Source organism: Solanum lycopersicum, chromosome 6 (genome assembly GCF_036512215.1).
Source record: "Solanum lycopersicum chromosome 6, SLM_r2.1".
NCBI classification, from domain to species: domain Eukaryota; kingdom Viridiplantae; phylum Streptophyta; class Magnoliopsida; order Solanales; family Solanaceae; genus Solanum; species Solanum lycopersicum.
The window spans coordinates 6,781,027-6,895,045 of NC_090805.1; the positions used below are offsets into that span (position 1 = coordinate 6,781,027).

The 114,019-nt window shown below is 35.6% G+C and overlaps 2 protein-coding genes and 2 long non-coding RNA genes across 8 annotated transcripts; 3 read left to right on the plus strand and 1 right to left on the minus strand.

Annotated features, from left to right (window-relative positions):
* Positions 1–19,602: 19,602 nt before the first annotated feature.
* On the plus strand, positions 19,603–65,535 carry LOC101248395 (chaperone protein ClpB4, mitochondrial). Of its 4 annotated transcripts, none has more exons than XM_069299048.1 (11): positions 19,603–20,102; positions 20,984–21,202; positions 21,276–21,513; positions 21,984–22,179; positions 35,626–35,680; positions 36,373–36,523; positions 37,186–37,494; positions 58,400–58,665; positions 58,757–59,686; positions 64,680–65,007; positions 65,248–65,535. In XM_069299048.1, exons 1-10 carry the CDS (start codon positions 19,863–19,865, stop codon positions 64,989–64,991), a joined length of 2,916 nt encoding a protein of 971 aa, XP_069155149.1. In that variant the 5' UTR covers positions 19,603–19,862; the 3' UTR covers positions 64,992–65,007; positions 65,248–65,535. The 4 variants fall into 4 exon arrangements, with proteins under 4 accessions (XP_069155149.1, XP_010321894.1, XP_010321892.1 ...); XM_010323591.4 differs by having other exon boundaries at positions 19,731–20,102; positions 21,273–21,513; XM_010323592.4 differs by having other exon boundaries at positions 64,680–65,535.
* Positions 65,536–67,290: 1,755 nt separating this feature from the next.
* LOC138349196 (uncharacterized) lies at positions 67,291–68,282 on the plus strand. Its single transcript, XM_069299527.1, has 2 exons — positions 67,291–67,504; positions 67,888–68,282. Exons 1-2 carry the CDS (start codon positions 67,291–67,293, stop codon positions 68,280–68,282), a joined length of 609 nt encoding a protein of 202 aa, XP_069155628.1.
* Positions 68,283–75,276: 6,994 nt separating this feature from the next.
* On the plus strand, positions 75,277–80,590 carry LOC109120435 (uncharacterized). 2 transcript variants are annotated; one of them, XR_011221665.1, is made up of 3 exons: positions 75,277–75,630; positions 75,786–75,833; positions 77,165–80,590. It is a non-coding gene; the product is annotated as an uncharacterized lncRNA (long non-coding RNA). The 2 variants fall into 2 exon arrangements; XR_011221664.1 differs by having other exon boundaries at positions 75,786–80,590.
* On the minus strand, positions 80,389–81,094 carry LOC109120497 (uncharacterized). Its single transcript, XR_002027908.3, has 3 exons — positions 80,784–81,094; positions 80,582–80,702; positions 80,389–80,468 (listed from the first exon to the last, which is right to left on the minus strand). It is a non-coding gene; the product is annotated as an uncharacterized lncRNA (long non-coding RNA).
* Between the last annotated feature and the right edge of the window lie 32,925 nt (positions 81,095–114,019).

Here is a 114,019-nt window from a genome sequence, read left to right on the forward strand (position 1 = left end):
ATCGTTCTGAATTCGGAGTATTACACTAACAAATACTTATAACAATAACTTTGCATAAACATAAACAAGAAAGTTAAAAACATGCACTCAAAAACAACAATTAATATCATAAACATAAATAACATACCAGGATATGTAACAATAGAACGAAACAAAAAGGAAAAATTTGAGCTAACTGAATGCACAATGTACCCTTAAGGAAATTATTCCCCTCTAGTACCCGATGTTTAAAGGAATAGATCCTCTACCGATGGAATAATTATATTCACTAGTATATAGATATAAATATAACTCCCGTATCCAAAACAAATAAAAAATGAAGATTTTCAAAAGTTGTAGGTGCCTGTGACATAGCCAACTATGGACCATCAGTCGGCTCCGTCGATGGGCCAAACAACTTTCAGCCCTTAGTCGAAATTACAATCGACCAGTACGACCATTAGCCAACTTACAGTCTGTCACTCAAATCTGTCGACGATTTAGGAAACTTTAAGCCCTCATTCGCAAAGGGCGGTCGACCAGTATGGACCATAAGTCAACTTATAGCTCGTCGACGGGCCAGGTGACTTTCAACTCTCAATTGCAAATGACGCTTGACTAGTACAGACCATCAGTCCACTTACAGTCCGTCAGTCGACTCTGTCAATAGGCTAGCTGACTTTCAGCCCTTATTCGTGAATGATGGTCGACCCGTACTGATCGTCAGTCAACTTAGGGTCCATCAATCGACTTCGTCAGTGACTTCGGCAGTAGTTATTATATGGGTCTTTTGGTTTTTTCCTATTTTTTTGGACCCCTAATATATGTCGTTTAGACCCTAAATCATTAGATTTTAGTCAGTTTAAGCATAAAACAATAACTACAACTTACCTAAGTCAAATCATAAATCAAAACATAGAAAATTAAAAAGCAAGAGAGGAGAAAAAGGTCAAGAACCCTAGTTCAAGAACGCAACAAGTTTCCATCATTTCCTGCCAAGAAATCAAAAGATTTTTCCGTGGAATTCGTCACCATTTATAAGGAATTTCTCTAATGGGTTCTTTTCACCCATTAGGTCCATAGAATTCTGTCAATTTCTTGATTCCCTTATTATGAATAGACCTAGGGTTTCTAGAATTACAGAAGATCATAATGACTTAGTTTATGATATGTTCTGAATAAGATTAGCATGTTACTAGTTAGTTTATTGCATGAATTTCAGAACTCTAGCTATGTGTTTCTTTAGTTCCTGAATTGCAAATACTAGGTTAGATATATTAGTCAGTCAGTTATTAATGCATCATTATTAGATTAATTATTATGTTCTCAGTTTGCATTTTTAGTATTGAGATATCCATTATTTAAAAAAACTCAACCATAATCAGTTAACAACTTAAAGCATTGGGAGTAGCATAATACCGAATCATACTAGGGTTCGCCGTACCCAAATAATCCTATAAGCGCTAGTCAAGTAGGTTGTAAGTCCCTTCTGTGCGCATCAGTTTAGTGATCACATCAGCATGCCTTTACACCTCTGGCAGGGTATATTGGGTCATCTCAATTGGGCGTATACATCGGACTCCACATTTAGCTCATGTGGTTTTATTATCGATTGTTATTATCCCCTGCAGTTCAGTCAGACTCTATTGCATTGAACATATTTATAGTTCAATCAGTATTCAGTCTTAGTATGTCATAAATTTGATCATTGCATCCAGTTAGATTAGCATTCAGTATATCATGTTAAGAATATTATACTTGTTTTTATGCTTGCTCAGTTATATATTATTTCAGTTTTACTCAATCCTATATGCTCAGTACCTTTCAAGTACTTATGCATACATGCGCTAAATCTTCTCATGGTGTAGGTTCAGGTTATTAGCATCAAGATCATGATTATATCGATTTCCAATCTCCAGTTTATCATAATAAATGGTGAGTCCTCATTCTCTAAAGAAAATAGTCATGATTTTATTTTAGTATTTTTAGTTCTTTAGTTTAGGTTTTGCTAGAGTTAGTTGGGTCTGTCCCAGCATTTCTAGTTAGTTAGAGGCTATTTCACACATAGTTAGTTTCTACTTAGTATTGAGTTAATATCTTCTTTGTATTAAACTTATCAATTTTGATATATCTCAGTTATACTATATGGGTATTCCCCATCTTTTTTCATTTTAGTTATGATCTAGCTTTCGCATCAGTCTATTATCTTTAGTATGCTCGTGATCATGCCAGCAGGGTTAGCTTGGGATCACTTATGGTCTTGTGTCCGCGTGTTAGGGGTATCTCGACCGTGAAAAACTTGGTATTAGAGCACTAGCTTAAGTGTTCTAGTATGTCTAAAAAGCTGCACTAAGTAGAGTTAATTTCATGGGTGTGAAGTGCAACACATCTAATAAAAAGGAGACTACAAGGTGTTTAGTAAAAAATATTCATTTTCTTTTTACACTTATCATGTTTAAGGTATGATCGAATTCCATTCTAACTCAACGTTGTACATTTCGGTGATCATGCCTCCTCATAGAGATAACGCCAAGAATGTGAATGATACGAATGCTAAAGCAATTCCTCTAGTAGCATATTAGGAAGTTTTGAATGCAAAGTTTCAGAATGCCAATGAAGTTATTAGATCAAAGTATGACAAACCAGAACAATAATGAGTTGTCCCTACTAATAGAAATGGTGAATCAGTGTCAACTAGTGTTTGAGATTTTGTTAGGATGAATCTACCAAAGTTTTTAGGGTTGCAAGTTGGTGATGACCCACAAAATTTTATTGATAAGGTTAAGAAGATCTTTGTCATTATGCATATCACTAGGAATGATCGGGTTGAGTTGGAATTATACTAGTTGAAAGATGTGGCTCATATCTCGTACACTTAGTGGAAGGAAAATAGGGGTACAGATGCAGCCCCTATTAGTTAGGAATTGTAACACCCTAAAACAAACAAAGGTGAATTAGAGCTTCTTGAATGTTTAATGAGTTAATTTTGTGTTAAATTGAGTTACATTGATGTTCTTAGGTAGTGTGTGAAGTTTGGTGACGTTTAGAGGTCAAACGTCCATGACGTTCAGAAGGTGTGTCTTAGAAAGTGTTCATTTTCTTGATGTGTTTTGGTGAGTTACATGTTCGTTTTGTTTGAAATTGATGTGAGATGTTCCTAAAACCTAGAAGACTACAAGGGTTTAATGTCCGGGTAAGACCCCACCTAGGACCCCCGAGGGGTCCTGGAAGAGGATCCAAGACTTGGCAACCAAGCTGCCAAAAGCTGGGCAATCCACGCCCATAGTCTACTGGTCGTAGACTCAACAACACCCCTATGTTTGGGGGGAGTAGTCACATACTTAGTGGGATCCTAGCCCCCAATGAGAGCTTCTGAATCCATCGACGCCCCAGCATGACGGACCGTCGATCATGCGACGCCCAGTACCTTGGGGTCATTGATTGGCACCTGCAAAAGCTATTGGATGTCTGCTGCCTTGGCTTGGGGTGTTTTGTAAATTCACCCCAAGTATTTTATGACCCTAAGATATTTTTAGGGTTTTTAAGTTATATTAGATTAGTTGTAAGTCCTAGACCTAGATAGACCCCTTACTTCAAATATTCAAACTCTATCTCTAAAGAAAAACTATCTCAAGTCACAATTGGAACTAAGACTCAAGGAAGAACTAGGAGGTCTGGTTGGACGTGTTTCATAATCAAAATTAGTAGCCATCCTTGAACCTTCTTTTATTCAAGGAGTCATTTCTAAAAGATTTCAAAAAGGGTTTTCAAACTCTATCATATCCTAGTTTTTATTCTAAGCATGGGTCTTCATGTAAAAGTGTTTTAAATGTTCAAATATGTTGTTTATAGTATTAATTGATGATTTTAATGTCAAAACCTATTGAATTCATGTTTATGCATGTTTCCAACTTTTAGCTTAAGAAATGAGTTAAATAAACATGTTTGTGTAGGGTATGAACTTTTGTTTTCTTATGTTGTTATTATGGTTTAGATACTTCCCTATGGTACATATTATGATGAATATATATATATATATGTGTGTGTGTGTGTGTGTGTGCGCGCGCGCGTGTGTGTGTGTGTGTGTGTATGTATGTATGTATGTGTTTAGTATGTCTTTGAAGGCCTAAGGTGTGAAATTAAATGATAATGATGAGGCTCATTTGATATGTATTATGAATCTTGAATTGTATGTCTTGCTTAGATTATGCCTAAATGAAGTATGTGTATATGTTGAGCATGCTAGTGTGTGAGAAATGATTAATAAAGGTATAAGTATTTTTAGAATTATATATCAAAGTGATGATTTATGTGAAAGGTGTGGTCACATGAACACACACTCACACTATGGATGAATGAATGAATGATTGAAGTTAAAGAATGTGAATGAAAAGGGGAGTTTTGGGGTGAGCACTCACTACCTCCCAAGAGATTTCTAATGTAGGTTGGAGGATGGATACCCATTGTGAGTTGAGATGGAGTGTCCAAAATTTATCCTTGACCTTTAGTAATGAATATTTAAGACTCTGTGGGGGAGTTATGCTTAGCACCGAGAGGATTTGAAGAAAGGGTGGGTACACATTGTGAGTAGATATGTTGTACCCAATGTGCCTCTTGAGATGAGTACTCCTTGTTAGTAGAGAGCGATTTACTTAGTAGCAATATCCTTATCCCTTAACTATGCTCCCGCATAGGTGTAGCTATTGGAAAACCATGTAAAAGCTAAGAGAAAGACCCCGCCCTAGGCAAGTAGGGAGCCCTCATCCGATAAGGGTAGTATCGGGATTCCATATCTAGCTCTCATGGTCTATATCGGTTAAAGATATTCCCTTATGAAAGAATTAATGAAGTAAGTCTCCTAAAAGAACATACTACTTAGGGTATGTAGTGGTATGGACCACTATCTATCCATTGCACTAGGTAGACCTTCCAAAAGGTGAATCTTGGTATGTTTTATATGAAATATATGAACTAAGTCTCCAAAGAACGTATTACTTAGGGTAGTTGGTGGTATGGGACGCTATTTGTCCATTGCACTAAGTAGACCTTCCGAAAGAGGAGTCTTGGTGTGTTCTATCATGTGTTGCAAATGAAGTTATATAACTTAAGGTCTAATGTTAAGTAAGTACGTTAAATCTATGTTTTATGTGATAAAGTTAGGAGTGACTAATGTAGAGTACTTAATCCAAGGGAATCCTCAAGGAGCACTTAGTGGAAGTAGTAGTATGGGATGCTATTCTCATATTGCACTTAGTGCAACTTATAGGTCCTATTGGAGAAGGGTGCTTACATGAAATCCTTATTGTATGAGTGTCTTTAAAATGTCTAATCAAGAGTGTGGATTTGTTTTCCCGGCCGAGGTAAGCCTATGGTTTGTAGTCTTAAGGATCGCTTTGGTGTTTCTTGAAGGGGGTGTATGGGCGGTCCCTTCTTGTCTTACCTTAGGGAATCTTAGGATAACTTGGTTAAGGAAACCTTAAGGGAAATGAGTTCACTATGGTTGGGAAGAATTGCTCACTGTAATGTTTCTCTATGTTTCATTGTTTCACTGTAAATGAACTTGAGTTACTGTAAAAATTACCTTTTGGTCCTAAAATTATGAGAATTCTATTTTATATGATAAATGATGATTCTTATACTACTTTAACTCTACAATCATGAAAGTTTTACTTATTTGTCATGAAACCTTATTTTACTAAAATGTCCCTTTTTGCATATGCCATACTTAGCACATTGTGTTGTACTAACCCCATACTTTTATATACTTAATAAGTATAAGTTGGAAGCGTTTGAATACTAGAAGACAAAGCTTAGCAATCTATCTTCTCAAGATTAAGTATGTCCTCTTATATTCGAGGACATAGTTCTATTTTTTAATTTCTATCGTTTAAGACTTATTATGTATTTTTCATTTTAATGTAAGGGTCGTGTCCCAAAGATAATTATGTCAAGTCTTCAAGTTGTCTTGTGAAGACGAGATCAATCCTTAGTTTTATGAAAGATGTTTTATCTATTAATTTATTCGTGAAAAGTTTTAATTTCGCACAATTTTTCATGTCTTATGTAATGAATGATAGCTAAGGCTTGTACAAGACCTCTGAAAGGTTAAGTATGCAATTGTTCCGACCTATGAATGCTCCCTTCTTCTGGAAGTTAAACCTTTCTCGACATGTCTTTCCCGATAGAGTTGAGAGAACCTAGGGCCCGAGAATTCATGAACTTAAGGCAAGGTAACATGACAATCCAAGAGTATGAGCTCAAGTTTACCCAACTCTCCAGGTATGCCCCTTATATGGTCTCTAAATCCAGAGCTTAGACGAATAAGTTCCTGTGAGAAGTATCAGATTTAGTGAAAACAGAATGCAGAAAAGACGTTATTGGGAGTATGAACATCGCTAGGCTTATGACTCATGCTCAGCAGGTTGAGGATGATAAGCATAGGGAACAAACCAAGGAGAATAAAAAGGCAAGGATAGGGAACTATGACTATTCTGAGTAGAAATTAGGTGGTGGAAATCAATCACAAAGTCAGTAGAAGTTTTCAGCCCCAGCCCCTTCATCAACTACTGTTCCATCCTCCAAGAACATGTATGATCAGAAGGTTAGGGCACCAAGGTCTAAATCTGAAGGAAATGTTTCAGGCACCAAGACTTACCCCACTTGCATTTAGTGTGGTAAGAACCATCCGAGCGAGTACATTGCAGGAAAGGATGGATGTTTAGGATACAATCAGTCTGGTCACAGGTTGAGGGATTGTCCTTTTAGATAGGGTGAAGGAGGTAGTAACGTTAGATCTTAGTCTACAACATCATCGGCACCAAAAGGTCGCCCGAGTCAGCAGGGTAACTCATTTGGTACAGGTGGCGGTAAGCAATAAAACAAGTTGTATGTTCTTCAGGATATCTAGGATCAGGAAGAATCTCCAGATGTAGTCACTGATACATGACGATTCTTTGACCTTCCTGTTAATGTATTGTTAGATCCAGGGGCTAGTCTCTCCTTTGTAACTCCTTATATAGAAGTCCAATTCAGTGTTAGTCCAGAACTCTCTCAAAACCCTTCTCAGTCTCTACTTCAGTCAGTGACCCAGTTATAGCTAGACAAGTATACAGAAATTTCCCTTTCACATTCTCTCAGAAAGTCACCTTAGCAGATCTTGTAGACTTAGAAATGGTAGACTTTGATGTCATTCTAAGCATGGATTGGTTACATTCTTATTATGCCTCAGTTGATTGTAGAACTAGGATTGTTTGTTTTCAATTTCCAAATGAACCAATCTTAGAATTGAAGGGTAGTAGCTTAGCGCCTATGGGTCAATTCATTTCTTACCTTAAGGCTAGAAAGATGATCTCTAAGGGTTATCTCTATCATCTAGTTCGGGTTAATAATTCTAGCTTCGAAACCCCAAGTCTTGAGTCAATTCTTGTGGTCAATTAATTTCTAGAAGTGTTTCCAAAAGATCTTCCCAGAGTTCCTCCTGAATGGGAAATTGACTTTCGAATAGATCTCCTTCCAGATACCCACCCTATTTCTATTTCTCCTTATAAAATGGCTCCAACTGAGCTTAAGGAATTGAAATAAGCTGAAGACCTTTTAGATAAGGGCTTCATTAGACCTAGTATTTCTCCATGGGGTTCACCAATGTTGTTCGTAAAGAAGAAAGATGGTTCTCTAAGAATATGCATTGACTAAAGACAACTGAACAATGTCACTATAATGAATAAGTATCTCATCCCCAAGATTGATGACTTGTTTGACCAACTTTAGGGTGCCATCCATTTCTCAAAGATAGACCTCGGATCCAGTTATCATCCGCTAAGAGTCAGAGATAGTAACATTCCAAAAATATCCTTCAAAACTCAGTATGGTCATTATGAGTTCGTAGTTATGTCGTTTGGACTAACCAATGCTCCGGCAGCTTTCATAGATTTGATGAACAGCGTGTTCAAGCAGTACTTGGACTTGTTCGTTATTGTCTTTAGTGATGATATCCTCATTTACTCTAGTAATAAGGAAGAACATGTGAGTCATTTGAGAATTTTTCTACAGACTCTCAAAGATCTATAGTTATTCGCTAAAATTAGCAAATATTAGTTTTGGTTGCAATTTTTTGCTTTCCTTGGTCATATTTTATCTAGCGAGGGGATCCAAATGGATTCACAGAAGATAGGAGCAGTGAAATAATGACCCAGACCTACCTCTGCTACAGATATCAAAATTTTCTTAAGTCTAGTGGGTTATTAAATAAGGTTCGTGGAAGGATTTTCATCCATAACCTCACCATTGACTAGGTTGACTCAAGAGATGGTCAAGTTTTGATGGTCAGATGATTGTGAGAAAAGCGTTGTAGAATTTAAAACTAGATTGACTATAGCTCTTATCTTGACTCTACCAGAGAGTTCAGATGGCTATCTGATCTATTGTGATTCATCTAGAGTTGGCCTAGGTTATGTGTTGATGCAGCGAGATAAGATTATAGCTTATGCTTCTCGATAGCTTAAGGTGCATGAGAAGAACTATCTAACTCATAACCTCGAGCTTGCAATAGCGATGTTTGTACTCAAGATGGTGTTCACGTATATGTGTTCACTGACCATAAAATCCTTTAATATGTATTCACCCAGAAAGAGATGAATCTTCGCCAGAGGAGATGACTTGAGTTCCTTAAGGATTATGATATGAGTGTTCATTACCATCACGGTAATAAGAATGTAGTAGCAGATGCTCTCAATAGATTATCTATGGGTAGTGTAGGCCATGTTGAGAAAGAAAGGAATGGACTATTGAAGGATGTTCACAAGATTGCTCGCTTGAGATCGCCTTTTTATGAGCATATTAGACAGTGGTGTAATAGTTCAGAATAGGGCAGAATCTTCATTGGTAGTGGAGGTTAAGGAAAAGCAAGATAGTGATCCAATCTTGCTTGAACTTAAGGGTGCAGTTAGTACTTAGAGAGTGGAGGTTTTCCCCAAGGGGGAGATGATGTACTTTGCTATCAGAGTAGATTGTGTGTTAATGATGTGGGTGAATTGAGACAACACATTCTTGTAGAAGCCCATAATTACAGATATTCTATTCATCCAGGTGCCACTAAAATGTACCATGATCAACGTGAATCCTATTGGTGGAATTGTAGGAAAAGAGATATAGCAGATTTTTTGGTTAAGTACCTCAATTACCGGAAATTGAAGGTAGAACATCAGAAACCAGGAGGTATGACACAAGAGATTGACATTCCTACTTAGAAGTGGGAAGTGATCAACATGGATTTCATCAGAGGTTTACCTAGTACTTGCACACATCATGACTCCATTTGGGTGATTGATTATAGAGTTATTAAGTCTTCTCGCTTTTTGGTGATAAAGACTACAGATTTGGTGGAGGATTACGCACTGCTTTACATTAATGAGATAATCAAGTTGCATGGGGTTCCACTGTCTATCTTCTCCGATAAAGTTCCTCAGTTTACCTCTCATTTCTGGAAGTCATTTTAGAAAGGTGTTGATACTCAAGTTGTCATGACCGGAGAGCACCCCCTAGATGTAAGCGGCGGCGTCCTCGAAGAGTACTTAGACAAGCCTCTTAGCATTCTTCATAACATATCATAGGTTAAACTGTGGAAAAATTAAAACTTTTAACGTATTGAGGTATGCATAGACCTCTCACATACTACATATGGAGTTTACTTAGACTCCTCGCATATGAAGCTTACATAGGCTTCTTCGTTCAGACAACATAACCAACATATAAGGATTTAGTCTAATAATACCGTCTCATATTAAACCATCTATAACAAAGTCAAAGATTCGGGCATAGCCCTTATACAAATTCATATTTTCCACGTAGGGCTTACAAACTTATCTTCAACAATAGGAATGAAATGAATGTCTTTAGACTGTAGCAATACTACTAAGGTAGAGTACGTGGCACCATCCACTGGGTAAAGTCCAAGTCTGCTTGCAAAGAGACCTTGATACCTCAACGGCCCAAACCTACATTGTTAGGGAAAAGGGAAAGAATATGGGTTAGTACAACCATATGCACTAAGTATGGAAACATATGCACATAAAACATTGAAGTCATGCTTAAAGGGACATTTAGTTCAAAACCATGCTAAGTCACTTTCAAAAGCCTTTATGTAAAATCAAGAACACATACAAGCCATTAGACATAACATCACTCAGGGCAAGTCCATATTCAACACAAGACCAATATCATAATAAAGTCAAGTCAACATGGATATTATCGACGTAAGGTCATACCCAAAATTCATGTACTACAGTTCATAACATGTGAAGCCCCATAACTCTACATAGTCAAGTAAACATATACAGTCATCATATACATTTGATTTTCATCATGATTACATAAGAACAACCTCTTAAGACATACCTCAAGGCCAACTTGTGCCATGTCTAAGTAGAGTCTCATACCCCTACATATGCTAAGTAGAACCCCTTAAGTCTTCACTTCTTTACTTTCATTTTACTTTCGGGAACAATCAGCTTAACCGACATAGACCATGAGAGCTAAACATGGAATCTGGTGTCATGAAACCCTACACCAAAAGAAGGTAGTTTACTTTCCAAGGTAGGACCAAAACATTAACATAGTATTCTAGGTGGATCCACTAGCTAGTATTCCTATGCAGGCAACATAGTTAAGGAACTAAAAGATATGTCTTGAACCCTCGACATGCCCATAAGAAACTGGAGACCTCATCTCATGAGAATGTTTGGTAAATCTCCCTTCTACGGGGAGTCAACACTTTTCATTGTCAAGTTCACTCTGTGCTAAGCTAAAGTCCCTTTTTGAAATGCCTTTAAGTCATTCTTAATAATCATAGCTTAGTATAAGCCATAGGAGAATAACCCCTCGTATATCATGTTATTAGCTTATTAGGTATTGGTTGAGAATGTCCTTTCATAACAACCCTTCAGTTGTGAGATCAACACATCATAATCATATCATAGTAAGGCACACAAGTGATTCACATTCAACATTGTATCATCAAAACCTTAACATGATCTCACAATTCATATAGTCAAGACATTTCATCATAATCAATATATCATCTTCTTTATCTAATCACATAGAATACTTCAATTGGACATCATAATCAAGTGTAAGGCATCATCATTGAAGCAAAGAACTCAAGATCATAAATGTCTTACCATTTATCCTTCAAACCCTTTTCAAGATCATACCCTCAATTCATCACAATCAACCAATGATCCACTCATCATCATAATAATATAATTAATTAAACAATAACATAATCAGTTTCAACAACCCTAATCATCTACAAGTCCTCTTCATATCTAGGGTTAAGGAAAATGGTTTATCCATGAATTTATCCTAAAAGAAGATCCAATCCCAACAATTCATAACAATAGGCATTCCATGATTGGAATAGCATAGGTAAAACAATTCTAACACTCAATTCATAGGCAAGATTTAAGACTTAGGGAGATTGGGGAAAGAACATGGATCACATGAAATTACCATTGATGAACATCAATAACTCAAACAATATATACTTAATTAGACATAGTAATCACAAGTCCTCATAATTAATCATCAATTTCAAGTTTAGAAGAAAACCCATATGTAGAGAAAACCCTTGGAATTGGGTGATTTAGAAATCAACATTGAATGGACCTCTAGTGGAAAGGAATCCTAAGAGTGAAAGAATCCATACTTTAGTCCACAAAATTTGAGTAAGAACCTTGGAGACTTTGTCTTCTTCTTCAAACTTCTTGATTTCTTCAATGGAGGATGAAGTAGAGAGAGAATGTAGAGAGAAGTGGGAGAAATTGGGTTTCAATTTGTGTTTGAGGTTTGAAGTTAGAAATGGGTGTTAATTGACCTAAAATAAATATATGGTCAACCGCCAAAATACCCAAACTACCTCTTGTTAAGTTGGACTTCCAAAATTTAAGTCCAACTTAACTTTAACTGTGAAGCCATGTCCACCTTCACGCCTCACTTCACAGTCCGTGAAATGCTTGATGGACCGTGGTAGTAGTCGGTAAAGGTGAGGCAGTAGCTCCCCAAATGATCCACCTCCATTTTCTTATAAGTGAACTTCACGACAACCCCCTCCCTCCGTGAACATTCACCATGGCCCGTTGAGTGGTTCATGGCGCTCTTAGATAGTAGCCTCTTCCAAAACTCCCTCCTTTTCTCCTACGTCTAAGGCATCTTCACGACTGCCTTCCTCCTTTCATCAAGTGCACCACGAGTCGTGAAGTGGCTCGTAGTGGCTTAGACATTAGCTCACCATTCATGTCAGCTTTCCCCTTGTCCAAGGCATCTTAAGGATCTCCCCACTTGGCCGTGGTCATGACCACGAGCCGTGATCATGCTCGTGAAGGTTGAGGCAATAGCCTCCCTTCTTGGGCAGCCTAGGCCTTTTGTCTTTGGCTTGACCTTGAAGTTTAACACTCCTCCCTTGTTCTTGCTTCCTTATACCCCTTCTTAGTCACATAGGTCCACTCCTATCACCTTCTTATGAAAAACCCTTTAGACACCATTTTTGAAACTATGCTACCACCACTAGTTCAAGTTACTAGCTCACCAAACGTCACGATCGTTTCTTGACGTTTTGATTCTAACACTCCCTAATTAGTATTAATTCATTACTTAGGCTTGAAAATATTGTTTTGAGGCTTGGTTTCCACATGTGAAGCTCTAGCTAGGTCATGGAACTTTCAGAGTGTTATACAAGTTAATCTTAGCACAACATTTCATCCACAGAGTGATGGCCAGGCAAAGCGTACCATTTAGACTCTAAAGGATATGTAGAGAGCTTGTGTGATAGATTTCAAGGGCAGTTGGGATGGTCACCTTCCTCTTATTGAGTTTGCCTACAATAATAACTACCGTTCCAACATTCAGATGGCCCCTTATGAGGAACTATATGGACGTAGATATAAGTCTCTTGTTGGTTGGTTTGAAGTAGTTAAAGCAGCCTTGATAGGACCAAGTTCAGTTCATTATGTTATGGAGAAAGGGCAACTTATTAGAGATAGACTTAAGACAAACCTAGAGTTGTCAGATTTCTTATGCAGATGTGAGGAGAAGAGAACTAGATCTCCAAGTTGATGACTGGGTTTTCTTTGAAAGTTCCACCCATGAAAGGGGTGAGGAGATTTGGCAAGAAAGGGAAGATCAGTCTTAGATATAGGCCCTTACAAGACTTTAAAAGGGTTGGCAACGTGGCATATGAGTTAGAATTGCCAGCAGAACTAGCAGAAGTGCACCCAGTCTTCCACAAATCGCTCTTGGAGAAGTGTGTGAGTGATCCAGCCTCCCTAGTACCATTAAAAAAGTGTGGTTGTAAATGATAGTGTTTCTTATGAGGATGTACCGATTGAGATTCTTGACCGTTAGGTTAGTAAGTTGAGAACCAAAGAAGTTGCTTCAATCAAGGTTTTGTGGAGGATTTAGTCCGTAGAGGGAGCTACTTGGGAAGCAGAAGCAGCCATAAAGTCCAAGTATCCTCACCTCTTTTCTTCGAATTCCATTATAGCTTGAGGTAATATTTCCTTTTCAGCATTTCAGTCATTAATGCTTGAATTCAGTCTTAGAATCATGTCCCTTCAGTTTGTACTTGCTTTTTCAACGTAGTTGCATGTTTTTGAAACTTATTTTAGTTAGAAATTCAGTTCTTAGAGCTTAGTAGTAGGTATTGCAGCTCCTACCCTCCATACTCAGCTACTTTAGTCTTCATTCGAGGATGAATGGTCCCAAGGGAGAGATAATGTAACACCCTGTATCCAAAATAGATCAAAAATGCAAATTTTCAGAATTTGCAGTTGCAAGCAACAGAGCCAACTACGAACCGTCAATCGACTTATGGTCTGTCAATCGACTCCATCGTTGGGCCACCCAACTTTCAGCTCTTCGTCGTGAATGACGATCTACCTGTACGGACCGTCAGTCAATTAATGGTCCGCAAGTCAACTCTGTCGATGGGCCAACCAACTTTCTACCCTTAGTCGTAAATGATGGTCGACTAGTACAAACCATCAATCAACTTACGGTCTTTCAATCGACTCCGTCGATGGGCCAGTTGACTTTCAACGCTAAGTCGCGAACAACGGTCGACCAGTACGGACCGTCAGTTAACTTATGATCCGTCAGTCGACTCCATCGATGGACCAGCTGACTTTCAGTCCTTAGTTACAAACTATGTTCAACCAATATTGACCGTTAGTCAACTTATGGTTCGTCAGTAAACTCCGTCAGTGACTCCGACAACAGTTAATTCAGGGGTCTTTTGTCTTTTCTATTTTGTTGGACCCTTAAGATACATCGTTGACCCTACATCATGAGGTTTTAGTCATTTTAAACCTAGAAACATAATTAGATTTTACCTATGTCAAATCTTTCATCAAAACATAGAAAATTGAAAGCGAGAGAGGATAAAAAGGTCGAGAACCCTAGTTCAAGAACACAATAAGTTTTCATCAGTTCCAGCCCCGAAATAGAAAGATTTCTCCATGAAATTTGTCACCATGTATGTGCAATTTAACTAGTGGGTTCATTTCGCCCATTAGGTCACTAAGATTCAGTCGGTTCATTGATTCTCTTATTATAAATAGACCTAGGGTTTCTTGAATTACAACAGATCATCATTAATTCGTTAGTTATATGTTCCAAATCAGATATCGTGTTATTAGTCAGTTTATTGCATGAATTTCTAAACCCAAACTATGAATTTCCTTAGTTCCTGAATTACACATACTAGGTCAGATATATTAGTCATCAGTTATACATGCCTCACTTATTAATGCATCATTATCAGATTAATTGTTGCATTCTCACTTACATGTTCATTATTGAGTGATTTAGTATTTACAGAAACTCAGTCATAATTAGTTAACCACTTAATTCATTGGGAGTAGAATAGCATTGAGTTGGACTAGGGTTCAGCGTACCCAAATAGTCCTAGAACTACTAGCCAAGTAGGTTGTAAGTCCCCTCTGTGGGTATATTGGATCCTCTTGATGGGACGTATACATCGGACTCCACATTTAGCTCTTGTAATTTTATTATTGGTTATTATTAACTCCTGCAGTTCAGTCCGACTCTATTGCATTGACCCATATTTATAGATCAGTCAGTATTAAGTCTCAGCATGTCATAAATCTGGTCATTGCATCCAGTTAGCTCATCATTCTGTATATCATGTTCAGAATATTATACTTGCTTTTGTGTTTGTTCAATTATGTATTATTTATGTTTTACTCTATCCTACATGCTCAATATCTTTCAAGTACTGATGCGTACATGTGTTTCATCTTCTCGTGATGTAGGTTCATGTTCTCAGCATCCAAATCACGCTTAGATCGATTCTCGATTCCAATTCAACAGAATTAGTGGTGATTCATCATTCTCCGAGGACAATAGTCATGAGTTTCTTAAGTTTCAGTTTTTCTAGACTTAGTTAGGGCTTGTCCCAACATTTCTAGTCAATTAGAGGCTATTTTTAGACATAGTTATTTTTAGCTTAATATTGAGTTAATATTTTCTTTGTATTGAACTCATCAGTTTTTATACATCTTAGTTATAGTATATGAGTATTCTCAATCTTTTCATTTTAGTAACGATTTAGGTTCCACATCAATTTATTGTCTTTAGTATGCTCATTATCATGCCAACAGGGTTAGCTTGGGATCACTTGTGGTCCTAGGTCCCATGTCCGCATCTCAGGAGTAGCTCGGGGCGTGACACGAAAATAATGGTGTTAGGGAGCCACTAAATAGGAGCAAAGTACATGAATATTTAATTGTGCAGAAGAAGAAGTTCACAATTTTCGTTGTTTTAGAATGAAAGAGCATCTCTATATTCATAGACAACAAAATATAGTGTGAACAAATGTTTATTGTGTCTTATTGAAAATTTCACAACTCTTTTGAAATGTTACAAATTTTGAAATGTTACAACCCTTCAGAAAGGTCACAACCTTTCATAAAAGTCATAGTTAATCATAAAAGTTATAATTTTTCATAAAAATCAGATCTTTTCATTAAAGGGAAAAGCTAGTTTTGAAAATAAATAAATTAAAAGGGAATCTTAATTTGTGGTGGCACATGTAGGCGGACCTAGGGTTCTCGTTTATATAAGATATGGTATTATTGGAATTTGAAATATGGTTATGTTAATCATATCTCGAAAATGTTGTAAAGTTTGGCCAATATGAAAAAGTCACAAACCATTGAAAAAGTCACAATTTTTTAATGTGAAAATCTCAGGTGGATGTTCATTTGATTTCTCCAAAATATCAAAAAGAAAAAGGATAAATTATAAAATCTAATTAAAGATGATTGATTAAGAATAAATGATACGATGTTATAATTATCATTTTACTTTACATAATTAATGTTCATTACTACGTTATATTGTATGTAAGATAAAATAGTGTCATAGTTTTAATAACTAATAGGTTTTAAGTATTATTTTATAAATTTTATGATATTAAACTCACACGAATAATTTTACTAGTTTATAATATAAATAAATATGATATGAAACTTTTTTTGTTGGATTTAGGCTTAGAATTTGGGTATTATACTTATCCAACTTGTTTGCGATAATCAATCAGCCGTACCAATAGTCTATACAACTGGTTAAAAAATATAGTATGAAATATAAAATATGTACTAAATTTGGTGTGAAAAGAAGAAGAATAGAAAACTAGGAAAATTTGTGGGTTTTGTGAGAGAACCCTTTTATTGATAGCCAACAAAGGGTAGTACGATCAAGTATTTATTGTGCCTTTTAAAAAAGTCACAATCTTTAAAAAAATACAACTTTTTTGAAATAGTCACAATCTTTCAAAAAAAATCACAACGTTTTGAAAAAGTAACAACACTTCTGAAAAGTCACAGTTCTTTGAAAAGATCAGAATCCTTTAATTTGAAGTTTTTTCTTTTAGTATATTTTATATTATAATATAAATAAATATTGAATATTTACTCATTTAAGTGTTTAAGATGAAGAAGAATAATAGAAGACTTAGTTTGTAGTTTAAAATATGAGAGAACTCCTCTATTTATAGCGTCAACAAAGAGATAGAGCATGTGTTTATTGTTCCTTATTAGAAAAGACACAACTTTTCAGAAAAATCACAATTATTTTAAAATTTCACAACTCAGTAAAAAAGTTATAACTCTTTACAAAAGTCACAATCCTTTAGAAAAGGCATAACACTTTTAAAAAGTTATAATACTTTGGAAAAGTCACAACTTTTTGAAATTATCTCAACCTTTCTGAAAATTTACAACCCTTTGAAAAGATCACATTTTATGAGAAAACTCAAAGTTTTTTGAAAAAGTCACAACTTTTTTATAAAGTATTAACCCTTCAATCGTAATGAGGTTATGCGTTATTCCTGCACAATCAACAATTGTTATGGATTTGATAGAGGGTCGCTCGGAAGAATGGATTGGGAGATTCCTTGATGATCAAATATAAATTATCTAGTGAATATAATAAAACAAATTACATATAGGAAAAATCCTTTTGGACAGAAAAGGTGGCCAGAATTTGATTAGAATAATATTTTACGTATATTATATTACCTTTTTAAATATTTTTATCATTTTAACTTTACTAGCTTCTAACTAAAAATGAGAAAAAGATTAGTCTATTTTAAAGTAAAAAAATATTATAAATATTTAATTTTCCGATCAAATTCTGGCCAAATTTTCTCGCCACTTAGCAGTAGCCCTTACATATCATATATATATATGTGTGTGTGTGTGTGTGTGTGTGTGTGTATGTATATATATATATACATATATATATGTATATATATGATATGTAAAAGAAAATCTTAGGTCCGCCTACGTGGTGCCACCTCAAACAAGAATTCCCTTATAACTTTATTTACTTCCAAAACTAGCATTTCTCTTTCATGAAAAGTTGTGACTTTTATGAACAGTTGTGACTTTTACGAAGAGTTGCGACTTTTTTAAAAAGTTGTGACTTTTACAAAAAATAATTGCAACTTTAATGAATATCTATAACTTTTATGAAAGATTGTGACATTTCCTAAGGGTTGCAACTTTTCCAAATAGTTGTGACCTTTTCGAAGGGTTGCAACTTTTCCAAATAGTTGTAACCTTTCTGATAAGACACAAGAAATATTTATCGTGTTGTCCTTTGTTGTATATAAATAGAGGTTTTCGTCTCATTTAAAACAACGATAATTATAAACCTCATTTTATTCTTTTTCTTCACAACTAATATTTATTCATGTTGAGTGGCTTGCTGACATCATTACTTATGATACCGATATTGGTATGTAATTTTACAATTATTAATTTATGCTTATGTTATTAAGAATAAATGATAATATATTGTTTTAGTTTTAATTATTAATAGGTTTAAAATATTATTTTATCAAATTTGTGGCGATTATGAAAGGTTCTAACTTTTTCAAAGACTTGTGACCTTTTCGATAAGACACAATAAGAATTATTCACACTACCCTTTGTTGTTTATAAATAAGCATTTATTCTATTATTACAGTACCTGGTATATTTTTTACAATCATTAATTTATGCTTATGTTATTAATTTTTATTTTTGAGTACATGTTTTAATCTTTGTTGTTTATATTTATGCTTTTGTTCATTATGTTGAAATATGTTAATCAAGAGTTTTATGTAATCATTTACACTATTTGTGTCATGTAGATTATAATTCTTTAACTTTTAAAATAAATGACTTTAATGTTTTCAATGGCTAAAAGACAAAGGGGTGTCCAAGAATGGACTTTTGAGTGTTCAAAGTTATGGTGATCCCACACTACCTTAGAGTTTTAGTTATTCAACTTTCTATCTTATCAAGACATTCAATCGATTAGTGACATTTAAAAAATAAAGGAATGTAGTGGGATGGTAAGTATTGTACTCAATCTTAATCAAAAGATTGCTTTCAAATGGTTGATTAGAGTCAATGAATTACTCCTCAAAGTAGGATGAATCCATAATATTGAAATATTAAGTGAATAATTATATCCTTATGGATATTAGATTAAAGTCGCAAAAAATAAAGTTTTAACCATATTGATCGAAACATAAACAACAAACTATGCCTTTTGGATATCGAAGTAGTATCATCAACTGCGAATGATTTTGAATAAGGGACTTGCTAAGACATCACTTAATCCAAATTATTTGAGCGAAGTATGTTATTTCATTGAACTCCAAGAGATGTCCTTTTAAATATTAATTAACTTATCAAGTACACTACTAATTATATAAGATGTATAATATTTATATTTTTTATGTAGAGGTATATAATGGGACAAAAACTATCGCAATTGATTAATAAAACGTTTGTACTAATTTTTTAAGATACAAATATAGTATATACAATGAAATAATTATATATATATATATATATATATATATATATATTTTAAAGACTTTGGTGATGAGTAACTACAATAAAATGATAAATTCATAACAACATACATAAAAATTTAGAATCAAATCTTTTTTGTTTTAAAATTTAAAAAAAAATTATTTTATTTTTAAATAAAACATTATTAACAATTTTATAGCCACTCAAAAATATTTATAGTATCAAATCTTCATAAATTCACGCAGTAAATTTACCTAGTACAAATAATAATTAGTAAAAAAGCTATTACTTTCAATTTGTTTTCGCTCCTTCTCCAAGCTTCCGGTTTACTTTACAGGAAGTTAGGAACATTCTACACTCTTCTGGTTACAATTTGTTTGTCCCTTGTTCCCGAAGCTTCAGTTTATTTGTCTCAGCGTTCAGTAAAACCCCATTTGTACAATCGCCAGACGAAACCCCATTTGCACATAAGAATTGCCGTAAGGAAGAAAAAGGAAGAGCATGGCGACACGTAGGTCTGCTCTCGCGGCCCTTAAGGCGTCTCGTTCCCGCGTACTGTCTCAGTCTCGTCCAGCAGTCTCTCGTCTCTCTGAGAATAGAATACTTGGCGGCAGCACCGCACCGCTTTGCAATGGGTTTGTTATTGCAGAAAGAAGTGCGGCCAATTCTAATGTTTGGAGGAATTATGACTTGTTTGCCAAGATTTTCTTACGCTCATACTCCACTGCTAGCTCTGAACAGGCACGGTTTTCGTCTTCGTAATACCACTCATTTCTTTGTTCAATTAACTTCAATTGAATGCATAAGCTCCTTTATTCAGCTTTAGCTGCTTATTGAAATTTAATCCTCCTGTACATAGTGCCAGTCCGAACACAGTTTTCTTATTTGATCGTGTTTTGGAACTGTACCTAGAGAGATAACTTTAAGAGAGCGGAGGCCTTAAATATTGTTGGTTTTACTACAAGTATAGAGTGCTTGAGTTTTACTGATACTAGGACCTGAGAAGACTGTTTTATGAACTTCTATGTATGCAAATTATTATTATTATAGTGGTACATATTTAACCATTTCCCATTTGTAGGCACACATAGAATTTGATATCCTATTGTCAGTTGTTTAACAATTTGGTGGAGCACCCACTCTGCATTTCTCCCATTCTGTATAGACTTGTGTGATGGTTGTTTTATTTGATGCTGTCAGTTTGCTTCTTTTTTCCGGCTGTGCATTTCATTTGACAATCATTTGACAACAGTGGTGTTTCCATAAAAGCTGCTCTAGTGTTTTACGTATTGATGCAAAGAAGCAATGGTGTGAATGAAAGTAAATCTGCCTCCTCAACTATGTTATATCCTTTTAAACAAGGAAGCTTCGATGTTAGATGGTACAAAATACTAAGTGGGTCTGCAGATAAAAACAGCCTTTTTAATTAGGGTTCATTGATCTCCTAGGCATTGTCTAATATTAGAAGTAACCTGATTGTAGATATGTATCTAAACTATTATGCCATTTGTCAATTCTCTTTTAGTTTGCTTGATGATTGCTTATTAATTTTGGCTAATTTCAGATTGTTCTGCCATATTGTTTGGTTGTTTCCTAAATTAATTTATATGAAGATTTAGCAGATCAATAATACGGACTACACAGAGATGGCTCTTGACGCTATTGTTGGTGCTGTAGAAGCAGCACGGACCAACAAGCAACAAGTAGTTGAGACTGAGCACTTAATGAAAGCTCTTTTGGAGCAGAAGGATGGGTTGGCTCGAAGGATATTCACGAAGGCTGGGTTGGACAACACATCAGTACTGCAAGAAACAAATAATTTTATATCTCAGCAACCGAAGGTATGAAAAATGGAGGCTTATTGTGAATTCTGCAAGTTATTTGAATAGAACCATCAGATCTTCTTTCTAGCAGGTTGTAGGTGATACTAGTGGCCCAATAATGGGTTCACATCTTAGTTCCCTCCTAGAGACTACGAAGAAGCATAAGAAGGCAATGGAAGATTCTTATATGTCTGTGGAACATATGTTGCTAGCTTTTTTTTCAGACAAAAGATTTGGTCAAAAGTTATTTAGAGATCTCAAGCTTACAGAGGAGGCTTTGAAGGATGTTGTAAATGCTATTCGTGGAAGTCAGAGAGTAACTGATCCGAGTATGTATATGCATGTGTTTATGTATAGCTTCAAGTTTTGTAGTCCTGTCTCTTCTGATATCATTCAATCTAGTTGGGTGGTATAGTCTAGTTATCCAACTTCATCACAATATAAGACGATCCTTACTTTGATTGATTGGGTTGGATTTTCTTTTGCAATCAATTTTGTTTGTTGACAATGATGTCTTGTAAGATAGTTAAAGCTCATTTTATTTCATAAAATACATGCCTAATAAAATAATTCCTAGTAGCTGGTATAATACTCCATCCATATGGACTTTAGACTTTCGACTCGAAAATGTTTGTTATGTGTGGTAGAACCTTAATAACATGATGTAATATGTAATGCTCTTTGTGCCCTTGCTTTGTTATTGTCTTCTACTTGATACTGGAGTTGCCGATGACAGTGCTTTGAGGTGTCACTCATTTTTCTGGTTTCTGCTAATACATATTATCTTAACTCTTTCCAGACCCAGAGGGAAAATATGAGGCACTGGATAGATATGGAAATGACTTAACTGAACTTGCCAGACGTGGTAAACTTGACCCGGTAATAGGAAGAGATGATGAAATACGGCGCTGCATCCACATATTAAGTCGGAGGACAAAGAACAATCCTGTAATTATTGGTGAGCCTGGAGTGGGGAAAACTGCAATTGCTGAAGGGTATGATCTCTAGACTTTTTTGGTCTCACTGTGTGATGTATGCGTATGTTTTTCTTTACATTTGTGTGGTATCCTGTTTCAGTTGATAACACCCGAAAACATTACTGAAAATGCATGACTATTAGCTGAGGGAGGTATGTGCTATTTGGCAGACTCTCTGAGGGACTTACACGAGAACTTATTGCTTGTTTATATAGTTTCTGGACAATATGTCCGTACTGTTGACTGATTGTATTGTGAGATGGCTCCGGATATGTTATATGGATTTGTTGAAAATTAGTAATTATGTCATTATCTGAAATAATTATCATCTTTCCTGTTTCCATGGTTCCTTGTGTTCATCTTTAATGAATAGTTGTGAGGTAAAGGAATATGGTTATCACACTTCTTACTTAGGACCTTTATGTTGCAGAATTAGGGAATCATTGAGTTTTATGTCAACTCCCTTTGCTTATAAGTATTGAGGTGGCAAAGCCCTTCGGATGACGTTGATTTTCTTTTTAACTAATAGAATGCCAAAATTGTGGTAGCTTGTAAAGCCTTGTATCGTATTGTTTTTCTTTTACATAGGTTCAAGATAGTATAGTCTGCAACGTTGCTAGTATTGGGGGTTAAATGCAATTGGTAGCATTGCTCACATCGTCTATTATATGCATTATTTTAGGTATCTGGCTTTTGTTTAATGGAGACGTGCTTTTGATAGCTTAATTTCTGAATGTCAATTACTTTTGTTTCTTGAAATGATCTTTTGATGCACTCATATGCTGGAGTATTAGTATTATGGCTAAAAGTGTTCACAATCTAAGAAATAAAATTGTATGGGTAGGTAGGGTTGGAATGATGGCACGACCCTATTCAAGAAGAGAAATAACACGGGTAGGGTCGGAATAGCGACACGACCATTCTGAAAAAGAGATTATCGGGGTAGGGTCGGAATGATAGCACAACCCGATACAATTTGAGATGTCATCGGAAAGACAGATGGAACTAAGGAAATCAAATTCGAGGAGTCACCGAAAAAGACACACGGTGCTATGCAACTCATATATGAGAAAGTAGTTTAGAAAAATTCGCGGTACTACGCAAATTTAAAATGAAAAATAGTCCGGAGAGATGCACGGTGCTATGCAAATGCAAAAAAAAGTCACCGGAATGATGAAGAAGTGCTAAACAAATTAAATATGAAAAAATCAGTCATCGAAAAGATTGCACGGTATCAAAAAAATTAAATATGAAAAAGTAGTTATTGGAAAGATGGCGCTACACAATATTGGCTGATATGGGGTTGACACAAAGCAGTCTTAGAAAGTCATCAAAACTTGACGCACGATGACCTTTTTGGCGGAGTGTTCTTTCCTTAAAAATGGGGTTCATGGATATATTATTGATGTCACTTTTGTTAACATAATTATTGGCCAGATGAGCGAGACATATTTGGGTAATAGGCACTAATCGACAACGGGAACTCTTTGATTTTCTATTAAGATCTTAGAGACACTGATACCATTTCAGAAATATTGGAAAAAAAAATATTATTGAATTGTTGTTGTATCGACGTTGTTACATTGAGATTCTATTTATAGACTCCACAATATAATCCTTTACAATCCAACTATTTACTATTCTTATTCTATTCTAAATATGATTGTATAAACATATTCCTATTCTAATAGGATTGTATAAACCTATTCCTATTCTAATAGGATTGTGTAAACCTTTTCATGTTCTAACATTTCCAAAATTATGTTCGTCTTTTAGTTGTTACTTGTTACTACTATGATTTTAGATTTAGCCTTTGTGGTTTGTATGTTCCCAGAAGTACTCGATATTTTTTTTAATTACATTAGTTGCTGTAGTTGTAACTTATTTATCTCAAGATATGAAATTCTAGTTTGTTTTATCTTATGAGAAAAACTGAAGTAACTGTTTGGCGGAATTGGGTATTTCTAAATAGATACTTAAGTATATTGAAAATGGAGGTATTTTTTGCTTCAACCTAGATACACTTAAGTATATTGAAAATGGAGGTATTTTTTGTTTCAACCTAGAGACCTAATATAATAGGTTGGCATGAAATGTGGGACAATCCCAATGATAAATATTGGAAAATCATATTATTGAACTTGTATTGACGTTATTACACAAATTGTACTTTTAGATGATATAACACAATCCTTTACCAATTAAGATACTATATTCTATTTCTGTTCCTATTATAACTAGGATTATATATACCCGTTTGTATTCTAACACTACCCCCTCAAGATGGTGCATATGAATTATATGTACCTAGATTGTTACAAATGTAATTAATACGAGGAAGATGAGGGACTTGGCGAAGATGTTTGCAAGTTGATCACTTGACTTCAAAATTTTTGTAACAATATCTCATGAGAGTATCTTTCTTTGACAAAGTGAATCAATCTATGTGCGTAGTCCTCTCATGGAACATTGGAGTTGATGTGTTATGAAGGACCGTTTGACTGTTACACTAAGTTTCATGTGATCGGTTTCTCAAAATTTTAGTTCAATTTGATTGAAAGTAGCTCACAAGTTGTTACAACTATGCCTGATATTTCTCTTCTACATTAGATCGATCATGACACTAAATTACTTCTTATTAAAACAGATTATCCGATTGTAGAATCTCTGTTAGAGGGTGATCTTGCCCAATCATGTTTGTATATTCGGTGATATGCTCATGGCCTTGATCCTTAAAGAGTAGTCATTTACCAAGAGCGGACTTTACATATCACAAAATACCAACAACTACATCTCAATGACTATCACTAGGGGAAGTCAAACTGTCTTACATCACTTGCATGAAAAAAATGTCGGGGGTAAGAATTGAGATAGTTCAGCTTTCCTACGAGCCATCTATATCTTTAATAATTACCGAGTGTCTCCTTTAATCTGCGAGGAAGCTTAACATGCGAATCCATTGGAGTGGCAATGGGTCTTCATCCCATTATTCTTGTCTTCTCTAGGAAGTCCAAGGCATAGTTGCGATATGAAATAACAATACTTAATCTAGATGGAGCAACCTTAAGACCTAGATATACTTCAGTCTATCTATTGAAAAAGATGTTGCTTCAAATTAGTTATACCATCTTGATTATTGTCGGTGACAATGATATCATCAACGTAAATAAGCAAATAAATATATAGATTTGGTGTAGAATGTTGAAACATAGAGTGATTAGCTCCACTATGAGTCATGCAAAACACTCGAATTACTATGTTGAACTTTTCAAACCAAGCTCGAGGAGATTATTTCAGGCTATAGAGTGACTTATGCTATCAACATTCAAGGCTACTTAACTCGCCTTAGCAACAAAATCAACTAGTTACTCCATAGAAATTTCTTTCTCAAGCTTACCATGCAACCTATGTCCCACTAATGAAAAGGCTATTGACGAACGACAACCATAGAAAAAGATGAGCATATGCTATTTTTAGCCATGAGAGTGATAGTGTCGCTATAACCTTGCCCAAAGATCTAAGTATACACTTTGGCAACCAGGCGAGCATCAAGCCATTCAACTTGACTATTTGGACCAATTTTGACGCTATAAACCCAATGGCAACCAATAATAGATTTACCTACACGAATGGAGACAAGCTCCCAAGTACCACTCATATGGAAAGTAAACATGTTAACATTTCGTCTATCATAGCTTACCTCCATCCAAATGAGAAATTGCTTCATTTGTGGTCTTAAGAATGGAATTAGAGGACAAAACTGATACAAAACGATAATGAGGTGTTGATAGATGATGATAACTAAAGAATATATGACGTGCGTTAACATTGAGTGGATCGTATATCTTTTTTGAAGTGTAGTTGGTTGTCTTGGATAAGGCAAGTCCATAACCGGAGCAAGGTCCGACACATGACATGAGTCATTTGGGACTAGTGTTGGATGCAGACGAGGATGGTAAGTTAGGAGTGATGGCACTATAACTTGAGATGTAACAGTAATTGTAGATTCCCCAGTGGTCCGTACATGCAAGACCTCGGAGAAATTAAGATGATTAGAAGATGTATTGTAAGGTTAAGACTCAAAGAATATGACATTAGCGGACATAATGTATCAATGACGTTTGACTGAATAAAAGCAATACCCTCTTTGAACTTGAGAGTAATTTCTGAGCGCACGAGGGGCTAATTTATCTTTCCTTGGCGCTAAGTCATGAGTTAAGCATGTGCTTCTATTTTCAGCACAAAAAACTTAAAATCCATTCATTAAGAAAATCCTATTGCATCTTGAATAATCATCAATGAAACTAACAAAATTATGATATTCTCTTGTTGAACTAACTTTACTAGGATCCAAATATCAGAATGACCTAATGTAAAAACATGCTTTGAACGACTCTCAGTACTATGTGAAAATGTAGCTCATGTGTGTACCCCAGTTGGCAAGAGTCACAATCTAATCTAAATAAACTAGACACCTGAAATTTGGAGGATATGTCAAAGAGCATGATGTGAAAGAATTTGAAGAGATAAGATAGTAAGGTTGTTGTAATCATGTCTTGTGTCAATCATTTATCCCAGATTGCAGTCTTGCATGAGAAAAAATGATGAAAGATGTTATGCCACAATGTGGCTAGATTAAAAGGAGAATGAGGGACGTAAAGAATTGAGTCTAGAGTAATAGCAGGACGAGACTATAAATAAACAATATTAGACAAAAATGATTTATTGCTGAAGATCCTTGACCCATGATCCAAGAGTACTAGATTGTGAAACATAAGCAAAATCACTCGCAATAGAAACATGAAGTTAAGCAACCGAAGCTATTTGTTGAGACTTTTGCTTACTTGTTTGATACAGAAGGAACTCGTCATATTTCGTTTGAGCATTATTTGATGGTTTATTAGGCTGAGCGACATGTGCTACTTGTGGAGATGTTTGCTTACTTGTCCAATTTTGAAAGAACTCGTTATATTTATTTAAAACAATAGGATCATCATGTCACAACCCGAAACCACACCCTAGAAGTTAGGGCACAATCTCAGATTGTGGCACGACGTCGTTGAACTCTCGGAGTTCTTAGACAAGCCTCTTTCATATCATTCATTGCATATGCATAGTGAAAAGTAGTGCGAAATTAAAATTTTTCATAAAACATAATATAGTCTTCAAAATCTCTTTCATATAAAAGTAATAGGAAATACTAAGTCTCAATCTCATCATCTTAAGACACAAGAATACTTGACTCGACCCATACTTCAAAATACGAATATAGAAATACTTAGTCTATTACAATACTTTGAATGAAAACATAAAAGACATATATGCCCTTGAGTCAAGTGAGAACACAGTTGAACTTCTCTTGAACGATCTTCCAAGTCCAAGTCTTCACTTCTCAAAGCTCCTCACCTACCAAGAACTATATAGATAGCATGGAGTAGTACAACCACATGTACTAAGTATGACTTATGCAAAAAAATAATGAAGACGGACTTCATTGGAAATATGCATCTTTTCATTTATAATCATGATAACATCATAAATCAATTTAGAAACACATAAGATACTTCTAGCATGTAATTTCCTCACTTAAAGTCATCCTAAGATTCACTTAAGTCACACAAGAGACCGCTCATACACCTTCTCTAGATGTGCCTAAACGACCCTTAAGATTAACTTCAATGATTCACATACACACTAACATAGCAATCATAAACATCAGGTAAGATTCTTCTACCAGAGGTGAACTCTTAAGTCTCACTTGAGTGAGTTGTGAAGCGATCGCCATACAATCCCTTACACACACGCTTAAGAGATCCAATAGACTCCCTAAGATAGAATCATGCTCACATAAATCACCAACATATAGATGATATCACATTCTCTTTCCAAAGGCTATCAACATACCTACTTAAGTAAATCGAGAAGATAACGTCCATACTGACCTCTCCAAGATTACCTAAATAGTCCTTAAGACTACCTAAGGCTTAGATCTTGTCCACAAAATCAACAAACTTCCCTAACTAGAGTCATACTCAAGACTTCCAAAGACGAGACATGAAGAGATCATCCCCTATGCCCTCTTTACACTTTAGCTGAGAAATCCTTAAGTCACTTTAGATTAGGTACTCATTAATTTACATACTCCTTAACATAATTCATTAGTTCATTAGTTCATTAAGACTCATACATCACATAAAGGACATTCAAATAATGGTCTTGAACAAGACCTAGGAACTCCACATAACACTTTCAAAGTCTATTCTGCAAGTTTAGATAGCGTCCCATACAACCACCTAAACTCCGTAATCTCCTCAAATGCTAATAGGTATTCCATATGATGAGAATAGGCAATAATCGACAAAGACCATGATAGCAAGACATGGAATTCAGAGTTCTATCCTACTCCGATGTGGTTGTTCTATTTGCCAGTGGTAGAACTTGGACACATCCCATGTAGGCACATGGTTAAGGAATATGAAGGGCTTCTTTGTATTCTAGTCTCATACTTAACTAGAACTACTTTTCCTTACCATACTCACTTGGTGCTAGCCTTTGTTCTCATTGAGTAATTCATACATTAGGTTCACATAAAAGGGTTCCATAACTAGTTCATAACCCAATCACATTTATCCTACCAAGGAAGGTCCGCTAGGGCTACCTCACAATGGCGACAAGAAGTTCATGATGACTTTCCCAAGGATTAATATGATGCCGTTCCAACCAACTAACCTTAGGTCCATCATTCCTTTACTTTGAAGGAGATCATTACGCTTACACTTCAATCATTCTTAACCTTACCCTTAAGTGAAGGTTTTCACGTAATAGACTGTCATATCATCATTTAAAGTCACATATCATTCATACATTCAAAACTAAGAGTTCTAACACCCTAAATCAAAACATCACATATTCATAATCATATATATATCAATCAAGAGATATAAGTCAATCAAAACAAGACATCACCTACTTCACTTTTAACTCATAATGCAAGTCATTCTAGAAACACCTCTAAAACAACCTAACATCTTCAAGTCATCATATATGCCATCATAACATCATTAATATACTCCACATACACTCATAGAGTCAATTAGAAATAACCAAGACTTAACCTAACACTATGCTCATAATGTTAAGTCAAAGTCTAACATGATCACTTAAGGCAACATAACTAGAAGAATACATATATGACTATATAAATTCACATGTAGATAGACAAGAAGTTCATGATGACTTTCCCAAGGACTAATATGATGCCGTTCCAACCAACTAACCTTAGGTCCATCATTCCTTTACTTTGAAGGATATCATTACGGCTTACACTTCAATCATTCTTAACCTTACCCTTAAGTGAAGGTTTTCACATAATAGACTGTCATATCATCATTTAAAGTCACATATCATTCATACATTCAAAACTAAGAGTTCTAACACCCTAAATCAAAATACCACATATTCATAATCATATATATATCAATCAAGAGATACAAGTCAATCAAGACAAGACATCACCTACTTCACTTTTAACTCATAATGCAAGTCATTCTAGAAACACCTCTAAAACAACCTAACATCTTCAAGTCATCATATATGCCATCATAACATCATTAATATACTCCACATACACTCATAAAGTCAATTAGAAATAACCAAGACTTAACCTAACACTATACTCATAATGTCAAGTCAAAGTCTAACATGATCACTTAAGGCAACATAACTAGAAGAATACATATATGACTATATAACTTCACATGTAGATAGACAAGAAGTTCATGATGACTTTCCTAAGGATTAATATGATGCCGTTCCAACCAACTAACCTTAGGTCCATCAGTCCTTTACTTTGAAGGATATCATTACGGCTTACACTTCAATCATTCTTAACCTTACCCTTAAGTGAAGGTTTTCACATAATAGACTGTCATATCATCATTTAAAGTCACATATCATTCATACATTCAAAACTAAGAGTTCTAACACCCCAAATCAAAACATCACATATTCATAATCATATATATATCAATCAAGAGATACAAGTCAATCAAGACAAGACATCACCTACTTCACTTTTAACTCATAATGCAAGTCATTTTAGAAACACCTCTAAAACAACCTAACATCTTCAAGTCATCATATATGCCATCATAACATCATTAATATACTCCAAATACACTCATAAATTCAATTAGAAATAACCAAGACTTAACCTGACACTATACTCATAATGTCAAGTCAAAGTCTAACATGATCACTTAAGGCAACATAACTAGAAGAATACATATATGACTATATAACTTCACATGTAGATAGATAACGTCATGCTTCACATAATCAAACTACACAAATAGCCACATAACTTCAAGTAGTTGCCAATAAGGCCATGCTCATAATATTGCATAAAGTAATGCCGACAAGGCCACGTCAATTGCAAGTGAAACACATAACACCACCACCATAAGTGGACCATATCAATTACAATAGAATCGAAGTATAACTAATATCAAATTAAAAAAATCCGAGCAATATACCTTCATTCCCTTATCCACACTTCAATTCAATACTAAATCATCCAATTCAACATCACAAGGCCCTTACCCATGCCGTAACCAACATTGCTTCTAATTATAAAATCCAATGAAATCTCTATCAATTCAATCTAGGTTTAGCAATCTAAAATCAATTAGATAACAATTGAATATAATTCTTATATCATTAGAAAGCCCATAAATAACTACGTAACAATTCATCATTATTAGCTTAATATCAAGTAACCCGCATTATAGTCAAAACTAGGGTTTATCAAAATCCATGGGTTCATAGGTAATTAGATTGAAATCATCAATACAATATCAATTAGATCATAATTCAATGTTTAGAAATCATTTATGCTAGAACCCATGGTAGAATCATGAAATTTGACAATTTACTTTAGAAAACTTTGAAAAACATGTTGAGGTTTGGGTTCCTTGATGAAACGAGTTTCAAGGATCAAAAGCTATACCTCAAGGATGATAATTCTTCACTTTGATGAAGAATTTCGACAAAAAACCCCTCACCAAGCTGCCTCTTCAAGTTGGACTTCAATGGAGGTTTTGGAATATTTTCTAAGTGTTTTGGTTTTATGATTTTGAAGAATGAGGTCTTCCATGTGATTACCCTTTATATACTCAATTAAAATACTCAAAAGACCCTAATAAACCATCCATGACTTAATTTAGAAGTGGGGTGAATTTACCAATTCACCCCTTGACTTGGCAGCAGCCTGCGCAGGAAGGCAGTGTGTGCGACGCCTGCCCTTGACGGGGCTTCACAACCATGACGGAGTGTCAAAGCCCTCCGTAATTGGCTACAGTAGCTGGCCAAGCTTCCGTCCCTCGCCCATGGTTAAGTCCCCATCGACGACACCCTTTGACGGGGCGTCACAGCCACGATTGGCGTGAACTGCTCTGTCATTTGGCGTCTGCCTGGGACTGCCATGCCAACAGTTTTGGGTCCTTTCTCAAGGACCCTTAAATGGTCCTTGGGGATGATTTCCCAGACGTTTCCAACCCAAATACGATTGTTTACAAGTTTAACACCTCTCACATGACTTTCATCCAAAACAAACACGTAAAACTCGACGAAACTCACCTAGACGTACAAGGTTGACTCAAAGCATATCTTTTGAACGTCATGAACGTTCTTGGTCGCTTGATCTCCAAACTTCCTAAAACTTTAACCACTGACTATACATGCTATATTAACTCAATTAAGAACCTTAAAACACCAAGAAACATGCACAAACACATAGAACCACATTTTAGACATTTAGGTGATTTAGTCGTCAAACGTCTTGGTCGTCCCTTGACGTTTGACTTCCAACACCTTTAATATTTTAAGTACTGCCTATATACCATATATTAGACATATTAAGGACCTTAGAACATCAGTACAATGATGTTAGGCTCTTGTTAACCTAGGTCATTTTCGTTGTCTTACACATCAATAGGTGGTGGACTATGCAAAACATAACAGATGTCACATGTGTGTCCAAGTTTATGACATTAATTACATTTGAATTGAGGTTTCCAAAAATGGCCTCTTCTTCAATTCTCCATGACTAATATGTTTGTTTTTTATGACTTGAGATGCGAGAATAGTGGGTGATGAAACTACTTTGTGACAGGGAGGCACAACAAGATGAAGTAGAAGAGAGAATAATTCATCTATTGGAATTGTACGACTAGCTATCTTTGTAAACATTGTGTATTCTTTATTTATTGTTTTTTAGTTGGTTACCTTTTGTTTTTAGTAGTGGTTCCCTGACATGTAGTGGACTCATACTATTCATCAATTGATATCAGAGCAAGTTTCTCCTAACATATTAATACGTTGAAGAGGTCTTGCTCTGATCACACACTGAACCAATAGGAAGTCCAACAAGTGTAAGAACTAGAAATTATGTCTACCTGTGTTGTTTTTCCACATTTGCAATCATTTTTGCACATACCTATCCAAGTAAGTAGACCTATCCAAGTAAGTAGACATCAAAATTTTGTCTCTTTAAGTTGGTCATTTGATATATGCTTTCATGGAATCGATATATGTTGTTAGTGTATAAAGCACATTTCTTTTCTCAAAATTGAATACCATGTCTGGAATGGGCAAAATAATTGATAGAGTGCCATAGGAGACTACATAATTGAGTTTTCGCTTTGTCCAATTGTGCTTTAGCTTTTGCATCTTTCTCTCTAGACTTTTCCTTTTCATGTACTACATAACATTGTTGGTCAAGTGATCCACCTTGACCTTTGCACCTCAATTCAACTGAGGAAGCCTAACTACATAGTTTGAACTTTCTATTAATGGCTGAATTAGTGGTGGGTTTGAACTTTCAGTTTTCGTATTTTTGGAACCAGAATTATCACATCCAAAAGATATTTTTGCAAAATTTCACTTGAGAACAATAAGAAATACTTTATTATACGGACGTGGTTGTTTAGAAATCGAGATCTCATCCGAAACAACTTGGATATCGCTGGAACCTTAATTTCGATGATTGGGTTTGTTCAAAACTGTAAAAGTCTGGTTGGAATGGCTAGACGACCCTAGCAAAAAAAAAACAGAAAAAAACAGGAACAACCCTTACTCATCGGTGCATGACCCAGATCTTGTTGGAATGGGTGCATTAGAGTATGTGAGGTGACGTTTTCCAATGGTGTTGATTGGGTTTTGGTTGCTTGAGCTTTTCAATCCTTGTGATGGTGTTGGTTTTGCACAACATCCATAAAATAAAAGATGACATATGTTAGTGATAACGGTTGAGGAAAACTGACGCAAAATAACTAGTTTTTTTCTTGAATTTTTTCGCCGATGTTGTGATATCATGTGAGAAACATTAAAAACTATTATTGAATTGTGTATTTACATTATTATATAGATATTCTATTTATATCCACTATAATACAATCCTTTACCAGGTTGAATACTCTATTCCTATTCGTTGTGTATACATATTCCTATTTTAACATTTCCAATTTTTTTTGTAGTGAATAAACTACAACCCTTTTGGGTTATCCTACTCAAATATACAAGTACCATATATGATGTGTATAAAAGAGGGGGGAGGGGTCACAACTGATTCAATAGTGGTTGGAGATGTACAGTTGTTCTTTTGTAACAGTGCTTCCTTGCTAGGGATCTGTGCTAAGCCCACACTTTCTTGTGCTGTTTACGTAATGATTTATTCAATCATATATAAAATAAGTTTTACAATATATGCTAATTGCAAATGATATTTTGTTGTTTGATAAACTAGTTGCAATTATAGACAAGAATGGTAAAGTATAAGGAATTTTACAATTTGTAAAAGTAAAATAGAAGATATGCATTTCAAGTTTAGCCTCAGAATAATGAAGTTGAAGTTGGGTTAGATAGGATAGTGATGCTAAATACAAAAAAATAATAATCAGATATCGAAACTCAAATCTTCTAAATAAATAACATGAAAGCTGAAGATGTAACACAATATTTAGACGGACCCCCCATTAAATGCTTTGTGATGATGAGATATGCTAAAGAATGACAAAAGTCCCACATTGGTGGTTAATGAGATGGGTGGACTCCTTATAAGGTTTGGACAATTCTCCTCCCTTTGAACTAAACTTTTGGGGGTTGAATTAGGCCCAAAACCTAATTTTACAAGATATATACATAAGTGGAATGTAAGGTCAATGGGTTGGTTAGATTAAACTGGATTAAATGGGAGTAAATGCTTGACCATTAAGACCCTATTTTGAATAACTTGTAAATATTAGTGTCACATGTCCTACAGGAGGAGTGTGAATAGGTTCATTATATTCATTCTATATAAATAAATAGAGGTGTAGGGTCTATCTATTAGCAATTTCCACCCTCTCTTTTCTTCCGTGTTAATTTCTCAGACCCACCAAATTGACAAGACGAACATAGTAAATATGTGGTGTCAGATGAAGGTATACATACAAGACGAAAATGATTGCATCCAAATGAAGGTGCAAGTAGCACACATTGACAGTACAATGAGAGATTGCCTCACTCAGTTATGTCTTTTGTAGGCCTTTCAAGTGTGTTGGCTTATTGTTGATGCTATGATGGTTGAAGCTCTTAAAATTGTTTGAGTAGATCTAAAACTACATGGGAACGAATCTAAAAACACCTACATTTTCAACAAATATAACTAGATTTTATAAATTTCTTTATTTATTATTTATGTAATAACTAGATTTTGGTTATGAATATACAACATTAAAAGCAATTGATCAAACTTGTGCAATGCTAATTCGTTAGAGTTGAAGGTTCGTCGCTATTACTCTTACATTTTGTGCTTACCAGGAGCTCTTAGTGTTGTTAAGAGATTTGTATATCAATGTAAACTGTAGAAAATCTCTATTCTGAAAAAATCCTAAATTTGTCAAGACCCAATTTACGTTAAATCTTGAAAGCACCCAACATTCCTGTGTTGAGTGAACCACACAATAAACAACTAAGACATTCCCAACCTTAGCTAATAAAGTCTAAAATGGAGAATGCCATAAATAATCGAGTCTCTATTAAGATGGAAGAGATTCTTTTATCATGTGAAAAAGAAGACATAGTACTGCTTATTGACATAATGAGTGTTTTAAATGAAGGGTTTTTAGTCTAGTGGTATAAGGTAAATAATTACTTTATGTGAAGGATAAGAAAACTAATTGTTCTCTTACAGATGCATAAGGAAGCACCAAAAATGTCATATAAAATATTATACATTTCTCTTATTAAGATAAAATGAGCCTAGGCAATGCTAGCTTATAATTACTTTGATTCTTTTTTTATTTTTACACAGTCTTCAATCATTAAAAGAAGTCCTCCAAAAAAGCCGAAAAGAGGTGAAAGATGGTATCAGCCAAATCTACATGACACTCAAACATCAGGATGATTTGCTTTCTTACCTTGCAGGTTAGCTCAAAGGATAGTACGTGGAGATGTTCCTGAACCTTTGATGAATCGGAAGGTTATAACTTCTTTCTCATTGCTTAATTTAATTGAATTTATATTATTGTGTGAAGGACAGCAAGAATATCTCTTTGCATGAGTTTAATCAAGTGATTGTGTATGTGAAAAGCTTGGAATATGGCATTTGCAGTGTTAGTCAGATTGCTTTTTCTTCTATTTTTTTTGTTTGGAAATATCTTGATTTGAAGAATAAATGATTAGTTGAAAATTGCTGCTCTTCTATTGAAAAGTATGGGCCTGCCTTAAGCTGTTGTTTACTGAAAAAAGGTGATGTCTCTCTTGTTGCAGTGATATTTTTATGACAAAAATATCTTGGTTTCTTTTAGCTCTCCCAGTATTGGTACATAATTTTCTGTTGAAGATGCAAGTCGGTTTAAGACAGTTGATGCAGTTCTTACTCAACTGAACCAGCATGGCAAAGTTACATATTGTCTTAATAATTTCTGGGAGTGATTTCCAATCGAGTTTGATACTGAGAAAATATGCATCACACCTGCACTTAAAAGTAGACTAAATTTTAATCAACTAAGCTAGTCCGCTTCATAAGCTGGTCTTTCACCCAACCCCTCACTCTCTGAGGGATAGGAGGAAAAGGATACGAATAACCTCATTCTCTAATTGTCTATAAGGATTATAGTCTTTCAAGTGCTAATACTGTACTCTTATTCGTGTTCTTTTCATTTTATTTAGTTGATATCTCTCGATATGGGTGCCTTGCTTGCTGGTGCAAAGTACCGTGGAGATTTTGAGGAGAGGTTGAAAGCTGTTTTAAAGGAAGTCTCTGCATCCAATGGGCAGATTATATTGTTTATTGATGAGATACACACTGTAGTTGGTGCAGGTTTAGTATATTATTTTTACTTTCTATCTACCCGTGAATGAAGTTGTTTATTTCTACTGAATGTTTATTAACTTCTTCAACTGTAATCTTTCTCTGAACGATCATTTCTCTATTGTCTATTTATAAATTTCTATGTTGAAAAGTGCTGGCTCAAGCTACTTCTCTGTTTTCAAATATCAAGATTATGGACAACAAGTGGTGGCTTTCTCTTTCTGTTGGATGATTTTTCTCCTTGCTTAATTATTCTTAAGCAATATAAATTTCGTAGTAGTTCATGTGATGTCATTAGGGAATACTAGGTCTGGACTCTAGTGAAGTCAAAAGCCCTGTTGCTTCACCAATTATGTTTTAGGTGATTAACTTTTGGATTGAGCTTGGACCGTAGAAATCCTTCAATTATCATCCTGTTAATTTGGTCCTGGACTTTGGAAATGATTGAACCAGGTTTGTTTTTTTTGTTATCATATCATAAAGCTGATAAAAAATGATTGATAATGTTCTTTATGTAAGCGGCCGGGTAGAGAAGAAGGCATCTTGATACCCAAGATATAGCTTCTGATTGTAGCTGGGCTTATATATCAACTAATTTAGTGAATATTACTTGGTTAAAACTTGATGATATGTTTTATTCTAAAAATTGTGCTTGTTTCCGTTGGTTTTAGGAGCTACTAGCGGGGCCATGGATGCAGGGAATTTGTTGAAACCCATGCTTGGTCGGGGTGAACTTAGATGTATTGGAGCAACCACTTTGAATGAATATAGGAAGTACATTGAGAAGGACCCTGCTCTAGAGCGTAGATTTCAACAAGTATATTGTGGCCAACCTTCTGTGGAAGATACAATTTCTATCCTCCGTGGATTGCGTGAACGATATGAGCTGCATCATGGCGTTAAAATATCAGACAGTGCTCTTGTGTCAGCTGCAGTTCTTGCAGATCGATATATTACTGAGCGATTTTTGCCGGATAAAGGTACGCTAACTTATCATTATAACTGCAAGTTGTCTTATATGCTTCCATTGGGTTCCTATGAGATCCTTGTGAATGTTTCTCACCTTGACAGCAGTAACTACTGAGGTCCCTTGATGTCCTGTTAGTCCCTTTTCTTCAAAGCATTTATCATCCTCCTGTAAATTTTTTATAAGCTTAGAGATTGCTCACCTTGACAACAGTAATCTGCTCTGTTAGCAGTAATATTATAATGCTACAGTTTTTCTTTTTCCTTTGGTTATTGGTACTATTTCTACCGTCAGTACTTGAATATATTATTTTCAATAGAGTAGTTTCTTTTGATGAAGTAAGAAGAATGTCATTAAAAGATCGAGCAGATGCACAGATTACAAAAGAAAGAAATATCAGCTCCCAAAAAGGCGAAAAAAAAAGAAGCTATCTAAACATCTAACAACAGAGATCTATGGAGCTGATAAATTCTAGGTAAGAATCGACTCCAAGTACAGGAGAGAGACTAACCCAACCAAAAAGAGTAATCAAACATCTTTAAAGGTAGAGATGGGAGTTGGGGTGCCATCAAAACATCTTCTGTTCCTCTCCATCATAATCACCACAAAATACAGGCTGGAACCAAAGACCAGATCCGCTTGATGGACTTCCCAACTTTCCAGGAACTCCAACACACAAAGGCCTCTCTCGATGATCTTGGCATGGCCGAAGTGAGTCCAATAAGTGAGAAGATGTTCCATAGGCCTTTTGCAACTGTGCAATGAAGGAACAAGTGATAATGGATTCTGAGTTGCACGAGCACATGTAGCATCTGTAGACTATTTGGAATTTCCTCCTCATGAGATTATTCTGAGTCAAACAAGAGTCTTTTAGAGTAATCCAACTAAAACAAATAACTTTAGGTGGTAATTTAGTTCTCCAGATTAATTTCCATGGCCATTGATCAATTAAGGTCTTCTTGGAGCTTTGTTGGTTGGTAGCATGCTTTAACTAAGTGGGATCAGTCCCTGCTATGTCTCCAGATAAGTTTGTCCCTGCGTTGACTATTTGAATGGTGGCCATAAGGCTAAAAACCTCTTCCAACTCCCAATCATTAAGATTTCTCCTTAGGATCAGATTCCACACACTCTTCCCTGTACTGCGAGTTGGTTGAGTGTGGATGAGATGCAATCGCGAAAATGTTTGGAAAAAACATTCATTAGAGGAGTGTCTCCTAGCCAAATATCTTTCAAAACTGAATATGTACCCCATTTTCCACCATAAGTGAGGCATCACTGAAGAATATTTCCCACAGTTTCCTTATATCTCTCCAGACCCCCGTAGCACAAGAGGTACTTACTTTATTAGAGCACCTATGACTATCACCACCACACTTTGCTTGGATCACTTCCTTCCACAAGCCAGTTGCCTCTTGATTGTATCTCCAGTGCCACTTCAATAGCATACACTTGTTATGTAAGGCCAAGTCCATATTGTTTTGGCAAAGTGACTTTGGCCCATTTAACAAGGTGAATTTTGTGGTCCTTCTTGTTGCCTTTCTAGAGGAAGTCTCTCCTGATTTTGTCAAGTCGTTGTTTCACCTGAGTTGGCATAAGGAGTAAGGACATAAAATAGGCGGGAATGTTGTCCAATTTACTATTGGTGAGTGTTAATCTCCCCCCTAGAGAGAGGTATTATTGTTGCCAGGAGGCTAACCTTCTCTCAAACTTTTCAACAATCATATTCCAACCAAACTTGAGATGATCTTTCATGGCACCCAAAGGCATACCCAAGCAGGTGGTAGGAAAGGAGCCAGTAGGGCTACACATGATATCTGCCATATCTTCAAGATCGAGGACCTCATGTACAAGGTATATTGTGCTCTTGGACATGTTGATGTGGAGACCTTGACAACGCTTCTAAGAGCATGAGGGTAAGACTAGATATTGCACTTGAGATTTCTTAGCCCCACAGAAAAAAGTGTCATCAGCAAATAAAAGATGTTAAAAGATGTGAGATCGAGACTGGTGGACCATAACCATTGCCCACCTCAAAAAGACTTATATCCATTGAAGTTGTTTAGCCTTCTCCAACATCCTACGCAAACTCTCCATATTAGCCAGAATAAAAAGGAAGGGAGATAAGGGGTCCCCTTGCCTGATGCCTCTATCGGGAGAGGAAAAACCCACAGGTCTTCTATTCACTAGTACAAAATACTTTATGGTGGAGAAGCTATACTTGATCCACCTAATCTATTTCTCTCCAAATCCCATTTGCCTTAGGATTAGTGTCCTTAAAGGCGATTGCATTTCGCCTTTGGCGACGAGACATGGCGAGGCAAGGCCTTTCCGCCTATTTCCAGTGAGGCGTAGTGAATTCAAAAAGGCGTGACATGGCAATCAAAAAGGTGACTGGCGACGTGACGTGGTGATGCAATTGGCGTTGCCTTTTTAGTATTTTCTTTATAAAAAAGTCAGATTTAATAGTTAAAAGCCAAAATTAGGGTTTTTTTGGTGTACTTTTGCAAACTCACCTCAGATTAGGCGTTGCAACTATTCTCCTCCTCTTCTCCTCATATTTCGCAAGTCGCAACCCCTAGAGACTTACACGGCCTTCGCAAATCGCGACGCTGCTGTTTATGTACGACTTACGCGACTGCTGTTCAAGTACAACACCTGGAGAGCTGTGCGAATCTCTTCTTCTCTTCTACTTCTTCCCTTCTTTTCTTCTTCTTCTTTTTTTTTAGAAGTACGACTATGCTGCTCTATTTTTCAGACCTCTATTTTTAGTGGTAGACTGGTGGTGAAGTGTGAATTGAGTGCTTTGTTCTTTTGTTATATGTTAGTCCTCTGCTGCTCACTGCCTTTATTTTTTTAAAAAAAATAGTCTAATTTTTCTATAGTTATTTCTTCCCTACTTAATTTAGTTCTACACTATTTAATAGAGTATTTTGAATTATTGGTTCATTCAAGTTCTAGACTTTTAATATCTACTATTAGTTTTTGGGTTGAAATGTTTGCTAATATATGTCATTGCTATTAAGATTTTGGATATTTATATATTCATTTAAAATTTTTGATTTTTGGTATTAATTGGCGCCTCGATTCTGAAAGGCGAGCGGCGAGCAAGTCGAGGCAGGCCCTTGTCGCCTTTTGTCACCTCTCGCCATCCAATACATCGCTTTAGGATTGAAATAAGGAAGAACCAACTCAATTTATCAAACGCCTTCTCAATATCAAGTTTAAAAAGCAGACATAGAGTACCACTTTTCAGCTTCCAATCTAGAACTTCATTGGCAATAAGTGTTGCATCAGTGATTTGCCTTCCCTGAACAAAAGAATCTGAAAACCAGAGACTAGATTCCCAATCACCTTTTTTAGCCTTTCTGAGAGCACTTTGGCCAAAATTTTGTTCACACTACCAATATGACTGATAGGCCTAAAATTCTTAAGTTCTATCACACCTTTCTTTTTAGGGACAAGCGCAATAAAAGAGGCATTAAAAGATTTCACCATGTGGCAATTGTTGTGGAAGTGATTGAGCGTACCCAAAATATCTTGCTTGATAATTCCCCAGTACTTCTGATAAAACCCCATCGAGAAGCCATTTGGCCCTGGACTTTTGTCTGGGGCACATGAGTTGATTGCAGTCAATATTTCTTCTTCTTCAAAGGTTTGCTCCAAAGTAGTCTTCTCTTCAGAACTCAAACAACCTAGACCCTCAAAAGAAGTAGTAGGCCTCCATGATTTGTTTTCATAGTATAACTCTTGGTAGAAGTCAAGAATTACCTCTTTCACCTGCTCTTTTCCTTCAATGAGGTCATTTCCTACCAGCAATCTGTCAATGTGGTTGTATCTCATGTGGGAGTTGGCTATTCTTTGAAAGTGTTCTGTGTTCCTATCCCCCTCTTTTAACCATAGACACCGCGATTTTTGTATCCAAGAGGTTTCCTCTGCCTTTGCTAATTGTTGAATCTCTAGTTGTAATTGCAAAATTTTGTTCTTTTCGACCTTAGACCGGACCCTTCCTTCAGTTGTTTGTTCTGTCAGCAAAAGATCATCCATGGCTTTACTGCTTCTGGAATTTTGATTGCCAAGACCTCCTTGTTCCAGGTAACAAGGTCTTTCTTCAAAAAATTTAATTTCTGAAAACTTGATAAGTTTATATAGAGTAGTTCATTTTGTTTTTGAAAACTTGGTAAGTTTTATTAGAGAATTGTGTTTGGTGTTTTCTTTTGCTGAGTGGAATCAGAACATGTCATTAAGGTGTGGGATGGGGAGGGAAAATCAAATCAACCTGATAAATAAAGATCTGGGTGGGGTGGGGTGGGTTTGGGTGGTGTGGTTGTAAACCTTAAGGTACGATTAAAGAAGATAGTAGCATACTCTATACATGATCCTTGTAAACTATCTGAAGTAATAAGACAAAAAGAAAAAGAAAAAAAATTGAGATTCATATTCTCTATTGTTATATAATCTTTGGAAGGAATGGTAGACTCCTAATAAATACTGGAGCTAAAGTGGACATGTTAACATGAAAATTGTTGTATGATTTGTGCTATATATTTCAAGAAATATTAGAATAGTAGGAATTTACCAATCATTGTTCAAGTTGTAGAGTAGTATCTGGAAAATATTTTAGTAAAAGTAAAGCTAGTGACTGGTTAAAAAATCTAATGATGTAGCAGCTGTTGTCAACTACCTTGTAAGAAATAAAGACTTGGGAAAAAATTATCGAATTGTGTCTACATAACTACATTGAGCCTATTTAAAGACAAACATGACAATCCTTCTTCAAGTAGAGTACTAGATACAATTCATATTTCTATTCCTATTCTAACACCCACCCACCCCATTCCGCTTCCTCAAGTTGGTGCATAGAAGTTATTTGTACCGAACTTACTACATACGTAACTATTATGAGGATTACTGGGGAATGTAGTGAAAATGTCTGCAAGTTAATCACTTGACTTTACAAATTTTGGAAGGATATCTTTGGAGAGCATCTTTTTTCTGGCAAAGTGACAATTAATCTCAATGTGCTTAGTCTCTAATGATATACTAGATTTGATGTGATATGAAGGAGGACGCCTAAAAGGCGGTCTTATTTTCTGCTGAGCAAGCACTTCATTGTTAGGACTGATCTGAAGGCATCGAAAATCTCCTAGAGCAGCAATTCATAGACTTGCAGATGCTGGCATTTCAAAATTATGGCTTTTGCGTCCACCATTGAATACAAAAAGGGGTTTGAGAATAAGGCTACTAATGCCTTGATGCTGAACTTTTAAATCATTTCTTTACACATGATTGACTTCTACCTCAAGATTAAGCAAACTTGGTTGACTGAGCCTGCCTTGCAGTTGGTAATTGACGAACTGCAGGTTCAGCCATGTAAATACTATACTTGGTGCAATAATCAGTTGAGGTGGAAGGGTAGATGCAGGTGATGATGATCCACTGTTGAGGAGGACTATCATGGAACTCTAGCATAGATAGTATCCTCAACGGGGCATTCTGGCATGAATGCCACTATATGAAATTGCAGTCCTTGTTCCATTGGAAATCAGTCATTCAAGATGTCAGAGACTTCATAAGTGTGATATATGTCAGAGACATTAGTATGATGCAACGGCTTCCCCAGGTTATTGGCTATTCCAGAGTACTCCCAACTTTTCATTGTGGGGACAGATGCTGGTTGAAAGGGTACTGTGCTGTTTTTGATGCAAACCCCCTTTGCTTCTAGACACCAGGTTTTGTCCGTGTATGATAGAGAACTGTTGGCATCGATTTTTGTTGTACGAAAGTGGTCTCATTTTCTGTTCGGTTACCACCTTGTTGTTAGGACTGATTAGAAGGCATTGAAACATCTCCTAGGGCAGCAAATTCATAGACTTTCAGGTTTCTGGCATCTCAAAATTGATGGGGCTTTTGACTTCTCCATTGAATATTGTCAAAGCAAAAAGTCTCACATTGGTGGTTAATGAAATGGGTACTCGTTCTAAAGGCCTGAGCTGTCCTACTCCCTTTGAGCTAACTTTTGGGGTGAGTTAGGCTTAAGATCTAATTTAACATGGTATTGAAGCATAGCCCATTTCACCGATGTTGAGGCCCAAAAAGATAGGCGCCTGGTACGTGTAAATACACTTATACAATGATCTTGTTAACAAATTGCCGAGAAAATGTCCACCCACCAGATGCTAAGCACTGGGTGTGAGGTTGGTCAAAAGTTGCTAAGTGAGGTGGCGTGTTAAACGCAAAAAGTCCCACATTGGTGATTAATGAGATGGGTGTACTCCTTATAATGCTTGAGAAATCCTCCTTTCTTTTGAGCTAGCTTTTGAGGTGTGAGTTAGGCTTAAGACCTAATTTAAAAATACAAAAGGGATCTGAAAATATGGCTGTTAGTGCCTTATTCAGAATGTGCATGATGCTGAGGTTTTGGCCATTTCCTTCCTTATCATGATACTTATACCTCTAGACAAAGAATACTTGGTTATTTGATCTTGCATTGGCGTTGGCAATTGAGAAACTGCAAGTTAAGCTATTTAAATCCTAATACTTGGTTGATTGATCCTGCCTTGGTGTTGGCAATTGAGTAACTGCAAGTTGAGCTATTTAAATCCTGTTCTTGGTGCAATAATCAACTGAGGTGGGATAGTGCTCTTGGTGCGATAATTAGCTGAGGTGGGATGGTGTTCTTGGTGCGATAATCAGCTGAGGTGGGAGGGTGGATTGGTTGGAGGTGATGATCCACAATGGAGGACTATAATGGAACTCTAGCATAGTGCCTTAAGGAGGCCATTCTGGCATGGACGTCAGTATATGTAGATTGCAATCATTAATCCATTGGAAATCACTAATTCAAGATGTCAGAGACTTCCATTCACGAGTGTGATATATGCCAGAGACAAAAGTATGATACAACAACTTCCCCAGGTCTGTTGCAGCCTCTTCTTATTCCTTACGGTGATTGGATTGACATATGCGTGGATTTTATTGAAAGCCTTCCTAAGTCTCATGGTAAGGATGTTATCTTGGTTGTGGTGGATAGACTTAGCAAGTATGCACACCTCCTGAGCCTACAACACCCATACACTTCTCAAACAGGGCCGAACGGGGGCCGAGTGCTTCTTAGTTTGTGTCTTTAAGTTGCATGGTATGCCAATTATTATGATAAGTGACAATCCTGTGTTCCTGAGTTCCTTTTGGCCGGAGTTCACACTGAAAAACTCAAGTGTGTAGTTGCAAAGATAAACAACGTACTATCCTTGGAGGACTGATGGCCACACAAAGGTGGTAAACAGTACATTGAAGACTTACTTGAGGTGTTTTTATCCTGACAGCCTCAAGTAGGGATGGAAAATGGGTAATTTACATAGGTACCCATCTTAAATGAGTTGGGTGCCGACTCATTAAAATGGGTAAAAAACGAGTCAAACTCATATTATCCACTTAAAAGTGGGAGGTTAAATGGGTAAAATGGGTAAAAGAGACTCATTTATAAAAGAAAGAAATGTTACATCAATAATTTTTAAGGCGCAAGTGGTTGGGTAGGGATGGGTAGGATAAGGGAAAAAATTGGATTGGGAAGGGGCTGGTTGAGGGTAGGTGTTCACTAGTAAGGGGTGGGGTGGTGGTGGTGGTGAGATCGAAGTAGTAAAAATATAAATTTAGTTTCTTTTAAAAAATAAATTCACTTTTTGGGGCGTTGGGGTTGAGGGTGGGCATGTGGAGGGGTGGGTAGGAGCAGTTAAAAAAATAATAATTTTTGAGGCGTTGAGCTCGGGGTGGGGGTGGGGTGTGCTGGTTAAATTTAAGAAGTTCTAAAGTTTTTTTAGGGGTGGAGGTGGAGTGATATGGCCGGGGGGGGGGGGGAGTAGGGCAAGAGATTCCCTATAATATGGATATTGTTAGACCCGTAAACTACTTGATCTAACTACGTGCAGACATGTCAAGGAATTGGGCATTGGTCTTGACATGAATGGGGGCAAAACAGTGCAACACAGGTTCAAGGTGCTTGGGTGTTGGCAAGAAAGCTTGAACATGCAAGGCTTACGTGCGGGCTAGAGTCATTGGCAAGGCAGCGTGTTGGCTTGACAAGGCAAAGCTGTGAAGACTGGACAATGGCAAGAACAAAGGCAGTTCACGTGAATTGCTAAAATAAAACTAAGTGGTGGAGGACAGCTAAAATATTCTAAGTATTGGAAGCTGGCTGAAAATATTCTAAGTGTTGGAATGTAGCCTGAAATATTCTAAGTGTTAGAATATTAGTATTTCGTGTGGATAAAGATGTAATTTGAATTAGATTCTATCTGTTAGAGATATAGCTGTTGGAAACTTCAGTTTGAATTCTGTGATGACAAGTGTCGGACACGTGTCATTTGTAATTGCCGCATGTAACTGTCATGTGCAGAAATTTTATTAAGGGTGGAAATTTCGTCTAAGGCAAAGAGAGAGTGTGTTTTCTGGCCTTAGACAAATTCGTGAAGCCTTTCCTTTGTATTAATTATCAGATTAATAAAGGTTGGGACGAGTTCCTGTAAATTTTGTTTGTTGTTTAACTTTGCTGTTTCAAATTTGTGGGTGTAAGATAGGCTGAGTGTTGTAGTCGTTTGCAAGACTGCCTAGGGCGGTGTTCAGTAAAAATAAATCGACCCTCTTTCAATTGGTATCAGAGCACGGTTGAACGATGGTGAAAAACGCAAAACTGTGGGAACTGACACGCAAAATTGAAGCATTCGTTGGGTTTACAGATGATATTTTGGGAGACCCTTCGTTTGTGGATTTGTTTCACAAGTCATTGATTTGAGACTTAACGCTGAGAAAGTTCAGGGGGAGTTTGGTGTATATCTACAGAATGTTTATAATCATATCACTGAAATCTTGAATTTTCGTACCACAACTACACAACAACTTGAGGGACTGCAGAAGGAAAATGAGAACCTTCGGGCAGAGATCGTTGTATTGTGTCGGGCTGTGGCTACATTGAGTTCAAATCGTGTTGAATCATCTAAGATTAAAATTTCAGAACCTAAAGCCTTTAGTGGTGCAAGAAGTTCTAATGAACTGGAAAACTTCATTTGGGACATGGAACAGTATTTTAATGTTGCAAGGGTGCCTAACGCTGACAAGTTAAACATTACCACAATGTACTTGATGGGTGATGCTAAACTTTGGTGGAGAACTCAAAATGCAAATGATGTAAGTGCTGGTCGTCCTAGAATTGATACGTGGGATAAGTTAATAAAAGAAATGCATGATCAATTTCTTCCTAGCAACACTTCTTGGCTTGCAAGGGATAAGTTGAAAAGGCTAAGGCAGACAGGTTCGGTGGGGGAATACATTAAAGAATTCACTTCTTTGATGTTAGACATTCAAAACATGTCTGATGAGGATAAATTACACAACTTCATTTCGGGTATGCAAGGCTGCGCAGAACTAATTTCGGAGGTAGAATGTTAAAGATCTGCCTGGCGCAATTGCTGCTGTAGATTCATTGGTTGACTTTTGGACGACTCGTCCTTTGACGGATGTTCCCTCTACTTCAAAAACTAAGAAAAAGAACGATAAGAAAGGTGAATGGAAAAAGGATAGTCGTAAGGACTGTACAAATGACAAAGGAAAGGCGCAAATGAAGGATGGAAAAGACAAACCAAAGAACAAAGATGGTAATTCTAAGGGCTGTTGGACTTGTGGCGGTCCTCATTTGGCCAAGTCTTGTCCGAACCGGGAAAAAGTAAGTGCTTTGCTTGCTGGAAATATGAATCAAAGGGAAGAAGATGAGGAAATCGTGGCTGCAATGGCAAACCCATTGGGATTGTCCTTCAACCTATTACGAGGATTAATAATGTTGGAGCGATGTCTAGTACTTCAAATCCTCATGCTTCCCTAATTCATATAGAAATCACAGTGAAAGAGCAATGTGTGATGACAATGTTTGATACAGGAGCCGCTCATACGTTTGTAGATGTGAGAATGGCTACAAAATTGGGGCTGAAGTTGTCTAAATGCCCTTCCGACGTCAAAACAGTCAATGCTAAGGCACAGACCATTGTGGGTATGGCTTATGGTGTATCTATGTCGACTGGAAATTGGGTGGGAAAACATAATTTGATGGTGATGCTGCTTGGTGAATTTGAGATCATTCTTGGGATTGATTTTCTAAGAAAATTTCAGTTTGTTCCGTTTCCTCACTTAGATGGAGTGATGGTCATGAATGGAATTAATGATGGATTTCTTAAAGGAGTTCATCCATTTGGGAACATTAATAAAGTTGCAAAGAAGAAAGACAAGGGGATGTTCTTGTCTACTATGTCAATCGACAAAGGGCTGAAGAAAGGTGATGACACTATACTTGCTGCCTTGGTTGAAGTGAAACCTAATGTTAAGATGGAAGTGCATGATTGTGTTGCTGAATTGCTTAAACAGTATGCTGATGTTATGCCGCCTGAATTACCAAAGACATTACCACCAAGGAGGGATATCGATCATAAAATTAAGTTGCTGCCTGGTATCGTTGCTCCTACACAGGCTCCTTATCGTATGACTCCCAAGGAATTGGCTGAATTACGCAAACAATTGAACGAGTTGTTGGATGCTGGATTGATTCAGCCATCTAAGGCTCCATATGGTGCCCCTGTTTTATTTCAAAAGAAATAGGATGGGACGATGTGAATGTGTGTAGACTACAGGGCGCTGAACAAGGCAACTGTAAAGAACAAGTATTCAGTTCCATTGGTGCAGGATTTGATGGACAAGTTGAGTAAGGCATGCTGGTTCACAAAACATGGTCTTAGGGCAGGCTATTAGCAGGTTAGGATAGCAGAAGGTGATGAACCAAAAACAACATGCGTAACTAGATATGGTTCATATGTATTCCTTGTAATGCCATTTGGGCTGACTAATGCTCCGGCAACATTTTGCAACTTAATGAATAATGTACTGTTTGACTATCTTGATGACTTTGTTGTTGTCTATCTAGATGATATTGTCATTTATAGTCGAACATTGGAGGAACATGTTAATCACTTAAGTTTGGTTCTGTCTCAGTTGAGAAAATACACACTTTATGTTAAGATGGAAAAGTGTGAGTTTGCTCAACAGGAGATAAAATTTTTGGGGTATCTTATTAGTAGAAACATAGTTCGAATGGATCCTAAGAAAGTGCAAGCTATTGTTGATTGGCAGGAACCTCGTCATGTGAAGGATTTGAGGTCGTTTCTTGGCTTGGCTAACTATTACAGAAAATTCATTGCTGGTTACTCAAAAAGGGCAACGGCTTTGACAGACTTGTTGAAGAAAGATACGAAGTGGGTTTGGTCTGAATGATGTGATGAAGCATTTCAGAATTTGAAGAATGCTATTGCATCTGAACCAATACTCAAGTTACCTGATTTTGAGTTACCATTTGAAGTGCACACTGATGCGTCAGACAAGGCAATTGGTGGCGTATTAGTGCAGGAAGATTATCCAGTGGCCTTTGAAAGTAGGAAATTGAATGATGCTGAACAGCGATACTCAACACATGAAAAAGAGATGGTTGCAGTGGTACACTGTTTGTAGGTTTGGAGAGTTTATCTCCTGGGTACTTGATTTGTAGTAAGAACTGATAATGTAGCAAATACATTTTTCAAGACACAGAAAAAGTTGAATCCTAAACAAGCACGATGGCAAGAATTCCTGGGAGAATATGATTTCATGTGGGAACATAAATCAGGAAAACACAACCAGGTTGCTGATGCGCTGAGTAGAAAAGAAGTGTTTGTTGCAGTATATTCAATTTCAAAACTCGAATCTGATTTCTATGATAGAATCAGGTTTTGTGCTGCAAATGATTCATTGTATGTTAAATGGATGGGTCAAGTGCAAGATGGCACAATGAGAAGGTATTGGATCAGGACGATCTGCTCTATTTTAAAGGGGGGAGAATCGTTGTACCAAATTAGGGTGGACTGCGCAAAGACTTAATGAAAGAGGCGCATGATTCTGCTTAGGCTGGACATCCAGGTGTTGAAAGGATGTTAGCCTTACTGTCTCGCGTTTATTTTTGGCCAAAGATGGAAGACGATATAGAGGCATATGTCAAGACTTGTCATGTTTGTCAAGTTTACAAGACCGAACGTAAAAAGGAAGCAGGTTTGTTGCAACCTTTGCCTATTCCTGAAAGGTCGTGGCTATCAATAAGCATGGATTTCATTTCTGGATTTCCTAAAGTTAACGGTAAAGCATCTATCATGGTGGTAGTCGACAGGTTTTCAAAATATTATGTTTTTGTTGCTGCACCTGAACTATGTTCATCTGAAGTTGCTGTTGATTTGTTCTACAAATATGTGGTTAATTACTTAGGTGTTCCGGCTGACATTGTGAGTGATAGAGATACAAGGTTCACTGGTAGATTTTGGACAACTTTGTTCAATATGATGGGAACTGAGTTAAAATTTTCTACTGCGAATCATCCACAAACAGATGGACAGACAGAAAGAATTAATCACTTGTTGGAAGAATACTTGAGGCACTATGTAACAGCAAGTCAACGGAATTGGGTGACATTGTTAGACACTCCGCAATTCTGCTATAATCTGCACAAGTCGTCTGCAACAGAAATGAGCCCTTTTGAAATTGTTTTAGGGAACAGCCGATGACGCCACTAGATGTTGCCAAATCTAAAAATCAGGAAAAGTGTCTAGCAGCATACAGGGTTGCAAGGGACAGACTTGAAATGTTATCTGAGGCACAGGATAGCTTGTGCAAGGCTTAGCAGCGCATGAAGAAGTATGCTGATCAACATCGTCGTTCAGTTGAGTTTAATGTGGGTGACAAGGTGTTACTGAAACGTACTCCACAAATCTGGAAACAGATTGTAAGTAAGAATAGACATCGGGATTTGATTCCTAAGTATGATGGTCCATTCGAAGTGGTCAAACGAGTGGACGAAGTTGCTTACAGATTAAAGTTGCCAGAAAGGTTAAAAATTCATTCCACTTTCCATGTGAGTTTCTTGAAACCTTACTTTGCAGATGCAGATGATTAGGATAAAAAACAGGTCAAAGAGGGCTCCTCCATTAGTACCTACACAGTATCATGCTGAAATTGAGAAGATCCTTGATCACCGGGTTTTGGGCACAAGTAAGAAGAATACTAAGACAGAATTCTTGGCTCACTGGAAAGGCAAGAGTGCAGCTGATACAGTTTGGGAGAAAGCGAAAGACTTATGGCAGTTTGATGCTCAAATCGAGGACTATCTTAAAACAGTCTCGATGAGGACATCGAGTTAAAGTGGTGCGGGTGGCCTGTTAGACCCGTAAACTATTTGATTTAACTACGTGCAGACATGTGAAGGACTTGGGCATTGGTCTTGACATGAATGAGGGCAAAACAGTGCAACATAGGTTCAAGGTGCTTGGGTGTTGGCAAGGCAGCTTGAACATGCAAGGCTTACGTGCGAGCTAGAGTCATTGGCAAGGTAGCGTGTTGGCTTGACAAGGCAAAGCTGTGAAGACTTGACAATGGCAAGAACAAAGGCACTTCACGTGAATTGCTGAAATAAAACTAAGTGGTGGAGGACAGCTGAAATATTCTAAGTATTGGAAGCTGGCTGAAATATTCTAAGTGTTGGAATGTAGCTGAAATATTCTAACTGCTAGAATATTAGTATTTCGTGTGGATAAAGATGTAACTTGAATTAGATTCTATTTGTTAGAAATATAGCTGTTGGAAACTTAGTTTGAATCCTGTGATGACAAGTGTCAAACAGGTGTCATTTGTAACTGCCGCATGTAACTGTCATGTGCAGAAATTTTATTAAGGGTGGAAATTTTGTCCAAGGCAGAGAGAGTGTGTTTTGGGCCTTAGACAAATTCGTGAAGCCTTCCCTTTGTATTAATTATCAGATTAATAAAGGTTGGGACGAGTTCCTGTAAATTCTGTTTGTTGTTTAACTTTGCTGTTTAAGTATTTCTATACTTAGTCAAATTTGTGGGTGTAAGATAGGCTGTGTTGCAGGCGTTTACAAGACTGCCTAGGCCGCTGCTCGGTAAAAATAAATCGACCCTCTTTTAGATACCCATATTATCCATGGGGTAACTCGTTATTACCCATTTTCTCATTTTTATTTAACTCATTTTTGATGGACTAATATTCGACGCAACTCGCTCGTTTGTCACTCCTAGTCCAAAGGATTGGGCTACTTCTCTAACCCTAACAGAATGGTGGTATGACACTACCTTTCACTCTAATATCAAGTGTACTCCATATGAGGTGGTTAGATACCACGTATTCATTTGCCTTATTTGGTGGATGAGAGTGCAACTGAGGTGGTGGATAAGACACTTGAAGCTAGGGAAGGTGTACCTCCTATTCATATGCCTTACTTGGTGGGTGAGTGTCACGCCTCGAGCTACCATCGAGACGCGAACGCAAGACGTAGGATCACGAGTGACCCCAAGCTAACCTTACTAGCATGACCTGCACATACTATGATACAAAACTGATGCGGAAACTTAAATATCATGAAAATGGAAGTGATGGGGAATACACATTCTAAAATTGAATATATAAAATCTGAGAGACCCATCTTTATTCTTTATGAACAACATTGGTGCACCCAATGGGAAAATACTAGGTTTGATGAAGCCTTTATCTAGGTCTTTCAACTGCTCTTTTAATTCCTTAAGCTCACCTAGAGCCATTCTGAAGGGAGGAGTAGAAATAGGCTGGGTATTTGGAAGGAGATTAATTCCAAAGTTGATTTCCCTTTTGGGAGGAACTCAGAATAGATTTTCTGGAACTCAATGACTAACTCATTGACTACTGGAACTGTCTCAAGAGTTGGGGTTTTGGAGCTTAAATCCTTAACCTCAACTAGATGATAGAGATACCCCTGAGAAATCATCTTTCTGGCCTTAAGGTATGTTAGCGTATGAATAGGTTTATACAAACCTATTAGAATAGCAATATGTTTATACAACTAGAATAGAAATAGGTTTATACAATCCTATTTTGAATAGAATAGAAATAGAAATAGAAAAGTAGCAATAGTAAATAGTATCCTACTTGGAAAAGGATTATACTTTGGTGTCTATAAATAGGTTCTCAATATAATAATGTAGACAACGACAATTCAATAATATTTTTTTCCTATATTTTTCACATGGTATTAGAGCCTCTATGATCATAGTAGAAAATCAAAGAGCTTATGCTGTCGGCGGGTGACACCCACGTATGCTGCCTGTCCGGCTAATGATTATGCTAGCAAAAGTTGGGTCATTGTGTATATTTCTGATGACTATTTCTCATATTCAATTTGTAGCAGTGTGCCATAAATTTCGGTGACTATTTTTTCATATTTAATTTGTATTGTGTAACACTGTGCCATCATACAAGTGACTACTTTTGCATATTTAATTTGTATAGCATTGTGCCATCATTTCGGTGACTACTTTTCATATTGTAGCACTGTGCCATCTTTTTGATGACTACCTTTTTTTTCATATCTTATTTGTGTAGCATCGTGCATCTTCCCGGACTATGTTTTCATATTTAATTTGTGTTGTACCATAAGTTTTTTTAAAGTTATTTTCTCATATCTGAGTTGCATGGCATCATATTTTTTCAGTGACTCAGATTTGATTTGCATAGTTCCATTCGTCTTTCCGGTGACTCCTCAAATCTGATTTGCATAGGGTTGTGCAATCATTTCAATCCTACCCATATTATTTCTTTTTTTCAATGGGGTCATTCTATCAATTCGAACTATCCTATATAATTTCTATTTACTAGTTGGGTCATGACATCATTCCGACTATGCACATATAATCTATTTTTACTTTTAGCCATCAAATCTAATACTCCGACATATGAGCACGTTCCGATCAATTTTTTGGTTACTTTCTTATTTAATGTCAACTCATCTATTGATTCCAACACAATCCATATAATTTATACTAGATTTGAGCACTTTGTTTCTCTAGGGGAGTTTAGTAGCCTTGTATGTCGATTGTGCGGATTATTCTATGATCTAGAGCAATTTTTCTCAAGCTTGGTTTGGGAAGTTCAACACCAATATTATGAATCAAATTCAGTATTCATGCGAAGATTAAGCACATTGAGCTTGACTGACATGCTTCAAATCCGATATTTAATGAGAAGACAAGCACATTGAGATTGACCGTCAGTTTTGCGAAGTTTGCAAATATCTTACTAAGTCCCTCACCGGTCCCCGTGTTAATTACATTTGTAACAAGCTAGGTACATGAATTGTACACACTAGCTTGAGGGGGAAGCGTTAGAATAGGAATAGTTTATACAATCCTATTAGAATAGAATAGGAATACAAATAGAAAGGACAAAAATTTGGCACCAAATTTCATTTAGACACCTTAACTGATATGTAGGATATCATTGTGTCATTTAGACACTTTTTGCTGACATGTCAAAGTGAGTGTGATACACTCAATAATGGTTCGCCAGAGGCTTAATTTAGCTAATTTTTTATTTTATTTTCTCTTTTTCTTCTCCAATTTTCAAGTCGCCACCTCCCACCATTTTTTCAAGCTTAATCTCCTTCAATGGAGCTCATTTTTTTTTACTCAAATCAGTTTTTAAGTCATTTTTTCTTCTTCACTGTATTACTTTTATAAATTTACCATCACTTACCTCTACCTTTTTTGCCGGATCAATTGATACCAACACCCATATTTCATATTTGATCTTTCCTTCTTCTCTTCCCACAAAACAACACTAAAAAGAAAGAAAATAGTAAAAGAAAACAAAAAAAGCACAAAAGAGATACATAGTGTATGAAAAAGACGAATTTCGATTCCACATAGCAAAAGAAAAGGGAAAAAAGCACAAAAAAGATATAGAGGGTGTGAAAAAAGACAATTTCCGATTCCACCTTTTTCATCGGAAAAAGTGGATATGAACACTCATATTTTGCAGTTTTCTTTCTTCCTCTCCTTGTCTCCCTCATTCTCCTCTCTTTTCTCTCAAAACAACACTAAGATAGATTGAAAAAAAGAACGTAAAATAATTTTAAAGAGCAAATTAAGAAAATTGTTGGGTATAGTAGAGAAAGACAACTACCCTAGGGGGTGGGGGTGGGGGTGGGAGGGGAGGGTTTAAAGATTTTTTTAGAATAGTATTTCTAGTTTATTTACTAAATAGATTTTAAAATAATTTTTAACTTAAAATAACACATGTAATCATCTAATTCATCGTTTGTCTCGTTATGAACGAGTGTATTACACACTCCTTCAACTTTTCTCTTATTGTAAAAAAGTGTCAAAAGAATAAAATGAATATCTAACAGTCAACCGATTGGTTTGACCAAATAGAAAATGTGAATAGTAAATAGTATCCTACTTGGTAAAGGATTGTATTTTAGTAAATAGTATTTTACTTGGTAAAGGATTGTATTTTGGTATCTGTAAATAGGGTCGTAATGTAATATGTAGACAACAACAACAATTCAATAATATTCTTTTTCTATATTTCTCACAACGTAAGAAATGAATTGACCCATGGACGCTAAGCTATTACCCTTCCATTCTAACATTGGTTCTTCTGGAAACTGAAAACGAACAATCCTAGTTCTACAATCGACTGAGGTATAACAAGAATGTAACCAATCCATGTCTAAAGTGACATTGAAGTCTTATTTCTAACTCTATAAGATCTACCGAGGTGACTTTCTGAGAGACTGTAACAGGGAAATTTAGGTATACTCGTCTAGCTATAACTAGGTCACCAACTGGAGTAGAGACTAAGAAGGGTTCTGAAAGAGTTTCTAGATTAGTACTGAATTTAACCATTATATGAAAGAGTTACAATAGAGAAAGTAGCCCCTGGATCTAACAATGCATGAACATCTAAGTCAGACTCGTATCATCCATGAAAAACACTCTACCTAGTGCGACTTTTCATGCATCCTAGGACCCTTAAATCTAACGCTTTAATACTTGTCATGCCCCGAGCTACCCCTGAGATGAACACATGGGAATAAAATCATGAGTTACTCCTAGCTAACCCTGCTGGCATGGCCCAAGCATAATATGATGAGAGTATTGATGCGGAAACTTAAAAATCATCAAAAGAAAGTGATGGGGAATACCCATAATAAAGCTGAATATATAAAAACTGAGAGTTTAATACAAAGGAATGTCAAATTCAAATACCAAGTTGAATCTACTATGTCTGAAATAAGCCTCTAAACTGACTAGAAATGTTCGGATATGCCCCAACTAGATCTAGCAAAAGTGAAACTAAAGATTAAAAGCAATAAAGATAAACATGTCACTAGTCCTTGAAGAATGAGGACTCACCACTGATGATGCTGAACTGAAGATCAGAATTGATCTATGTGTGATCTGGCTGTTAAGGACCTGAGCCTACGTCACTAGAAGGTGTAGTGCAGAGTATGCACTTGTACTTGAAAGGTGCTGAGCATGTAGGATAGAGTAGAGCTGAGCTGAAATAAACATATAATTAAACAAGCAATAAAGCAAATGCATTATCTAAATATGATAGAGATATTGAATACTGAGCTAACTAAGTGCAATGACCAATTTATAACATGCTGAGACTGAATACTGACTGTACTGAAATGTGGTCAACTCAATGGAGTCTGACTGGACTGTAGGAGCCATTAATTACCGATAATAAAATCACATGAGTTAAATGTAGAGTTCGATGTATGCGCTCTATCGTGAGGACCCAATATACCCGGCCAAAGGTATAGAGGCATGCTGGCGTGATCACAAAATGATGCCCGCAGAGGGTACTTACAACTTACGTGACTAGTAATTTTGGGACTATTTGGATACGTTGAATCTTAGTTCAATTCGATATTATGCTACTCCCAATTGATTATTTAGTATACACATTATGTCTGAAATTTTGAAATATACTAGATAGCTCAAAACTGACATGTAAACATAGAATGTGCAATAATATGTATATCTAAAATAACTGAAATATCTAAGATAACATGTGTAATTCGAAAACTACGGAAATACATAGCTAGAGTTCTGGAATTCATGCATGAAGCAATTTAACAACATAATAATTTGATTCGGAACATGTAGATAACTAATTCATGATAATCTGCTGAAGTTCTAGAAACTCTAGGTTTAGTCATGGTAAAGGAATCAAAAATTTGACTGGAATCTAGGGACCTAATTGGCGAAAGGAACCCACAAGTGAAATTTCACATACGTGGTGACGAAATCCACGACATACCCGGTGACGAATTCCACGAAGAAATCTTTCGATTTCGAGGTTGGAACGGATGGAGAACTAGGGTTCTTGACCTCTTTTCTCACTTGCACTCTAATTTCTCTAAGTTTTGATTAATGATTTGACTTAGGTAAGTTTTAGCTATTTCTAGGTAAAACTGACTAAAACCTCGTAACTTAGGATCCTAACGACTTAGTTTAGGGATCCAACGAAATAGTAAAAGACCAAAGGACCCGTCCAACTCAATTGTTGTCGGGTTGACTGACGGTCCATGCTGGTCGACCGTCGTTCGTGAGGATTTTGGGGCATCGATGCATGGACACGAACCACGATCCTTGACCTGATCTATGGACCGTAGGTTCAGCCGTGGGTCCGCACTTAGACTAAAATTTGGGCTGAGTTCTGGAGGGAGTTTCTGACACTAACCACGGACCTACAAGATGGACTATGGGTCCTCCTACGGTCCGTGGATGGTGTTCGTGCATGCCACCTGCAACACCAGAAATCTGCTGTCTGGTCCGTCTTTCGGATACGTGGTGTTGCAGTGAGTTTTAATGAGATAGTGGATAGGACACTTGAAGCTAGGGAAGCTGTCATTTAGCTGTTGAAGTTTTAATTACTGCCAGGGCACATCAAAGGATGAAAATGTGGCTGATAAACACAGATCAGACAGGTTCTTTGAAGTTGGTGATTGGAAATATCTGAAATTACAACCTTACAGAGAGCTTTCAGTGGCTTCCTGACCATTTAACAAGTTTGCTGTTAAGTATTATGAACCTTATCTTTTTGAGGCCAAGATTGCTGATGTTGCCTGGAGACTCTTACTCCCTGATGATGTTCTCATACATCCTATTCTATGTGTCACAGTTGAAGAGGTGTCATGATGTACCTCTGAATATCAACCATCCCTCTGTCCAGTCCTCATTGTCCTTTACCTAGATCTATGTTAGATATAGATTGGTAAAATGGGGTAACAAGGTTGTATTCGGTGCTCATCAAATGGACATGTATTGATGCTGCACAGGCTACTTTGGAGTTCCTACCTTAATTGCAACAAAGGTTTCCATCCTTCCTTCACAGGGGTGGGGGTGGTATTGATACAAGTAGAAGGAGCAGAGATGTTGAGGTGAGCTGGCAGCTGATGTGGATGGATCAGTTAAGAGTTAGTCAGGCAGAAGTTCAAAATTTTGTTAATACTGTAGCAATTCAGTTAGTGCTATAGCAGTTTCCATTAGTTAGTTCTGTTCCATTCTAGATTGGGCATAAAGTAAATAGTAATGGATACAAGATTCATTCATGAAAGATAACATAACCACTCCTCTCTTTTCTATATTTTCTCTCAATTAGCTTCCCTCTTGGTTGATCATTAATTCATTCATGAAATATAATACAAACTCTTCGCTCAATTAGTTTCCCTTCGGTTGAATAAACCGACTTAGCTGCTTCTTCCTCAAGTGTAACGGCAACAGGTTTCAGATATTGAAATCTTCAAAATTAGTACAGCAGCCTGGTTTTTTTATAGATTAAGAAAGTTTAAAGGTCCAGCTGCTTATTTTTATGCCTCATTTAAATGTTTTCATAGCATCTAGTGGACTGATGGATCAAGATTCCAAGCTGCTTGTACAATATTTTAAGTACAGTATGTTCGTGATTTGACATACTTTTATTTAGTGTTTCTCACTCTATATTCTATTATTACTTTTCAGCAATTGACCTTGTTGATGAAGCTGCTGCAAAACTAAAGATGGAAATTACTTCAAAGCCAACTGAATTAGATGAGATAGATAGGACTGTGATGAAGTTGGAAATGGAGAAACTGTCTCTGAAGAATGACACGGATAAAGCATCCAAAGAAAGATTGAACAAGCTAGAAAGTGATTTGAACTCCTTTAAGCAAAACCAGAAAGAGTTAAACGAACAGTGGGAACGCGAGAAAGCTTTGATGACACGCATACGTTCTATAAAGGAAGAGGTGGATAACTGTTTTCGATGCTGAAATCAATTCAAGTTGCAATTTTTATTTGTATTCTCATGATTACTGTCTAATCTTTTTTGTTGAGTAGATTGACAGGGTGAACTTAGAGATGGAAGCTGCTGAACGTGATTATGACTTGAATCGTGCTGCTGAACTCAAGTATGGGACCCTAATTACCCTTCAACGCCAGCTAGAAGAAGCAGAGAGAAACCTGGCTGACTACCAGAAGTCTGGGAGTTCAATGCTTCGCGAAGAAGTAACAGATCTTGATATTATTGAAATTGTAAGCAAGTGGACGGGCATACCATTATCAAACCTTCAGCAGTCTGAGAGAGACAAGCTTGTCTTTTTAGAAAATGAACTTCACAAAAGAGTTATTGGTCAGGATATGGCAGTAAAATCTGTAGCTGATTCAATCAGGCGATCCAGGGCAGGCCTATCCGATCCAAATCGGCCCATTGCAAGCTTTATGTTTATGGGCCCTACAGGAGTTGGCAAAACTGAACTTGGAAAGGCTCTTGCTGCTTACCTTTTCAATACTGAAAACGCTTTGGTGCGTATTGACATGAGTGAATACATGGAGAAACATGCTGTTTCACGGTTGGTTGGTGCACCACCAGGTTATGTTGGATATGAAGAGGGTGGGCAACTCACCGAAGTGGTCCGTCGGAGGCCTTACTCTGTGATCCTATTTGATGAAATTGAGAAAGCACATCATGATGTGTTCAACATTCTCTTACAGTTGTTGGACGATGGAAGAATAACTGATTCTCAAGGGAGGACTGTTAGTTTCACAAACACTGTTGTAATAATGACATCAAACATTGGGTCACACTACATTCTTGAGACTCTTCGGAACACTCAAGATAGCCAGGAGGCAGTTTATGATTTGATGAAAAAGCAGGTTATTGAATTGGCAAGACAGACCTTCCGTCCCGAGTTTATGAATCGAGTTGATGAATATATTGTTTTCCAGCCTCTGGACCTTAAGCAAGTTAGCAGAATTGTTGAGCTCCAGGTAATATAGATGTGTGAATCCTGATCCTCCTGATTTCATATGTACATTTTTGTTCCGTTCCTTTTGTTTCCTGCAGTGTCATCTGTGTTTGTTAGACAGTTGACATTTTTTCAGCTTATTATTAGTTCTACTGTTTTACGTATTTTAATTTAGTGCTTCCTATTTTCTAGCTAGACTTAGTCAACTTTAGTTGCTCAACTTTCTGAAGTTAGTGGCCCCATTATGGCTGCTAGTGGCCCCTTTTATGGTAGTTAGTGGCACAAGTTCTCATTTAGTTTTAATTTTTTATGTTTTTTCCTTGTATAAATTCAGACTTACTGCAGATTATTATACATAAGGAATTTCATAAGTTAACTCTATTTTTATTTTTCCAAATCAGTTTCTTGGGTATTTTTGTTCTAACAGTGGCATCAGGGCTTCTAGTTGATATTACAAGACAAAAAAAGTTTTAACCTACAACACAAATGGCATCCAACAACCTACCTTTAGATCCACCATTCACTTTCACTGGTGAAAATTACCAAATCTGATCTGTGAAGATGCAAGCTTGTTTGGAAGCCTATGATCTTTGGGAAGTTGTGACGGAAGATAAATCACTTGCTGCTCTACCAGCAAATCCTACCTTAGCTCAGATCAAATCCAACAACGAATAGAAGGCAAAGAAATCTAAAGCCAAGTTGCTTATGCAGAATCTATGGCAAATTCTGTGTCTTACAGAATCACGGTTTGTAAAACTGCAAGAGAGGCTTGGGATAGGCTGAAAGAAGAATATGAAAGCAGCGATAGAACACGTCAAATGCAAGTGTTGAACCTGAAAAGGGAGTTTGAGTCCTTGAATATGCAGGAGGATGAAACTATCAGTAAATATGCTGATCGAATCACCTTAATTGTTAATAACATTAGACATCTTGGTGAAGAATTTACAGACAAACGAAATGTGGAGAAAGTTCTTATGACTCTTCTTGAGAGGTTTGAATCTAAGATTTCCTCTCGAAGAATCCAAGGGTCAGGGCAAAGTTTCATTAGGTGAACTGATGAGTGCTCTTCAAGCACAAGAGCAAAGGAGGACTATGAGACGGGAAAAGTTCAGTGAAGGAGCTTTCTCTGTACAAAAGCAGAAAGGAAAGTAACAATTCCACCAAAAGAATAAGGGTAAGCATGATGGAGGAAATAATAGTGGAGATGTGAAGCAGAAGTTCCCTCCTTGAAATCATTGTAAAAGAAATACACATCTTGAGAAGTATTGTTGGTGGAGCATCGATGCTATATGCGGCAACTGTAAGCAGACGAGAAACGTATCCAAGGTCTGCAAATCAAGAGCAAAGGCCTCTGGTGCTTTGCAACACAAGTAGCAGAAGTTGCCGATGCACATGAGGAGCAACTCTTGCAGTTTCATACTTTTCAATCAGTGAATCCTCTTATTCATGGCTTCTTGACAGTGGTTGCACACATCACTTGTGCAATGATGTTGGATTGTTCAAATTCCTCGATGATACTTACAAATCTAAAGTAAAAGTGGGAAACGGTGAGGCAGTAGAAGTCAAAGGCAGAGGTACAGTGTTTATCTCAATAATATCAGGTATCAAAAATATTCCTGATGTTTTGTACACACTTGATATGAGTCAAAATTTGTAGAGTGTTGGACAAATGTTTGAAAATAATTATTCTCTGCATTTTAAGAATCGTGAATGATTGTTTCTGACCCTTCCGGGGTAGATTTATTTTATGTCAAGATGAGCAACAAAATGCTTTCAGTTGATTGGGAGGAAACAACTGAGCAGGCTTACACTATTACTTCACAAGCATGTACAAACCTATGGCACGAAAGGTTTGGTCACTTTAATTTGAGAAGCATTCCGGAGATGAAAAAAAAAGGAGCTAGTGGAAAATATGCCTGAATTTCTTTCTAATGCTCAAGTTTGTGAAACTTGCCAACATGGAAAGCAAACAAAATTGCCATGTCAAGCAAATGAATCTCATTCATACGGATGTTTGCGGCCCAATGAAAATAGATTCGCTGAGTGGTAATAGATACTTTCTCCTCTTTTGTTGATGACTACACCAGAATGTGTTAGGTTTATTTCATAAGACCGAAGAGTGAAGTCTTTGATGTTTTTAAGTAATTTAAGCTTTAGTAGAAAATCAATGTAATCTTAGTATTAAGGCTCTTATGGTCTGACAATGGAGGAGAATATATTTCTTCTCAATTTGCGGAGCTTTGTAATAGCATAGGTATTGAACGCCAATTAACAATACACTCCACAACAAAATGGTGTGTCTGAAAGGAAGAACAGGACAGTAATGGAGATGGCCAGATGTCTTTTGCTCGAAAGAAAGATCCCAAATTAGTTTTGGGCTGAGGCAGTCAATACCTCTGTATATTTGCTGAACAGATTGCCTACTAAGGCCTTGCAAGACATGACTCCATCTGAAGCTTGGTGTGGGAACAAACCATCAGTACACCATCTCAAAATCTTTGGGTGTATATGTTATTATCGAGTTCTAGAAACAAAAAGGATTAAACTGGCCAACAAGGCTCGTAAAGGCATGTTTATGGGCTATAGTTCATCCAAAGGTTACATGGTTTTTTATTTGAAATCAGACAAACTAATTCTCAGCTGAGAAGTGAAGTTTGATGAAGCAGCTGGTTGGGATTGGAATAATCGGAAGACCTCTTATTCTGATTTAAATTCAATAGAGCAACCTCAACTTTTAGAAGATGAACTAGTGGATGATGTACAAGTACCTCTGAACCAACAGGCTATGCTGAAGCACAAGACTCTCAGGCATGAAGGAGAGCTATGCAAGAAGAACTAGACATGATCGAGAAGAACGGAACCTGGCAGCTTGTTGACAGACCTAGAAATCGCAAGGTGATTGGTGTAAAATGGATTTTCAAGACAAAACTCAATCTTGATGGAACAATTTGCAAACATAAGGCTAGATTGGTGGTGAAGGGATTCACACAACAATATGGTGTGGATTACCAGGAAACATTTGCTCCTGTAGCAAGGTATGACACAATCAAGCTTATTCTTGCATTTGCATCTCATAGTTCTTGACAGATTCATCAACTTGATGTCAAATCGACTTTCTTGAATGGTTTTCTTGCTGAAGAGATCTATGTAGAGCAACCTGATGGTTTCTCAACTTCGGGAAAATAGGATCAAGTTTCTCTCTTAACAAAGGCCTTGTATGGCCTAAAACAAGCCCCAAGGGCATGGTATGAGAGGATGGACAATCATCTCATCCAACTTGGCTTTAGTAGAAGTCAAAGTGAAGTTACTTTGTATGTGAAAGTCACTGCTGCAGGTGAGTCTGTGGATGACATGCTTGTGACTGAAAGCAAAATTGAACTAATCCAAAGGTTCAAGGATGAAATGGAGAAAATCTGACATGACTGATCTTGGAGTCATGAAGTACTTTCTCGGCATGGAAGTGTTGCAATCCACTAATGGAATTTTCATTGCCAGCAGAAATACATTTCGGATATTATAAACAGGTTCAAAATGCAAGACTTCAAACCTGTGAGTACTCCAATATCTACTGGTGTGAAGCTTGGCAAGGATGAGGATTCCGAGAAAGTGAACAATAGTATGTATAGAAGCTTAATTGGCAGTCTTCTATATCTAGCTGCACCTGATATTCTATTGTTAGTTTGCTCTCTAGGTTCATGCATTCGCCTAGACACACACACCTCACAACGGCTAAAAGAGTGTTAAGGTATATTAAAGGAACCAGCAAGTTCGGAATTTTTTTTCCAACATCTGCCAAAGTAACTATGAACCTGATCGGGTACTATGATAGTGATTGGAGTGGTGGCGTTGATGATTCCAGAAGCATCTATGGATATCTTTTCTGTTTTCGGGACAAGTTGTTTTAGTTGGAGCTCTAGAAAACAACAAACTACAGCTCAATCAACAGCAGAAGCTGAGTACATAGCTGCTGCATCTGCTGTGAATCAAGCTCTCTGGCTAAGGAAGATTATGAAGGACCTAGGTCATGAACAAACAGAAGTTACCAAGATCATGTGTGACAACAGTTCAACAGTTTCAATTTCAAAAAATCCAGTGTTTCATGGTCGAACTAAGCATATCAAAATCAAGTTTGATTTTGTTAGAGAAGTCCAACAATCGAATGAAGTTTTGCTTGTTCAATGTTCATCTGAGAACCAGCTAGCTGACATTTTCACCAAGTTATTGCCAAAAGAAAGGTTTGAAGATCTGAGGCAAAGAATTGGTGTTTGCCACAAAAATGCCAAGGAGTGTTACAATTGGCATTTTTCCAACTTATTATTATTTTTATTGTTTTTACTTATTTTAATTTGGTGCTTCCTATTTTCTAGGTATCTTTAGTGAACTTTAGTTGCTTAACTTTCTGAAGTTAGTGGCCCCATTATGGCTGTTAGTGGCCCCTTTTATGGTAGTTAATGGCATGTTTTTAGTTTTAATGTTTATGTTTTTTTCGTTGTATAAGTTCAGACTTTCTGCAGATTACTATACATAATGAATTTCATAAGTTCACTCTATTTTTATTTTTTCAATCAGTTTCTTGAGTATTTTTGTTCTAACAGTGTTCTAATCACTTTCATTAAAGAACTTTTTAAGCGCTACATACAGTTATCTGTGATGCATTAATCTGTTAATATCAGTTGTTCAGTGTGAGAGCAAAAAACTTTTCTTAGTGCAAATAGTACTCAACATTACATGAAAGTACATCTCATTTGCTTGAGAACTGGATTGAGCTGCAGCACATCCTATGTACTGTCTGCTCTTGTAGTAGTTTTGTTGCAGAGTATGACCTAAAGATATTGTTTCATGTGGTGCTTAAGCTTGCTTGAAGACGATCCTAATTTTGGTGTCTTTTCTGTGTTTCTGATTCTTTATTTAGGGTTGGCTAAGTCTATATTTCAACCTTAGCATCGCTCTGAATAAACTGTGTATTTGCATAATCATCTTCTTAGAACCTAACAAGGTCATTTTTTCTGGTGCAGATGAGAAGGGTGAAAGATAGACTCAAACAGAAGAAAATTGATCTTCACTACACACAGGAAGCTATCAGTCTGTTGGCGAATATGGGCTTCGACCCCAACTATGGAGCTCGGCCTGTTAAACGAGTTATTCAGCAGATGGTTGAGAACAAAGTAGCAATGGGAGTTCTTAGAGGAGATTATGTGGAAGAAGACATGATTATCGTTGATGCTGATGCTTCACCTCAGGCTAAGGACCTTCCTCCCCAGAAGAGACTCAACATAAGGAAAATTGAGAATGGTTCTAACATGGATGCCATGGTTGCCAACGATTGAAAGTGCAACCTAGAAGGTATACATATATAATCTAAATGCTTAGATTTGGGGGGGGGGGGGGGGATCTAGGCTGTAAATTAACATCAATAAATGAAAAACTCTTACTGTTGCTTTTCTGTGCCAACTGAGGGAACTCCAATTTCCAACTTAAAAGTTGTTTTAAATAGTTAATGAGCTAGAGAGGCTGCAATTCAAAAATTGAATTTACGCTGTAGCTTCTTAACTTAATCTTAACGTTATGCCGACTCAAACACAGATGCTAGCATGGTTTTCCTTTTGCTCTTGCCTAGTACGAGTGAGAAATGGCCATCTTCCACCTTCTGAGCAGCAACACAAACTTGGGATTGGGTGTTTTCACGTCTTACAGAACTTGAGATGATTCCACTCCCAATGGGCAATAATGTGTGCACCCAAAGACTTTATAGGAACTGTTTCGAAAATGTATACATATACAATGGGTTAAGTTTTTTTATTGATTCACTAGTTTTGGAATGTCAATTGAATGTTTTTTTCTTGTTATTACTATATAGAAATTACATGGAAAGACTATCGTAAGACTTAACTACATAAATAATTGTATTTTTTCAGTATTACAAATATGATTTTAAAAAAAAAACATATATAGCAGTTTAAAGAAGCTGAAAAGATAATAATAATAATTATTAATATATTTATATACATTGAATATAAAGAGTAACACTATTGGTTGTTATCAAAGTTTGTATTTCTTCTGATATGATCTTACTCTATTGTTTTTTTAACATAGTTCAAGTAGGAATATTATTCAATATTGATAGTTTCATCCAATTATTTTTGTACGTTGTTTTCTTTAAGCTTTATTTTTAAAGCAATTAAAGGATAGTCATCGTTAGAATGAAAAATTGCTTTTCTGTGCCAACTGAGGGAACTCCAATTTCCAACTTAAAAGTTGTTTTGAATAGTTAATGAGCTAGAGAGGCTGCAATTCAAAAATTGAATTTACGCTGTAGCTTCTTAACTTAATCTTAATGTTATGCCGACTCAAACACAAAAGCTAGCATGGTTTTCCTTTTGCTCTTGCCTAGTACAAGTGAGAAATGGCCATCTTCCACCTCCTGAGCAGCAACACAAACTTGGGATTGGGTGTTTTCACGTCTTACAGAACTTGAGATGATTCCACTCCCAATGGTATGGGCAATAATGTGTGCACCCAAAGACTTTATAGGAACTGTTTCGAAAATGTATACATGTACAATGGGTTAAGTTTTTTTATTGATTCACTAGTTTTGGAATGTCAATTGAATGTTTTTTTCTTGTTATTACTATATAGAAATTACATGGAAAGACTATCGTAAGACTTAACTACATAAATAATTGTATTTTTTCAGTATTACAAATATGATTTTTAAAAAAAAACATATATAGCAGTTTAAAGAAGCTGAAAAGATAATAATAATTATTATTAATATATTTATATACATTAAATAAAAAAGAGTAACACTATTGGTTGTTATCAAAGTTTGTATTTCTTCTGATGTGATCTTACTTTATTGTTTTTTTAACATAGTTCAAGTAGGAATATTATTCAATATTGATAGTTTCATCCAATTATTTTTGTACGTTGTTTTCTTTAAGCTTTATTTTTAAAGCAATTAAAGGATAGTCATTGTTAGCTTAAATAAAGGAACTGCGGATTTTGTGGTACCTTGAATCTCTTCTATACCTTATGTACTATCTATTCAGAATGTAAAGAGGCTATTGAAATAAATATTAAATATGTCATAATTATTATTCATTGAATATGACCCCATAAATGTAATTAATTATTAAAAAAAAGTGGGAATAAATGTATGAAAAATACTTTAACTTTGGTTAAAATTGTTGTTACGATATCAAACTCTATGGAGTATCCTTTATTCGTTGATGTTATCGAATAGTATTTGATTACTCACGTGAAGTGTGTGTGTGTGTGTGTGTTTGTGTGTGTGTGTGTGTGTGTGTGTGTATATATATATATATTGTTATAAAGTATTTGTATTATAGTGAATGTCTATCATGTGGAGTCCTTTTTAGGATATGATTATAGAGTCCTCCTACTTGGGGACCAAGTTGGATTTCTCCTATAAATAGAATGCTCCTCTTCATTGTAAATTCATTCATCAAGAGAAATAACAAGTCTTCTCTTCTTTTCTCTCTAGTTTCTTCTTCTTATTCTACAGTTTTATAACACGTTATCAGCACGAGACTCTAATTTCTCAAAAGTGAAGGTTAGATTTGAAGAATTAATAAAGGTATGATTTATTCTTTTATTTTAATTTTAATGGTCAATCTTACAAAACTAGAGTTCACTGCCCTTCAAAGTTCGGGCAGGAACTACCTCTCATGGGTGTTGGATGCTGAAATTCACCTTGATGCAATGTGTCTTGGAGACACCATAAAAGAAGAAAATAAGACATCAAATCAAAACTATGCACGAGCAATGATATTCTTGCGTCATCATCTTGACGAGATTCTGAAAAATCGAATATCTGACAGTTAAGGATCCACTTGTTTTGTGGAAAAACCTAAAAGAAAGATTTGATCACTTGAAGATGGTCATACATCCAAAGGCACGATATGATTGAATGCATCTATGGCTACAAGACTTTAAGTCTATACATGAGTACAATTCTGTCATGTTCAGAATCACTTCTCAATTGAAATTATGTGGAGAAACGGTTAGTGAGATTGATATGATGGAAAAAACGTTCTCCACTTTTCATGCCTCGAATGTTCTCTTGCAGCAACAATATCGAGAGAAAGGTTTCAAAAAGTATTCTGAACTAATTTCTCATCTTCTTGTGGCCGAGCAAAATAATGATTTAATTATTGAAAAATCATGAGAATCGACCTACTGGATCTGAACCACTTCCTGAAGTGAATGAGGTGTACGCCCACCATGCTAGGCGTGGAAAAGGTCGCGGTCCTAACCGTGGTCGTGGACATGGTCGTGGTCAAGAACGTAATTCTATTCCTGACATTAATCATTCATCAAATAAAAAGGAAAAAAAAGATGAGAAACGTGAAGCAACTAGGGAAAGTTGTTTTCGGTGTGGTGGAAAAGGTCATTATGCACGTGATTGTCATACTCCCAAACACTTGGTTGAGCTTTATCAAGAATCACTAAAGAAGAAAGAGAAAAATCCTGAGGCAAATTTTATCTCTGAAAATCAAGTTGACATCACGGACTTGGATGTAGCAGATTTCTTCGCACATCCTGAAGGAAAAATAGATCACTTAATTGGTGATGGTTCTGTGAACATGGAAGAGTGATATTTTTTTTGGTAGTATTTATTAATAAATTTCATGTAATGATAGTTGTTTGCATGAATATTAGTATTTTAAATTAGTTTAGTCGTTCATTAGCTTGTTTCTTAATTCTTAATAAAATAATATATATTTTTCATTGATTTACTTATATGATTCTAATATGATAGAGTTAGTCAAATACTAAAATTTATCACGTGTTTGTATTATATTAGGTCTTTAACTTGATCTAATGTTAAAAACATGTAGTCTGTTATCAACTAGGATTAAATAATGATTTTATTTTATTTTCCTAACAACTCGTTTTGACTTAGAGGAAACAATAAATTAAGGCTCAATTTCTAATACTTAATTATTAATTTATTCCTTTGAATATATTGTACCTTTTTGACAACACTAATATTTAATATATATTTATTTTGTGTATGTCATTTCATGTGAAGATATGGATAATTCTAAGAACATATTATCGAAATATGAAGATATTTGTTTGATTGGTTCTGGTACAACACATACGATATTCAAAAATAAAAAATATTTTTCTCATTTAAGTATGGGTAAAATAAATGTTACTACAATTTTTGGTAGTACTAATATGATTGAGGGTTTTGGAAGAGCCATTGTAATTTTGCCCAAGGGAACTAAACTCATCATTAATAATGCTATGTTTTCTCCAAAATCTAAGAGAAACTTGTTGAGTTTTAAAGATATCCGTGAAAATGGTTATCATATCCAATCAATGGATGAAATAAATCTTGAATATCTTGGTATCACCAAGTATGTCTCTGGGCAGACATGTGTTATAGAAAAGTTCCATGCTTTATCTTCTGGCATGTATTGGACAAAAATTAGTGCAATTGAGGCACATTTTATAGTAAATAAGAAGTTTACCGATTCCAATACATTTGTACTTTGGCATGATCGTATAGGACATCCTGGGTCAATAATGATGAGACGAATTATAGAAAATTCGAATGGACATCCACTAAAAGACCTAAAAATTCTTTTAAATGGTGAATTTTCTTGTACTGCTTGTTATCAAGGCAAGTTAATTGTGAGACCATCACCAATGAAAGTTAAGATTGAGTCCCCTGGTTCTTGGAACGTATACATGGGGAAATTTGTGGACCTATTCACCCACCTAGTGGGTCATTTAGATATTTTATGGTTCTAATAGATGCTTCTTCTAGAAGGTCTCATGTGTGCCTATTGTCATCTCGTAACTTGACATTTGCAAAATTATTGGCACAAATAATAAGGTTAAGGGCACACTTTCCTGATAATCAGATTTAGTCCATTTGTCTTGATAATGCTGCAGAGTTTTCATCCCAATCATTTAATGATTATTGTTTAGCGATTGGGATAAGAGTTGAACACTCCGTTGCTCATGTTCATACTCAGAATGGTCTCGCTGAATCATTAATTAAACGTTTGCAATTAATAGCAAGACCATTGCTTATGAAAACTAAGTTGCCCACTTCTGTGTGGGGACATGCAATTTTGCATGCTGCAACACTTATTCGTCTCAGACCGACAAGTTATCATAAGGTTTCTCCATTGCAATTGGTTATGGGTCAAGAACCTAATATATCCCATCTAAGAATTTTTGGAAGTGTTGTATATGTGCCTGTGGCACCACCAAACCGCACTAAGATGGGCTCTTAAAGAAGGTTAGGAATATATGTTGGGTTTGAGTCACCCTCCATTATTCGCTATCTTGAACCATTGACTGGAGACATGTTTACTGCTAGATTTGCAGATTGTCGGTTTAATGAGACAGTTTTCCTAAAATTAGGGGGAGAGAATAGTGAAATAAAATGAGAAATTTTGTGGAAAAATTTATCATTGTCTCATCTTGGTCCATATTCTTCTAATTGCGAACAAGAAGTTCAAAAAATTGTTCATCTGTAGAAAATTGCAAATCAAATGCTAGACGCATTTACAGATTTGAAAAGGATTACTAAATCACATATTCCTGCAGAGAATGTCCCAATTCGAATTGATGTCCCTAAAGGACCATCCACTAGTGTCATAGCTAATGAGTCAAAAACACACCTAAAGCGTGGTAGACCATTGGGGTCTAAACATCAAAATCCTAGAAAAAAAATTAAATGTCAAGATGACACTATGAAAGAATCTCATATGGAAGTTCAAAATTTGAAAAAGTCTGATATTCATGAAAGAATCAATGAACTTGAAACTCAAAGAAATAATTAACTATCCATAAATATAAGAGATGTTGAAACTAATATGAATCGATCAAAAATAGTGGTTGATTATGTCTTTGCATATAATATTGCAACAAATATCATGCAAGATAATGAGGATCATGAACCTCAATCTGTTATAGAATGTCGACAACGAAATGATGGCCAAAATGGCAAGAAGCAATTCAATCAGAGTTGAATTCACCTGCCAAGCGTGAAGTTTTTGGACCTATAGTTCAAACACCTAATGGTATTAAACCTGTTGGTTACAAATGGATTTTTGTGCGAAAAAAAATGAGAAAAATGAAATACAAAGGTATAAAGCACGCCTTGTGGCACAAGGATTTTCTCAAAGGCCTGGCGTCGACTATGAACATACTCACCCATTATGGATGCAATAACATCGCGTTATCTCATTAGTTTCACAGTCCATGAGCAACTTGAAATGCATTTGATGGATGTGGTTACAACCTACCTTTATGGATCACTTGATAATGAGATATACATGAAAATTCCTGAAGGATTTGCGATGCCTAAATCATGTAATTTAAAATCTCGAGAAATGTATTCAATTAAATTGCAAAGATCATTATATGGTTTGAAGCAATCTGGGCGCATGTGATATAACCGTCTTAGTGAGTATTTAATTACGGAAGGTTATACAAATGATGCAATTTGTCCATGTGTCTTTATAAAGAAAACAATATCGGAATTTGTTGTACTTGCTATTTATGTTGATGACATAAATCTTATTGGAACTCCATAGAGCTTCAAAAGGCAATTGATTATTTAAAGAATGAATTTGAGATCAAAGATCTGGGAAGAACAAAATTATGTATTGGTTTGCAAATTGAGCATTTGACAAATGGTATTTTTGTTCACCAATCTGCCTACACAGAAAAGTGTTGAAAAGATTCTGTATGGATGAAGCGCATCCATTAAGTACTCCGATGGTTGTTCGTTCACTTGATGTGAATAAGGATCCATTTCTACCTTAAGAAAAGGATGAAGAAATTCTTGGTCTTGAAGTACCATATCTTAGTGCAATTGGTGCACTAATGTATCTTGCTAATACTGGAAGGCCTAATATAGCTTTTGTTGTTAACTTGTTAGCAAGGTATAGTTCTGCTCCTACTAGGAGACATTGGAATGGGATCAAACACATTTTGTGATATCTTAAAGGGACAACTTATATGGGCTTATTTTATTCTGTTAATTGAAGCTCAAATCTTGTTGGTTATGCTGATGTAGGATATTTATTTGATCCACACAAAGCTCGATCCCAAACAGGCTATGTGTTTATATCTGGGGGGACTGCCATATCTTGGAGATTTACAAAGCAGTCCATTGTAGCCACTTCATCTAATCATGCTGAAATAATAGCTATTCATGAAGCAAGTAGAGAATGTGTGTGGTTAAGGTCTATGATACATCTCATTCGAGAAAAATGTGGTTTGAAATGTGATAAAGTACCCACCACTTTATATGAAGATAATGCAGCATGCATAGCACAACTTAAGGGAGGATTCATAAAAGGAGATAGAACAAAACACATTTCACCGAAGCTTTTCTATACACATGAACTTCAAAAGAATGGTGATATAAATGTGCAACAGATTCGTTCAACTGACAATGTGGCTAATCTATTCACCAAATCTCTACCAACTGCAACTTTCAAGAAGATGGTGCACAAGCTTGGAATGCGAAGATTCAAGTCTCTGGATTAATGTTCTCATTAGGGGGAGTGAATACGCGCTGTACTCTTTTTCCCTTACGAGGTTTTGTCCCACTGGTTTTCCTTGTAAGTTTTTTAATAAGGCAGCCTAGATGCGTATTAATAGATATGTGTACTCTTTTCCTTTACTAGAGTTTTTCTTTTCTTAAAGTTTTTTTTAGTAAGCTTTTTGACGAGGCACATCATCTATGAATTAGACATTCAGGGGGGAGTGTTATAAAGTATTTGTATTATAGTGAATGTCTATCATGTGGAGTCCATTTTAGGATATGATTAAAGAGTTCTTCTACTTGGGGACCAAGTTAGATTTCTCCTATAAATAGAGTGCTCCTCTTCATTGTAAATTCATTCATCAAGAGAAATAACAAGTCTTCTCTTCTTTTCTCTTTAGTTTCTTCTTGGCTAATTGCACGTGCGTTGCACGTGGTTTATTTTTTTTGAGTCCCTTGTTTGAGTATCATTTCTATAGCGTGTGTAAGGTGTCATTTTACTTGTTTCCCTTGTGTATATTTGTTTCTGTCGTTTTTCTTGTCACCTCTGTTATATTGATAATATATTAACATAAATAAAGTGTATTATTTCATCTAAATAGTCTGTAAGCATTGTTTTGTATTGTCTATTAAAATGCATTAATATACAGGACATTATTGTTTCATGCAGCCGGTTGCATCTTACGTATACGTCCCGTTGAAGTTTCATTAGCTTCATATATTTGTAGTAATCAAATCTCACCCAATACTTCCTTGTAAATTATATTTCTTGTATATGTCCTTGTGTGTCCATCTTGTTCTTCATTAATAACCAATACTTTTGTTGTCGCCATAGATATTCCTCTGGATAGTGCCACGTATAGTTGTCCATGTGAAAAAATATGTTGTTGTAGGTATAATCCAACATTTAGTATTATTTGACCTTGTGCTTTATTTATTGTCATTGCTAAATATTGACGAATTGGAAGTTGTTTTCGGATGAATTTGAACAGATATCCTTCATTCTCAGGTGGTGATAGTTGTATTCTTGGAATAAACACTTGTTTTGAGGCATGTTGACCCGTTGTTAATTCTGCATGTATGATATTCTTGTCAAAACCTCTACAAATCAAAAGTGTCCCATTGCATAAATCATTTGACAGACCTAAATTTCTCACAAGCATGATTGGTGCATTTTCTTTCAAAACTAACCTAACGTATAGAATAAATAAACGTATTAGTTGCTTTGTATTTTTAATTTTGTATTTGATTAGTTCTCTTTTGTGGTTTGAAGTATTATAAATAAGTGAATAGTTATATTAGTGATGAATTTGATTATGTACCTATGCGGCAGCAGTCCATTTGGTGTCAAGGTGTTGAGATACTCTTCTTGATAGTAGTTGTTGGTATCATCTTCGGCTGAGTCAAAACTGATGTATGTTTTTGTTTCTCGGGGAATTTGTCAATCATCAGTGCATTTAGTTTATCTACAAATTCATTTCTACTTGCTAATATTGCACGCTTTGTTATATATTGTGCATACATGTAATTTTATTCGAGTTCTGGGAATATTTCAAGAACCAAAGATTCTTCAGGATTAATATTCCCACTTTGTTGGACAGTCATTTGTTTTGGAAGTGCTATTAAATTATCCTTTATTGTGTGTTTCTTCTCCGTTACCAATACGAAGTAAGAAGTCACTAAAAGTTTGATCTGTTCTTGCTCGCATATTAGTTGAAAGTTGTATCCTTTCCATTAAAGGACACAAATACGACCTCACCAAACTTGAATTTACCGTCTCTGCTTTGTAGATTTTGTCACCACAGGTAAAACATGTCTGAAGTCTCCTCTAAATACCATGATTTTTCCTCCAAAAGGGACGCCCTTATCCATTATATCACGGAAACTTCTGTCTACAGTTTCAATTATGTGTCTCTTAGCCATTGGTGCTTCATCCCATATTATTAATTTAGGTTGTCTAGTTAGTTGGGCACCTCCACCTTGTTTTGACATATTTTTCATTGTTGTCTCATTTGCTGCAGTGGTATGACAAATCTTGAGAGTGTTGTACGTCCTCCAAGTAATATTGCTGCTGCTACACCACTGGTAGCAGTTGCCAATGCTGCCATACCTTGCGATATCACCTTAGCCAGTAGTGTCCGATATAGGAAAGTTTTTTCGTTTCCCCCAGGTCCATCTACAAAGAATAACCCTGGAGTTTCTGTGTTGACCCTTTCAAGAATGGTATTGAATGCTTGTGCTTGTTGTTGATACAACTGTGATTGAACATCAACATCTTCAGTTGGAATGATTATTTCATCCTTTATTTCTCTACATTCCATTCTTTTTGATTGATTTGATTGTTGTTTTATTTGTGGATATCATATTTATCCAAACTTTGTCCCATACTTTCCAAGTAATAATTAATGCTTTTTAAGGTACATTGGAGTTGTACCTCTGATGTGTTGGAATGGCTCCTATAAAAGTCTTCTGAGAAATCATAATAATGTGTCCCATAGATTTCTCACATTAGTTGGGTTGCAATGAACTAAGATTGTAGCAATTAAACTTCGTAAGGCTGCGGGCATCTTGAAGGTGACAGCCTTTCGTAAACATTCTGAAATGCTATTATCATATTCTAATAACCCACTTTTTTATATGTGTGGCAATGTTTACCATTCACAATGAGTAAGTTTTCAAATGAAGTTGGCCCTCGGACATGATTTAATAATAGTCGTTCGTAATATCTTTCTCCTTCTCTAGGATTAGTTGCAATATGTATTTGATTTGGTTAGAATCTTTATTTTCTATAGTTTATTTATCTGGAATTAATAATTTTGTTGCCAATATTTATGCGTCCAATCACGGTGCGAGATTTTCTTTTTGTCCATATTTTGGATTGTGAGTTCCAAACATAATGTTTTGGAAATTCTCTGTATAGGTAATTACGAGCTTCAATGTCTATAGAGCACATCTTAAAAAATTCGGTAAGCATAGTTTAGTGTACTAAGTCTGATTCCATGATACTTTGTAGATTTTGCTTTTTCCAATAGCAGACTAGAATTGTTTGTGGATATAATATCAATAATCATGTTGATTGTCATGAATAAATTCTTAATATGTATAATATTTTGACCGTCATTGTAAAGTACCTGCTTGTTTGCCCGGTAGATGTAACTGTGGGTTGATAATGGCTGGTTGCATTTCAGTTAGGTTGAACTCATAAATTCTCCACAATGCTTCTAGTGGAGACACCCAACGTGCATCCTGAAAGGTTTTGATTTCATCTATAATTTTTTTGCCATAGTCAGATTCAATGTACACAACATATTTATCGTGTCCTTTTGATATATATTTGTAAAGATATTTTATTGCTTTAACTCCTGAGCATACCTCAACATTAATGTAACAATTATATCTCATCAACAAATAGGGATTATAAGGTACAACCCATTGGTTATTCATCTTCGTTCCACGGACTTCACTTGTTCTCCCATCATTTTTTCGTTTGTAAATTGGATATCCATCCTTTCCTTGTATTGTCTTGCTGTTGAATGTTCGGGGGTAGTTAAACTTACATCGGCCATCTTTCATGCAGGGGCTTGTCTTGCGTTTTCCCCCACAAGGTCCATGCATCATATGTTTGGTAACTAATGCATACAATTGTCAATGTGTTGCATTATCTGGTAGTTCTGCACTAATGTATCTATCATAATAATCTGCTGATCGTATCTTATTACCTTCTTTCAATATTAGAAGTAGATGTATATGCGGCAAGCCTCTCTTCTGGAATTCTACGACAAAAACATGTGCAGCAATTGGTCCGAATATTTCTTATTTGAAAATTTGGTCTTTCAAGTCCTGCAATTTTGCTCTAAACACTCTAGTAACCAAATCAGGCCAGTCCTGAGCGAGTTGTTCTGCACCCAGTTCTTCTTTAATCTCATGCCTTTCCGGGTTACATGTCATGGTGATGAATAGATATGGTCTTCCAAGGTGTTGAACCAAAGCCATAGCATCCATATATCATCGTCGCATATCTTTAGGGCCTCCAATGAATGATCCTGAAAGTAATATCCTTTGTCCTACCTTGTCTCCTCTACATTCGCCAGACGTGACACTATCAACAATACCTTGTAGTATCTCCCTTCTATAGTTTCATTGCTCAAATCTATAATATTCAAGTCTTCTTGTTTCTATTTTAATGTAGATGTCCACAACAAACTGCTGCAACAATCTTCCGCATAGTAGTAATATTGATTTGTCACCTGTTCGGACTTGTAGTTTATAAGAATAATACTCTCAGCATGAAACAATACCTTTTGTTTCGCGTTGTACACCTACAATAATTTGGATGTATTAGTTGTTTTTTGGCATATTATTTAGTTAGAGATCTGTAATTGGAAGGTGCATGAGTCTGTAATTGCTCTTACTGATTATAATGTATGGTAACACAATTATGTTGTAATTTTAATGATTAAGGTACGTTATAGGCGATTAGTAGTACCATATTGCATAACATCAAGTAATTGTTTTTTTTCCATTCTAATTATGTTATTCATGTTACAACAGTTAAGTTTCTTGGCCTCTCTATTTTGAAATGATTAGAGACTAAGACAAACATACATCAATGTTACTTTTTGTTGTTTTGTCCTTGTACAATCTTCCATAATCAGTTTAGTATTAACTGCATATTTTTATTTTTTTATGGAATATGTTGGATAATTTAGTTACATGTTTCTTGGCAATAATTAAATATGCGTACCTTGTGCTTCAATGGCCAAAATGTCTGTGGTAGTTCTGTATGTTGATCTTCCTGTTTGGAGTGTTGTAGTTGGAGTTGTTTGATTATTGTTGATTCGATTGCAACACTTCTGTATTCCTTGATGCCAACCTCCTTCTCCTTTAGGTAGAATTATAGGGTATTGTAGCGGATCATAACAACCATAATAATGTTTTACTCTATGTTTATTCCAGAGTGTTCGTGTACAACAATATCTCTTTCAAACGGTATATTTGGATTATTGCCATCCACCCAGATTGCCGCCACCTGATCTACTGATGATGTGTTATACACTCGTTGATCTAATGAAGCATTTAGAGCTATGCGTATTTCTAGATTCTGATAGCCCGTATGTTCTTTAAGCTGTGAGAAGAATTCTGCATATGGATTTTTCTGCATGATTTTTCTTAATTTCCTCATGACTCCCTCTGATAAATTGGTATTTTGTAGTACGGACATTCTATTTGCTAATTCATTGTCTGTATCTTAGAAGTTTAGTTGAAAATAACAAGGTCTGTCGTTCTTCGGGATTAATGATGGTAGATCATGGTCTACCTGTCCTTGTGCCTTGAAACTGTATACTCCTCTCGTGGAAGATGTAAGTCTTTATCTAGCTTTACTCCAAATGATGTAAAAGCAAATATGCTATTATATGCTCTTATATTTTTCCTAAATAACTTTGCTTCTTCCGATGCTGCCACAAATAACTCATAATATTCATCAGCCACTTCATTAGGTGCTAATTTGATATAGCCACCTGCGCAATAGAATGTTGGCGGCTCATATTCAAACCTTCGAGCATGACGGTAGGTACAATCTTCTTTTTTTCCAGTTTGTGAGTTGTTATCATTGAGAAATTCCTATGAAGTACCCCTATACAACAGATCACATTAATATTTTTTAGTAAATCATTATTAACTGGTGACCCTTTCGTATAGACTATTGTGTTGAATATACCTCCTTCGTAGTTGTCTCAGATATAGCTATTAGCTTCTTATTTATTTATTTTTCATTTTTTTCACTTGTGGTTCTTTAATGTTGCCATCTTCTATTTGATTTGTTGCTGCCACATATTTTTGCGCACTTCGCAACGCCCTTTCAATATATGTAAGTATTTTACGCTTCGTTACTGTTGCAAATGTGATGTAATCATGTTATAATTTTGTCTCTTAAGTAAGTTTGTAATTTGTATTTTTCTGTAGAACTGATCATTTGGTCAATATACCTCTTGTTTTAGGCTGTTCATTCTGTTGATCTGGCATGTTAAATTGAAATGCATTTGCTGTAATGTTCTGTTGTTTGCAATGATTTGAATTTGTAAACTCTGTAGTTGATACTTTCATACTGTCTGGTAGTGTACCTGCAAGTTGTTCATTCTGTGTTAGATCATTATTAACTTCCTTCGAGATGTTATGGTATGTCAATTTGGTTGGTTAGTTGTTGTAATACGTACGTTTTGTGATAAAATGAGTGGTATATGATAATATTTGTACATTATAAAAGCTAAGTGACAAAGTGTTGTGTGAAACAATAGAAAACACATTAGCCTAATGTGTTGCCAGCCCCCCAAATATTTGAAAGGTTGATAACATCAATTTTCCAACAAAAATATGATCTTCGGTAGACAATTGTATATTTATCCCCTAAGATAGAGCAACTATTTTTCAGCCACCATGGACCAAGTTGCAGTTGTGTAATTGTTTTTTTCTTCTTGCACGATGCTTAATGATAAATCATTATCGGTTTCAGGCAAACAGGTCAATCTTTGAATATGTTGCGAAATTTATGATGAACTTACAATTAATAATTTGCTGATGTGCCGGATTAATAAAAAATGTAGGAGTTTGCAAGTAGATTCTAACCAAAACAGAGGAGCGTTGAAATTGATCCTCCGACCGCTGAGTAAACAATTATGTGACTGCTTTACAATGTTTTGATACTTTGTACGGATAGATATGTATCGTCTACAGTATTGATCTGCAAGAACTTGATTAAGTTGTATTGTTTAGTAATTTTTAATAATATAAATAGGGTGGTAATGCATTTGATGTTGATGTTTCGTTTGGGGAATTGGTTGGAACGGTTGATGATATATGTTTCAAGAAAGATCACAATTTAATCAGGCAGTTGCAATGGTTGATAGAGGTTATGACTTTCTGCAGAAGTGTTGTTGGTCGGTGATGGGTTTTATTAATTTGCTACATTGTATATTTTTAGGGGTTTAGTACGTTTATTGGTGAGGTTTGGTGGGAGTATAAAGTTTGAGACCATAGGTCATGGGCTTTTATGTAAGCAAAGCATGTGATATACTTTATATATTTCTTAAATGTAATTTGCTTCATAGAAAGGTATATAATACTTAATATCTCGTAATGTCGTTCTACTTTGACATATATAACTAACAATGTCATATTAATGTCAATTATAAATTAGTTTATATCTTTTATATCAGTAATATAATATAAGTCAATTAAATTACTGATCCAATTTATATTTTTTAAATGTTATACCAAAAAAAAATCTCACCTAGACTAATATACAAGTGTTGTAATGAAATACCTTTTGACTTTGCAGAATTTTTTAAATTGATGATGAAGGAATGTAACTTATAGTCGAACAAGTTCAACATCATAATGGTTATTTTGATACTGATCTAGTGGGCGATACATAGAAAATATCGAGAAGCAACTCTTGCATTTTTGTAAATATGCTCATAATTCAATTTGATATTTATTGTCAGAGGGGATAACTTTATATATCAAAGCTATGTTTTAAATATGACGATTAATTCAGATACTTTTTGCTGTACCTTTAGAAGACTTAGTAGATTGGAAAATTAGTATATTGAGACTTATGTATTGGGTGTTATATTCGGGAATTGAGAAAAACTTATCCTTGAAAAGTTAAAATATATACTCATAAAAGAATTTGTTTTTAATTATCAGCCATTTTATGATTAAAATATAACTATGCGTCCGGATACTTTTCAATGTGTCGTGATCAATACGTTTATGCAGATTTGATGTGCGTAGTATTGTTAACGTCTGCATTGTAAATGTAGCAGGTAGGATGTGCCAGAGGTGTAAGTTACAGTATATAATTATCTAAACAATAGAATGTAAGTAGATGTTGATGTATGTAAAAGAGAGTTGTGAAATGATATTTACATTTCAAATAGGAAAGCATACATAATTAGGTAGTAAGATACAAACATTTTTAAGTTATATCATATGAAAACACATCTATTTTTTTCTGGGTTTTCGTTTTTTCAGTTGTATTGTTGGTGTTTCATCTTTGATTTTCTTCAAGTGTTTCCTGAAATGGTGCTATATTTGAATCATCCTCCATGATAGTTGGTACTTCATCTTCCAATGGATATATTTCTTGAGCAATTAAACTCCTTTGGAAATTTGATTCATTCATATAAATTCTGACAAGGAAGTAGAATTCGTTATCTTAAGGCAGGACCAATTTGCGGTAGTTCTTATATTCTTCCTTCTAAATAAGAGGTAAACAATACGATATGTTAGATGGAAATGTTTCCTGTAAGGTACAAATTATACTATGTAAATATTGTATACTTTCAATCGGATAATTATTTTATGGCATACCTTTACTGAGGTTGATTGTATGTACTCTTGAACGGTGCAACCTAGTAAAGATTTAGTTGCATCAAAAAGTATAATTCTAGCACGTTGTTCTCCGCCACACACTTCAAGATATAAGCAGTAACTAAAAAAAAAAATTTTTATTCTGAAAAATACATGTCTTAGTAATTTGGAAATGTTGAATGGAGTTATAACCAAGTCTGACCTCATTTCATATTCGCCATTTTTAATGTTGCAATTGTTACATGCTGCTGCCTCGTCTATAAATTTGACTTTCTTGTGGCAGATTTTGCAAGATGAATACCATGGTTCATCTTTATTGAGGAGGTTGATAATTTTTGCTTTGAATTTGTACATAGAATCCTACAAAGTGTCAATATAACATATGTATTTCGACGTTTAGAACATAGAAACTAATAATTGTTTTGGAGAGCTGAAGTATTGAGTAGTATGTAACTGTGAATCAGGCAACAACCCATCTAGAATATGTGGCAATGGTACTTCTATGGCTCTCCTCATCATCCTACTTGGTGTTAATGTTATATGTTTATTCTCAGCCTTTATGATTTCACGTCTGCATTAACTATGAGGTTAGTTGCCTGCGTTAACGATGTGATTAGTTAATTTTATTACCCATTTAGAGGGAGGTGTGGTTAGTGCATAATTAACCTAGGAAAAATGCTAAAGTATATCTTAAGCATTAATTATCACAGTTAAATAAAAGTAATAGTGCTGAACATATTGGTGATTAATGTAGTGCACCAGGATCGAAGGTCCATTGCTTTCTGGAACATTGGATTGACCAAGATGTTGCTCACGAGAATAATAGAGATCCCAAAATTACCTAATGTGAGAAGAGGATGTAAAAAGTTTATAAACAACTACATTATGTTATTTATCAACAGAATAGTCTGTCGGATACCTTTATAGATGGAGACTCTAACGTTACATAAGGCTAGTATAGGTCTATCGTCTTTCAGCTTTTCCAGGAAGGAGCCGTCGTTTTCAGCATAGTCTCCCCATAGAGTAATAGTTGTATGCTCCATGCTAAATTATTTGATAGAAGAGAAAAGTGAATACATCACCATAACACAACTTTGTTGATTTGCACGGCAATGTTCATATCAATAATTATCTATAGACAACCGATTATGCATGACAAAAACTTACAATTCATTTGTAACAACTATTTTCCGTCGCTTGCTTTTTACAGTTTGAATGAGGGGATTCACCAAAACTAAAACACAAAGCAAGTCTGAAAATTTTCATGTAAATTAGTGACCTGGATAACGCAAGGGAGAATATAAAATCATATTGGTGTGTCTAGTTACCTAGAATAGCGCCATTAAGTAATTTTTCAGCATGCTCCAATGATACAAAGCCATCGGAGAACTTGATTGTAGAAACTTCATGGTTACTCTCCATTATAATCGTGTTGTCTGTAAATGCCAATTCAACTTCTGAATGCACGGAAGAGTAGTTGGGGTTGACGCGCTCTAAGCACCCTTTAGCAATATAGTAAGTCTTGTTAGGTTTCAAGGAATCCTTCCATGTTTCAATATGCTTATTAAAAAGTGTTGCCTGAAGTTTTGTGCCCTGTTCGTAATCAAAGGGGGGGGGGGTGAGTACGAAAAACATGAACAAAAGTGTTAAAAGGCTGTAAAACTATGAATGTTGTTACCTCTTCGTCAACTAATATTATTGTTCTGAAAGTCCTTTCATGCCTTGAATTCTTGTAAGGTATTATTGAAACCCTTCGAATAACTAATACTCTAATCACTGAATCAATAGAGTGTTTTGGTATTTTATTTATCAGTTGACTCTATTTTGCTAGATTAATTTTAGTCGTCGTGTGGACTGAATCTTGATCAGTGAAGGTACCTGGGGAGCTGAGCGGAACAATTTTGGATGCCAGACATAAATGTGTATTAGTACCATTTTTTAGGGAATCACATAAAAATGGAAGTAACATATAGCAACCTTGTAAATACATATGCGAGGAGAAAGTTTTATCTCATATGAAACAAATAATTGTAAGAAGTTAGATGGAAAGTATTTGTTACATAACACGGTTTTATTGAATTTCTTGAACTTATGTGTGAATGACATGGTTGTACTCCTATACAATATTACGACAGGAATGTTATTAATATTGTAGGCTTCTAAGTATGAGGAGAGACATAAATGGGGGACGAAGCCGTGTTAATTGAACATTCAACAAATAAAGGGAAAACTTACAATTTGTTAAATAGGAGAAGCAATACCCAGATGTAATGTTTCCGATATACTTGTGTTAGAAAAAACTATTAAACAGGGGAACGAAGCGGGTAGTTTGGAAAAGATATATTTTGAAGGAGATGATGTGTCCTTACAAACCTGTGTGTTATAGGTAATGGATGTGTGAGACATATGCGTTTCTGGATTTTAAATACCGCGAGGCAAGGGGGCAAGTCTGTTTGGTTATATTTGGCGGTGGTATCTATTGAATGAAAAGGCGTATGGATTAGGGGTGTTTGCGAGGTTGTTTGGAAATGTTGGACGGTGGTGTATGTTGAATGAACAGTCGTTTGAACTGCTAGCGTTTGCGAGTCGTTGTATGCAAGGAAAACGTAGCATTGTTTGTGAATGTTTGTGTTTGGAGCATTGTTTTGGAGTTTACAAAAAGGGTAGTTTAGTAATTTTACATTTAGCTTAGGAATTAATGCTTTCAGAAAGGGTGATTTAGTAATTTCACTTTAAGGTTAGGAGTTCCTGCTTTTATGTGTGTGTGTGTGTGTGTATATATATATATATATTTGTATTACCTTCAAAACATGAATTCCTTACTTGAATATTAAATTACTATAATATCCCTAACTCAGGTTGTGCCTTTTTCAATGAGTTGTGACTTTTTTGATAAATCGTGATTTTTTTCAAAGGGTTGTGATTTTTGGATGAGTTGTGACTTTTTTAAAGATTTGTGACTTTTTTAATAAGTTGTGAATTTTTCAAAGGATTGTGACTTCTCTGAAAGGTCATGAATTTGATGATAAGGCCCAACAACACTTGTTCATACTACCTTTGTTTACTATAATAGAGGGGTTTCTTCTAATTTTTCTTTCAACCTCTCCTCTCACTTGGTAAACTTCCTCTTCAATCATCGTTATTCACATATATTTTATGTTTAAATAAATTGTCACATTGAAGTTTCTTCATGTGTTTCTATAGATAATTTGTTTTCTTTTCCATTTTGCATGATTTTTTGAATTTAAAGTTTCATGATTTGATAAAAATTTGCAGCAAATTAGCATGTTATTTATCATTTTTAGGTTTGGTATACTTTCTTGATAAACTTTTCTTTAAATCTAAGTATTTTATTTGCATGTCTTCAAAAAGAATTGCAAAAGCATTGTATTTCTCTCTTCAATATGTGACTTCAAAAAAATTGGGAAACATTGCATTTCTCTTCAACTTCTCTCTTTTTCTTTTTTTTTAAAAAAAAATTAGAAGTCTATTAATCATGATGTGCTAAAATTTATAAGTTGAGCTTGATATCCAAAACTTTGTAGATCAGACATGAAACTAACACTCTATTCCTATGCAAAATAAGTGATAATTAATATTTCCCCTTATGTAATTGCATTTTCAGAAATTTTTGTTGTAGGGATATCTTGAATTTTATTATGATTTTAGAGGAATGACATGTGAATATAGTTTTCTGTAACGATCCAAAGTACCCCTAGGCGTTACCGGCGTCTACATCCTCGAAGAGGACTAAGTCAAGCCTCTTAGCATTCGTCATAACATATCATAGGTAAAAAACGCGAAAAAATTAAAACTTTTACTTATATATACATAGTGAGGTTTACATAGACTCCTCACATAGGAAGCTTACTTAGACTTGTCGCTTAGACAACATAAGAGTACATAGGAATTTAGTCTAATACTTTGTCTCACATTAAAACCATCTAAATGAAGTAAAACATCCGGGCATAGACCTTATACAAATTTATAATTGCCACATAGGGCTTACATCAACATCTTCAACAATAGGAGAGAAAAGAATGTCTTTAGACAATACAAGTAAGACTAAGGTAGAGTATATGGTACCATCCTCGAACTAGAGGACCTACCAAGCTTGGAGAGTCTAGTCCAAGCTTTCTTGCTTTAGCCTCGAGATACCTCAATGGTCCGAACCTAAAATGTTGGGAAAAAGGAAAGTAATATGAGTTAGTACAAAACACATGTACTAGGTATGATCCCTATGCATAAAAATCATTAATGCATGAGAAAAGACTCAATTTAGTAAAAACCATGCATAATATCCACCGACTCAATATACACATATATAGAACATCATAAGCCACCCCAACATATAAACAACTCAAGCAACACACGTGCAGTGCAAGAATAAAGCCCCATAACCCTATCCAAAGCTAAGTATCACATCAAGTGACCCACTTCATATTTACAACATATTTTCATAACATGCTTCATACATCAATACTACTTATGGCTTATCTACATGATCGTAATTACAATCATAATAGAACACTACTAGAACCATCTCTTAGGATCTCACATGTGCAATGTGTAAGAGAAGTCACATACCCTCCCTCACACTATGTAGTATTCTTTAAGAAGACCGTAATAAGAGCTCACATGCATATTTGTTCATTTAATTTTACATTAGGGAAAGAAGTGCAATAACTGACATGAGACCATGTGAGCTACATGGAATCCGGTGTACTACTTCCACACCGAAAATAGAGGATTAATACTTGCCTAAGGTTCAATCTTTCATACATAGCTATCTAGGTGGGTCGACTAAGCTAAAGTCTTATGTGGGTACATAGTTAAGGGTCAAGGAGATTGTTATTAGAAACCTTGACTTGCTAGATGTGAAGGTTTCCATCTCATGAACACATATTTTGGAATCCGGACTTACTAACATGAGGAAACCCATGTGGGAGGCCGGACTTACTAAACGTGAAATCTCCATCTCATTTACATGCCCTTTCGGTGCTAAGCAATTATTCCCTCTAGTAATCATCGTATTTCATCATAAAAGTTCACACTAGTCTCTTCTAGACACCTATGTAAACATCTTATCATATTATCTCACAGGTCATCATAAGTGAGAACAATCCTTTCACTTTCACCACTTCACAAGTGAGTAAACCTTCCACTTAACATTTTATTATAATCATGAGAAACTACTTTCAATCATATAATATTCATATCATAACATACATACATAATTCATGTCTAATTCAATATCTTAGGGTTAAGGATGAGGAATACCTAGCATCAACATCACAACCACACATTAGACATGGAAGCATTACTATCTAAGTAACTCACAATTCACAATTGAATCAAAAAAGAACAAATCAACATACCTTCTTGCCCTCTTCAAGAACCTTCACACTTCCATTACATATAATACATAACCAATTACATAAACAAGGTAAATACAAGAAGCAATTACATAATTAACAACAATGTAGTCAATCTACCTGTTCATCATCTTCACAACTCACCCTAATAATTCAATGTTTTCATGAAATGGAGGAAAAGACATAGGTCTAGGGAAATATGATAGGAAATCATAAATTAACCATCAATATATACTTAAATAACATTAATTCATCATAATTCATTGCAATTGGTTTATAATTTCGTTTTTCCAAAGAAGACCCATGTGAGAAGAAAAACTCAACTTTTGGGGATCTAGAAATCATCTTTTGGAAAGACCTCTTGGGTAAATGAATCTCAAGAGTGAAAGAAATCATACCTTAAAGATGATAAATCCACGAAATTAGGTTGGAAACTTGAATACTTGACTTTCTTCTTGGAGCTCTAATGGTCTTCAATGGAGGTTAGGAGGAAGAGAGAATTTGAGAGACAAATTTTTCCTTCCTTGTGCTGGCTGTGCAACACGCAGGGACCTCCATATCTTGGATGGACGCAGGCTGCTTAGGCAGCCTGCTCGCCAAAGTTCGGGTCCTCCTCAAGGACCCTTGCGGTGGTACTTGGAGAGTCGTGACTAGACGTTTGGACCCTCTATACTATATTTTACCTATTTAAAGTCTTTTTATAAGTTTTAGACTTAATATGACACTCCCAAACCTTCACCAAACATAGGGACATCTACTAATTCAATTTCGCTAGTTTTCGGACGTTAAGGACTTTCTTTGATGTTTTGACTCTAATACTTTCTTAAACAAGTTATTCACACTTATTTAGGTCTAAATCACCATTATTCAACATATGAGACTCTAGTAAAGGTCATGGAAATTACGGGGTGTTACAATATCCCCTGCCCTCTTAGAAACATTCGTCCCCGAATGACACCTTAAACTTTCTATTGGGAAAAAGGAAGATACCCAAGATTAGAAGACAACAAATAAGAAATATCGTAATGAGTCACAACTCATAGAAGAAATTTCAACTCCTTTCAACATATAAACATAACATCAACATTTAAGAGCTTACGCCACTTTTCATAACACATAAGAGCTTATCACTTACATCACATAAGGAGGAACTACCTTCTCCATATTAATATAAGCTCAATATGAACACCTTCAAAGGGTTGACATGCAAATTCTTACCAAGACAACACTTAAACATTTTCAACACAACTCTCATCAAAACAATATAGCACACTACAAATTTAAGTGCAAATTATTCATGAGAAACATATTTATGAAAACTTAATCTAGGTATGGGTTTCTACAAGAACATGCACATATTAGAAGACATGATAAATTCAACATTTTTCATAGCTCTATTTTAAGAGGAAATTACTAACCTTAACTTTGGCTAGGAGTGGGGGGAGGGATATGAGGATAGCGGGACTTCATGTTGGCCTTGGCCTCCCATGTTGCACCCTCTAAAAGGTGGTTCCTCCAAAGAACTTTTACGGAGGAAACCTTCTTATTCCTCAATTTTTTAACATGACGATCTAAGATCTCAATCGAGACCTCTTCATAAGAAAGATCCTCTTTGTCACACCCCTTTTCCGCATGGCGGCGTAAGTATTTTTTCAATTTAAGTGACGTTATTAATTAAAAGATTATTTTAATTTTTTCATAGTCGCCACTTGGAATTGAGTTACGGTGTTCCAAGTCACCTTTTTGTTTAATTTCTAATCAAAAGGAAATGACTCTTTGTTTGGTCTGCGAACTAGAAATTCGGGTAAGAATTCTGTTGACCGAAAGGAAGGTATTAGGCACCTCTAGAGTCCCATGGTTTTAGAACGGTCGCTTTATTGACTTTTATATGACTTGACTTAATTTTGAATATATTATGTTTATCACCTAACAATTTACTTATGTCCCGCTTTCTTTAATTTATTTTAAATTACTTTGTAAAATTGTCACATTTTATTAGTGTGTGGTTTATTGGTACAGCTCTTTCCAATCTCACCACAAATTGTTTATTTGTTTGTATTTAAAGACTAAAAGTAACTTAATGTTTTTTGGATCTTAATATTTTATTAGTATTATAATTATCATAAGACTAAATTATACATTATCTTAGTTTTATTTTTTTAAAAGGAAATGAACAATATATTAATAACAACATAAGATAAAAATAAATTAAAATAATACACATTTTCATATAAATTTTATTACTTTTTCTTATTTTAGTCATTAAAATGAAAAGAACCCAGTAATTAAAACCAATTTTATTTATTTATTTATTTATTACAAGTTTTGGGTCACTTTAATATTGTTTTTCTATTTTTTTTAAAAAAAAATTGTTTCTTTTTCTTCTTATACTTTACCTTATTTTTCTTTTATATTTTTTGCTTCTTATTTTTTTTACGTCTTTTCCTTTTATATAAATTTTTATTTTTTATTCTTTCAATATTAATAAATTAATTGATTTTTTTAAAAAAAGGTTTCGCATTAAAAGAACTGTAAAGATAGTGTAGGTTTTGATTTATTTTATTTTTGTTTTTATTCTTCTCTTTTTAAAAAATAAATAAATACAGTTTTATTAAATATACAAAGTGAAAAAGTAACTTAACAAATAAGAACTAAATTTCATCTAATTATTACCAACTGCATACTGTAGAATATTAAGCTTCGAATTTTAATGAAGAACAAGATAAAAGAAAACTTTAAAGCAAGCAAGAATAAATACATGTTATATAAATTTTTACTCTAAATTTAATAATATAAAATCTCAATCTATTTCATATCATAATGTAAAAATTAGACATGCATAAATATAAAACACTTTATATCATTGAAATCATATTTGCATGATTCTGAAACCAAATCAATGTGTATATATATAAAGCTGAATATAGAAAAGCTGATGTGACATGCCTATATGACCTCCATTTCAAATTTTTCTCTCTCAATTTTTGAACATATTTTTTAAATAATAATGTACTAAATACATCTAATTCATCTATTAACTTACAATTAAAGAGGACAATGAAAAGTTTTTACATAAATGATATTTTTATTGTTCTAATGGAATATGAAGAATTGTAACGGTTGTCAATAACTTATTACAATCAAATAAAAAGTATAAAATAGGAGAGCACATAATCTGAAAGTAACAAATAAAATTCCAATTTCGTTGCAAAAAAAATTAATTACTACTTCATGTAAATCAAGAATTTTGATTTGTCTATACAAATGAAGTTATGCATGAGAGCACATAATCGAAAAGCAAGTGACGAAATGGAAGAATTATTGCACTAGAAGATATACTACTTCAGGTAATTGAATTTTTGAAAAGTTTTATTGCCTCAAATAAATAAAAAATTTATTTATTTGTACAAATGAAGTTAGACAAGAGGATATGAAGGTAAATTAACAAAATTGAAGAATCATTCCACAAGAAGATTTACTGCTTCAGGTAAATCAAAATTTTTATTTGTTATATAAATGAATTCATTAGAATATACTTGTGCAAGTTTAATCATTTTATGCCAACGAAAATTATATCAACGGATCTATCAAAATTGTACAATGAAATTTTATATAGAAATTCATTATACCAAGATCGAGAAACATCTAAATGTCCTCTAATATTCAGTTTGTAAATCGTAAAAATAATGTCTGAAGATAGTTTTCTAATTTTATTATTTGTTTTCACAAATAAAAAGATGAAGTAAGAAATAGTAAGATTAAAAAAAAGAAGATATTAGTAAAAAAATTTCTAATAGTATAGAATAAATTTAGTGTGATATAATTAGAAAAAAAATAAAGAGATGAGGCATGACATTGCAACTTGCAAGATAAAAGGAAGAAGATATATAGTAGTGAACTGAGTAAACAGTAAAAGGAAGGTAAAGAAAAAAAAGGAAAGAAATTTTTTTAAGTAACTACATACAATAAAAATAAACACAATAAAGGAAAACAAATGTAAAAACGTTACAAAAAACGTTACAAAAAATGTTATTTTTAGCATAAAATATAAAGGAGAAAAATATTTAAAAATCAAGAAATATCTTATTTTTATCAAGAGAACTTATTTATTTATATTTTTAAAAAAGAGAGTCTGTGAATATTAACAGAAATATTTAACATTTGCGTTTTTCTTCAAATTTATAAAATAAAAAAAAGAAAACAATTAAGAAAAAAGGAGCTTTTTGTGAATAAGAATAATTATTTATGGTTATACAGAAGAGATATGTAACGACCTGTTTAGTCGTTTTGAGCAGCAGATTTTATTTCTGGAAAAACTGGCTAAGTCGACGGATCCCACGACGAACCGTCATGGGCACGACGGACCGTCGTGGGGGTCTCGTTCCAAAACACTTAGAATTCTGAAATTTGGGTACTGAAATCGACTCTCTGAACTTCGTAACGGAATGGCAGGACGGACCGTCGTGGGCACGACGGACCGTCACACATCTTCCATAGAAATTAACTCTCTGAACTTTGCGACGGGCCTGCAGGATGGACCGTCACAGCCATGACGGACCGTCACAGGCTGCGTAATCCCAGGCTGAGTCAGATTTCTGTTTAATATTTTAAGAGGCGTTTTGGACTATTCCTGCTTATAATTATAAAGTTAGTGGTTGAATATTAATAATCCAATTTCTTGAGGGTTAAAGGAGATAACCTTAAATTAATTAGTGGGCTACTTTTACCATTTTTGATACTTAATTATATGCTAATTAGGGTAAAAGAAAAAGGGTTGGAATAAGAAAAATAGAAAGAACAGAGAGAGGGAGAAACGAACGATCGAGAGAGAGAGGAACGAAGAAGAAAGCAAAGATTTTGAGGATTAGCTTGCTTGATCACAATTCTTTGGTGGAGGTAGGTTATGGTTTTTATGCTATTCGTAGTAAACTCTTAATAGTGAATGATATGTATTGGGTAGTGTTGTAAACCCTTCTATATGCTTAATTGTATGCTTGCATGAATGTGATTATATAATTGTGATAAAATAAGCATGATGAAGCTATTGAATTCTAAATCTTGAAAAGCCCTAATCTACTTTGTTAATGATGATGCCTTGGTGTAAAAGAAGGCTTGATGAACGAAAGTAGTGAGATTAGGGGATCGGGTGCCACGTTCCGGTACCAGGATAGTATATGAGGATCGGAGTGTCACGTTCCGACACCAGGATAGTATATGGATCGGGTGCCACGTTCCGGTACCAGGATAGTATATGAGGATCGGAGTGTCACGTTCCGACACCAGGATAGTATATGGATCGGGTGCCACGTTCCGGTACCAGGATAGTATATGAGGATCGGAGTGTCACGTTCCGACACTAGGATAGTATATGGATCGGGTGCCACGTTCCGGTACCAAGATAGTATATGAGGATCGGAGTGTCACTTTCGGACACTAGGATAGTATATGGATCGGGTGCCACGTTCCGGTACCAGGATAGTATATGAGGATCGGAGGGTCACGTTCCGACACCAGGATAGAATATGGATCGGGTGTCACGTTCCGGCACCAGGATTAATAAAGAGAATGAATCTTGAAATATGTTAATATACTCAATTTAATGAACCTAATTCCCAAATGAGTGTTATGGGGAGGCGTGAGTCCTCATTGATGTGCTTGGTGTTGTGACCAAGGGTTATGGTAATTGTAAATGCCGCATGTTGAGTATTGTAGTTGATTTTATGATATTATCTGATATATACTATTTTCTATTTTGAGTTGGCCGATGATATCTACTCAGTACCTGTGTTTTGTACTGACCCCTACTTGTATGTTTCTTCCTTTGTTATTTGTGGAGTACAGCAAACGTCCCATCGTCTTCAACTCAATCGCAACTCTAGCCAGTATTTATTACACCGGATTTCAGGGTGAGCTAACGCTTCTAGCTTGGACTGGATCTTCTTCATCATGTCTTGATGCCTTGAAGTTCTGGCATAGACTAGCTATTAGTTATGTTTAGTTTCTTAGATACTCTTAGCTTTAGTAATTTGAGGATAGATGTTCTTGTGATGATGACTTCCAGATTTTGGGGAAATGATAAGTTTGAATTTTAGAAGTTATTAATTGATTTTGTTAATGAGTTTTAAGTCTTCCACATTGTTTTTCTATCTATTATGTTTGAAATGATGGGGTTTAGATTGGTTGGTTCGCTCACATAGGAGGATAAATGTGGGTGCCACTCGCGACCCGTTTTGGGTTGTGACAAAACTTGGTATCAGATCATTAGGTTCGTTTGTCTCATCACACAAGAACGAGTCTAGTAGAGTCTTAAGGAACGGTAGGGGGACGCCTTTACTTTTCTTTGAGAGGCTATAAGACTTTAGGAAAATTCCATTCTTTCTTTCTTTCGTGCTATTACTTGGATCCAATTGGTATCTAGGTGATACAAATTGGTATCTGACCATCTTCACTCTATTTCGCAGATGGTTAGAACTAGAGCAACAACCGCGCCAACACCAGCACCGGCAAGACAAGAGGCGTCTGAGCCAGCCACTGAGACTGTAGCTCGAAGAGGAACAGTGACAAGAGGCTGTGGTAGAGGTCGTAGGAGGACATCCTCTACAGGAAGAGGACAAACACCTGGCCCATCTAGTACTAGGGCGGTGACTCCTCCACCGACTGAGGAAGTAGTAAGAGATGGTGAGGAAGGGGAGAATGGACAAGTACAGAATGAGAGATTACCACCCCAACCTACCCCAGAGATGATCAATCAGGTTCTTTCTTATCTTAGCGGGTTATCTGATCAGGGCCAGACACCTCCAGTGTTTTCTGCACCAGCACCTCAGATTCCAGAGGTACAACATGCAGCTACTGTGGCTCCCCGCATGGATGCCTCATTGGAAATAGGCACGTTTCCTCGTCTGACTACAGGGCCCATAATGACAAATGATCAGCATGAGCTTTTCAGTAAGTTCTTGAAATTGAAACCTCCAGTCTTCAAGGGTGCTGAATCTGAGGATGCCTATGATTTTTTGGTTGACTGTCATGAGCTACTACACAAGATGGGCATTGTAGAATGGTTTGGTGTTGAGTTTGTGACTTATCAGTTTCAAGGGAACGCCAAAATATGGTGGCGGTCACATGTTGAGTGTCAACCAACAGAGGCACCACCTATGACTTGGGCATCATTCTCTAGCTTGTTTATGGAGAAGTATATCCCCCGGACTTTGAGGGATAGGAAAAGAGATGAGTTCTTGAGCCTAGAGCAAGGTAGGATGTCGGTTACTGCATATGAGGCTAAGTTTTGTGCCTTATCCAGGTATGCCACCCAACTTTGTTTCAGTCCACAAGAGCGGATTCGCCGTTTTGTGAAGGGGTTGAGGTCAGAATTGCGGATTTCAGCCTTACAGGTAGCGGCTGCGGCAAAATCCTTTCAAGAAGTGGTAGACTTCGTGATAGAGGTGGAAGGAGTGAAGCCAGATGACTTCACCATGGCATCGACATCAAAAAGGTTTCGAAAGGGAGGTGAGTTTAATAGTTCTTACTCTAGAGGACAGGGTTCAGGAGGTTACTCAGTCCGACCAATTCAGTCTTCACTACAGACTGTAGTTGGGGGTCCACCTCAGACCGGTCAACACTTCTCTGAGAGACCTATGCTTAAATCCAGAGAATGTTATGGATGTGGGGAGACTGGACACATTAAGAGGTATTGTCCAAAACAGAGTTACAGACCTCAAATAGTCAGAGGTAGAGGTGGTCATGGAAGAGGCCGTCATTATGGAGGGCGTGGTGGCCGAGGTAATGGTGGTCACCAAAACGGCCGTGGTGACGGACAAATGGGAACTACTGCAGCGCAACCTGGTAGAGGCAATGGGCAGACAGGTGATAGGGCCCATTGTTATGCTTGAAGCGGAGACATCAGATGCTGTTATCACAGGTAATCTTTTGGTTTGTGATTGTATGGCTTCTGTATTATTTGACCCTGGCTCCACATTTTCATATGTATCTTCCTCATTTGCTACTGGTCTTAATTTACATTGTGAATTGCTTGACATGCCTATTCGTGTTTCTACTCCGGTGGGTGAGTTTGTGATAGTTGAAAAGATGTATAGGTCTTGTCTTGTGACTTTTATGGGAAGCAATACTCATGTAGAATTGGTTATCTTAGAAATGGTTGACTTCGATGTAATTCTGGGTATGACTTGGCTTTCTCCAAATTTTGCAATCTTGGATTGTAATGCTAAAACTGTGACGTTAGCCAAGCCTGGGACAGATCCGTTAGTGTGGGAGGGTGACTACACTTCCAATCCGGTTCGTAGCATCTCCTTTCTTCGTGCTAAGAGAATGGTTAGTAAGGGTTGTTTATCTTTCTTGGCACACCTCAGGGATGATACCACCCAAGTACCTTCAATTGTGTCGGTTTCAATAGTCCGTGACTTTCTGGATGTGTTTCCCGTAGACCTTCCTGGTATGCCACCGGATAGGGATATCGACTTTTGCATTGATCTGGAGTCCGGTGCTCGCCCCATTTCCATACCTCCTTATAGAATGGCTCCGGCAGAGTTAAGGGAGTTAAAGGCCCAACTTCAAGAGTTGTTAAGTAAAGGTTTCATTAGGCCAAGTGCATCCCCTTGGGGTGCTCCGGTGTTATTTGTGAAGAAGAAGGATGGGAGTTTTCGGATGTGCATAGACTACCGGCAGTTGAATAAGGTAACGGTTAAGAACAAGTATCCTCTTCCTCGCATTGATGATTTGTTCGATTAGTTACAAGGCGTTTGTACCTTCTCAAAAATCGACTTGAGATCTGGTTATCATCAATTGAAAATACGGGCAGCAGATGTGCCTAAGACTTCTTTTCGGACCAGGTATGGGCATTATGAGTTCTTAGTAATGTCTTTTGGGCTTACGAATGCCCCTGCTGCTTTCATGAGCTTGATGAATGGGATTTTAAAGCCATATCTGGACCTCTTTGTCATTGTATTCATTGATGATATACTGGTATACTCAAAGAGCAAGAAAGAACATGACGAGCACTTGAGAATTGTGTTGGAAATGTTGAGGGAGAGAAAGCTTTATGCCAAATTCTCTAAGTGTGAGTTTTGGCTAGATTCAGTGTCCTTCTTAGGGCACGTAGTTTCTAAGTATGGGGTGATGGTGGATCCTTCTAAGATTGAGACAGTGAATAATTGGGGAAGACCTACTAATGTGTCAGAAATAAGGAGCTTTGTTGGTTTAGCTAGCTATTACCGTTAATTTGTCAAGGGATTCTCTTGCATTGCTTCCCAATTGACGAACTTGACTAAGCAGAATGTTCCATTTGTATGGTCGGACGAATGTGAGGAAAGCTTTCAGAAACTCAAGACCTTGTTGACTACTGCACCAATTCTCACCTTGCCAGTGGAAGGAAAGAACTTCGTTGTTTATTGTGATGCATCCTATTCTGGTTTGGGTGCAGTGCTAATGCAAGAGAAGAGTGTAATTGCTTATGCTTCGAGACAATTAAAGGTGCATGAACGTAATTATCCGACCCACGATTTGGAATTGGCCGCAGTTGTGTTTGCATTAAAGCAATGGAGACATTATCTATATGGGGTCAAGTGTGAAGTCTATACGGATCATCGTAGCCTACAGTATGTCTTTACTCAGAGGGATTTGAATTTGAGACAAAGGAGGTGGATGGAACTACTGAAGGATTATGATGTTACCATCTTGTATCACCCAGGAAAGGCTAATGTTGTGGCAGACGCCTTATGTAGAACAGCAGGGAGCATGGGCAGTTTAGCCCACTTACAAGTTTCTAGACGCCCATTGGCTAGAGAGGTTCAGACTCTGGCTAACGACCTTATGAGGTTAGAAGTAAATGAGAAGGGAGGATTTTTGGCCAGTGTGGAGGCGAGATCTTCTTTTCTTGACAAGATCAAGGGAAAACAGTTTGATGATGAGAAACTAAGCCGAATTCGGGATATGGTGTTATGAGGAGAGGCTAAAGAAGCAATAATGGATGAGGAAGGTGTTTTGAGAATTAAGGGAAGGGTATGTGTGCCCCGTGTTGATGATTTGATTCACACTACTTACAGAGGCTCATAGTTCCGGATATTCTATACATCCTGGTGCAACCAAGATGTACCGTGACCTAAAGCAACACTTTTGGTGGAGTAGAATGAAGCGCGACATTGTTGATTTTTTTGCCGAATGTTCAAATTGTCAGCAAGTAAAGTATGAACACCAGAGGCCCGGAGGAACACTTCAGAGAATGCCCATTCCTGAATGGAAGTGGGAAAGGATTGCAATGGACTTCGTGGTTGGTCTTCCAAAGACAATGAGTAAGTATGACTCCATTTGGGTAATCGTTGATAGGTTAACTAAGTCTGCTCACTTCATTCCGGTCAAGGTGGCCTACAATGCAGAGAAGTTAGCCAAAATCTATATCTCAGAAATCGTTCGATTGCATGGAGTTCCACTTTCCATCATATCAGATAGAGGTACGTAGTTTACTTCTAAGTTTTGGAGAACATTGCATGCTGAATTAGGTACTAGGTTGGACCTTAGTACTGCATTTCACCCTCAGACCGATGGTCAGTCTGAGCGAACAATTCAGGTGTTGGAAGATATGCTTCGTGCATGTGTGATAGAATTTGGGGGTCATTGGGATAACTTCTTACCCTTAGTGGAGTTTTCATACAATAATAGCTATCACTCAAGTATTGATATGGCTTCTTTCGAAGCATTGTATGGGAGGAGATGTAGATCTCCCATTGGTTGGTTTGATGCATTTGAGGTTAGACCTTGGGGTACTGATCTTTTGAGGGATTCATTAGAGAAGGTGAAATCTATTCAAGAAAAGCTTTTAGCGGCTCAAAGCAGGCAAAGGGAATATGCAGATTGAAAGGTTAGAGACTTGGAGTTCATGGAGGGTGAGCAAGTCTTGCTGAAGGTTTCGCCCATGAAAGGGGTGATGCGGTTTGGAAAAAGAGGTAAGCTAAGCCCAAGGTATATTGGACCATTTGAAGTACTTAAGCGAGTAGGTGAGGTGGCTTATGAATTAGACTTGCCCCCAGGACTGTCAGGAGTGCATCCGGTATTTCATGTGTCTATGTTGAAAAGATACCATGGGGATGGAAACTACATCATTGTTGGGATTTGGTTCTTCTTGATGAGAATTTGACTTATGAGGAGGAGCCTGTTTCCATTCTAGATAGAGAAATTCACAAGTTGAGATCAAGGGAGATTGCATCCATCAAAGTTCAATGGAAGAATCGACCAGTTGAAGAGTCCACTTGGGAGAAGGAGGCTGATATGCGAGAAAGATACCCACACCTGTTTACAGATTCAGGTACTCCTCTTCGCCCTTGTTTTTATTTCTTCTTGTGATCGTTTCGGGACGAACGATGGGTAAATTTGTATCTATTGTAACGACCTGTTTAGTTGTTTTGAGCAGCAGATTTTATTTCTGGAAAAACTGGCTAAGTTGACGGATCCCACGACGAACCGTCATGGGCACGACGGACCGTCGTGGGGGTCTCATTCCAAAACACTTAGAATTCTGAAATTTGGGTACTGAAATTGACTCTCTGAACTTCGTAACGGAATGGCAGGATGGACCGTCGTGGGCACGACGGACCGTCACACATCTTCCATAGAAATTAACTCTTTGAACTTTGCGACGGACCTGCAGGACGGACCGTCACAGGCTGCTAATCCCAGGCTGAATCGGATTTCTGTTTAATATTTTAAGGGGCGTTTTGGACTATTCCTGCTTATAATTATAAAGTTAGTGGTTGAATAGTAATAATCCAATTTCTTGATGGTTAAAGAAGATAACCTTAAATTAATTAGTGGGCTACTTTTACCATCTTTGATACTTAATTATATGCTAATTAGGGTAAAAGAAAAAGGGTTGGAATAAGAAAAATAGAAAGAACAGAGAGAGGGAGAAACAAACGATCGAGAGAGAGACGAACGAAGAAGAAAGCCAAGATTTTGAGGATTAGCTTGCTAGATCACAATTCTTCGGTGGAGGTAGGTTATGGTTTTTATGCTATTCGTAGTAAACTCTTAATAGCGAATGATATGTATTGGGTAGTGTTGTAAACCCTTCTATATGCTTAATTGTATGCTTGCATGAATGTGATTATATAATTGTGATAAAATAAGCATGATGAAGCTATTGAATTCTAAATCTTGAAAAGCCCTAATCTACTTTGTTAATGATGATGCCTTGGTGTAAAAGAATGCTTGATAAACGAAAGTAGTGAGATTAGGGGATCGGGTGCCACGTTCAGGTACCAGGATAGTATATGAGGATCGGAGTGTCACGTTCCGACACCAGGATAGTATATGGATCGGGTGCCACGTTCCGGTATCAGGATAGTATATGAGGATCGGAGTGTCACGTTCCGACACCAGGATAGTATATGGATCGGGTCCACGTTCCGGTACCAGGATAGTATATGAGGATCGGAGTGTCACATTCCGACACCAGAATAGTATATGGATCGGGTGCCACGTTCCGGTACCAGGATAGTATATGAGGATCGGAGTGTCACGTTCCGACACCAGGATAGTATATGGATCGGGTGCCACGTTCTGGTACCAGGATAGTATATGAGGATCGGATTGTCATGTTCCGACACCAGGATAGAATATGGATCTGGTGTCACGTTTCGGCACCGAGATTAGTAAAGAGAATGAATCTTGAAATATGTTAATATACTCAATTTAATGAACCTAATTCCCAAATGAGTATGATGGGGAGGCGTGAGTCCTCATTGATGTGCTTGGTGTTGTGACCAAGGTTTATGGTAATTGTAAATGCCACATGTTGAGTATTGTAGTTGATTTTATGATATTATCTGATATATACTGTTTTCTATTTTGAGTTGGCCGATGATATCTACTCAGTACTTGTGGTTTGTACTTACCCCTACTTGTATGTTTCTTCCTTTGTTATTTGTGGAGTACAACAAACGTCCCATCGTCTTCAACTCAATCGCAACTCTAGCCAGTCTTCATTACACCGGATTTCAGGGTGAGCTAACGCTTCTAGCTTGGACTGGATCTTCTTCTTCATGTCTTGATGCCTTGAAGTTCTGGCATAGACTAGCTATTAGTTATGTTTAGTTTCTTAGATACTCTTAGCTTTAGTAATTTGAGGATAGATGTTCTTGTGATGATGACTTCCAGATTTTGGGGAAATGATAAGTTTGAATTTTAGAAGTTATTAATTGATTTTGTTAATGAGTTTTAAGTCTTCCGCATTGTTTTTCTATCTATTATATTTGAAATGATGGGGTTTAGATTGGTTGGTTCACTCACATAGGAGGATAAATGTGGGTGCCACTCGCGACCCGTTTTGGATCATAACAAGATATAAACATTTTTTTATTTATATATATATAGAGAGAGATTGAGAGATATACAACCCCAATTACATAAAGAATAAATTATTTAAACAAACTAATAATTTGAGGCATTATATACTTTAACAAAATACATATAACAAATTTGAAAAAAACTTTCTAAACAAACTTTATCAGAATGCTCATAAAAATAAAGTTAAGTCTTTTTTACAAAAAAAAATTCAGAAAAAAGTTTATTATTATAACATATGCATTTAGATGAGAAAAATGATCACATCTTTTTAAGTTATCACGTGTCTTCAAAGCATTAAGATAATCATAGTTTCTCAATTTATAAAACAAATGAATTTAGTAAATTATAACAAAAAAATGTAAATTAGGACTTTGATTATTATTTCTATAATCTTTTTTTAAAAATAGAAGGTAAAAGAAAGGTTTAAGAAAAAATGATAAATTGTAGTAATGTGAGGAGAGGGACAAATAAGGTATTTGAATTTTTTGAATTTATTTTTTTTACTGATTTTATAAATCAATAAAAAAACTTTAAAGAAGAAATTTTTCTTCAACAATATTTATAAATTATGACAATAAGGAGGAGAGATAAATAAGATTTTTTATTTTCAAAAATTATAAAAATGTAGAGGGTAAAAAATCTAATTTAAGAAAAAATATTAAATTATAGCAATGATGAGAAATGATGAAAAAACAATTAATTGTAGTAATGATAAGATGAGAGATAAATAAGGTAAATATATTTATTGTAATCATAATATAAGAAGAGTACTATAACTATATTTTACAAAAAAAAAACTAAATTAGATACTATTATAACTTCTTCTGAGTTGTTAATCATAAAATATAAATTAAAAAAATATTTAAGAGTCAAGAAAAAGAGAAAAAATAATAATAATGAGTCTTCATCAAAGAGAAATTTTATTTATTTATTTACATATTTTACGGATCAAGAGAAAAAAAATTGAAAAAGAACTTTTTGAATAATAATAATAATATTTAAATCTATTTTTTCTTCAAATTTTATGAATCAAAAGAAAGAAAATAATTAAGAAAAAAGAATAATTAATTAGGATGATAAAGAGGAGAGATAAATAAGATTATTATTTTAAAAAGTAAAATGTAGAAAAAATAATAAATTATAATAGTATGATTAGGAGAGATGAAAAATATTTAATAGATTGTAATAATATTAAGGAGAAAGATAAATAAGATATTTTATATTCTTTTTGTGAATATTATAAATCAAAATAAAGAAAAAAAATAAAAATTTGACAATAAAGAAAAGTGATAATTTTGACCAAAGTGAGGTATTGCATCATTCTTTTATATCAATCTTCAACTATAACTCAAAAATTTAATCAAAATAAAATTTAATTTTTTATGATTATATTTAAATTTATTTTCATAATTATACGTGAATGTTTTTTGTGAAATTATCTCTTTTTATTTCTTTTAAAAAGTCAAACACTTCTGATAATATATTTAATATTATATATATTTTGTAATTTTAAATTACAATTATAATCAATAACAAAAAATTTATACGACATCGTTATTGTTACATTATTTAATTTACAATTTAATAATAACTAAAATTTTAAATTCAATCTATTTGAGTATAAAAATTATAAACGATCCTTAAAATATTTTTAATATTCTAATATTAAAATAAAAATAAAAATATTTGATTAATACTAAGTAATGAGTATATATTTCCGGGTGTTCATGTATTCATTTTACATAGAAAGAGGTGCAATCATTGATTTGAGAATGCAAGAAGTATATTTGAAATGAAACATATTATCAGAGTATTCAATTTAATTAACTTTTGAATTTTATTATTTTATACACATAATATGTGAAGATGTTTATTATCTATCAAATATTTTTACGTAGTTTATATGAATCTTTTATCTTTATATTTCATATAAAAGATATAGATTAAAATATAGTAAACGAGTTAATAATTTTTTAAAAAAAACATATTCTCATTCGAGGTTGAATATATTGAAACTTAATAATAGCGTAACATTTTGGATAACATTCTTAGAATACAAATTTAACAAATAATAACAATTATCTTTGATATAGGTGCAACTAAAGAATCTAAAATACCAATAGATGTGATTCATGCAATAATCATACAAATTTAAATTGTATATTTGAAAAAGGAACAAAAACGGTTGGAAAATGAAATATTCGAAGGAGTTTTATCATATCAATATGAAAAAGGATAATAAGACGTGTAGATGTATTTTATTAGTATTTTTCAGTTATTTATAATATAATTCGTATATACTCAAGAAAAAAAGTACATCGGAGTATATGTTGTAATATAAAGATTCAAACTCATTGATATTCCAATAAAATGTAGAAAGTGACATATTAACTACATGTCCAAATAAAAAAATTACTAAGAAAATATATATTGACATTTGACATATTGATTAATAATGTACTATCCCTCTTTTAATAGATTATAAATGTTAAATTTGTTAAGTTTCATTTCAATCGTCATCTCAAAACGATCTTCATAATTAATATATAAGTAAAAAAAATAAAGTGATAATATTATGTTTGGAAATAAAGAGAGCTATATAATTGATTGAAAAAAGTAATCTTTTAATATTTATTTTAAAGACCGCGCAAAGCGCGGCCAAATTCCCTAGTAATGTAATAAAGATCAAATGTTACCTTTTGTGAAAATTAATTCACAAAGAAAATACCTCGATAAGACCCACGAATTTGAAGCCTCGAATTCCACTATTTTTGAGTTGTTTTTTTTGTGCGTGTGTTCCTTAGAAAAAAAAAAAGGCAAAAAGTTTTTTTTCTTTTTTTTTTCTTTTCTTCTCTTTTACTGATTTTTTCTTTTGTTGATTCCTCCCCTTTGGTGATTTTTTTTTCTCTTTGGATTTCTGAAATTTTTTCTTCTCTTTTCCTTTGTACCACTTTTTCTTCTTCTTCCCCCTTTCTTCTCCCATTATTAATGTATGTATATTTATGTATATGTGTGTACATGTGTATGGAAGAGTTCGATTAGTGGAGTGGGGTGTGGGGTGAGTGGAGAGAAATGGTGAAGTGGGGATGGGATAATGGGTAGGTTAATTTCTTTTAATTATTTTTTTTTGTTATAAAATAATATTAATTAAGAAAAATTAAATATCTAGATTAAAAAATATAAAATCACTAATTTATTAAAACTTTGAATGGATAAAATAAAAATATACCTTACAGTGTTATTCTATTTTTTGTGATTTTCATATCTTTTAAAAATAAACTTAATAAAATAAGATAAAAGTTTAAATATTTATAAAAAATATTTAAGCTCTAAAAAGGATATAAAACTTAAATTCGGTCAAAAATTACGTGTCTACAGTTTGCCCCTCCTTGACTGGAAACACAAAGAATTTTCAGATAATGAAGTAGACAAAGTGACAAGTTTTGACCGAACTCTTATTTGAAAGACCAAAATTTGTGCGATCGAGTCCTTGTTTTGGACAGCCTACATATCCCAAGTTATAAGGGAATCAGGTCACGTGTAGTTCAAGGATATGAGGTGATGAGTTGGAGTTAAATGAGGTTCCATCGAGGCTATAGATCGCGACTCCTATCCTTACATAAAAATATAAAATTGAAAGCTAATGGTTAAAAGAAAAACAAATGTACAAACTTCTATCCATGCAACTTTTCTTGAAATTAACTTGAATTTTGACTTTAAGATATCACCTTGATTTTTTAGTGAATATCTTAACCTAGAATTGGAATGGAGGCTAACTTGCCACTTAAACGGAACTTTTGACATTCTTCAAAATGACAATTTGAAAAATGCTCTTGAATAGCTTCGTGTTTTCTTGATCAAAAGTTGAATAGTAAAAGATGTGAGGAAGTCAGGCTGCTACATGCATTGAAGAAGCTAATTCTAACCATCATTAAATTGATCATTCTAAAAAAAAATTTGTTCTTTAATTTCAAATCCATGTCTCGCTTGAGGAAACCTGAAAACCACCACAAACAAAAAATAAACAAAATTTTTGCCCCAGTTTTCACTGGGAAAATTTTTATGAGTTATTAGCAAATAAAAATATAAAACATAAACTCCGACTAGGAAGTGTTTATTTTAGGAGAAAATAAAACTAAAAATCTAGACTAGGAAGTGTTTGTCCTATGAGAAAGTAAGCTAGTCCATTATTCAGGAGGGTCCTGCTAGTCCATTATTCAGGAGGGTCCTGCTAGTCCCATTATCCAGGAGGGTCCTGCTAATCCATTATCCAGAAGCGTCCTGTTAGTCCCATTATACAGGAGAGTTCTGCTAATCCCATTATCCAGGAGGGTCCTGCTAGTCACATTATCCAGGAGGGTCCTGCTAATTCCATTATCCAGGAGGGTCCTGCTAGTCCCATTATCAAGGAGGGTCCTGCTAATCCCATTATCCAGAAGGGTCCTGCTAATTGTATTATCCAGGAGGGTCCTGCTAGTACCATTATCCAAGAGGGTCCTGCTACTCCCATTATCTAGGAGGGTCCTGCTAATTCTAATTAAAAATATTTTATTAAACAGAATCATCATTTAGAATCACCACAACAATTTTTTATTTTAGTCTAGTTTGAACTAGAAAACATTTTTTTATAAATTATTAGTAGCATGAATGAGAAATACATGTTCCCAAAAGAAATGCAAGACAATATGCAATTAGGGAGTTTGTTCCCTAGAAATGAATGATGATGGCGTGTTTGTTTTCTAGAAACAGTAGTGTATTTTTTTTAACAAATAAAACCATGCTCAGTTTTTAAATTGATGAATTTTGAAAGTCTTTTTAATTAATTATTTTTTATTTATTATTTTTTAAAAAAATATGATCCATTTTTTATCATTGACGGATGTGAGATTTTATTTCTTGAGACCGATCCGATTGCGAGACTTCCTACGCTTGTATAGCAAGAATCAGGTCAGACGTAGTTCATAAAGACCTAAAATTATTTTTTATTTTGTCTTGATTTTTTCTACAAAAGACATCTTTTGAGAAATGAATCAATTCATGGTTGACAATGTTTTGACTTTAGTTGGTACCAACAATTAGCATGAAGCATATGAGTCATTTTCAACTACTTTCACACAAATTTGAGGTCAACTTTGAGTAATCACTATAATTTCAAATGGTATCTCAAACATACTTAAGTGTTTACCTGAATTGATATTGCCTAAGTTAAGTGAAAAAGTCATTCATATCTTCATGTTTCAAGTGCCCTCGCAATAAATGAAGTCCTACTTCGCACAATAGAAGTGCTTCGATCTTAGGACGTTTTATATCAAAGTCACTCACACTCGGAAAGATATTCAATATATGAGATTGAGATACCATATGCTTGGCCCTTATGTAAGTATCCATCGATGTGAGAACACACATAATGGGATCAAATAGGACTTATTATTGGCTTGTAACGTAGGTTTGGAGAAAGGTAGGATATTCATTTGGGGTAAAATAATTATTTCCTCCTTAAAATTTGCACAACTTTTAATATATATATATATATATATATATATATATATATATATATATATATATATATATATATATATATATATATATATATATATATTTTTGAAATCTATTTCCTATTCATTTTTTTTATTTTCTCTCCTTTCATTTTTTATTATAGCTTTTTTGTCATTTTTCTTGAACTTGCACATACTTGTTCTTTTCACTTTGATATCCAACTTAGGTCTTGGCGCTGTTTATCTAATTGATAATACAAACATGGAGGTGAGATCCAGAAAATAGTGCATTTATGCTCTAAAAATGATATATGTGAAGTGGTGGTTATTCAAATAAAAATGTTTCAAGCTCAAAATGAGATTCTTATGGATAACATATCATTTGGTAGGCTCGAAAGGCACAATCGGATCAAAAAAAACCTATAACCATTTCGTAAGTTAAAATGTTGCTCATGATTTCACTTTAACCAACATTTAGGCCAAGTTCTAGATCAAAAGTCATTCTATTGAATTTTATCTAAAGCTCACCACACAATACACAAGAAACAATGAGGTCGAATTTGTTTTAACCTTATCTTTAAGCAAAATAGTTTCTTCAGTATAACATAAATATATCAAGAGATACCAAAAGAATTATATAGGTCACAACAAAGTTAGTCCGTCCTGTCAAATAGTTTAACACTTTATTATTTTTCTTATGCACAATTGTAAGAATTTTGGTACCAACCAAGTCAAATATTGTTTGAAAAATAAAATTAAAAAAAATTAGTTTTTTTTGCCCCAATTTTTGTGGCGAAGACTTTTTAGATTTTTTTTTGGTTGGACCGAACCTCAAAATAAGGTTGCCTACGTATCTTGTATAAAGCAAGAATCACGTCGACGTAGTTCCAAGATATTGTAAACACAACATTATTTTTTATAGGATACTTCTATTTTTTAATAATTTTTTTTAAAAGATCACCGAACCCGAGGAGGATTGCCAATGTATCTCATCGAGTTGAGAATTAGTTGTGCATAGTTTGTTAAATTTTACCTTTTTTATTTATTTCTTAAAAAATATGTATTCTACCTTTTGAAAACTATTTTTATTTTGGTCATGTTGTTGTAAAAATACAAATATTAAACTTTTGAGATTTTACAAATAATTGCTACATTTATTACTTTTGAGGAATTTTTTTTTAATTTACTAATTTATTCAAACGTTGATCGGCATTCAAATAGTATATTTGTAACATATAACACATACACTTGAACCCAATGTTGAGCCACATTAAATTAAAAAAAATGCATATGTAGCAAATAAAGTGAATCCTATTAAGGATAATAAATGTTTGAGACCTGTTTTACTAAGTTTAGCAATCTAATGGAATGAGTGTCTAGACTGTCTATAAAATGAGTGGACAACTCAAATTGAGAAGGGACAGTTTACCGGTAGCAGGGCTTTCCGGCCTCACTGTTTATCCTCCCCATCCTAAGATGTGTTACTATAGAATCCTTCCCAGGAGCATTGTCACATCTCTAGTATATCATGGTTTGGGAACGTAATCGCATATCCGAATAAAGTATCTCAGAAAACTCAGATTGATGTTTATAGAAGACAATTTATATTGAAATTCAAACAATATCATAGTGGTAAACAAGCGAATATATACAACATTAAAATAAAAAACACAATAAAATTAATAACAGTCATATAAAGTCAGTATTTACAAGCAAGAATTCTAGTTAGTCCCCAGCAGAGTCGCCATCTGTCACACTCCTTTTCCGCACGGCGGCGTAAGGGTTTTTCCAATTTAAGTGACGTTATTAACTAATGAATTATTTTAATTTTTTCAGAGTCGCCACTTGGAATTGAGTGACGGTGTTCCAAGTCACCTTTTTTGTTTGATCCCTAATTAAAAGGAAATATATCTTTGTTTGGTCTGCGAACTAGAAATTCGGGTAAGGAATTCTTTTGACCGAAAGGAAGGTATTAAACACCTCTCGAGTCCCATGGTTCTAGCACGGTCGCTTTATTGACTTTTATATGACTTGACTTAATTTTGAATATATTATGTTTATTATCTAACAATTTACTTATGTCCCGCTTTCTTTGATTTATTTTAAATTACTTTGTAAAATTGTCATATTTTATTAGTGTGTGGTTTATTGGTAGCAGCTCTTTCCGATCTCACCACAAATTGTTTATTTGTTTGTATTTAAAGACTAAAAGTAATTTAATATTTTTTGGATCTTAATATTATTAGTATTATCATTATCATAAGCCTAAATTATACATTATCTTAGTTTTATTTTTCTAAAAGAAAATGAACAATATATTAATAAGAACATAAGATAAAAATAAATTAAAATAATACACCTTTTCATATAAATTTTATTACTTTTTCTTATTTTATTCATTAAAATGAAAAAAATCCAGTAATTCAAATCAATTTTATTTATTTATTTATTTTTTACAAGTTTTGGGTCACTTTAATATTGTTTTTCTATTTTTTTAAAAAATTTGTTTCTCTTTCATCTTATATTTTACCTTATTTTTCTTTTATATTTTCTCCTTCTTATTTTTTAATAATTTTTTACGTTTTTTATTTTATATGAATTTTTATTTTTTATTTTTTCAACATTAATAAATTAATTGATTTTTTTTAAAAAAAGTTTCGCATTAAAAGAACTGTAAAGATAGTGTAGGTTTGATTTATTTTATTTATTTTTATTCTTTCTTTTTAAAAAATAAATTAATACAGTTTTATTCAATATACAAAGTGAAAAAGTAACTTAACAAATAAGAACTAAATTTCATCTAATTATTATTAACTGCATACTGTAGAATATTAAGCTTCGAATTTTAATGAAGAACAAGATAAAAGGAAACTTTAAATCAAGCAAGAATAAATACATGTTATATAAATTTTACTCTAAATTTAATAATATAAAATCTCAATCTATTTCATATCATAATGTAAAAATTAAACATGCATAAATTTAAAACACTTTATATCATTGAGATCATATCTTGCATGATTCTGAAACCAAATAATGTAATAAAGATCAAGTGTTACCTTTTGTGAAAATTAATTCACAAAGAAAATACATCGATAAGGACCACGAATTTGAAGCCTCGAATTCCACTATTTTTGAGTTATTTTTTTTGTGCGATTGTTCCTTAGGAAAAAAAAGGGTGAAAAGATTTTTTTTCTTTTTGTTTTTCTTTTCCTCTCTTTTGCTGATTTTTTCTTTTTTTTTTATCTTCCCTTTTGCTGATTTTTTTTTCTCTTTGGATTTCTGAAATTTTTTCTTCTCTTTTCCTTTGTACCACTTTTTCTTCTTCTTCCCCCTTTCTCCTCCCATTATTAATGTATGTATATTATGTATATGTGCGTACATGTGTATGGAAGAGTTGGATTAGTGGAGTGGTGTGGGGTGAGTGGAGAGAATGGTGAAGTGGGGGTGGGATAATGGATAGGTTAATTTCTTTTAATTATTTTTTTGGTTATAAAATAATAATAATATTGATTAAGAAAAATTAAATAGCTAGATTAAAAAATATAAAATCACTAATTTGTTGTCTTGTCCAAGTAGGACTTGGCAGTGTCAAGTTGTTCCTCCCATCCCTTGGCAAGATGGTAGGCGCCCAAACTCTTTTCCTCAAAAGTAGCTGGCAACAAATGCAGAGTTTGGGGTTGTTGCCCTGTCGCCAACTCAAATGGTGTGCACCTAGTGGACTCACTCCTCTGCAAATGGTAGGAAAACTGCGTCATATCTAGGAGTTTGGCCAATCTTTCTGATGCACACTAACATAGTACTGAAGATAGTACTCCAATAGGGCGTTGACGCGTTCGGTCTGTTCGTCGATCTGCGGGTGGAAATTTGTGGAAAAGTGAAGTTCTGTGCCAAGTATCTCAAATATCTCCCTCCAAAAGTTCTCGTTAAGCGAGGGTCTCAATCGCTAATAATATGTCTTGGTAGCCCCCCAATATTTTATTTCATTCTTGAAGAACAATCGAGCAGCCTCTTTTGCGGTGCACTGGCTGTGGCGAGCATGAGGTAGCATACTTTGAAAACCTGTCCACCACAACCATTACCATTCCATACCCATTAGACTTGGGTAAGGAGGCGATGAAGTCCATGGTAACTCTCTCCCATGGTCGTTCTGCCACAGGTAGCGGCTCCAATAGTCCTCCTAGTTGTCTTTGCTCCACTTTGTCTTGTTGGCATACAAGACAAGTCTGCACATCACTTGATGTCGTCCCGCATGCGTGGCCAAAAATAGATAGCCTCGATCAGCACCTGTGTTTGTTGCTGCCCTAGATGCCCACCCCATGGTGTGTCGTGGATTTCCTTAATGATTCGTTGCCTGTTAGACCCAAAATTGGGCACATAGACCCTCTAACCAGTAGTGAGCAAGAGACCATCTTCCACCCAAAAGTGTCTAATTTTTCCTTGGGCAGCCAACTCCATCAGTTTCTTCGCCTCTAGATTGTGTTGCATGCCATCCTTGATCGCATCTTGAATGTCACAATGGGTTGTAGTGATGGCAACAAGTTCGGCCTTCCTACTAAGTGTGTCGGCCACAACATAGCCTCTTCAGGGCTTGTACTCCAATACGTAATCAAACTCTGTCAGAAAGTCTTGCCAACTAGCTTGCTTCGGGGTTATCTTTCTTGTGACTATAAGTATCTAGTGGCCACATTGTCGGTCATTAATACGAACTTACAGCCTAGTCAGTAGTGTTTCCATCTGCGTAGGCAATGTACAATGGTTGCCATCTCTTTCTCCTATACCGTGTAGCTCCATTCAATCTCGTTTAACTTGCGGATTTCGAATGTTATATGGTGTATATCTTGCATTAAAACTCCCCCAATTACAAAGTTTGAAGCATACGTATGCACTTCGAAAGTCTTTGAGAAGTCGGGCAGCGTAAAGACCGGATCTTCCATCACCTTAACCTTAAGACCTTCGAACGCCTTTTGGAACTCCTCGCTCCAAACTCATGGATTCTTCTTCTTTAATAACTTTTTTAGTGGAGCGGCTTTGGTGGAGTATCCACTTATGAACCTAGGGTAATAGTTTGCAAGTCCATGAAACAATCATAGCTTAGTCACATTGGTGAGCATCTCCCAATCTTGGATTGCCCGGATCTTAGACTCGTCTATCTGTAGTTCCCCGTGGCTATTGACATTGCCTAAGAAGTGCACCTCATATTGGGCAAACTCACACTTCTCCTACTTGATGAAAAGTTGGTTCTCCCGTAGGACTTGGAAGACTTTCTTTAGATGCTCCACGTGCTCCTTCAAGATGTTGTTGTAGATGACTATGTCATACAAGTAAACCACCACGAACTGATACAAGCAGGGGTGAAATATCTTGTTCATCAGCATGCAAAAGGTGGCGGGTGCGTTGGTTAAGCCGAAAGGCATAACCAACCATTCTATTCTCCATATCTGGTCATGCACGTTGTTTTCGGCTCGTCTCCCTCTGTGGTGCGCACTTGGTAGTATCCTTTTCGTAGGTCCACCTTAGTGTAGTACTTGTCTTGCCCAAGTCTATAGAACAAATCTTCAATTAGCGGGTTAGGATACTTATTCTTAATTGTTACCTTATTTGCGCCCAATAATCTATGCATAAACTAACTACCCATCTTTATTCTTTTAAAACAGTACTGGCGTGCCATAAGGTCCATTGGATGGACGGATTTGAACGACCTCGAGGATTTCCTTCAACTTCTTCCTTAACTCCTCTAATTCGGGTGGAGCCATATGATACAGTGGATGTGCGGGTATCTTGGCTCCCACCTCCAGATCTATATTGTGACCTACCTCACGCCTAGGAGGTAGAGTCTTTGAAAGCTCGTCCGACATCACGTCCTTGTTCTCTTCAAGGACTTTCCCTATTATTAGTGGCAAGGACTTCTTAGTACCATTGTCTTCTCCGAAACTTGCAATGGTACCCAGAAACGTCGGCTCTCCTTTCTTCAGGACCTTCACAATCTGTATGGACAAAAGGTGGGTGTGTCCTTCCTTCTTCGGTACCTTGACTACAGTTACCATGTATGACCCTTCCCGCTCCATCACCATGAGTTATTAGAGGTAGGGATTGATCATCGTATGGCATTGTTGGAAGAATTCTTGTCCAAGAATGATATAAATGATATCTCAAGGAGCGACGATGGAGTTTGTCTTACTTTACCACTTCCCCAATGTGATGTTTACTCCTTGGGTGACCCCGCACACGAGAATTGGTAGGGCATTAACCGTCTTGAGACGGGTGTTGCTTGGAGCATAGTTTAGCCCTAGCCTCTCTACCGCTGTCTTAGTCATGATATTTGTTTCAGCCCCGAAGTCTACCATGGCACGAGCTGGTCTTTCATTTATGGAGATGTCTACATATTTCATGCTAAAGTCTCCCAACTTCTCCATTTGCTTGGCTATATCACCGCATAGTCCTACCATGCCCAACTGTGTCGTCCCCGCATCCTGCCCTTACTCTTGTGGGTCCTTCTCTTTCCGCTAGCATCGGATGGCACCAAGGTTCTTCATCTTGGGGCACCTTGTGTAGCTGTGTGGTCCACTGCATATGTAACAACCATCTCCCTTTGTAGTCTACGCCTTGATCTCCGTGTATTTTTGGCACTAGAACTGCTTGTCGTCCGTCTTGTAGGAGTCGTGCTGCTTAGGATGTACCTGTTATTCCTTGTCTCGTCCACGATCTCTCCCACCTTTAGCATGACTACTCCTTGTGTCCTTTGCTTTCACCTTGTCGTGTTTGTCATGCTTAAAGTCGGTCAAGGATTCAGCTTGTGTAATGACCTCATCTATGGTCTTGACCTGTCGCCGCTCCAACTCCCTCTTGGCCCAATTTCGGAGTCCGTTCATGATGTGGAACAACATGTCTTCGTCGGTGAGGTTGGGAATCTGAAGCGTTAGAGTAGTGAACTCTTTCATGTAGCCCGTATGATGCTATTTTGCTTTAACTCCCTAAACATACGCTTGACCTTATATACGACATTGTTAGGGAAAACGCAAAATTGCTCCCACGTATTGATGTTGCACGTCCCTTTCCCTATCTCGGAATCCTAGTGCCTCCAACATAGCATTATCATCTCTGAAAGATACAACACGGCAGTGTTGATCTTATTCTCATCACTCTTCACCCGAATAGACTTGAAGTAATTCTCCAATTGCCACAACAAGTTCTCTACCTCTTGAGCGTCTTAGTCGCATTTAAATACAGGTGGCTTGGGAGCCTCGACCCTGGCCTCTGTATCACGATCATAGATCCTCCATCTTCTGCACCTTCCTTGAGTGTCTTCACCTTGATTTTCAAGGTTTCAAACAATCGTGCTTAAGTCCATCCATAAGCAGACACTCCAAGAAAGTGATGGCCTTTTTAATCTCGAAATCGACCCGCTGGCGTCCTTCCGACTCCTTACGGATGTTGTTAGTCTCCTCAAGGGTGAAGTCTTCAAGAGTTATGAATTTGTCGTCGGCCACATTCATATGCTTGCCTAATATCTCCATGGCCTACCTCTCCATTTCCACCTTTGCGACCCATAACTCTCCAGAAATGATGTCAATGGCCTCCTCGCCAAGTTCATTGTCACTCGCTTTTGTGGTCAAAATTTGATGAGATGTTAGCGCCTTGCTTGGACTGGGGTCGGGCAACATCTCCTCATTACCCTTGTGGTGCTTCTTTCCCTTGCGGTTCTTCTTGGTGGTGTTAGCGGCGTTTTCATCTCCTTCATTGCCCATTCCTTTAGTATCAAACCTCGCTCTAATACCAAATTGTCAAGGACTTGGAGTGTCTGTTGAAGCTCCGTTCGGCACTTGATAACTTACTCACAAATCTTTCATGATCTTGTAAGCTCAAGTAAGTCCTTTATGCTAAGATAATAAAAATGAAAGACTTAGAAAGAACAATAGAGATTTTAAAGAAGACTTTTGTATTAGTTTTGGAAGATTGCTTACAACTTTTGCTTGGTGCCTTTGCAAATGAGGGGCACCTCTATTTATACTACCACCTAAGGACTAAAGTGCAATTAATATTTTCTTTATAAGTCCCTAGATATTTACACAATGGTCCCCTTTTGAGAGAATTTTACATACTCTAGGATATTCTAAGGCATTCTTGAATTATCCAAGGAGTTCTAGAATTCTCCGCAAGCCTCTCCTTAATTCTGGAGTCTGCTACACCTCTCCGGATGCAAAATTTGACTGGGATGGTGGCGGGACACGACATAGGCTCAAATAATCTCCAATATTGGATTACACTACCATGGCATGAATTCTTGTTACCTAGCTCCAATTTTATGATGCACTTTCAAGAGAAATATCAATATTAACTCAACAAAAATTGTCCAAGTCTTGATAGATAAACTAAAGTAGATGAAAAATTGAAAATGACATGCACCAAGAATATGATATAAGGAAGAGATAAATGTCAAAAACACACCTAAACTATGCTCTTTTGTTGAGGTTCATACCTAAACTATTGAGAGTTTTTCATACCTAAACTATCACTATTTTAGTTTGAGGAACACACCTCTCTCTTTTATACCACTCTTACCATGGTGTGTGTAAAACACTCTCTTTTATTTTAAAAAGATTATCACATCACATTCTACATGGAAAAACCAATAAATAAACAAAATTATTAGTATTGGTTGAAATTAAAAGTTAGAAAATTATTATCGAAAAAATTAATTTATTTTATAAAATAAAATGTAAAATATTTTTCTTACCCCACTCCATCACTTCCTCTAACGGCCCTCACCCTGCCTGAGATGTTGCTTTTTTTTTAGATTTCTTTTATAAAACTATTTTTTTAACTTCATCCATCACCCCCACCCCCCTCAAATACAAATTTAGATATTATGTTAATTTTTTTAAAAAAATAATTCTACTCACTTCACCTAACCCCTCTGCTTCCAATTTTTTTTCCTCATTTTGTGTTTAGATATATACATATGAAAAATATTTTTTACTTGCTACCGCAAGAATTTTTTTTTTTTTTTATGTTATATTCGTATACTAGTAGAAAAAGAATCTAAAACTATATGTCCGTACATATCTAATACAAAATAAGAAAAATGTAAAAATAAAAATAAAAATTAAGAGTAGAGGGTAAAATAGGATGCTGTAGAATTTTATTTTTTTAAAATAAAATAATTTCAATTTCTTTTTGAAGGGGGGAGGGGGGGGGGGGGTTACACGGAGGAGGTT

Bases quoted from the DNA above. Each gene is read 5' to 3' on its own strand.
- LOC138349196 (XM_069299527.1), top strand. From the start codon at position 67,291: ATGGTCAATCTTACAAAACTAGAGTTCACTGCCCTTCAAAGTTCGGGC. The intron at 67,505-67,887 runs GTTAAGGATCCA...CACTTCCTGAAG, and splicing joins GAAAAATCGAATATCTGACA to TGAATGAGGTGTACGCCCAC.
- LOC101248395 (XM_010323590.4), top strand. From the start codon at position 19,863: ATGGCGACACGTAGGTCTGCTCTCGCGGCCCTTAAGGCGTCTCGTTCC. The intron at 21,203-21,272 runs GTATGAAAAATG...TCTTCTTTCTAG, and splicing joins TTATATCTCAGCAACCGAAG to CAGGTTGTAGGTGATACTAG. The intron at 58,666-58,756 runs GTGGATAACTGT...TTTGTTGAGTAG, and splicing joins TACGTTCTATAAAGGAAGAG to ATTGACAGGGTGAACTTAGA.